Below are 144,179 nucleotides of genomic sequence, written 5' to 3'. Positions count from 1 at the left end.
GGGTTAGGTCTCACTGAATGGTTCTGTGGGACAATAACCTGCAATGGGGGTCCAAGAAGAAGCCAAGTACCGACACAGGCAGGGCTGTGATGAACAGTCAGAGCCTAAACCTGGCAGATGACTGCCAAACATGGCTCTACCATGTACCAGCTGTGTGGCAATTTGGAAACCCAACTTATTTTTGCCTCAGTTTGCTCACCTTTGAGTAGGAATAGCAGTCCCATCTAATGTAGAGGTGGGTTTGAGGATTAAATAGGTTAATGCAGTGATTTTCAATCTCTTTCATCTCATGGCACATATAAACTAATTACTAAAATTCTGAGGCACGCCAAAAATATATATTTCTTGCCAATGTGACAGAGAAGTAGGTATAATTTTGATTCATTCACACTGATGGCTATTGTTGGCTGTTGTCTTTTTTTACCACCTAAGGAGGTGGTTCTCAACCTTCCTAATGCTGCATCTCTTTAATACAGTTCCTCATGTTGTGGTGACCCCCAATTTCATTGTTACAAATTAAACACAATTAAAGCAGAGTGATTGATCACAAAAACAATATGTAATTTTATATGTGTTTTCTTTTTTCTTTTTCTTTTTTTTTGCTCTTTCAGCATTTCCTTTTTAGTTTTAAAAATAGTACTTTCATCTATTTATAGTTGCCATCAATAAATAGGAAGAAATCCTTATTGTGTAGAGATGGTTCTGGGCTCTTGTTAGGGCTCCTTATATATTGTTGGAGTGAGACAGGTTCAAGACATGAATTGCCTTTTCTGCTCAGAATCCCAATTAGAGCTACAGTTTCCTAAAGAGAGATTCAGGTTCTAATGACGACTCCTCCATTCGCTATACCATCAAGACTTCTATTTCCTCTTGAAAGCTTTCCATGCACATTTGTTCTTCAAAGTCTCTGAGTTCACATGATGGAATTAAACTGGTGTAATATACTAATTTGACAGCACATATACCTGTAACTTCGATCCCCAGTAGGAGGCAGCCAATCAATGATTTCCATGATAGAATTTGAACAGAGATACTTTGAAGTGAGAGAACTTCATTAGTGCTTGTGAAATGATCCCAGACTTACCCTTACTACTTCTGACACAGTCTATACACAAGGCACTTAGGTTCAATTTCAAATATCTGGAGACTTCTTGTTTATTAAAACAAATACTCTATGTGGTTGAGCTCAAAGGAGGCAACCTCTTTATGCCCTTCATGTGTTTTTCAAAATTAAATGCCTTAAAGCATTCCAAAGTGCTACCAAGGCAACTAAACAGTTCATTGATCTTTAGCCACTCACTCAAGTTGTAAAAGGGATTTAAAGCATCATTAATTTGTTCAGTATAGAAAAGATACCTTACATTTCTGTTTGTGATGGCCTCATTTCAAAAGTGTGGGCAGAAGAGGGAGTGTAACCTTGTATGTGGAACATTTTCCACAGTATATTTTGAAATCAGTTTGTCTTGAAAGAAAAAGAATTCAGCAGTATACTACATAAATTCAGCTTTACCCACTGTGAGATTTTAAATGACAGAATATATAAAATAAAACCTGAGGCCAATTATTACCAGTCAAATGAACTGGAATTAATATTATCTCTGTTTCTTTTTTTTTATTTTTTTTATTTTTTATTTTATTTATTTATTTATTTTTATTTATTTTTTTAATTGCTTAAAGTATTATAAAGGGTATTACATATGTGTCTTTTTTTTTTCCCCGCCCTTGACTATCCCCTGGCCTCCCCCACCCCCCAGCGTCCCATGTCCATTGGTTATGCATATATGCATGCATACAAGTCCTTCGGTTGATCTCTTATACCCCTCCCTCCTGCCCCCCAACTTTCCCCGGCCTTCCCGCTGCAGTTTGACAATCTGTTTGAGGCAGCTCTGCCTCTGTATCTATTACTGTTCAAGAGTTTATAATGGTCTCTATTATCCATGAATGAGTGAGATCATGTGGTATTTTTCCTTCATTGACTGGCTTATTTCACTTAGCATAATGCTCTCCAGTTCCATCCATGCCGTTGCAAAAGGTAGGAGTTCCTTCTTTTTTACAGCAGCATAGTATTCCATCGTGTAGATGTACCACAGTTTTCTAATCCATTCATCTACTGATGGGCACTTAGGCTGTTTCCAGATCTTAGCTATGGTGAATTGTGCTGCTATGAACATATGGGTGCATATATCCTTTCTGATTGGTGTTTCTGGATTCCTGGGATATATTCCTAGAAGTGGGATCACAGGGTCAAATGGTAGTTCCATTTGTAGTTTTTTGAGGAAACTCCATACTGTCTTCCATAGTGGCTGCACCAGTCTGCATTCCCACCAGCAGTGCACAAGTGTTCCTTTTTCTCCACATCCTCTCCAGCACTTGTCGTTTGTTGATTTGTTGATGATAGCCAGTCTGACAGGTGTGAGATGATACCTCATTATTGTTTTGATTTGCATCTCTCAGATGATTAGTGACTTTGAGCATGTTTTCATATGTCTCTTGGCTTTCTGGATGTCCTCTTTTGAAAGGTGTCTATTTAGGTCCTTTACCCATTTTTTTGATTGGATTGTTTATCTTCCTTTTGTTAAGTTGTATGAGTTCCCTATAAATTTTGGATATTAGGCCCTTATCAGATATGACATTGGCAAATATGTTTTCCCACACAGTGCGTTTTCTTGTTGTTTTGTTGATGGTTTCTTTTGCTGTGCAGAAGCTTTTTATTTTGAAGTAGTCCCATTTGTTCATTTTCTCTTTAGATTCAAGTTCCCTAGGAGCTGTATCAGTGAAGAAATTGCTTCGGCATATGTCTGAGATTTTGTTGCCTTTGGATTCTTCTAGAATTTTTATAGTTTCCTGTCGTACATTTAAGTCCTTTATCCATTTTGAGTTTATTTTTGTGTATGGTGTAAGTTGGTGGTCTAGTTTCATTTTCTTGCATATATCTGTCCAATTTTCCCAACACCATTTATTGAAGAGACTATCCTGGCTCCATTGTATGTTCTTGCCTCCTTTGTCAAATATTAACTGAGCATATTGGTTCGGGCCAATTTCTGGGCTCTCTATTCTATTCCATTGATCTATATGTCTGTTCTTGTGCCAGTACCAGGCAGTTTTGAGAACAGTGGCTTTGTAATACAGCTTGATATCTGGTATTGAGATCCCACCTACTTTGTTCTTTCTCAGGATTGCTGCAGCTATTCGGGGTCTTTTTTTATTCCAGATGAATTTTTGGAGAGTTCGTTCTAGATCTGTGAAGTATGCCGTTGGTATTTTAATGGGAAGTGTGTTGAATTTGTAGATTGCTTTGGGTAGTATGGACATTTTAATGATGTTGATCCTACCAATCCATGAACATGGAATGTTCTTCCATTTGTTTATGTCTTCCTCTATCTCTTTTTTCAACGTCCTGTAGTTTTCTGAGTAGAGGTCTTTTACCTCTTTAGTTAAGTGTATTCCTAGGTAGCTTAATTTCTTTGGTGCGATGGTAAATGGGATTGTTTTTGTAATCTCTCTTTCTGAAAGTTCACTTTTGGTGTATAGAAATGCCTCAGATTTCTTGGGGTTAATTTTGTATCCTGCTACATTGCCAAATTCATGTATTAAGTCTAGTAGTTTTTTGATGGAGTCTCTAGGGTTTTGTATGTATAATATCATGTCGTCTGCAAATAAGGACAGTTTTACTTCCTCTTTTCCAATTTGGATGCCTTTTATTTTTTCCTCTTGCCTAATTGCAATGGCTTACACTTCCAGTACTATGTTGAACAGGAGTGGTGAGAGCGGGCATCCCTGTCTTGTTCCTGTTCTTAGGGGAAATGGTGTTAGTTTTTGTCCATTGAGTGTGATGTTGGCTGTGGGCCTGTCATATATGGCTTTTATTATGTTGAGGTATGATCCTTCTACTCCCACCTTGCTGAGAGCTTTTATCAAAAATGGGTGTTGAATTTTGTCAAATGCTTTTTCTGCATCAATTGATATGACCATGTGGTTTTTTTCTTTCAATTTGTTTATGTGATGTATCACGTTTATTGATTTGCGGATATTGTACCATCCTTGCATCCCTGGGATAAATCCTACTTGGTCATGGTGTATGATCTTTCTGATGTACTGCTGGATCCGATTTGCTAAGATTTTGTTGAGGATTTTGGCATCTATGTTCATGAGGGATATTGGCCTGTAATTCTCTTTCATTGTGTTGTCTTTACCGGGTTTTGGTATTAGGGTGATGCTGGCTTCATAGAATGAGCTTGGAAGTGTTCCTTCCTCCTGAATTTTTTGTAATAGTCTGAGGAGGATAGGTTTTAGTTTTTCCTTAAATGTTTGGTAAAATTCCCCTGTGAAGCCGTCTGGTCCTGGGCTTTTGTTTGATGGAAGCTTTTTGATGACTGCTTCAATTTCTTCCATAGTTATTGGCCTATTGAGATTTTTAGATTCTTCCTGATTGAGTTTTGGAATGTTGTATTTTCCTAGGAATTTGTCCACTTCTTCCAGGTTGTCTAGTTTGTTGGAGTAGAGCTGTGTCCATAGTATTTTTTAACAATCATTTGTATTTCTGTGGGGTCTGTTGTTATTTTGCCCCTATCGTTTCTGATTTGTTTATTTGGGTCCTCTCTCTTTGCTTCTTGGTGAGCATGGCTAGAGGTTTGTCAATCTTGTTTATCCTTTCGAAGAACCAGCTCTTGGTTTCATTGATTTTCTGTATTATTTTTTGGTCTCTATGTCATTTATTTCTGCTTTAATCTTTATTATCTCCTTCCTTCTGCTCACTCTGGGGTTTCTTTGTTGCTCTCTTTCTAATTCTTTGAGTTGTAGAGTTAGATGACTTACTACCATTTTTTCTTGTTTTTTGAGATAGGCCTGTAGAGCTATAAACTTCCCTCTCAGGACTGCTTTCATTGTGTCCCATAGGTTTTGGATTGTTGTGTTTTCATTGTCATTAGTTTCCAGGATGTTTTTAATTTCTTCTTTGATCTCATTGGTAACCCAATCAATATTTAATAACATGCTTTTCAGCTTCCAAGTGTTTGAGTATTTTGGGTTGTTTTTATTGTAGTTTATTTCTAATATTATGCCATCGTGGTCTGAGAAGATGCTTGGTATGATTTCAATCTTCTTGAATTTGGGGAGACTTTGTTTGTGACCCAATATGTGGTCTATTTTTGAATCTGTCCTATGAGCACTTGAGAAGAATGTATATTCCGTGGCTGTGGGGTGAAGTGTTCTGAAGATGTCAATTAAGTCCATCTGATCTAGTGAGTCATTTAGGATTGCTGTTTCTTTGCTGATTGTTTGTCTAGAGGATTTATCCAGTGATGACAGTGGTGTATTAAAGTCCCCTACTATGATTGTATTGTTGTCGATCTCTCCTTTGATATCTTCCAGGAGATTTTTTATGTATTTGGGTGCTCCTGCATTGGGTGCATATATGTTTATCAGGGTTATATCTTCTTGTTGTATTGATCCCTTTAGTATTATGAAGTGGCCTTCCGTATCTCTTGTTATGGCCTTCACTTTGAGGTCTATTTTGTCCGATATAAGTATTGCTACCCCAGCTTTCTTTTCTTTTCCATTAGCCTGAAGGATATTTTTCCATCCCTTCACTTTCAGTCTGTGTGAGTCCTTTCTAATGAGGTGGGTCTCTTGTAGACAGCAAATGTATGGGTCATGATTTTTTATCCATTCAGCCACTCGATATCTTTTGGTTGGAGCATTTAGCCCGTTTACATTTAAAGTTATTATTGAAAGGTACTTGTTTGTAGCCATTTCTTTTTTTGTGCATGGCTGTTTTCTTTCTGGGATTTTTATTTCTTCTTTTTACACCAGTCCCTTTAGCATTTCTTGCATTGCTGGCTTGGTGGTGATAAACTCCCTTAGCCTTTTTTTGTCTGTGAAGCTTCTTATTTCCCCTTCAATTTTGAATGATAGCCTTGCTGGATAGAGTATTCTTGGATTCAGTCCTTTGCTTTGCATCACTTTGTAAATTTCCGTCCATTCTTTTCTGGCCTGATGTGTTTCTGTTGAGAAATCATTTGATAATCTAATGGGAGATCCCTTGTATGTAACTTTCCGTCTCTCTCTTGCAGCCTGTAAGATTCTCTCTTTGTCCTGAATATTTGCCATGGTAATTATGATGTGTCTTGGTGTGGGTCTTTTCGGGTTCACCTTGCTTGGGACTCTCTGGGCTTGTGTGACTTTTTTCTTCCCCACCTCAGGGAAGTTTTCTGATATTATTTCTTCCAATAGGTTTTCTAATCCTTGTTCCTCTTTCTGTTGTTCTGGCACCTCTATTATTCGTATGTTGTTTCTTTTCATGTTGTCCCAAAGCTCCCTTAGGCTCTCCTCCTGTCTTTTAATTTTTTTCTCCAACTGAAGTACAGTTTGGGTGTGTTTTGCTTCCCTGTCTTCTAATTCACTAATTCGGTCTTCTGCTTCTCCTAGTCTACTGTTGATACTTTCAATGGTGTTCTTTATTGCAGCTATATCGCACTTCATTTCTTCTTGGGTCTTACTTAAGTTGTTGATTTTTTCATCTGTTTCTTCTTGCTTCTTGGATAAGTTGTCGATTTTTTCCTCCATCCGCTGTATGCACTCTAGGACCCTTATTCTGAATTCTTTTTCTGTCATGTTGTATGCCTCTGTATCACTTAGCTGCTTTTCTGGTGAGTCCTCCTTTTCTTTCCTTTGGGGATTTCTTTGTCTACCCATGTTTGATCTCACTGACGTATATAGATGTTGAGTCGTTCAGTGGCTTCTCCCTAGGTGGCAGTGGCTCCTCAGGCTGTGGTTGCTCCTTGGGCGGTTGTGGTAGCAGTTGCTCCTCTGTTGGTAGCGGGTCTTCTGATGGGTGCTGTTCACAGCTGTTGTGGCTCTTCTGGCTGGTGGAGGGAGGCTTCACACACAGCAGCTGTTCCTCAGACAGAGCGTGTGGAGATCAGGAGGCCGCTGTTGCTTGGATCTGCTTTCTGTGGGGAGAAGCAGGGTTCCTCTGAGTTCACGTAGTCGCGCTGCTTGAGAGCCGTTGTTGCCAGGTTAGTAGCTGGTCTCTGGATGCCGGTGACAGTCACCCAAGATGGCACGGTCTCCGCGGCTGTGCCGGCGCACCTGGAGAGGTTTCCTTATATGTGTTTTCTGATGGTCTTAGGCGACCCCTGTGAAAGGGTCATTCAACCCCCAAAGGGGTCGTGACCCACAGGTTGAGAACCGCTGATCTAAGGGAAAAGAGGTCAGTGCCCCTGACTAAATAGTCAGGTATTGCATGTTTTAAAAATTCTTGCAGCACACTGGTTGAAAATCGCTGTTTCTAAATGTAAAACACTTAGAACAGTATCTGGCACAGAACAAGTGTGTGAATATGTTAAAGTTAGGAGAAGGAAAGAACATTCAGGAAGTTGAGGAAGGGATGAAGGTACTTTAGAGAGAACACAGGTAAAAACAGAGAAATGGAGTGGGTAGCGATGAGGTACAACATGAGAAAGGGCAGAAGGGAAGTATGGCAAATGAATATAAAAATAAACAAAACATAAATGTGAAAGCTCATTTTGAGACTGGCTCAAACACATATTTTCATCATGGAATCTGAGGCCAAATCGGCAGATATCATTGGAACCCAAATCCTATCTAATAACAGAAAAACATGGTAATTGACCGTACCTTCGCTGCGCCTCCCATTGGCTCATCAGCATGATATGCAAATTAACCCAACCAAGATGGCGGCCGGAAGCCACGCAGCTGAAGCGAGCAGGAGGCTTGCTTGCTCCAGTGAGGGAGGAAGCCAAGATTCCTCGCCTGCTGCAGCCCGGCTCTGAGCTCCAAAAGCAACAAAGTTTCAATTATAGAAGCTAAACAAACCCCAGATACCTGCTTTCAGCAGGCCGTGGCCTCAAAGCTGGAGCGAGCAAGAGCCGGCTCTCAGCTCCAGTGACAGCAACAAAGTTTCAATTATAGAAGGTAAATAAATCCCAGAATAAAAAAAGAAAGAAAAAAAGGAGAGGCTGGGAGCTTCAGTCACTGGCCAGCCTGAAAACGGCCCTCAGCCCTCACCCAGACTGGCCAGGCACCCCCACCCTGAAGAGGGTGTGGCCAGCTGCAAACAGTCATCAGCCCCTCACCAAGGCTGGCCAGGCACCCCAGTGGGGATCCCCACCCTGAAGGGGGTGCAACCAGATGCAAACAGCCATCAGCCCCTCATCCAGGCTGGCCAGACACCCAAGCAGGACCCCCACCCTGATCTGGGACACCCTTCGGGGCAAACAGCTGGCCCCCACCTGTGCACCAGACCTCTATCCTATATAGTAAAAGGGTAATATGCAAACTAACCCTAACAGCAGAAAGACTGGGAATGGCTGGTCACTATGACACACACTGACCACCAGCGGGCAGACGCTCAATGCAGGAGCTGCCCTCTGGTGGTCAGGGCGCTCTCACATGGGAGGAGCTCTGCTCAGCCACAAGCCAGGCTGATGGCTGCCAGTACAGCGGTGGTGGTGGGAGCCTCTCCTGCCTCCTCAGCAGCACTAAGAATGTCCGACTGCAGCTTAGGCCTGCTCCCCGCTGGCAAGTGGACATCCCCCGAGGGCTGCCGGGCTGCCAGAGGGATGTCTGATTGCCATCTTAGGCCCAATCCCCTGGGGAGCAGGCCTAAGCCAGCAAGTGGTCATCCCCCGAGGAGTCCCAGACTGTGAGAGGGCACAGGCCGGGCTGAGGGGCTCCTCCCCCCCACCACCATGCACAAATTTTTGTGCACCGGGCCTCTAGTTTTAAATAAAAAACTGTGGTGTTGCACTGGAGTCTGTGCTAGTGGCCAGAAGAAGTCTATCATTATTTTACCAGTATTTCTTGTAAGCATCATCTGACAGCATTTTACTAAGCACTGAAATGTAGACATAATAGGAAAAGGAAGAGCCGTGCTTCCAACCACTTCTTGGCTTGGGAGTTTAGGCAGGAGACTTGGGATGCAGCCTGGCTTCTCCTCCCAACCATATGTGTCCCTAAATTGGACATATCCTAAATCATCTAGAAACAGTTTGGGTTTTTTTTTTTTATCAACTATTTTTAATACTGGCCTCTAGTGATAAAATAAGATTCCATTGTCCTGAAAATTACATTAAAACACCAACAAAACATTTTTAAAATTGTTCTCCCATATTTCTTGTTCTGGTTCACAATCATTAACAGATTTTTTGGAGGAAAATTTTTTAAATTGTCACCTGCTATTAAAATATGTACTGTTAATTTAAAATTTGAAGAATTGACAACACATTTTTCTTCCAACATGTCTCAGCTGGAGCTTTTCAATACTTTTATTATAAAGCTTGAAATAATAGGAACTTTGTTCTGTGGTGGATTCCAATTTTAAAACAGGCGTAGAAAATTTGGACAGTCATAGAGATGAATGTTATCTGGCAGATCCCTGTGACATAACCAAGGCCCTAGTTTGGAGGTCTAAGATCATAACTAGGATATTTATATGAAATTCTGATCAATTAGCTTTACTTGAATGGTGAAAAAAAGAAAAAAGGAGACAGAAACTCTGGATACTTTTATCCAGCAACATAAGCCAAAGAAAAATACAACATGAAATTACATATTCTTTCTCATTGGTATTTTATTTATTCCTGTCCATCAATTACTGCCCAGAAATTGGATAGCAAAAACATTGGACCAAATATTCTCAGTAACAACATCATTTAAAGGCATAAATCAAATCTGAATAACCTACTGAATCTTGTTTCTGAACAGAAAAAAGAACATTTTTTGGCATAAGAGAAAGTGGAAATTTCACAAACTATAATATTTGGTAGAAAATATGACAATTGAGTTTTTATATTACTTGTCTACAATTAACTGTTCTTTTCCTCGTCTCCATGAAAAGAGATTATTTATTAATAAGTCTTAAAGAAGTATTGAGAGCACAATTGTGCTATGCACTATGAAAATAAATGCATGCACACAAGAGTGTTATTGAATCTAATGACTCACTGTCTAGTAGAGAAAAATGAACAATAAACCGTTAAATTTTACATACTATATTTTACAAAACACATGTTGACAAAATGCTGTGGGGACTCTAGGGGGAAGAGTCTTAATTCTGCCTGGAACACCAGGAGAGTAGTCTCAGAGGAGGTAACATTTAACCTGGTTCTGGAAACAGAAATAGTTTCCAGACAAAGAAGAGACGGCTATTTCCAGCATGAAAGCAAAAATGTAAAGGCATCAAGGCCTGACCAAGTAGAGTATGCAGGGAGTTGCAGTAGGTTCGATATGACTGCAGTACAGAGTTCCTGGTTTGCAGTTTCAGGAAGAGAGAAAGTAAAAGTCAGATGGGGCCACTTTGCAAATGAGGTCTTTCAATCCACACACAAATGTTTAATCTTTGAGCCCCTGGAGAGCCACAGATGTTTAATAACTTTGTTATGTTTTGTTTTAAATTACCATATTAAAAGAATCAGAACATTCATAAGATATACCTACTATTAAAATATCTTGGCCTTTTTTTCTTTTATAGAAATCTCTTCATATTTGCATAACGGTTCTTAATTCAAAGAACCGTTCTTTTAAGATGTATGTTTGTCTCTAGATGATATAAACTTCTTAAGTCAGTTTTCATCTTGTTTTGTTTTAATGGTGCGGAGTAGGTATTCAATAAATCCTGTTAACTGAGATTTTGGGGGCCAAGTCATTGACCAGAAAATACCTGAGTAGGATCTAGCCCAGCCGTGGGCAAACTACGGCCCGCGGGCCGGATCCGGCCCGTTTGAAATGAATAAAACTAAAAAAAAAAAAAGGCCATACCCTTTTATGTAATGATGTTTACTTTGAATTTATATTAGTTCACACAAACACTCCATCCATGCTTTTGTTCCAGCCCTCCGGTCCAGTTTAAGAACCCATTGTGGCCCTCGAGTCAAAAAGTTTGCCCACCCCTGATTCTAGCCTGACAAATGTTATCATCTGACATGAATACTTGGGCCAGCTCTGTTTCATTCCCCGAAAAGTCCACAGACAAGCTCAAGGCAGAAATGGGCCAGGAACTAATCTTGCTGGAGAGCATGGCAACAATCCTGCCGCCAGCTGTTAAGCTCCTGTTAGTTGTATGGAAAGAAAAGGTTCCACCTCCCTTGTGATGAAAGTCACGTTCTCCCTCACCAGGGTGAGTGGAGGCTGCTGGGTATCATCCCATCCAAGCAAATACATTTCTGTTTTGAAAACAGTAGTTCCAGCTGGTGTTCAAATGCAAGGCTTCCTTGGGAAGGGCTGAACTACCACCCATCTCTGCCCCAAGGCACGGTGGCTTTATCCACTCGCTCATTCATCAAATTATTTGTTTTGAAGGCTTTACAACCCATCCTCAGCTGAGCACAATGGGTAAAGAAAATGGAAAGAAGCATCCGTTCCTTTTGAAATATATACTAATAACTGTATAGAAATAACTGCCGGTAGGAGTTTTCTCCTAGCCATGTAAATCAACCTATTCGTTGCTAATAATTTTGCCTTAAGAGTTAGTGAGAGCGAAGTCAGAAAGGTCTAACTTTATCAGGACTTTTGCTCAAACGCATCCTCATTATTTTTCTCTTTCTACACCTGTCAGAATACGGGTGTTCTATTTTCACACGTTCACTCGGTGAGGAATCCTCTTTCCACCTTTGGTTCTTCCTTAGGGCTTTGACCCATTACCGCCATCACTTTGCTGCTTTTTCTTCCTTTGTCTTGCTCTGAAAGACTCCCTTCTCTGCTTGAATAGCTCTATTTCCTACTACTTTCAGCACCACTGAGCTGCTATATCTGGAGGAAATACTTTAAAAGGCTCATCTATTAAATCTATTCTGCTATTTCTAGATGAGAAATGTGACTGGGTTAAAGAATGTTAAAGTAGGCCAGCCAGCAATATTTGTTCCAATCTAAGCCAATTTCCAAACATTCTGACAGCAGAATTGAGCTTTAAAAAAATAAAATAAAAAACCAACCTCTGAATGCTCAGTGTTGGCAGAGTGTGAATGCTAAGTGGGGATCTGAGAAAAAGTTGTTATAGTTCTACTCAAAATGATTAGTGTGCTAGAGTGAACTCCTGGTGTCACTAATGACATTTTTTTCTGAATTTTAACCTTGATGTATCATAAACATTATCACAAAGCATCAAGTTTAAGATAAAAATAAGTAAGATAAAAATATAGTTTATCTGTCTTATCAAGCATATGCCAATCATATTTATTCTGATATTAACAAATGTTGGGGAAAAAGAACTGTCTAAGCACGCGGGCATATTGAATTACTCTCAGGGTCCTTAGTGAGTGCCGAATCTTGTCTAGGCACTTTGATAAATATACATACCAGCAAAGAGGTAGCAAAAAATAGACATGGATAGTTTTATGTAAGCAGTAGTATATATGGCTCAGCTAAAAGCTCAAGGCACAGCCCCCTGAAAAGTTTTCATAGGTTTTCTACCAAATCAGTGCACTAAGGACATTAGATATACACTTTGGGAAATGTTACAGGGTTTTATGATTTTTGAGGAATCGTCTGTTAATAATAAGCATAGTGGCCATTAGCATGTTTCTCCTACTACCGAAACTTTTGCAGAAAATATTTTGATTCATGATTATAATTACCAAGCATAAAATCGACACATGATATGTTTTTCAATTATTTTGTATGGGTTCTTCTAAAAATCAAATAATATAAAATAACCATATAGGGTCATTTTTCTGGAAAGCTTTCGCATGGAAAGTGTGCTTTTAATTTCAAATGCAGGAAAGGTGAGGGGAAGGACACAGATATATTCTAGTTGCAAAATTCCTAACATTGGGCATAGTTCAGGATCCAAGTCATATCAGGGCATAATTGTGATGTGAAGTTTCATAATTGCATGTGGTACAGGCAAATTGACTAGTTCCTTTGACACATAATATTAGATATTTTACATAATCTTCAGGTAGGAGGTCAGGGTTAGAGCATGAAAATAGCTATTAGATTATCTCATTGTTTCAATAGAAAAGTCAAACTTAACCTTTTTGACACTTGGTTTTACATCAGTAAAATGATGAAATCTTACTCGACAACTCATAAAGCCTGGTCCAACCTCCAAAAAACTAGAAGTTGTACAAATGTGCACAGTCATTTCATCATGTGGACAGATCTATGTGCATCAGGACATTTTTGTCAGGCTATTGCCCAGGTAGACAACACTGTTCCTACCTGTTTCATTCATGAGTGTATTTACTGCATAACTCACCAAAGGGCAGCACATTTTAGGGATAGACTTTATCACGAGTTAAAGATGAGGAAGCAGAGCTAAAGAAGGGAGTCAGGATTCTGTCTTCTCTCTCGGGGCTAGTTTTTAGTGATTGTGTGAAACTCTGGGCTCATGCACAACCACGTCAGAGAACACAGTGACAAAGCGTGGCACAGAGACAGCTGTCTTTTCCCAGCTCCTCTGATCACAACCTACCACAGGCATCCTTTGTGTTGGCAATGCCTGGGGAAAGCTAAGAGAAAGCATTCATCTCAATGTGGCTGACACCATACAGGCCTGTGGAACTACCTAAGCCAGACTAGGAGGTCCGCTTCACCTTGTGTTTCTCAGTCCTGTTTCTTCAGTATTGGCCTCACTTTGGCAAGATCCTCCCTTGTCCCTGCAACATGGCTGGCAGCCAAGGACAAGTTCTGGTACAACCAGCATCACAGAAAAAAATTTCTTCTGGTGCTTGCCACAGAAGAAGGAGGCTTTCTGTTTTCCCCCAGAAGCTCCAGTAAAGATTACCCAGTGTCTCCCTGACTGGTTGGGTTACAGATCCATCTGGGGTACGCAGTTACCTCTAAGCTGATCAGGATCCACACCTAAAGTTTGGGGGCAAGAGGCAAATCCCTCCTGAAGCCTTCTGACTGAAAACTGGGAAAGGGTGGCTTCCCTGAAGGGCAGTTATGGTAGGATACACCAACGAAGGCAGAGCTGATACTGATAATAAAACCACAATGTTTCCATGTGAGCCACCTTTATGTAGGCTTTGGTGTCCTTCTTATGGGCCATGACAGCTAGGAGATTGGCCAAAGCAACTCGTGGGTAAATGGAGGCTGGAGGAGAGAAGCAGTTCTACAGTCCTTTCATGATGACTCCAGCTGACTGGGTTGTGGGCACATTAGAGACAGCTCTTGTAAACCCCCCAGAAGTAAGGAAGAAACAGTTTCTGTATCTGAAGCGGTGGGTACTGTGTGGTGAGAAACCTAAGTCCTCTACACAAGAAAATGTTATCTTTCCATCCTGCAGTTATATAGGCAAAATAAATATTTAATAACATTTCCCCTCTCTCCAACAGTGCTTGTCCCTTTTTACCTAATGCTCCTTACCAGTCATGTCCAATAGAAGTACAACACAAACACCAATGAAAGTCACATACATAATTTTAAAATTTTTAGTAGTCACATCGACAAAGTAAAGAGATTAATTTTAATAAATGTTATTAACCCAGTGTATTAAAAATAGTATCATTTGAACATGCAGTCAATGTTAAAGTATCATTGAGATACTTCATTTTCTTGTTTTCACTAAGTCTTTGAAATATCCAATGTGTTGGATTTCATTCTGCACATTGTAAGTTCAGAATAGCCCTGTGGCAAGCAGCTACCACATGGACAGTGCAACTCCATTCTCTAGTCATATTTAAGTACTTCCTCTTCCCTGATGTTGCCATTTTTTTCTAACTTCTTCACTTCTTATGTCAATATTCTGACCTAGAACATCTTTCCCTCCTTCTCGCTGTCCTCAAACTCAGCCTTATTGTTCTTGGTAAATGCATTTTTTGTCCCTCAAGGCTGTCCTTGGCTATCAGCACAGTCAGAAAGCCTTTCCCAAGCCGAGTACAGGTTATATAGCTCTTCTATGTCCTGTGCTTATCCCGCTCTATATGTTAATGAGGTTAATGATCATGAGAGAATTTTGTACTTAACAGTCAAAGATCTAGTAAAAAATAATAAAAACAGATCATAAACTTCTTGAGGCCAAAGATTTCCTTGTTCACTATTATATGCACAGAAGTAAGCCCAGTAACTAGAATAGAATAAATACACAACAAATATTAGTGGAATAAATAGGAAAGAATCATAAGTGGAAACTAACTTAAACTCTCACCCAGTTCCTAAGGCTTCAATAGCATCAAATTTTTCTACTGGGAAATTGTATTCTCTTTTCAATGATAAACAAATCTATATCTGACAATATCTAACCTTCCCCAATCTATGAGTGATTCACAATAAATACAAACACAATTTAGGTAAATTTTTTCAGTTTTATTTGTTTATAACTATTTAAAACTATTTGTTATCTAGTTATGTGAGGAATAATTAAATTTCAGAGAAATTTTCTTTTTTATTTATCATATGCCAGGTGCTGTGCTAAGTGGTCTACATGGATTATCTGACATGACAACCACACATCCTAAATATATGTTATAGACACTATTTTTTAATCTCCAGTCATAGTAAAACATAGTACAGTGTTAAGACTAGATTAAGATACAAACAACCTGGATTTATATCCTAACCTCAGTCTTACTGGTTATTTCAGTGGTTCTCAACCTTCTGGCCCTTTAAATACAGTTCCTCATGTTGTGACCCAACCATAAAATTATTTTCGTTGCTACTTCATAACCGTAATGTTGCTACTGTTATGAATCATAATGTAAATATCTGATATGCAGGATGGTCTTAGGCAACCCCTGTGAAAGGGTCGTTTGACCGCCAAAGGGGTCGCGACCCACAGGTTGAGAACCGCTGGGCTATTTGCACATGGCCAGAATTCTAAATTTCATAGGTTGTTGTTCAGAAATATTAACTACCTTCCATCATCCACTGAAAAGAGTGAAGTTTATTTCACCACCACTTGACTGTGGACCTGACCATGTAGTTTGCTTTGGCCAATGAGATATTAGCAGATGTGGCATAAGCAGACACTTGAAAAGTATGAATTGTTTCTATCTTGCACCTACATCATTTCCAAAAGGAAATATTTCCAGGTTAACCCACTGGACTCTGGAAAAGGAAAAGAAACATTTGGAATAGAATCCAATCATCCTACCCAAGCTGACTTTGAGCCAGCTAACAACAGCACCTCCCAGCCCAAACCAGCCAAGACTAGCTGTTCCTTAGTTGACCTACCAGTTGACCTAGCTAGTCAAGAAAATGTATTACCATTCATTTGAGCCATTGAATTTTGGGGTGGTTTATTTTACAACATTTTTGTGGCAATAGTTGTTTCCCAATTTGTGAAATAGAGATAATAACCACATGGACCATGTAGTGGTAATGCTTGATTTATGTAAAGGCTTAGAAGAATTCTTGGCCTCTAGAAAACAGAGATAGAGATAGAGATAGAGATAGAGATAGAGATAGAGATAGAGATAGAGATAGAGATAGAGATATTTCTGTTTATAAGAATATTTAAAACTATTTTTATCTAGCTATTTGAATCTTCAATAGCACTGAACTTTTAAATAATATATTAGTTATTATTTGTAAAATGAAAAATAATGAGTAGCTAAAGAGATTTTTAAGTAACTCCCTCAAGATCAGTTCATAGTAAATTATTGAAATCTGGTTTTGAATTTAATAGACTTTCTCAAATATCTAAAATTTGACCTTTCACAATGTATTAGAAAGTTAGAGAAGCTAACTAAACGGAAACTATTCTTGGGAAATGGAATAGGTCACAATATAAACAAGATGGACTTTGGAGTCAGACAAAACTTAATCGCATTCATTGAATAAACATTTATGTGTTCTCTGGGAGTCAGACACTCTGCTGGGAATGAGGAATGTAAGAGTAAATTCAAGAGGGTTTCTGTCTAAAATAACAGTAAAAAAGGAGATCAAGCCTTTCCTTTGCCACTTATTATTAATGTGATCTTGGGTAATTAATATTTCTAAGCCTCAATTCCTGATAAGATTCTGTGAGGATTAAGTGAAAGGACTTATGTAGCAGGGACTGTCTCATTGTAGGCAGTCAGAAAAGATTAGTTTTTCTTTCCTCTCCTTGTTTCCCCTTTCTCGGGAGAGCCCTCTCACAGGTCTCTTTGTCTCTAATGAAGACTAAGTAAAATTAAGTTTCCTAACAGCACCTCAGAAGAGAAGAGAATTAATTAAAAAGATTCTTTTGGAGAATTACTTAAGCACACTCGATTGTAATTATGGAATTCAAAGCCCAAGTAAATAAAAACAATCTAATCAAATGAAGTTGTGTGATGGGATCAAAAGTGGCTTCATCAAGCTGTAAGGACAGTTATTTGCATTTAGACTTCAAGGTATTGTCATTGGGAGTCTGTGTTCTTGGCTCATCCTCTCCTCAGTCCTGAGGATTGAGAAAGAACAGATGTTTGTCACTTCAACAACTCGTTTGAATACTTTGAAGCACTTATCTCTAACTCTGTGACAGCTATCACTAGTTAGCTCACTCTGCTGAGAGGTTTCTGAGAAGAATTTTACTGTTCTGTTGACAGTGGGCCATCCTTTCTTCTTTTTCTTCCTTGAACATAATGCTTATGTCTGGAGTTTACATAATTATCTTGGTCAAAGTGAAATGAACAGTGTAGGGGAGAGATAGGAATCTGCTCCTTGATGCTATTAAGGGCTGGCATTCTAAAGATGAGAGAGAGAGAGAGAGAGAGAGAGAGAGAGAGAGAGAGAGAGAGAGAGAGAGAGAGAGAGATCTCCAGTATCAGAATCTACAAATGATGCAGCACTCTGGAAAAATAATTATGTAACTTTTTTAAAGGTGGAAATATTTTTTAAAATCAGCATCTACTTAGACTACCAGGCATTAATAAAACTGAAATGCCTCATATGAACACATCCTCTGAGAAAGGCTAATCATATTAATATTTTAAATACCATTATGTTGTAAATCATTGTGAACTATATGAAAGCAAAGAAAGGAGATCTTATAGTTAATGCTGTGCTTTGCACTAAAATTTTGTTAAGGTAGATTTCATGTGTTATTTGCCAGTTTTTTTAAAAAAATGAAGGAAAATTTTAATTCAAAGGAGCAGTTATTTAAAAAATGATTACATTGAGTCAAACATACGGATAAGTAATCCAAATGTCTTAATGTCTGCCTGAAAAAATGAAATCCAAACATCTTAATGTCTGCTTGCAATTTCTCTCTCTTTACTCCCCTCTTTACCATGCATGTGCTGCCAACATTTAGCATTTTGTAGGGTCCTTAGACATGTTTCTTCAACTCTTCAAACCCTCAAATTTCCTCACTTGCAATTTGGAGGTGATAAAGAGCAACTCCTTGTTCTTAAGCACAAAGAACAGTGCCTGACACATAGAAAGAATTCCATGAGTCTTCATTACATTTCACTTCTAATTGGAATTACCAGTGACTGTACATCAAGCATGTCAAACTCGCGGCCCGCGGGCCACATGCCTCGTTTATTTGGCCCATGTTAGCCTTTGAGTTTGACATGCTTGCTATACATAAAGGTCTGTGAATTGAGTTGACTCTTGCATGTCAGAGTCCAGATGAAGAGGCACCTTCTCAAAGTCTTTCTTGATGTAGCAATCCCACAGTGGTCTCTTCCTTATTGCATTTGTTAGGCATCTCCCTTACACAGCATGATAGGCATGTAGTAGCCCATGATGTACTGTGGTACTGCTTTTTAGGTAGTCATCCTCTCCTGAAGCATCAACTATAACAAGTGTTTATTACTGTTAGTGATTAATATTCGTGCTCCCGGGATCCCTGTTGTTTCACACTGTGCTTTTCACAGGAATGTAAATATTTTTGTCAACATGTGTTTGGTTGTAGAGACAAGCACTGTGTTTTTAAAAATGCCTAATGTTTCAAATAGATATTTACCCATTGAAACAACATAGTACAGGCCAAGGGCATCCCTAAATCTAAGAAGGCAACTACAGCCTGTTTGAAATCAGGTAACCTATTTTTCTCCTGAAGTAATAAATCTGTCTCTACCAAGGAATAGCTTCATGGATTCTATAATAAGATTTCAGTACAAACACCTTGTTAAAGAATTGTCACCTAGGAAACAATTTTTAAAGTATTTGCAAATGAAAAATCTCCCTGAGCGGACCTGCAAGTTTAAATTTCATATGTCTTCAAATAAATAATTTCAGAAGATCATTCTTTTCCTGACCTTCGAAAAAATTAACCAAATGAGGAAGTAATTAAGTTTTCCATTTTCCTGAAAAATGCTCACAAAAATCCCTAATTAAACCTTTGTTTTTATTAAGGTTTTATTATACAACCTTTTTGTATAAAATTTTCTCTTCAGTTATGTCACCTCCAATGTCATATGAAGATGGAATTTCTTCAATTAATTTTAAAAAACAGCAACATTTCAGTACAGCCTAGGAAATATAGTCAACAATATTGTCGTAACTATGTATGGTGCCAGGTGGGTACTGGAAATATCAGGGGAACACTTTGTAAAGTATATGATTGTCTAACCACTCTACTATACATCTGAAACTAATGCAAAATAATATTGAATGAAAACTGTAATTGAAAAAATTATTATTTTTAAAAATAACAACATTCTAAGAATATGACTAGGTTATTGTGTTTCTTGATACAGAATGACTATTGTTTATTTAGAAAAGAAATTAGCAAAAGTCAAACAAGGTACAAAAATAAAATTCTCTTCAAAATCAATTAGCAAAATCCTAAGAGAAAGTGAGAGGGGTGGAGTGTCTAGATTGCACTTAAAAGTATATTTGATAAGTTAATGTATATTAATGCGCATATATATATATATATATATATATATATATAAAGCCTAAGCGACCATTATGACCAAACAACCAGAATGACCAGAACAACCAGTCGACCAGTCGCTATGATGCACACTGACCACCAGGGGGCAGACTCTCAATGCAGGAGCTGCCCACTGGTGGTCAGAGCACTTCCACAGCCAACCTCCTGCAGCCCCTCCCCCTGGCCGGCTGGCCTCATCAATCAGCCCTAACTGGGGGGCCAGCCAGCCAACTTCCTTTGGCCCCTCCCCCCCCCCCCCCCCCCCCCGGCCAGCCGGCCAGCCACCCAATAGGCTTTGATCGCTGGCCAGGCCCAGGGACCCAACCCATGCACAAATTTGTGCACCAGGCCTCTAGTACTATATACAATTCTATTGTTTACATAGAATCAGTTAGTCCTTACTATTGTTAGTTTATGTGGAGTAATAGCATTTTCACTGATGATTTTGATAACCAGTGTTTTCCTTCCCTCAATAGACTGACTAGCTTAAATCATTCATTACTTAGTGTTTTTAAAACATTATATATCAAAATAATAAGCTTAGTAACATTTATCAAAGTGAATGTTATCTTTTTAAAAAAAAACATACATATACCAAACCGGTTTGGCTCAGTGGATAGAGCGTCGGCCTGCGGACTGAAGGGTCCCGGGATCGATTCTGGTCAAGGACATGTACCTTGGTTGGGGGCACATCCCCAGTGGGGGGCGTTCAGGAGGCAGCTGATCGATCTCTCTCATCGATGCTTCTGGCTCTCTATCCCTCTCCCTTCCTCTCTGTAAAAAATCAATAAAATATTTTTTAAAAAAACATACACAACTTTTTTCTAAGGAAGTCTCACCCAAAGCAATAGAAATCATATTGAAGCATTCACTCTGCATCTGGTTCCACTTGTCATTCTGCTCACTCCAGACACAAACAAACTGACTACCCAAGCCAGATATTATCCTTAACGGTTAGATGCTTAGTTGAAGATTACTGCAATCACAGCTATCAAATAAACCACATCCAATTTAGGAAACCATTAACCTTAGTATAAATCTATATTAAAGACTACAAAATGATAATAAGTGCAATATTTCTCCAGTAGGGAGTCGGTGAAACCCATAGCCATGGTGGTTAAGCAATCACTTCTCTTCTGTGTCTATTCACTTTCTCTTGACCAGCTTTCACTGTGTCTGTGATGTTCTTGGTTCTCCTTTGGGCCTGGTGGTGGTCCTTGAGCCAATCCTATATAGCTTGGCCTCTTGTCATTTCTTCAGTTTGAAAAGCTCAGTCATTAAAGTGCAGATTTTCATCAAGTATGTGATTTTATGTCTGGCTAGTTCCCTTCCTGCTTGCTGCTGCACAATCTGTGTAAATGCTGGAAGTACAGAGCTCCTACAGTTCCTTTTGAAGTCCTGGGCTCCTCTCGAAATGCTTCAGAATGCTTGGCTCTGAAATGCCTTCTTCACTAAAATGATGGTCGTTCTAAGACTTCCTGTGTTTTGCAAGGGTGAGAACATTCTTGAGGGCATCCCTGCTTCTCTTCTGTGATCCATTGTGAATCTAACTCAATCACTCCTTCAGCAAATACTTATTGATCACTAACTGTAGGTCAAACACTGCATCAGATTCTGAAAATACAGCATGAAATCACAGAGAAATCCCTGTCTTTCTGCTTATGCCAGACACAAATAAACTGACCGAAAGCAAGGCTGGGCAGAGGGGCTACCATATTGTAATTCAGGTTCCATGACAACCGTGGCTGACCACAAGGGAAGCGTAGGGTTCAAATCAGCGTGATGTCCCACGGGAACAAAATGGCAAGACTTCATATTCCCACCTTAATCAGTCATTTGATGTGGCTCCCCAGGCAAGGACATGGTCCTGCACTAGCTGTCTGTCTGTAGGGGAGAGCATTCCTGGAAGCACTGAGAGCGTCCCCAGCACTGGGCACTGCAAGTCTTCCCTTCCTCGGAGGCCTGGGTGGTGCATCCTCACTCCGCCACATTTGATCTACATTAATACCCCAGGGGTCACTTTTATGCCGATTGCCCCTGGCCAAGCTTTTCGGATGGTTTGGAGGCCCACATGCAGCTGTACACTCTCACTCCCCCATCTCCCCAGTTCAGATGCTAACCATTTTGAGTTTGCCCCATTCCCTGCGCATTATTGGAGTGTTCATTCAGCTGAAGCAAGAGAAGTAACTGGCCTTTCAACAATTTTTGCTTCTGCTGAGTCTGTGTTGACAAATGTTATTAAATTCCAGTACTTTTGTACCCAAATCTCCTCCTTTTATGATAATATCTAAGCAATTATTACTATCATGGATACAATAAAATAGCTTATTAAGTTCATTAATTATCTAGCTAAAAATAGGACCCTAAAATAAAAGAAATCATGTATTTGTCTGCTTGGTTTTTGTTTATTTGTTTTGTTTTGTTTGAAGTGGAACAGTTTTATGGGAAACTGCCCAGAATAGAAAAATATGGGTGACTTAGTAAAATTCAGGTCTTGGGCAATCTGGGAGAGGCCTGAGGTCAGGGGTGTGGAAAAGAGCAGATATAGATGTGCTGATGGGGGAAAAAGAGCTGACATAATATCCAGTACTGGGTATCCTTGAGGTGCCAGAGAGTAAATCATGGTTTAGCCACAGGCCACAAGAGAAATTGAAATACAAAATTCTATTCCTCACAGGTCCTGGAGAAGTACCCAGTGCACCTCCAGGGGCCACATGGAAGGTATAGGCAGAATGCAGCCAGAGAGGCAGGACCTGGGCACATTAGGGTCTGTGGGTGGAGTGCTTTGGGCTCCTAGGCTTGGGCTAGATCGGGCAATTCAAACCAAAAGAGTGGCCCAAAGAGGTCTTCTCTAAGGGTCACAAAAAGGGAAAGCATCGAGGAGCAGGGGAGACTGCTGATCACATGGGCTGTTGGGGAAGTCACATCAGGAACACACATTCGCTGGTGACTCTTCATGCTGCTATCGAGGGCATGTGCTTGCAGGAAAGGGCTCGTGCTAGTTTAAGGTCCGTGTAGGCCACTTGGCCAAACAAAACGGATGCTGAGGCAGCAACACCTTGGAGTCGCTTAGTTTAACTCTCGACAGCGTGTAAAACTGTTGACCTTAATATTGTCTACAATATAATAGCCCAGGCAGATCACTTTCAAGTGAAGGCAAAAAAGTGACAGGCTCCCTACATGCTCAAAATTTCCAGATTCTAGTGCCTTTCCTTTAAAGAGAAACAGACAAGCAAGTGTCATTGAATATACATGGAAAAAATTTAATACAGCATATAAGAACAGAACAAATGGGGAAAAAACATCATAAGGGAACAAACAGAATTTTTAAATGTGTGGAGGAATAACAAACTACAATTAATATCCTGAGAGAAATAAGAAAAGGTATTGCATCCATGAAAAAGAACAGAATATAATAAAAAGTATATTTATAGAACAAAATAAGCCATAAATATTAAAAAATATAATGTTAGAAGAGGAAGACTCAATAGGAAATTAAAGGAAAACCTGCCATAAAGTAGACAAAAAGTTAAAGGATTTTTGAAGAGGATAAAAATAAAAAGAAGGTAATTAGAGAAAAAATCTAGAAACTCCTTCAGAAAAAAAAAAATGAGAGCATGAAGTCATCAAAAAAGTTTTAGGATTATTTCTAAAAACTAAAGAATATGAATTTTCATTTTGAAAAAGTCCATGAAATGTTCAAAAACATGGAAGAAAGACAGATCTAACTCAAGGCACTAGTAACAATGTAAAAAAGAAAAATGAGTGTTAGAAGATTCTACAAGCTTTGATAGAAAAGAAAACGGTTAGATGCAAAGCAAGAACAATAGAAGCTAAAGAGAAGCCTCAATCATACGTTAGATAAAGTAAAGACATTTTTAAGATATGCAAGTTCTAGAAACATTTACCTCCCATGTACCCTTTTGAGTGAGCTTCTTGAGAAAACTCTGCAAAAAAAAAAAAAGGAGGAAAATAAGTGGAAGACATGAGATATGGAGAAGAGGGGATACATCAGGGAAATATAAAGAATGTTCAGATGACAGTGATAGGTGGAAGTTTCCATAGTAACAGTTGGACTGTATGAATGGAGGGCTATTGGTCCAGATTAATGCAAGTCAACAAATAATCTCCAAGAGTATTTTCTAAATTACATAAAATTTAAAGAGCATCTGATGCATCTGATTATGTCATAACAGTTTTGGTTAGCTACAGAGAACTTGTAATAAATTAGGATAATGGTGCTTGTCTTCAAAGTGTTTATTATCTACTAGAGGCTTGGTGCATGAAATTTGTGTACTTGGGCGGGGGGGGGGGGGGGGGGAAGGCCGCGTCCCTCAGCCCAGCCTGCACTCTCTCACGGTCCAAGAGCCCTTGGGGGATGTCCAACTGCCGGCTTAGGCCCACTCCCCTAAAGCCGGCAGTCAGACATCCTTAGCACTGCTGTGGAGGTGGGAGAGGCTCCCGCCACCACCACTGATCTCACCAGCCGTGAACCCACAAGGGGTGTGCACTGACCATCAAATCCTGCACTGAGCGTCTGTCCCCTAGTGCTCATTACGTGTCATAGCAACCCGTCATTCCACCATTTGGTCAATTTGCATATTGGCCTTTTATTATATAGAACTAGAGGCCCGGTGCATGAAATTCGTGCATGGGGGGGTCCCTTGGCCCAGTCTGCACCCTCTCCAATCTGGGACCCCTCGAGGGATGTCTGACTGCTCGTTTAGGCCCTATCCTGGTGGGATCAGGCCTAAACAGGTAGTCGGACACCCCTCTCACAATCCAGGACTGCTAGCTCCCAAATGCTCACCTGCCTGCCAGCCTGATCACCCCCTAACCACTCCCCTGCCAGCCTGATCGACGCCTAACTGCTCCTCTGCTGACCATATTGCCCCTAACTACCCTCCCCTACCACCCTGGCCACCCCTAATGTCCTCCCCTGCAGGCCTGGTTGTCTCCAACTGCCCTCCCCTGCCAGCCTGGTCTCCCCTAACTGCCCTCCCCTGCCAGTCATCTTGTGTCCACATGGGGGTGGCCATCTTGTGTGTTGGAGTGATGGTCAATGTGCATATTACCTCTTTATTATATAGGATTAGGGAAGTAGAGAAGCCAAGTTAAACATTTTAAGTAACTGTAACATAGTATCATATGAAAATATGGTAGCCCAGCCAGCATGGCTCAGTGGTTGAAAGTTGACCTATGAACCAGGAACTCAAGGTTCAATTCTTGATCAGGACACATGGCCAGGTTGCAGGCTCCATCCCCAGGGTGGGGTGTGCAGGAGGCAGCCAATCAGTGATTCTCTCTCATTGATGATTCTACATCTCTCTCCTCCCTTCCTCTCTGAAACCAATAAAAATGTATTTAAAAAAAAGAAAAGAAAAGAAAATATGATAAAATAAATAAAATAAAAATAGCATGGGGATAGAAAAAAAGGCAGCAATGAATAAGATATGGAAAAACTAATAAGCCCTGTTTGTCATATTTGACTATGAAAAAATGTGATGCCTTCTAAAAATTCAGTTCATTCTCGGAGATTTTCTGTGACTGATTTCTAAAAGAATTTTTCTTCAGCTTTGGAGATATTCCAAAAGCGTGCCAAGCATGCTCTGTAAGGATAAATGTGTAGGAGACTTCCAAATGAGGAAAAGCATCTGGGTAGAGTAGGACAGGCCTGTTTGTTTCAGAAACTTCCTCACTATATAAAAGGAATAAAGTCACAGAGCCTTCGAGCCAAGATTCACTAGATTCATTTCCTCATTTTGTTGAAGGTGAACTTGATACAATCACTTTCATAACTTCTACATTCATCTAAAATTCTAAAGGAGGCATAAGTAAGAGCCTCAGTTGAGACAAAAAGTATCCCATGTTTTTCTGTCTTACAATCTCCAAATTCAGAAGGGAGGGGCGGGAGTGTAAATAAATCTTTCAAACGTAAGAAATGTATATTTTACATTTAAAACATTAGCTACAGGCAATAATTGGTTGCTAAGTTGTAGAAATCACAGTAGATGTTTTTGCAAGAGGTTGGCACATTCTCTCCCCCCAAAAACAGCTATAAAACTACTAGATAAAATGTTTAAAAACAAACATTTTGGAGCTCTAGAAATCAGTGAATGGCAATGAGCTTAAACAATATCTTTTCAGTAGCAGTCAGTGCTTAATGTTTTAGGTATTCCTTTTGGTGAGCATTATTTGAATAATTAAAAGAACACTATGAATTAATTAAAATTTGAAGTTCCTACTCACATTTTTAAAATCAATTAACATGTAAGAAAAAATTTCATAACACTGACATTTACCAAATCAGAGTGATTAAAAAATATCAACTACAACACATGTTTACAACTGGTAAGATGATGATTTTTTTGTATCAGATAGGTAGAGGATAATTTTTTTTCTCCACATAATAGCTGGAAATGAATACATAAACACAGTTAATGAAAAACTAAAACTTAATAACACATTTATTTTTCAGAGAGACAGCCTACAATTTTTCCAGAATCTAAGATAGTGTTCCTTTTATCTAAGCTAGAATTCAAGATTAGAGAATTTTTTGCACTTGCCAAAAAAGCACTCCAATTTTGCCATATTTAATATCCTTTTTGTTCCCCAAAAGTTGTCTACTAACTAAAGTCATTTTGGGTCATGGAGGAAATTCAAGCTCTCAATTGAATGACAACTCTCAGTTACCTTTTAGGTTTTCTAAATAAATAAAGAGCAGGTGGAAAAGGGAAAAGCTGAACAAATTTCTTCTTTGTACAGTACTTCTAGAATGATAAGAAAAATAGGGGACAGACTATGTATTTTCAAAAAATAGCATTTCTGCCAATGAGTTTGAGGAAAATGTGCTTATTTACTTTCTTCTTTAAAAAAAATATACATTTAAATATATTGGGGATTAATGTAAATATCCACAGTCATTCTGTTCCCAAATAACATTGAGGTTGGGGCAAGGGCAGAGAATTGTTTCTGAGTTTAAAAGCGCCCCCATGTGGAAATAAGTAGTCATTACTATCTCTCACAATTTTGCTCCATTTGCTTACTTCATGCCTGGTACCTGGAGATTTATGAAGATTTCTAATGAAAGCTGACCAGTGAATTACTTCAACAAAGTAATTATAATTTATCAGCCCTCAGTTGTATCTGATGGCACCACTGATACTGTGTCCTAGAGCAAATTAAGTCTGAAACATCACTGGAGGAAAAGGTAATAAAACTAAAGCTAGCCTCCTTTGGGCATATCACAAGAAGAAGGCAGGGGTCTTTGAAAAAGACAATCATGCTGAGAAAACAGAGGTCAGCAGGAAAAGAAGACTAAATAAGAGAGGGAATGACTCCATGAAAGAAGCCATAGGCCTGAGCCTGCAGGAGCTGAGCAGGGGTGCTGAGCAAGGACACTGTGGACACCACTCAGTCACAGGGTTGCCAGGAGTCGAGCCGGCAGGTGAACACACACCACTGAGAGACGCAAGCTGAATACCAACAGTGTGATTTTGCGAATCGCCATAACCCTAGTGCTTAGCATAGTGCTGAGCACAAAGTGGAAGGTACATAAATATTTTTACATGAACTAAACAATGATTATATACATTCACATAAGCCAAAAATCTAAAGGCAACATTTGTTCTTCTCTTATTCACACTTCATATCCAGTAACCCAGTGCCATTGACTGTCCTCCTGAAGCTTCATTGAAGCCAGACCCACTCCATTTTGCTGCCCAGGTTTAAGCCCACATAGCCCCTAAACCACAGCCACCTCCTGAATTGACTACTAATTTTTTTTATTTTTCTCACAGTATAACCCCAATTCCTGTGTCTGACTGGTTAAGTGATGGTATTTCACTAAAGATCATTTAGAATGACAGTGTTCACATGATGAAGGTTTTATTCTAAACAAGTTTCATAGCTCTGTGGGCTTCTAAAACAAAATGGGATACAATATCCTGTTTTACAATGGTCAGCCATTTCAGTCGGTTATAAAATACGTCATGTGTAGTACTCTGGAAATATCCCGCCCAAATAGATCTGACATAAAAGGGGTGAAAATTATCAAGTCAGCTTCTTAGATCTCTTGAAATTAATTGGTTTATAGAGATTAAATAGGGGCTTATATAAATTTAAGATTTGATAACTGAAAATTTTCCAAAGGAAAAAATAACTTTAATGCTTTGAATATGCTCATTATTTAAGGGGAAACATATTTGTGCTGTAAAAGTGACGGGCTTTTGATTTGAATTAGTTTAATGGCTTTACAAGGTTTCAGAATAAGGGCTGTGAAGCTATTCATTGCTTTTAAGTTATTTAATACATTTCAATAATTAGTATACATGTCTAACAAGAGAGTGATTAATACATTTAATCAAGGTGAATTCTTTGAAATTATACTGGCTGGATAATATGCTTTCTCTCTGTCTTTATCAGAATGTAAAAATAATGCAATGTTAAAACAATACTAGGAAATACTCCAATTTATCCAAGACTTTACTTAATTTATTTATAGAAAGCCTAACTAATTGAAACTTTCAAAGCTTTCTATTCTGGTTTACTGGTTAGATAAACTAGCACTTGTGTCACTTATATTTCCAATTATAAAAATGAGAATATGTTCAACCAGACTGATTTACTAGTATTACAACCAAAGTTTTTACTAAACAGACTGATCTTACAGTTTCAGATAGTGCTATAAATTATGTGAACCTAGGGAGTGAGCCTACTCAAATCATTTGTATAAGTTCTAAAAAGTAATTTTTTTAATGGAACTTTTTAATACCAACAGTGACTTTATTGTTTTTTAAAGAATGACTAATTTACTTTCTAAGGCCTCCAACTAACTTTACTCGAAAGCTATGAATAAATAATTTTTTATTTACAAAAAAAATAAAAAAATTCCTATGGAAATCATTCTCTCTAAATTAGAGAGAACAAAAATATAGAGTTGCCATATAGTATTATATTCTTGCACATATGTATATATCTGCATATATATTTACATATACAGTGAGTGGCCAGATTATTATGACCGTCTAGATTATTATGATCACCCCATCAGTACTTCATTGACACTTCCAAAAATACTGAATATTGAAAACTTCCTAAGCAAATACTCTCAAGGTTTTATTATTATTATTATTTACATAACTAATTCACTTCATTGTATTGATCGGGTGGTCATAATAATCTGGCCGATCATAATAATCTGGCCACTCAGTGTATGTGCATTTATATTTTATAAAGGTTAAGTCAAATTGTTAACATTAATTTTATATATACACTAGAGGCCCGGTGCACAGATTCATGCACCAGTGGGGTCCCTCGTTCTGGCCTGCAGGGATCAGGTTGAAACCAGCTCTCTGACATTCCCCTAGGGGTCCCGAATTGCGAGAAGGCACAGGCCAGGTCAAGGGACCCCACTGGTGCATGACCAGGGCCAAGGAGGGACTGCAGGAGGACTCCAGGGCGTGTTGGCCCATCTCACCCAGTCCTGATCAGCTGAACACCAACAGCAAGCTAACCTACCAGTCAGAGCATCTGCCCCCTGGTGGTCAGTGTGCATCATAGCGACTGGTCGAATGGTTGAATGAATGATTAGACACTTAGCATATTAGGCTTTTATTATATAGGATTGCCTTATATGGGAATGTTTAATTATATTTTGAGGCAAAAAATTAAAATTTTACAATATGATTGTTTTATATTTAAATCCATCATACCATACCAAAAAGTTAAAAAAAAAAAAAAAAAAAAAAGAGTCATACATAAAAGAAAGGAGAGAATTGATAGGTAAACAAAAATTGTGACCTTACTAGTAGATTATAAAGTTAGCTTTTCCTTTGAGGGGGAAAAAAAAAGAATTATTATTTAGCATCTTCAGATTTTACTCAGATAATCATAGCTTATTTTTCCCTTGCTTATATAGACTTTTAATTCTCATGAGTCTACTTTTGTGCTTTCATGCTGTCTTTTACCATGCTCCTGGTTTATTTTAAATAGAGCAAGAAGAATTCTTTACTCCGAAGAGAACTAGAATTTTCAATGTATATTATGTTAATCTTTGCATATTTTAAATATATTACTCTGACTAATGAAGGAGCCAACACACCAAATATTTTTTGACCAAAGCTTTTTAATAATGCCTTTCCTAATTTTGACCCCAGATTCAGAAAAATAAAATTATTTTATCTTTTAAACCAAAACTATTATTGGAGTTTCTTGGGAGGCAACGGAGTAACTACAAAGATTAGTTCTTATAAAAGGAGGGGAAAAGCAGTTTGTGAGACATACTTGAGATTTGATTTATTATTTTGTTAACTTAAAGCAATTTGCAATCTCTTTTGGTTATCAAATACAGGATATTTGAAAACAATATCTGAATTGAAAGAGGGGTCAGCCTTCCAAAGTTAATGATATTGTTGATTTGAAAACTGGGCCCCATACACACAGGGAAATGAAAGGCCAAAGAAAGAGGAGGAACATTCCAGGTGGTAGGTGACCAGTTTAATAAGTAAGTGAACTTGCATAGAAGGGTTGTCTAGGTGGCTACATGACTGGTGGATCCACACCCACCTGCCAGAATCTTAAACGTTTATACAGAGGCCTTACCTGGGTACAGTCATGTATTCAGTCCAAATCGTCTCAGCAACACATTGCTCTCTCAAGGCTGCGTCCTTGAAACAGCTCCTGCTGTGGGAGCAGTGGGCATAACGTCCATACCAAGGACAGGGGAGGGGAGAGGAGATTCCGATTGCCTGGAAACTGCTTACAGGTCAACCAGGGTCACATCCTCTCAACAGATATGTAAAAAATGTGTCATTAATGTATACATATTTAAACGGTGTCCCAAAATTCACACAAGAAGTAATTTTGATAGAAAACTCAAGTTTATAATTTAAAATTGTAAATTTTTTATTGATTCATAAAGTATATAGTATAGGGTTATGTACGGAATAGCATATCAGGTAAATGGCCTCCACGGCTTTGCTGGCACATACACACTCTTTTGTTATTGCCTGAGCAGCTGCATTTTCGAAGAAGAATGGTCTGATGATGCCTCCAGCCCAAAATCCACACCAAGCAGTGACACGTTGTGGATGCATTTGTTTCACAACAATCACTCATGGATTTTCTGAACCCCAAATGCAACAATTTTGTCGATTAACCAAGCCATCAAGATGAAAATGAGCCTCATCGAAATTCAGCCACATTTATGCAAAACGGTCATGGAAAATTTCAACAAAAGAGTTCATATGTGCCAGCAAAGCTGTGGAGGCCATTTACACAATATGCTATTCCATACATAACCCTATACTGTATACTTTGTGAATCAATAAAAAAAATTACAATTTTTAATTATAAACCTGTGTTTTCTATCAAAATTACTTCTTGCATGAATTTTGGGACACCCTTTATATAGTTTTCAGACCTAAAAGAATATTCATGCTCACATACGAAGACTGATACTATGTCTGTAATTTGACTTTGAAAATTATTTTGTTTCTACATTTAATTGACATAATAGCAGCCTGTTTTATACTAGGAAAGAAAAGAGGCACTAGCACTTAGAATCTTGGGCAAGGTGCTGAATCAGGGACTTACCTGATACAAACACTCTAACATTCCAGGCTTCCTAAGCCTTTGGAAACCTTCCTCTAAAGCAGGGGTGGGGAACCTTTTTTCTGCCAAGGGCCATTTGGATATTTGTAACATTATTCACTTAATATAAACTTATGTTGCTATGAAAAAAGCTCCTAGGTTTATTGAAGTTTGAATCCTACCTGTGATTGCCTGGGCATGACCAAACCAAAAAAATTTGTGGGCTTATGTGGCCCATGGGCTATATGTTCCCCACCCCTACTCTAAAGTATAGCTGGCATTTCAATTTCCTTTAGTACAGTGGTCAGCAAACCGCAGCTCGCGAGCCACATGCAGCTCTTTGGCCCCTTGAGTGTGACTTTTCCACAAAATACCACATGCGGGCGGGCATGTACAGTGCGTGCTGGCGTCCAACCCCAGCAGGTCCAGTGGTTCCCAAAGGTGTGGACAGAGTCGGCAAAGAAGGAATGACACGGAGACAGTGTTCAGTTGATCAGCAGCCTAGCCAGGTTCTCTAGCCAGGATCTCCAGCCAAGTTCTGTGTTTTATTGTCTTGTTACATCTGTATTTATACCAGTTGGTTTTAATCCTGTCAATTTCTATTCCAAAGGTTAGGGCGTTTCTTATCTCCATTCCAGGGAGTAAAGATTATGTAGCTTAAGCATGATTGTTCATAGTTAAAGTGATTAACTACCCGCCTGGCACTTAGTTAAGGGGTTTTATTCCCTCCCTAACTTCAGGGAAAAATCCCTACCTGGGGAAACAACCTTTCTCAGAGAGGTGACCTTGGTTAAAACACATAGCACCAAGAAGGGGAGCAAACATATTAAGAACAGTATGCCATATATGCCAGGTCCCTTGAAACATATGCTGTGCAGATGTTTCTTTCCTGCAGCGACTGTGTCAAGCAGCAAGGATGGACTGGCTTCCGGCAAATTCCCCCCGTTTTTTTTTTAAAATGATAGCGCGTGTAAATCAGCAGCCACCTCTCAGATTGCATTGTTTAAGACTCAGAAGGAAACTGGGAAAAGACAAATAATTATTAAAGTTATGAATAAAAATAGGCCTGTGCTTAAAAGCATGGGGATAATGCTTTGTTTAAAGATGTGTCCTTGTAAGGGCTTCTTCAAGGGCATTAACCTTGGCTTCTAATTTTTGTTTTTTCTGTTCAGATTTTATTTGAAATCTAATTCAAATTGCCAAAGCTACAAAATGGGGGAAAGACATCTGTATTAGTTTTGCTAGGTCACAGCATTCTAAAACAAAATACTACAGCCAGCAGATCCATTATACACATCTCTGATGAAATTCATTACCACAATAATTTCATATTGAAAAACAGCCACAACAGTAATTTACACAATATAAAACAATGACAGGTCTACAGATGCAGTTACTCATGAGTTTACACATGCTTCACAAATAAATAAAAATCCCAGGAATGCTCTTTCATTTGATTTTTTTTAAAAAAACAGACTGTTCAGGCACAAAACAAAATTGCATTTCCAATAAGTGACAGCATCTTAAAAATGTATGTCAATGTTTGTTTTTCTTTAACTTTTTATGAGACCTGTGTGGAGATCGGGACTGGGATCTGGATTTCTTCCCTGGTTTTTTAGGGGATCTAGACCATGATCGCCTAGACCTTTTAGGTGTTCTTGAACCAGATGGTGATCTTTTGGCCTTTTTGCTAACATCTCGAGGAGAATCTTTGTGAGATGACCTGGACCGCGAACTCTCTTTATGCGATCTTTCTGAACGCTCTGATCTCTCCGACGTTGGTGATGGGGACTTCACTCGTCTACCACTGCTACTGTGAGATGGGCGAGGGGACATGCTGTGTCGCCTTTTCCTTTCTTTCCTTGTTGGAGTACATTCATCTTTTTCCTTCTTGTCTTTGGATCGAGATTCCAATTTTTCTTTATCCTTCTTATCTCTTTCTTGTTCTCTTTCTAATTCTTTCTCTTTCTCTCCTTGAAGAAATTTACCTCTGTAGTGTTCTACTTGCTCCTGAAAGCTCTGGCCTGGTTTTATAGGTCGTTTTCCAGATTCCAGTTCATCCTGAAACTTCATTACTTTGAGCTCAATTTCACGAAGTTTGGCTCGTTTTTCCTCACTCATTTCAGAGTACTTAGAGAACTTGGACTTGGTCATTTCTTCTTTGATTGGATTAGAATATAAACGATGTTTTTCAGATTTGGAACTTTGAGTATCATCTTCATCTTCACTTTCTTCTTGATTTTCTTCTTTTTCTGATTCTTCATGCTGGTCAAATAACTCCCATTTAGAAGTTGTTACAGCCTGTGCTTCCAATTCAGATTCATCTACAGCTTCCCATTTTGATGGAGCAACTTTAAATATAGGCTCATTCTTCTTTGAGTCTTCAGTGGCATCCACTAAAGGCACTCCATCAAGATCATCATCAAAACTCTTTGTAGGGACTCCATCAAGATCATCAATGGGAGTAGAATCAATAGGAATTCCATCCACATCTTTCAAAGGTGCACCATCAAGCTCTTCTTCAATAGGGACACCATCAAGGTCATCTGGTACGTCCTCTGTTTCCTTTTCTTCAATAATATTTACAAGTCCTAAGAAAATATTTTGCAATTTGATCAAAAATGGTTCTGGATAAATTGCCCAATCTTTCCATGCTCTGAAGCAGGTCATTATCCGTTGCTTAAAGTTTTCAGACTGTAAATGGCCTTGAATTGTACGATAGGTAGCGCTGAGGTCTGAAAATAATCTGACATAACTTTGTTTCAAAAATTTTTCTATAATATGAAGCATTGGCAACTTTTGTTGAAGAATTGTACAAAACATCAGAAACCAAATACAATCTGGCAATCTTTTTGGGAAGGGGCGTCTTTAGGATCAACAATGACTCAGTAACGCAATCCACTATTTCTTCAGCAGCTTCAGCATTATTAAGACAGAAAACCATTGCATCTCCAATATCATTTTTCCTTGGAGTTAACCGTTGCAGGATTTCTTCTAATTTGTCCCTCTGTTCTTCCTTAAGTGCTCCTTTTTTATTAGACTCCTCTACAAAAGCTTCTGCTTCTTGCTTTTCTGACATCCCATGCAGGTATGGATTTAATGGTGGTGGCCTCCAAAAAGATCCATTTTTGAACATATGAAAATCTTCCGTCCGCCACTTAGTTGGAGAATCTCCCGGCAGAAGAGAATAAAGTTTCCGCCTGTAGTAAACGTGGGCTGGTGTCTGGTTTTCAGATAAGAATCTGAACACGGGATTGTTGATTTCTCTGTTCATAATCATAGCTTCGAACATTGGCCCTTCACGTACAACAAACTCTATCATTTGATGTATCAGGGCGAGCAAATTCCTTTCTGTTGGGATAACCACTTTGACTATGGCTTGCGACAGAGTCTTCTCAAAATCCTCCTTGTTTTTAGGTGGTGGTAACGTGGGAGCATTGGTGTTTTTTAACTGCTCTCTCGGCTGGGCATTAAAAGGCAGTCCTGATGGAGGTGGGGGAAGCATATGTTCCATCATAGATGGCGGAATGTATATTGGATGTGGAGGAATAGGCATAGCTTTACCCCAACCTAACTTCATTTCAAAAGACATAATCATCTTTCCATTTAAATTTTTTAAAGCTCTTTCAGCATCTCTTCTATTCATAAAGGCCACAAAGCCACAATTTCTCTCCCTTGCTCTTTCTTCACCAGTTCTAGGCCACATAGTTTCACACTGGCTAATGGTCCAAATCTTCCAAATTCTTGGCACAGCATTTCTTCATTCATCTGTGGATTAATGTTTCCAAGGTATAAATTAGTAGTGCTTGGATCTCCCACATCATGTGACCCAGGCGCATAATCATCAAGAACAGATGATCTATTTCTTCTTGAAGGCGCATCCATGGAACGCCGCTGACCATCAGAACCTGACTGAGGAGGCTCAAAGCGACTTAACCTGCCTTTTGTTTTATGTCTCTCATCAAGCTCTTCTTGAATTTGTTTCAATTCTTCTTTGAAGAGTTCCAAATTGCTTTTTTTCTTTTCTTTCTCCCCTTTCTTCAGTGGAGGTTTTTTGGTTTCTATCACAAGAGGAGAGGGTGGTCTTTCATTAGATGACTGATTTGGAGGGTTTTCTTGATCTGCAAATCTTGAAGATGGCATATAGCTTTTGCCTCTTTTTTCGTCTGTTTCATGTTCTTCTTTAGCTGCATTAACACCTCCACGCACAAATGTCTTCACTTTATTACCATCACTTCCTTCAAAAGCAGCAAGAAATTCCTCATAAATCTCAGCAGCAGCCTTTTCATCCTCCTTTTTCTTCAATTCTTCTTGCTCCTTCTTACTTAAAGTTCGCTTAGCTGTACTCATTTTTCCAATACTGAATGCTTTAAGTTTGTTTTCTAGAAGAGGGTTTGAAGTATTCTGGTGAGGAGAATCACAAAGGCTATCATGGGCACTTTCATTCCTATAATTATGTTTTCTTGGGCTCTTAGGTCGTGTTCGACTTGGCATATCACTTTCTGAGGGTCCAGATGCATCCATATGTGCATCTGAAGATCCAGATGAATGAACATCTGATAATCTTGTCTTTGAACTGGCCTTCTGAGAGCCACCTGGTGTTTTGTCCGCCATCTTGAGCTTTGCTCCTCCTTCCGGCTTCTAATTTTTTGTCTATTATTTCTTGGGTACCTAGGGGTCCCTGTTAGGGTGCCAGATGTTGGGGTCCAGCCCCATCAGGTCCAGGGGTTCCCAAAGGTGTGGACGGAGTCAGCGAAGAAGGAATGACACAGAGACAGCGTTCAGTTGATCAGCAGCCTAGCCAGGATCTCCAGCCAAGTTCTGTGTTTTATTGTCTTGTTACATCTGTATTTATACCAGTTGATTTTAATCCTATCAATTTCTATTCCAAAGGTTAGGGCGTTTCTTATCTCCATTCCAGGGAGTAAAGATTATGTAGCTTAAGCATGATTGTTCATAGTTCAAGTGATTAACTACCCGCCTGGCACTTAGTTAAGGGGTTTTATTCCCTCCCTAACTTCAGGGAAAAATCCCTACCTGGGGAAACAACCCTACTCTGAGAGGTGACCTTGGTTAAAACACATAGCGCCAAGAAGGGGAGCAAACATATTAAGAACAGTATGCCATATATGCCAGGTCCCTTGAAACATATGCTGTGCAGATGTTTCTTTCCTGCAGCGACTGTGTCAAGCAGCAAGGATGGACCGGCTTCTGACAAGTGCGATTGAAACTTTGTGGCCCATGCTCAGAAGTCGGTTTTCGGCCTGGGCGAGTCTATTCTGAAGAAGTGGCGTTAGAAGAAGTGGTGGGTGTCGGTTGGTCGGGCGACAGGAGACACGGCGCAGATGGGCCACAGGATACACAGCCCGGGGGAGGCGCGAGCGATTCATGCATGAGTTGAGTGAGCCAGTCAGTCAGCAGTCTCATGTGTAGTGGTTAGTGCTAGTCGCATCGCGCACGGGTGACAAAAGTACCTACTCGAAGCATAAAGTTACCTGTATTTTTCCAACCAGCTGCAAATCCTACAGGTATTTTTGTCATCAATTTAAGAATTATAATTCTTTTGTGTTGGTGGCTTTATTATTATAAAATGAAACATTTTTTAGGTGCCCTGTTTGACATGGCTACAAAGAAGAAGCAAAGAAAAACGGAAGATGAAAACCGTGAATTTAAAGTTGAATGGATGGAGACTTTCGCATTTATTCAAAACTTAAATGGCCTTCCGACCTGTCTTATTTGTGAGGAAAAATTGGTGCATAACAAGAAATCAAAATTGGAGAGACACTTTACAACTAAACACATGTCATTTAGTACTATATATCCTGTCGGTGATGCAAGGAAGAAAGCAGTTGAGGAACTTCAGAAGAGTCAAGAATAATCAAGTTCTGTATTTAATTACTGGATGCAATCTTCCAACAATGTTAATATTGCAAGTTTTGTGGTTAGTCAAGAGATTGCTAAGAGAGGAAAACCATATACAGACGGTGAATACATAAAAAGTTGTTTTATAAACGCATCCGAAGAGCTATTTAGGGATTTTAAGAACAAAGCAGATATTCTAAAAAAAATTAAAGAGTTACTATTGTCTGCTAAAACAGTGAAAGATAGAACAGTCAAAATGTCTTCGAATATAACCAACCAGCAAGTCGAAGATCTTAAATTGGTTTCAGCTTTATCAATAGCAGTTGACGAGTCTTGTGACATAAATGATACAGCGCAAGTTTCACTTTTTGTACGATTTATTTCACCTACAGGTCCTAAAGAAGAACTTTTAGGATTATTGCCACTCAAAGGTCAAACACGTGGAGACGATATAGCAAATGCTGTAATTGAGTGCATTGAAAAACAGCACATTCCACTCGATAAAATTGTCTCAATTTCAACAGACGGGTCAAAAAGTATGACCAGCATAAGAAACGGGTTTGTTGCTATTTTGAAAGAAAAAATAAATCACGAGATACTTACTTACCATTGCATCATTCATCAAGAAGTGCTTTGTGCACAGACATTTCCAGAAGAAATTTGCAAAGTTATGGAATTGGTGATTAAGATTATCAACTCCATTACAGCTAAAGCTCTTAATCATCGCCAATTTAAAGAATTTTTAGTTGAAATGGAGAGTGCGTACGAAGATCTTCAGCTGCATAACAAGGTACGTTGGTTAGCAAGAGGAAACGTTTTGAAACGTTTCGCTTCCTTATTAACAGAAATTAAAGCATTTCTCCTTGAGAAGGGTGTTCATTATCCAGAACTAACAAATGATCAGTGGATCCAAAAATTTTATTTCATGGTAGACGTTACGTCTCATCTAAATCAGCTTAATCATAAACTACAGGGGAAAGGAAACACAGTTTTTGGGATGTTAGGAGAAGTTATTTCATTCGAAATCAAATTATCTCTTTTTGCTCAAGATTTTGAAAGAGAAACTTTGATTCACTTTCCAAGCCTGTTGAAACATCGACAAGAAAATAATTCTGATATTGACATTTGCTATTTCAAAACAACACTTTTAAATATGAGGGAAGCTTTTCTCAACAGGTTTCAAAATTCACAAACAGCAAAGCGATGTTAGCCTTTGTTAAAAAAACCTCTCAATGCTACTGTAACAGAATTAAATTTTTCTCCCTTTAATATTGACATTGGCAACTTTGAAATGCAATTACTGGATTTAAAGAACAAAGAACTGTGGAGCTTGAAATGTGAACGTCTTTGTGCTGATATAGAAATATTGGAGAAAAACAAATGTGAACTTAGTTCACAGCACAAGTGGTCTGCTTTGAAAGACCTGGAGAAGAAAGATATATTGATTTTTAACACCTGGAATAGTATTCCTGACTCATATAATCAACTGAAAAAACTAGCATGCACTGTTCTTTCCTTATTCAGGTCTACATATTTATGCGAACAACCATTTTCAAGCAGGAACCTTATCAAGAGTAAATTGAGAAGTCGTCTTATTGATGAGAACCTGGAATCCTGCCTAAAATTAAAAACAACATACAAACCTGACTTACCCAAACTTTCCAAGGAGATGCAAGGCCATTGTTCACATTAGTGTTTGTCAGTCATTGCCATGATTTAATTTTATGGCTATTGTAAGGTAAATTGTAAGGAATTTAATTTAATCAATAAATAATATTGTTATTAAGTATGATATCAAGTTTTTTTCAACATACCTATAGTTTAACTAAGACTTAAAACTTCAAGTAAAGCTTATTAAGTTAATTTTAGGGAACATTGTGGAGTGAAAGATGTAGTGTCGAGGATTGAGAAAGGTATGTTGAGATGGTTTGGACATATAGAGAGGATGAACGAAAGGAGATAGACGAAACAAGTATACAAGATGAGTGTGGATGGGAGAGTTGGAAGGGGTCGACCTCAGCGAACGTACCTCAATCAGATTGAGGAAGTTTTTAGCAAAGGCCAGCTTAGGAGTACCCTAATTAAGTTAATAACAATGTACCTACCTATATAGTTTAAGTTTAAAAAATTTGGCTCTCAAAAGAAATTTCAATCATTGTACTATTGATATTTGGCTCTGCTGACTAATGAGTTTGCCGATCACTGCTTTAGTATAAGCTGTTCTCTAGTCCACATTTCAGTCAATGGACCAAATGGTTAAAGCCTATTCCATCTGCTGAAACTAAAACTTGAATCCAGAATCTCTCATACTTGACCCCATATAAATAAAATTATCCTGCTCCAACAACATATTCTTCCACAATTATCCCAAACCTTTAAGATCCATTCTCACACACATTACCACTATTTCTGTTGCTATAAATTGGACCCGAAAAGAATAATAATACAGTTCTTTCAGTGTATAGTGAACCTCCTCTTGGGTTAAAATCTCTACCTCAACTTTTGGGGCCTTCTGTGAACTGAATCCAATCATAGGTTTAGAATCCAACGCGATATTAAACAGTACTTCCTTCGGAGAGTAAGTAGGGCCTTGTCAGACAACTGCTTCAGGGAGGCCATTGTGGTTTTTTTAGGCAAAGATGTAAGAACTGCTTTTCCTGGGGGGTGGGGGGGAGACTTGGCAGAATTTAGGGGTTCAATATTCCCCAGCTTTATCAGGAGCTTCCTATATGACCCCATTCTAATTTTAAGGAACTCATTCCTTCCCAATAAATGCCCTCAGTTTAATAGCACCCTGGGAGGGAATTCAATTTGCATTTAATTTAGTCAACCACAATATGCGACTCTGGGTTTGGTTCTCAGAAAGCATAGTCCTGAAACTAGGGTAGACAAGAGTTTTTTCAGGGAAGATGTTGAAGCTTTAAAGTGATTTATGCAGGGCTCATGCTGGGAATTTCAAGCCTAGAATTCATTCTTATTTTTTTTCCATTTGTTCCAGCACAGGTAGGACAACCAGTCAATCCCATTATACTAATTAGTTTGACTAAAATATCCTAACATAGCAAATACATGGTTACCCAGAACCTCACCTTCTGGTGAGTACTCCTTTGATAGGGAGTATTCAGTGGTAATATTTTGCATACCTCTGTTGCCACATCAAACCATGGACCATCAGTGCTGTCTTTACTAAGAGCAATAGAGTCATTGGTAACTTTAAATCTATCAACTAGAGAATCAATTCCAGAAAATCCAGAACCAATTCAGAAAATTCATCCTTCAGATTTTGTTCCTCTCGCCTCACCAAAATTTGTATCAGTTAGGACTCACAGTAAGAGGTGTGAAATACTAAATATATTGTAAGGAGTGTGTTCATGTAGTTGTCAGGTCTGATAAAGCAAGTCCAAAATCTGTTGGACATGATGTTAGAAAGGGCAACCTGGAATTCTTAGGCACATGCTGAAGCTGCAATCTGCAGGTAGAGCTGCTTCTACTTCAGGGATGCCTCAGCTCTGCTCTTAAGGCCTTTCAACAGAATGAATCTAACCCATAATCTTCTTTAAATTAAACTGATTATGGACTTTAATCAGATTTACAGAATACCTTCTAGCAAAACCTAGATTAGCATTTGATGGATAACTCGGGACTATTGCCTAGCCAAGTTGGCACATCAAAAGACTACCATATGCTTCTGTATTTTTAAAGATAGAGCAGGTTCTACTTTTGTAATTAAAAATCATAAACATGACGAATATGGTGCCAAAAGCTAAGAAGGAAGCCCCTGCCCCTCCCAAAGCTGAAGCCAAAGCAAAGGCTTTGAAGGCAAAGAAAGCAGTGTTGAAAGGCATCCACAGCCACACACACACACACACAAAAACCCATACGTCACCCACCTTCCGACAGCCAAAGACACTGAGGCTCCGGAGGCAGCCTAAACATCCTCAGAAGAAAACACCCAGGCGAAACAAGCTTGACCACTATGCCATCATCAACTTCCGCCTGACTACCAAGTTAGCCATGGAGAAGATAGAAGACAACAGCACACTAGTGCAGTGATGGCGAACCTATGGCACGCATGTCAGAGGTGACACACGAACTCATTTTTTTGGTTGATTTTTCTTTGTTAAATGGCATTTAAATATATAAAATAAATATCAAAAATATAAGTCTTTGTTTTACTACGGTTACAAATATCAAAAAATTTCTATATGTGACATGGTACCAGAGTTAAGTTAGGGTTTTTCAAAATGCTGACACGCCGAGCTCAAAAGGTTCGCTATCACTGCACTAGTGTTCATTGTGGATGTCAAGGCCAACAAGCACCAGATCAAACAGGCTGTGAAGAAGCTCTATGACATTGATGTAGCCAAGGTCAACACCCTGATCAGGCCTGGTGGAGAGAAGAAGGCATATGTTCGACTGGCTCCTCACTATGATGCTTTGGATGTTGCTAACAAAATTGGGACCGTCTAAACTGAGTCCAGCTGCCTAATTATATATATAAAAATGTTACACTGGAAAAACATAAAAATAAAAACCATAAATATATGATTGAAAATTTTTCTATTTAAATGATAGCAGATATGTTAGACTGAAGGTTTTTTTCTTCTTTGTACTTAGGCAACAACATAATTGAATCTCTTTCCCCCCTTTCTTTCATACTTGGCCCATCCTCCCTGCATTTGAGCTATCCAAGAGTAATGATGCAATACATGTAAAAGTTCTTGGATGGTAATTCCAAATTAATACAGCTTCTGAAGGTAGTTTTCTTTTCCTAAAATGATAGGCTATACACTGAGAGAATTTTACTTTTAAGTCCCAGTAGCTCCATCATCTTCTATCACATCAAAACCACTAGTCATCCTTTATGATATTCTGAATTTTTAATTTTAAGTGAATAAAAAGTACACAATGACTATTGGTTAATGAAATAAAAGACATATTCATTTAAAAATAAGAAGGGAGACACTTTGCCTTAGTTTCTTAAACAGCGCAGGGATAGATAGTCCAGTTCTACACAGTTTAATATTCTGTAATCTTGTTTAGTCTATGTTATGCTCCTAAATAGTTCAGCAGAAAGATTTTAACCTACTATTTCCATTCACATAAATTAATTTTCCAGGAAATCTCTATGCTGTCTCTTTTCATTGGTAAAGAAATGACTAACCAGTCAACCAGCAATGTTGGTGTCTTTGGCTGCAAAACAGGGTGACTTCTTTTCAATAAAGACCCTAGAGAAATTCATCTGTGTTCTGAACACATATTTATCTCAATTAATTTTTTCAAAACAAAAACAGACTCCTAATTAAATCACACTGGACATAAACCAAAAGTGTAAGGAGAACCGAATCACATTTCAAAGAATACATAATTTTAAAATAGGAGGAAGATGTTGCATAGGAATTAACACAAAGGACCCATTAATTTGTTATTTGTGAGTTCTAAATAAGTAACGGATTTTTCTCCTAAGCTAACATTTTGTGATTTCTGTGCTGTTTTATCATTTTCATCAAGGACTGAAAGTATGTAATGTACAGCATGCTGACTACATTTAATAATAGTGTGTTATGTATTTGAAAGTTGCTGAGAGTAGATATTACATGTTCTCACCACAAAAAGGGTTAACTATGTGAGATGATGAATTTGTTAATTACCTTGATCTAGATCATCATTCCACGATGTCATCACGTTGGAGACGTTAAATATATACAATTATATTTGTCAGTTATGCCTCATAAAGTGGGGGAAAAACTCAATGGAAATGTTGTCTTATGTTGAGTTGCTTCCTTAGAATTATTGCTTTAAAGGAAACCAATACACTTGACTGCAGAGAAGTTGGGGAAGGACATTGTTTACGTGCCTTTGGAGTGTTTGTCCTCTCAGTCTGAGAGACATGGGTGGAGCTTCCTGCCCGAGAATGGTCTGAGGAGATCAGAGCCACTGTCTGTGGGGAGTTATCATTTTGTCTCTCTAAAATAGAAGATTCCCGGGATGGGTGGGGTGGATCAGGATATTTATATAATTTTTTATAGTTGACAAGGCACTTCCTTCAATTATTTTATTTAATCATCTAATCCTCACAATAATCCAATAAATTAGGTACTATTGCCTCTATTTTTAAAAAGAAGAATTTGAACCTTTGCAAAACGAAGTTCCTCACCCAACTTCACATAGCATTTAGCTACATTTCTAACTCACAGGTTTTTTTATTAAGTCATTTTTGTAACATATCTTATGCTGGGTAAATACCTCGGATTTCAATTAGAGATAAATAAAGCTCAAGTCTCCAGACAATATCTGCAACCTCAACAACCTCTTTCTTCATCACTCACTCAGTTCTTAACCCCGCTAGCTTTCTTACTCTTTCTTGAATGTGCCAGAATCATTCATATATCTATGATGGTTCTGTTTTAATGGAGAACCCTGCTACATCTCTATGTATCCCCCAAATTTGGACAACTGTAAAGTGATATTTACCTATAAGATATTACTCTTACACTACTTGTGTCTCTTTGGGACAACCTCCAGTTACATTATACTATGAGCTACTAGAGGAGTCCAATAACCAATTACTTCAAGAAAGAGGCTACAGTGATGACTTTGATCACCAGAGGGCACCACTGGTTCATTAATGGGTTCTTTAATGCTAGTATATTTTATTACTTGATCCATATATAAGGTTCCTTCCCTTATTCAAAGAGCATTTACTGATCACATAGTATGGACCAAGCAATGTTCTATGTCCTGGGGGATACAGCAATGAATAAACAAAATAAGATCTGTATTACTAAGCTTGTTTAAAAACAAATAGAAAGAAATCCCATGTTCATAGATTATAAGACTTAATATTATTAAAATGTCCCTACTACCCAAAGCAATGTATAGATTTCATGCAATCCCAACCAAAATCACAATGACATTTTATACCAAAAAAAATCCAAATTTCATATAGAACCACAAAGTACCAGGAATAATTAAATCAATGTTAAGAAAGAAAAATCCACAACTGATCTTTGACAGTGGTATCAAGAATGCACAATGGGAAAAGGAGAGATAGTCTCTTCAAGAAATGGTGTTGGGAAAACTAAATTTCCACAATCAAAAGACAAATTGGGTCCATACAAAAAACAAACAAAACGAAACAGCTCAAAAGGGTTAAAGACTTAAACATATGTTCTGAAACTTTAAAACTCCTAGAAGAAAACATGAAGGAAAGCTTCATGACATTGGTCTTGGCAATGGCTGCATTGACATGACACCAAAAGCACAGACAAGAATAATAAGCAACTCAAGGAAGATGAGTCTAATCATGAAAGGATTTGGTATAGAATAGTGATTGCCTAGGAAACTATATTTTTTTCCTTCATCATACTATGTATGCTAATCTGATACCTGATATGGAGAAACCTCATCCTTCCAACAGCCCCAAGACCAATCTAGAGCTGTAAGACTTAGGACAAGAACTGGAATGTTGCTTGCCAAAACAAAGTTCATCTCGATGGGTTTAATTAGGATGAGACAAACTTTGGGCCTGTAATAAGTTAAATAATGATACATGTGGTAAAATAAAATAAAAAATATGCCAAAAGTTCAGAACAAGAGATGAATCATAACACTACACAATCAAAATTGGTTTCATTTTAAATAAGAACGGCAGTTAGCAATCCCAAAGGTACTGGAGGTTAGAGTAAAGCCAGCAAGAAAGCAAGGTACTGCTACCAAATTAAAGGGGTTTGTTTGCCTACACGCATCAGAGCCCAATCAAATGCAAACAGGAGTTTGCAGCCGAGAAAGTAAAAGTTTATTAATTAAGGAAATGATGCCACACCAAGAGTCACTGGTGACCCAGTGTTCCAAGAACTGGCTCCCTAGGGTATGGCTTCTAGGGGATGGGTGATACAGAGGACTAAGGGAGTAGGGTCATGTTCTGTATTGATTGGCACAGTGGTCTTAATCTTAACCCTGCTGAAGTCAAAATTAGACTTCTTCCATGCTGGGACAGATGGAGATGGGACCTTGGAGGGAAGCCCTCTTAATTTTATATCATCAATAAAGCTTTCCATGCAACCCCATCCTCCCATGGGAGACTCAGGAAATTCCTTTCCAGTGGTACCCCAAGAACTCTACTTTCACCAATAACTGTGGACAAAAGAGGACACATGCTCACCTGACAAGCTCAGGGAAGGCCTGCATGTCAGTCTTGCAAACTCAAAGTCCTAAAGGAACTACAAAGGATGGTCTGAAATGAAACTTTAACTGAAAGCAGTTATGGTGGGCAGTCAACTCCTAGGCCGGTATCTTTCTTGACAAGGTCAATCTTTACCTTAACTGAGTTTATTGTCTTTTTGCTTCTATGATAATATATCATTGAAATGTTGGGGTAATTTGTAACTTCCTTTTTTTCCGGACCTTTCAGGATACAACCAAATGCCTGGGTTCCAAGATAGAGACCACAGATTCCTTCATTGTTATTGTTACCATGTTAATTGTTGACTATTAACTATCCTGTACCCACCTGAGTGATGTGTCAATCATTTTACTTTTTATCCAATCCCAGAGATTTCCCCACCCTTTGCTTTCTCCCACCTCCCTAATCTATCACCAATGGATTTCATGTAACCCACTTACCTTTATACCTTTAATGGAAGGTATAAAACAAGGTGAAAAACCACCATTCTCCGGAGCATTATCCCAATCCATTGAGGATTCTGCTTCCCGGCAATTGTTGACAGTTTGGCTCAAATAAACTCACAAAAATTCTTTAAAGGCTTGAATATTTTTATGTTAGTATAACAAAAGGACTTTTAAGGGCAGAAGAAGAAGACCAAATAATGCAAATATAGAGATAAGGGGAATAAAATAACTGCATGCTATTATTTAGTAGTGATCATCTGTTGAAGAGCTCCTGAGTGCCAAATGCTGGGTTACACTCTGAAAATGAAATAATGCAACATAAAAAAAAAAAATTAATAATAGTGGCATCTTATCTTTAGGATGTTCTGGGTTTGATGAAAGGAAGACATGTGACAATAATTACAATGCAACATGGTAAATTCTATGATCTAGGAGAATACAATCTAAGGTCAGGTGTGAGAAGAGACTGAAATGGAGAATAGTGAATAGAGCAGCAATCGCCAACCTTTCCGGACCTCACGGACCACCAGTTGGGGACCGCTGGAATAGAGGGTAGTAACTACCAATATTTTTGTCTTTTCAGTATAGTTTCCCCTCCTTTCTCTGGTGACCAAGCTCCTCTTTTCTGGGAAAAGTTTTTTCATGTGTTTTTATGGAGCTATATGAATATTCTTGTGACTCAGGTCTAGTCAAATTAGGTCAGTAATGACCTTGTGTTCCAAGCCAGGCCTTTCTGTGTGTTTTCTTTCAAGGACTCTTGAGAAAGATTGTCCTTCCTCTGAGGCCAGTGAGCTTGACAGGTGGGGGCAGGGCTTCTGGTGGGCATTTTGTAAGCCAATGGAACAGAAGGGATGGGAGAGACAGAATCTGAAGGAGCCCCAGGATCTAGTCCTGCTGAAAATCAGCTACACATCATATCCAGGAAATCTCATGTGAGGCTTTTTCCTTCTGCTTGCATGTAAAAATAATTCTGGTTTTTACAAAGGATATCATATATTGTAGCCCTTTGGTATTGTCAATGTAAGAAACTTCCAAACCTGTAAGGATTTTTATGGGTTTATTTGAGACAAACTGATGACAATTGCTGGGAAGTAAAATCTCAATGGATTGAGAAAATGCTCTAGAGAAGGGCAGGCTGCACCTAATTTTGTGCATTACAGTCAAAAGAAGGGTTTATGAAATTCATTGGTGATAGATTAGGGAGGTGGGAGAAGGCAAAGTGGGGAAGTCTCTAGGATTGGATAAAGAGTAAAATGAATAGACACAGGCTTTTACATTTGTAGTTATAGGATAGTTATCATAATAAAAATAACAACGAGGGGATTTGTGGTCTCTGCTCAGGTGATGATGGTTGTGCTTTGAGGGGTCCAGAAAAAAGAAAATTACTTTGATATTCCAAAGATATGTTATCATAGATGCAAAAAAAAGACAACAGAGAGACTCAGTTAAGGTAGAGAGTGACCCCTACTAGGCAAAAATACCAGACTAGCACATCACTACTTGCCATGAACTGCTTTTAGTTAGGAAGTTGGGTGTTTTTTTTGTTGTCTTTTTGTGTGTTTCTTTGTTGTTGTTAATCCTCACCCAAGGATATTTTCCCATTGATTTTTAGAAAGATTGTATAGGAAGGGGAGAGACAGAGAGAGAAACATTGATGTGAGAGAGACCCATAGATTGATTGTCTCCCACACATGCCCCCACCAGGGCCAGAGATTGAGCCTGCAATCGAGGTACATGCCCTTGACCGGAATTGAATCAGGGACCCTTCAGTCCGAGGCCAATGCTCTATCCACTGAACCAAGCCAATGATGGCTAGTTAGGAAGTTTTAATTCAGACCATCCTATGTGGTTACTTTTGGTCTCTCAGTTCGGAAGGTGGTCATGCAGGCCTCTCCTGAGCCTGTCAGATTTATCATGTGGCTCCCTTTTTCACCTACAGTATCTACATTAAAAAAAAAACAACCAAAAAAAACCATTTTGAACTTCAATCTTGAATATTTTGTTAAGGAATAATAAAGTCATAATTTCTCCATTCAAAGACAGACATGTCTAATGAATTCTGATTTGTTTATTTTTTTTTTTTTTGCATTGTTGTTAAAAGATATCTAAAATAGTTCAGAAACGAAAGAGAAAAGCAAGTTTATGAGCTATCAGACTACAGGGCTTCTTAGATTATTCAACCAACACAATGGCTTGTGTTTGATTCTGAGATCATGAATCTGGTATGAAGATAAAAATACATACAGGAAATAAGGTGGATTAGTGAGTGAGTGGAGAGAGACTAATTTAAAACACATTGTAAAATTTACCCATTACCGACTTAGGACACTACACTTTCACTTATAAGTGTATCTTGATAGACTTCAAAATGAAAGTGAATTTATGACTGTTTAGCTCCCACCATAAAGCTGTTGGAATTGACGAGTTCATTTTTAATATTTGATTTGAAAATCTTGGTCACAGCGGTAGCAAGTTAAGATGCAAATTACCTTTTTCAGGCAATAGGAGAGGTGCACATTTTAATTGCATTTTCCATGAATAGCAATTATAAAGTCCCCTACTGGATAGAAAGAGGCATCATTGTTTCACAGCCTGAATTTTACTTTGGATGGTTTTGGAGGAAGTCTTAATGATCTTCTCTTTTGTCTTGTTTTGTTCTCCAGTTGCATTAACAATCTCCCCTGCTGCATCAGGGTATTGTCAAGAAGGACTAGCAGGAAATGAGCTTTTTAAAAGCAGTCAGTTAGTTTCAAATGAGACAAAGTGAATGGGTTCCATGTGACTTGGGATCAGAAGTGAATGCCTAGATAAAGGCACTTCCCTCAAGGACACCTGCCCAGAAAACAATGAGCTTGGGTTTGCATTTAAATGCAATCCGCAGATTTTTCCTCTAAGACGTATCAGTGAGACTAAACAAAAAAGTAAATCCCTCCTCCTGTGACCAATCAAGGACAACCAGCTTTTCTCCTGTTGTAGCTGTAGCTCTTCACAGCTTCTTAGTCCACTCTTAAGATAAACAAAGAAGCTTTAAACAATGCTGTTACCAACTCTATTGCTGTTGTAATGAATTACCATATTCTCTCGCTGGGAGACCCAGAGGCCTACCTGTGATAGGCTGCCATCTCCTGTCTGATGCTTTCCCCATAACACAGTAATCATAAAGATGCATGAGTTTGGTAAGAAAAGAGCAGTAGAAGGGAAAATGGCATTGGGGATTAAAATTTGAAAGGGGAAAGACTACCTTATTCCTTTCATGATGCCACTGATAAGATTTTAGAGTGAAGGTCCCAAAGCAATATCAAGAGAAGTTACAGGATGGGAGGTGAGCACAACTAGTAGCTCATGTCCAGGGCCCAAGGCTGTCATGTTATGTACTGTGGTGGGCAGTTAGACAGACATGAGCAGGCATGGGCCAGGTACAGAGGTCATCAAGGCAGAACGCCCTGGGTGCCTAGCAGTGGACAATTGTAGAGTAGGACCTTGTCCCCAAGGGGACCTTTCCTCCCCTAGCATGCAGTTTGAACCCCCTGACCTTTCATATCACTGGCCATGCGGTTTGGATGACCTGACCTTGTCTTCCCTAAAGATAACAGGCCTCAGTTGTGTTTCAGCTCCAGGCCCAGAAAAGCAGCAAAACAAGACAAATTATGTCACAGCTGCCCTCAGGACCAGCTGCATTGAATAATAACCCCTGCCCTGGCACCAACCAACCAGTGGAGACCCCCAACCCTGAAAGCACACACCTTGGAAGCTGCTGAATATTCTGTTGAAATCTTTCTCCGGAACCTCCCCTAAAATCTCCACCCTCAAAACCCATTGGATGGAGGACCCAATGGGCTCTCCCTCCTGGGAGCACCCCTCCTCCAACCCAACCCACACATCACCTTTACCTTCCTCATGTCTAAGCTCCCAGGGGCCCTTCCTTTAGCTCTGGAACTTGTTTCCTAAGCCCATTTCTTCTACAAATCACTTCTCCTAGCCAGAACTCAAGTACTGGGGTTGTTGAGCCCAGGCCCAGTCTGACCCCACCAGTCTAATACCTGGTGCCGTTCCCACTGTGTACAACAGTACCTGTGTAGTCGCATCCTTGCTGAGCTGGTCGCCACAGTGGTAGCTGGGACAAGGGACAAGTGAGGCTGAGAGACTCCAAACAGTGCCAAAAAGTGTCAGATAAATAGTGACTAATAGTAAACTTTGAGTTGCATTGGTAGACAACCAGTGCAGAGAATTTATGCATTTTGTATATTAACTCCATTTGCTTTTGTATTTAATTTTAGTGCTTTTTCCATACTTACTCAATTTTTTTTTTCTCTGCCTTGAAGCAAACAGGACTTTGCAATTATAACTAAACTTATAACCAAAAGAAAAAGAGTACTGGTAGATGCTATACCATATTCATTGTATAAAGGACAGGAAAAATTTTTTTTTTTTCCTTTTTTTTTTTTTATTATTATTATTTTTTTATTGCTTAAAGTATTACAAAGGGTATTACATATGTGTCCATTTTATCCCCCCGCCCTAGACAGTCCCCTAGCCTCCCCTATCCCCCAATGTCTTATGTCCACTGGTTATGCTTATATGCATGCATACAAGTCCTTTAGTTGATCTCTTACCCCCCTACCTCCTGCCCCGCAACCCTCCCCGGCCTTCCTGCTGCAGTTTGACAATCTGTTTGAGGCAGCTCTGCCTCTGTATCTATTATTGTTCAAAAGTTTATAATGGTCTCTATTATCCATGAATGAGTGAGATCATGTGGTATTTTTCAAGGACAGGAAAAATTTAATATTGCAAAACAAAGAGGAAATTTTACATTTTGCTATGTCTGAGATAGTTGGAATTTTACCAATACAAGCCTCTGCCATCAGGAGCTTCCTTTCCTTCCTATAAGCAAAGACGTTTACTATATTGAAAATATGTTTTAGTTTTTACCTTTATATCTCATTTCTATTTTAGGTCATCTTGACTCATTAATTATTTCACTATTTCTGGGATGTCCACAGTGAAATTTTTGGATATTTAGAGTATATGTATGTATGTACACAGAGGTTATGAATGCATACACATATGTAGGGAGAGGGAACACATATACATATGGCAGGGTTATGTAAACTTTGTAATTTCCTACTCTGATAAAACATGAAGCTGATGTTGCTATCAACACTTTAATTGGTTAATGCACATCTTAACATATTACAGTAAACAGAAAGTCAGTTCCGCTTCAGTAATGGTACTGTTCTCATTAACAGTGATCCAGAGAAGAAATTACATTTTATCAATTTAGTCTGCAGCTTATTCCTGGGAAATGTAAGTCATTACTCTGTGCTATATTTGCATATTTAAATATTTATGATCGGTTTCTAAATATTTATACTTTAATACTTCTGTAGACTAGCAGTAAATGAAAACCTGCTATTAATGTGTACTCCAATTGAACAATTAAGCAGAATCAATGGAGAGTGGTAGGTGCCAGATTTCTCATTGTTGTAGTGGGAGGTTACAGATAAGCCAGGGGAGGAGGCTAGAATGATCCACGTGGTAGTGGATTAGGTTGGAAATATTAATGTGAGCTGATTAGCTTAAGACAGATCAAATGCTGGCATATGGAAATATATGTAGATATGTGTACATGCCTAGGATGGTTGCTTTGTCAGCTGAAAGGGCCTAGAAACAACCCTATAGTGCTGAGCACATCTGGTGCCCTGATCTTAGTTGCTAATGCCGTTCTCAAGTGAACAGAACCCAGGCTCCTCAGATCCTTGAAGGAAGGGTTGATATTATACTGGGACAGGAATTATAAAAGATAAGGCTAGGCATTGTGTGATGTCAGAAAGTAAGGAAGTAATAAAAAAATGTTTTAATAAAAATAAAAACTATGTTGATGGGAGTATGTTAAAAGGACATAGGAGCCAAATGAAAGAGCTCCAAATGGCCAAAGCTAAACAACAAAGCGAAGTAACATTGGATTTTAACCCAGAGCATAAAGTAAGTGCCAGTGAGTTCATATTAATATAAATAAATCAAGTAGACTAGAACTCCCCTCTCTTTAAGTGTGTATTGCTCATAGCAGCTGTGAATGGGTGAATTGTGTCCTCCTCAAACTGCATATGTGAAGTCCTAGCAGCACCTCAGAACTTGACTTTATTTAGGTTAGGGTCATTGCAGATGCAATTAGTTAAGATGAGGCCATCCTGGAGTAGCACGGGCCCCTGATCCAATAAGACCAGTATCTTTACAAAACAGAGAGGTTTGGACACAGATATAAGCATGGGGAGAACGCCTAGTGTCCCTGAAGGCAGAGATCTAGGTGATGTGCGTACAAATCAAAGAACTCCAAAGATGTCAGCAAACCACTGGAAGCCTGGAGAAAGGGACGGAGCGGAGTCTCCCTCCTCACCCTCAGAAGGAGCCAACTCTACCTACATCTTGGTCTTAGATGTTCTTGCCTTCTGAACCATGAGATGATACATTTCTGATGTTTAAGACAGCCAGTTGGTGGTACTTTGTTATGGCAGCCCCAGGAAACTAATGCAGCGACTTCCTTTCAAAGAATAGAGTATGGAAAGAAAAAAAAAAAAATGAGTGACTTGACAGTGAAGAAACCAGACAAACACTATCTCAGCCAGATGGTCAGGGTTAACATCAACAGTGATGAGCAGCCTTGAGCGCATGTACCTTAATTTGATGTGCTGAAGAGAACACTGTACCTCTGTGGGTTTCCTCACAAAAACCCATAACCCCAGTCCAATCATAAGAAAAATATCAGACAAATCCCAATGGAGGAACACTCTACAGAACACCTGACCAGTACTCCCCAAAACTAGAATCTAAATCAAAGAAAGTCTCAGGGACTGTCACAACCAACAGGAGCCTAAGGAGGTATGACAATTAAATGTAATATGATGTCCTGGATAGGGTCCAAGAACAGAAAAGAGACTGGGTTAAAAGGAAATCGGATTAAATTAAAGACCTTATTTAATATATCAATATTGGTTAATTAATGTATCTTATAAGATGTTGATAATAGGGGAAAATAAGAATTCTCTGTGTTCTCAATTTTTATATAAATCCCAAACTGTTTAATCATGAAAAGTTTGTTTAATAAATTAAAAAGATTGGATCAGTTACCCATCTGGTAATGGACTTAAAATGCATAAAGCAAAGTACTGTGAAATATAGCTTTATTTTATAGAAAACTTAATTTGCAATAATTCCCAACGTGCTCATAAAAGCTAATGTACACATTAAATAAAAAATAGTACCATAGCCGAAACCGGTTTGGCTCAGTGGATAGAGCGTCAGCCTGCGGACTGAAGGGTCCCAGGTTCGATTCCGGTCAAGGACATGTGCCTGGGTTGCGGGCACATCCCCAGTAGGAGATGTGCAGGAGGCAGCTGATCGATGTTTCTCTCTCATCGATGTTTCTAACTCTCTATCTCTCTCCCTTCCTCTCTGTCAAAAATCAATAAAATATATATTTAAAAAAAAAATAGTACCATCATAAATTATTGATATAAATTACACAGTTCTGGGAGGCAGGATGTATATTTCAAAATGATCTCCAACAGTTCTTTTTATCCTTTTAAAACCATAACTAATAAATGTTTTTTCCTCTCAGTTTACTAGAGTCATAATATATTTTGACATATCCTCTGACAGTTACATAAACAACTTGTGGTTCATTTAATTTCAGCTGAACCATTTTTTATGTTCTATGGTAATGACTTAAGAGAAAATAAAGGAGTATAATAAAATATTTACTAGTAACTTTTTATCTTTTGAATTACATACAAAATGAAACTTGTCTGAGGGTTTGGGGCAGACTTGTTCTGTCATTCCCTGCCTTGTCAACTTCAGGCCATTGCTTGTTAAAATCAACCTATGAGGAATTAAAATACCAAGTCATGTGTGGTTTGTGGTATATTAACTTTCCCAATAATTTTTTCATAAATACTGTGTGCGTGTGTGTGTGTGTGTGTGTGTGTGTGTGTGTGTGTGTTCACAACATTTAAGGTCTACTCTCTTAGCAACTTTCAAGTATATAATACAATTGTTAACTATAGACACTAGGCTGTACATTATCCCCAGAACTTATTCATCTTATAATTAGAAGTTTGTACCCTTTGACCAACATCTCCATATTTCCCCACCACCCAGTCCCTGGCAACCACCATTCAACTCTGTTTCTATGAATTATATTTGGAATTAGATTCCAAATATAAGTGTGACCATATGGTATTTATCTTTCTCTGTCTGGCTTATTTCACTTGGCACATGCCTTCAAGGGCATTGGTGTTGTCACGAATAGCAATATTCCCTTCTTTTTTTTACTGCTGAATAACATTTCATTGTCTATACATCCATTCATCTCTTGATAGACACAAAATTTTAGCTATTGTGAATAATGCTGCAATGAACATGGGGCTACAGATATGTCTTTAAGATAGAGACAATACCTCTTAAAAAGAGATTAGAAATATTTTTATTCAGAATTCCATATCTGGAAATAAATAACTGCCCCCTTGCTTTCTTTCACTAATAATTAAGATTTTTATATGTTGGTGAATCCACCTAGACTTAATCAGTGAACTGTCAGTCTGAGTGTTTTGGAATAAGAGAGTTATCATAGGAAGTAAACCTTACACAATTGTTGGAAAACACAGGTCCAGAAGAGGGGTTAGACCAAAGATTGAGTCACCAACTACTGAATCAGAGAAGCCATAGATGCAGAGCCATGAAAGAGTTTCTGGAGAAGCCTATGAGTAGCTACTGAATCAATGGATGTACATCCAAGTGTGTGGGGAGAGCCTGAGGTCACTGTTGCTCAGCGTGCCGGGCGTCTGGAGGGATAACTCGACACAGAGCAAGCACCTCTGTGCATGTCTGTCCCCATATATGGTTGGGAAAGAGCCTTCAGAAAACAATGGACCCTGCTGTATTTCCACATCTCAAGTTCACACAAGTCCGTTAGACCAACTCTGATTTGGAAGCATATAGGGAAAGGTAGCTTCCGGCCTACCCACTTTCACCACAGTGAATGTCCTATGTATGCTCCATTCTTGTAAAAATCAGATAAAGCTATGAAATGTGTCTGTGTTTGAAGGCTTAGATGAGCTATAGACCAATATGCAGGACTTTATTAGAACACACCTTTGACCATCTGAGTACTAGAAAACTTTCTTTATTAGACAAATGAATGGGCCTAGATGATTATATTTTAGTGAGGTTCCTACAAATTGGGATTTCATAAGTGCTTTCATTAGAAATATACTAAGAAAAGAAGCACTTACGGTGCTACTATGATTCTGTGTATGTCTGGGTGGAGTCAACAAATAATACCTATAAACAAGTCTATTATGGAGTGGAAATATCCATTGACAGAGCAGAGGAGACAAGGCCACACTGGTACCCTGAGGTTAATGGCAGAGGACCAAGGAATTCACAGAACACAAATGGGTATAGTATGAGGTAACACAAATAGTGTTTAAAAGTATTAGATCCCTAGACTTTGGAGTCAGGCAGGTCTGGGTCTACAACTTAGCTCCCTTGTTACTGGTTCCTGGACCTGGATCAGTGACAGTCCTTCTAAGCCTCACTCTTTACATTCTGTAAGTGTACAGTGCCTTCCAAAGAGAAAACACCTCGGTTGTTATGAGGAATCTATAATAATAAAAGTGTAATATGCTAATTAGACCGGACATCCTTCTGGATGTCCTTCTAAATGACCTTCTGGATGAAACCAGGGCTGCGAGGGAAGCCCAGGTCCCGGGTGCCAGAGGGAAGCCAGTGCCAGCAGCTGGGGGAAGGAAGGCCTACTCTTGCATGATTTCAAGCATTGGGCCTCTAGTAACAGTAATAAATGTCTATGCAACTCAATAGTGTCTAGCACAAAGTAAGTACTTCATAAGCATGCACTCCATGAAGGCAGGGCATTTTCTCTGCTTTATTCATTGCTAGTTCCTCAGCTCCTGACACCACCTAGTTACCTTTTATATGATTAACTAGAGGCCCGGTGCATGAAATTTGTGCACTGGGGAAAGGTCCCTCAGCCCAGCCTGCACCCTCTCACAGTACAGGACCCCTTGGGCAATGTCTGACTGATGGCTTAGACCCATTCCCCACGGCAGTTGGACATCCTTAGCGCTGCCGCAGAGGCAGGAGAGGCTCCCACCACCGCCAATGTGCTCATCAGCCGTGAGCCTGGTTTCTGACTGAGCGGCACTCCCCCTGTGGGAGCGCACTGACCACCAGGGGCAGCTCCTGCGTTGAGCATCTCCCCGCTGGTGGTCAGTGTGCATCATAGCGACCAGTTGTTCTGCCAATTCGGTCAATTTACATATTAGCCTTTCACTATATAGGATTGCTTAATTGGTGGCAGCTGCTTGTACTGCGGTTCTTACATTTGTAAGATCCTGAGGTGCACGACATTCATGAGCAAGAGATGGGTTTATTTTCATCTTCAACTCACTTAAGCATGTATTGCCCTCAAAATGTTTAGGGAAGACAGCTTTGCTCTTGGGTTTCAATATACCGGGGGTCTCTACATTCTGAGTTCAGCCATGAGAATCCCTCTTTTCTAATATCCTTACTGCTCAACAGCATTTCCCAGAAAAACCTCTTCACGTGAATGCTGTCTTAGAGGCTTGTGGTGGTCACTTTAGACTTTTGCTTCTGGCCTTGTGCATTGTAGCGTATCTTTGGTGGACAAAATGCTGTTATTTCCCAGCTCCCAGAGGCTGTTTTATGACACGTGAAGTCATGTGTCATGCTGTCTCCTCTTCTCCTGTTAGTTGTAGGAGTAGCAAATGCCATTGTTGTTTCATGTAACCCTTCCAGTGTCTTGCATATAAAGTGGTGACAAGAATATGCCATTTTAAAGGTTACAGCCAGTTCTAAATTCTAGGGTGAATTGGAACATCCTCCATTTGCTCTTATCGCTATCTCTTTAAGTGACCCTTTCAGACATGCATTTGTAAGACAGCAGAGAAATGAAAATCCAAGTGCCTCAGACCAAGCTGTTATTGCATAATTAATCATGTAAAACGCTTTTTATTTTGAATTGTCAGTCTTTGCAGAGATTATTATGTCCTTAAGACATATTGATTTTTCTCTGGCTGAGGGATGGCAGTGAGGGTGAATAAAGAGCTAAGAAACAGCCCAGGCAGTGTGGCTCAGTGGTTGAGCATCCACCTATGAACCAGGAGGTCATGGTTCAATTCCCAGTCAGAGCACATGCCCAGGTTGCAGCTCTATCCCCAGTGTAAGGTTGCAGGAAGCAGCCAATTGGTGATTCTCTCTCATCATTGATTTTTCTACATCTCTCTCCCATCTTTTCTGAAATCAATAAAAATATGTATATTTTTTAAAAAGAGCTGATAAACAATGAATTTATCCCAAAGAAAATAATTTAAGCCCCTGTAAGATGGAAGTAAGCCAGCAGCTGAGAAAGACTTGTCTAGTGGGAGAACTCAAGGAGAATGGCACGCATTAGAGGAAGAAAGCTACCAGAGAGCCAGTTTTAACCTTTCTACATCATAATGCCCTTTTATTTAAGAGAATGAACTCTGCAGCACAACTGCCTGGAATCACTTATGAGTTACATGTCTTTGGGAAACTTACATAGAAAATGGGGATAATAATAATACCTATATTATAGGATTGGTGGGATCATTAGTGAATACATATGATCTAGTTCTTAAGTGCTTCATATGTGGTTGTATTACCAACACTATGTTTGTCCCCACCCCAAGAGTTAACAAACCTTAAGCATGAGAGCATTGCTCTAGCTGTGTTTGGGGACGTGTGTCCATGTTTTGGAGTGAAGTATGCTCAGGAATGAGGCAGTGGTGATGAGACACTGGGGTGATCTGTGAAGGAGAGAAAGAAGTGACAAGTAAGATGGTGAATTTCTAGGACACAGTCAGAGTAATCTCAGAACTACTTGGGAAAAGAATTAGATTTCCTTCAATCATTCAGTATGGGTGCTAAGATTATCGCTGTATGTATGTTAAAAGTAATAAGCACCCTAAAGGTCTAGAGAACTTTGGGACACTGAGGATTTAATTCCTGTATTAACATCAGTTTATTTAGGTCACAGACATAATTTATTGATCACCTGTGTGATCCTAACACTTTCCTAGGTGTGGGAGATATAGCCAGAACTTACATTTTGGTTGGGGAGAAAGATCATGAACATTACGCAAACATACACAGGATAAATACAAACTGTGATGTGCTATTAAACGGGGCACAAGGATACAGAGTAATTACAGAGCACATACTTTACATAAGGATATCAGGAAGGGAATCGCTGAAAAAGGTAGTTAGACTGAAACCTGAAATATATAACAGATGAAGCTGATAAAAACCCAAGAGAACAGTTGGTATAGCAAGTGCAAACGTCCTGAGGCAGGAAAAAGCTCAGTGCATTCAAGACATAAAAAGGAGGTCAGTCCAGCTGGAGTTGAGGGTGGCAGGGAGTGTGGTAAGAGATGATTGCTGGCCAAATTGGCAGAATCCGGGTCATGTTCAACTTTAAAGGCAAAGGTAAAAAATTGTGGATTTTCTTCTAAAACAATGAGAAAATCGTTCACAGACTTTAATTGGGGGGAATGAAATAATATGTTTTATGACTTAAAATATAGTAGATGAATTGTCAGTGCGTCTAAAGCGAATCTCTCTACCCATGCCCTAAATCAAGGACATGAATTTGTCCTCTCTAGTGGAAATGCATAGATATGATTTTTGTATAATTTAAAATGTTTTTTATTAATCCTCCTTTCACTTTAGTTACCATCCTATTATTTGATAGACTGAGTAAAGCAGATTGCTCTCGATGATGCGGATGTGCCACACACCCAGTCAGTTGTTCTAATTCAGGCCTGAATAGAACAAAAAAGCTACCTCTCCTTGAATAAAAGCAAATTCCCCCTGTCTGAATGCCTTCTAGCGAGGGTATTGGCTCTTTCCTGCATTCAGGCTGGAACTAAAACATCACCTTTTCCTGAGTCTCAAGCCTGAAGGACGTGGGCTAAGTCTACACCATTGGCTCTCCTTAGTTGTCAGTCCTTCCTCCTTGGACTGGAAGTATGCCGTCACTGTCCTAGTCTCTAGCTTGCTGAATGCTGATATTGGGATATGTCAGCCTCCATAAGTGCAGGATCCAATCCTTACAATAAATCTCTCTACATATAATCCCATGGGTTCTGTTTCTCTGAAGAATCCTAACTCATAAATGAAGTTCTGGCTAATGTAAGAAAAAATAATTAAAACTTATTATCCTAAATATTAGCCATCAACAATCACTACATGCTTGGCATGAATCATGGAATCATGTATTCTTCTACAATTGGTTTATTGACCCACTGAGTACAAACTGTGTGCTTCACATTAGCTTGAGTAAAAACATGATCTATAGTGATGCATTGTATTTTCTCCCAACTAATTATGATATGGCCACTAGAGTACCACAACACTCAGTATGTAGCCCAGGGATGTCCACCAAACTGTTAGGGATCTGGAAGAGAAAGATAATAGTAAATTGATAAAATATGTGGGTGGTGAAAAGCTTGTGAATGATGCAGCTGATAGCAAAGGGAAAGAATGAACTAAACATATCTGAAGGGGGTCTTTTTTAGTCAGAATGAACAGGGTAGGATTCAATATGAAAAAATTTCCATATTGGTATAGCATAAAATGAAAAAAAGTTATCTTAAGATATAAGCAGTCTTAGAACAAGGTGTGACTGTCTTTTTCTGGGTGAAAGCTACTCTTTTTGTGTTTAACAGGAAGATTTGGCACCGAATAATAGCATTTCTTCGGTCTAGAGCACTGTCATAAATCTATACGACTTAGCCATCGATCAAAGAAACAAAATCAATGCCAGTGAAAGGCACTCTAAATTTTCCTTGTCCTCCATACATTAAGAAACAGAACAATTACTAAACTATGATGGCTTGAATACCAGTGAAGAATAATTAGAATACTTGTATTTTAAAATTAAGATTCAAATATTAGAATATCTGACCTGATTACTTCTCTTTCTGATTGCTTCTCTTATCCCCAAGCTATTAAATATATGACTGCTTCTCTTCCCCTCAAACACATTAAAACATAAGCTATTTTTTCTTAAACTTGCTATTTATTCTCAACGAAGGCAGGGATAGTTCTTGGTGTTACAAGAATTCTTTCTTGAACTCCATACGCTGTTGTTCGTCTACTGCCAATAAGCAGAAAAACATGCACAGGACTTTGCATGACATCTGCTGGTTAACGTTGTACATGATGCAAAAACTCTTTTTCCCCCCAGTATATCAGTGGATAACTTTCCCGAGGCTACCCAATGTCCACAGGCCTGGAAGGTTTTCTTTCACCCAAAGTGTCTGATAGGGTCCATTCTTTTTCCTTTTCTTTAACTCTTATAGTCTGTGTTTATTTTCATAAAAAATATATTTTGATGGTCCTACCCAGTTTAGCTCAGTGGATAAAGGGTTGGCCTGTGGACTGAAGGGTCCCAGTTTCGATTCTGGTCAAGGACACAAGCCCAGGTTGCGGGCTCGATCCTCAGGAGGCAAACATCAGTGATTCTCTCTCATCGTTGATGTTTTGTTCTCTCTCTCTCCCTCTCCCTCTCCCTTTCGTTCTGAAATCAAAACAGATTAAAATATATATATTGCAATTTCCCCATGCCAACAGTTATTCTCCTGTACCACCACATTTGACCACAATCTGGAAAGAATTGAAAGTTACAGAAATGTACAAATGACAACCTATTAGATACCTCTGCACCCACATGTACAATTAACAACTGTTAATATTTTGTTATATTTATAGATCCATTCTTTAAATCACAGTGTTTCATTTTGCACAAATACACACTAATAAATTAGAGGATAGAATCTAATTGGGATACCCTAACCCCCTCGTCGCCTATATCTGATTATTTTCTTGAGCACTAGGGCAATTCCTCTGAAACACATTAAGTTAGTAAAATAGCAAATGGAGCCAGCTTGAAAGATAGTGAATGACTGAAGGCAGCAGTGAGTTCTAGTAACACTAAGGTCTGTGGTAGGATTGTCACTATGACCACATCTAGTCATGTGAGTGTCCCTATCCTCCAAATTAATATTTTGTTCCTGGGGGTAATTTTTGTGTATTGCTTAAAACTTCAGCTCTATGAGAACATGGTAGTTGGGTTTTTGTTGTTCTTCTTGTTTTTTTACTGTTTTGTCTACTTCTAACCAAATATGTAGAATGGAATATATGTATAGTAGCTCATCAATAAGGACATATTAAATTGAAGAAGTAATTGGATTATTATTTGAAGGCAAAAATTAAGGGATGAATGGATGGGTGGATGGATGAATAATCATTGATTATTTAAATAATCAAATAAATTCTTAGATTATTTTCTTTAATTTATTCTTAGATGCTATCTTATGAGACACAGTGATATGCACTAAGGTGTAGTCAGGAAAAATAGGGGACCCTAAAGAGATGTGCTGTGATAGAGAAGGATTCTACTTAAATACATTTAACCTATGTACATTGTAGAGCAATAAAGAAGTACTTTAAACTTCCTGGTTCTTGCAAAGATTAAAAAAAGTTTATATATTAATTACAGCAAACATAAAGGCAATCGAATCTCTATTCTATCTTTTGAATAAATTATTTAACTTTTCTAAGTTCCTATTTCCTTATCTACTAGTATTTAATAGGATACTGCATAATATACTGATTTAAGAACAGTAATGTACTGCCTATAAACTGTCTCTCCAGGAAAAAAAAAACCCACATAAAAACCAATTTATACTGTTTGCTGATTCCTGTGGTGTAAAGACTCACACTCAACTCCTCAGATATCTGTTGCTGCCATAGCAATTTCCTTTTCATTATGCTTCTCTCTAACTGTGCTCCTATGTTTACATCTATTTCTCTGACTTCAATTAGGGGAAGGTTCTTCACTTTTAAGAATACCTGTGATTAGACTAACCAAGTGATGGTGAACCTTTTGAACTCAGCATGTCAGCATTTTGAAAAACCCTAACTTAACTCTGGTGCTGTGTCACATGTAGAATGTTTTTGATATTTGCAACCATAGTAAAACAAAGACTTATATTTTTGATATTTATTTTATACTAGAGGCCCAGTGCACAAAAATTTGTGCACTTGGGGGGGTCCCTCAGCCCGGCCTATGCCCTCTTGCAGTCTGGGACCCCTCGGAGGATGTCCACCTGCTGGCTTAGGCCCGCACCCTGGGGGATCAGGCCCAAGCTGGCAGTCAGACATCCTCTAGCAGCCAGGCAGCCCTTGGGGGATGTCCACTTGCCAGCGGGGAGCAGGCCTAAGCTGCAGTTGGACATTCTTAGCACTGCTGAGGAGGTGGGAGAGGCTCCCACCACCACCGCTATACTGGCAGCCATCAGCCTGAGCAGAGCTCCCCCTGTGGGAGCGCACTGACCACCAGGGGGCAGCTCCTGCCTTGAGCGTCTGCCCCCTGGTGGTCAGTGTGTGTCATAGTGACAAGTCATTCCCAGTCACTCTGTTAGGGTCAGTTTGCATATTACCCTTGTACTATATAGGATAGAGGCCTGGTACATGGGTGGGGGCCAACTGGTTTGCCCTGAAGTGTGTCCTGGATCAGGGTGGGGGTCCTGCTAGGGTGCCTGGGCAGCCTGGGTGAGGGGTTGATGGGTGTTTGCAGGCTAGCCACACCCCCTTCAGGGTGGGGGTCCCCTCTGGGGTGCCTGGCCAGCCTGGGTGAGGGGCTGATAGCTGTTTGCAGGCTGGTCACAGCCCCTTTAGGGTGGGGGTTCCTACTGAGGTGCCTAGCCAGTCTGGATAAGGGCATGATGGCTGTTTGCAGGCTGGTTAAGCCCTCCCCCCAGTGGGGACCCTCACCCCATGGAGGTTTGGCCAGCCTGGGTGAGGGGCTGATGGCTGTTTTCAGGCTGGCCACACCCCCTTTAGAGTGGGGGGTCCCCACTGAGGTGCCTGGCCAGTCTGGGTGAGGGGCTGAGGGCCATGTTCAGGCTGGCCAAGCCCCCCTGGCGACAGAAGCTCCCAGCCTCTGCTTTTTTTCTTCTTTTTTTCTTTTTATTCTGGGATTTATTTACCTTCTATAATTGAAGCTTTGTAGCCTTGAGAGGAGCTCAGAGCCGGCCAGGGTGGGCAGGAGGGAAGTTTGGCTTCCTCCATCACCAGGGGCAACCCACTCTTGCTCGCTCCAGCTCCGTGGCCACGGCTGGTTGAAAGCGGGTATCTGGGGTTTATTTACCTTCTATAATTGAAACTTTGTTGCTTTGAGTGGAGCTCAGAGCCAGCCGAGGCAGCTGGGAAGCTTGGCTTCCTCCATCATTGGGGCAACCAAGCCTCCTGCTTGCTCCAGCTCCGTGGCTGCCAGCCACCATCTTGGTTGGGTTAATTTGCATATAGTTGCTCTGATTGGCTGGTGGGAGTGGCTTAAGGTGTAGCAAAGGTACGGTCAATTTGCATGTTTGTCTTTTATTCGTGTAGATATTTAAATGCCATTTAACAAAGAAAAATCAACCAAAAAAATGAGTTTCGTGTGTCACCTCTGACACGTGTGTCATAGGTTCGCCATCACTGGACTAACCCACCTGGTTAATTCAAGATAATCTTTCCAGGGTCCTTAATCTTAATTGTATCTACAAAGTCTCTTTGCCAAGTAAAGTAACATATTTACAAGTTTCAGGTATTAGGGCATTGACAACTTTGGGAAGCCATCCTTCTATCTATAATACCCTCTACGGCCAATTTCAAAGTAAGAAAAGGACATCAACTGGTTTATGAGCCAAAAAAGAAAAACCAGTTTCTGCTATCAAAATTTAGAGCATGCATTCCTAAGTCAGAATTCTGGGTTTGTCTTGATTATGCAGTATACTAACTATATGACCTTGAGCAAGTTATTTAATTTCTATCTATCTATATAAAACCCTAATATGCAAATAGACTGAATGGCGAAACAACCGAACAATTGAATAACCAATAGCTATGACCACCAGGACATGTGCTGACCACCAGGGGGCACACACAGAACATGGTGGGCATCAGCCGCAGTGGGATGGTGGAGCTGGTGAGCAGGGGCACCAGACCAAGGCAGGGTGCTGGTCCCTGTCATCTGGGTGAGCCTCTGGTGGTTACTGAAAATTCTTTGCTCCCGTGTACCGCAATCTCATCTGGCGCTCACACCTGCTTCTGGCGCTGTCCCCACTTGCACCCACTGCCAGTGCCTGTACCTGGCCTTGATTGCTCAGTGCTGCCATTGGGTGCGAGTGGTGGCTGTTGGCCTTGATCACCCCTCAGGGCTTCTTCACCTCCCCCTGCTCCTGAGGGGCAATCGGGGCAACAGCCACTACTTGCACCCGCTGACAGTGCCGGCCCTGCTTGTACCCGCTGCTGGCGCTGGCCCCGATCGCTCTACACTGTCAGTGGGTGCAAGCAGGGCTGGCGCTGTCAGTGCATGGGAGCAACAGCAGGGGGAGTGAGGCTGCTGGCAGACAGGGGCCTAGGAGCCGCAGCGGGAGGGGCCAGGTGGGGGCATGGAGGCTGGGCCGAGACCCACCCCTGTGCCTACCACAGCCTCATGGCCCACAGTTCCTTTCAAGGTGCACAAATTCATGTACTGGGCCCCTAGAATATAAATAAAAAGTAGTATTTCTTTGGGTATTTGTGAGAATTTTCAACAGAGATAAATATGCACAGGAATTAGAAAAGGCAAGTGCTTGATACATGTTAACCATTATTTTAATGTTTGTATCATCTTTTTTTAAAAAAATATTTTTTAAATACTTAGAGAGAGGAAGAGAGAGGTAGAGAGGTATAAAACATCAATAATAAGAGAAAATTATTGATCAGCTGCTTTCTGCATGCCCTCAATCGGGGATTGAGCCTGCAACCTGAGCATGTGCCCTGACCGGAAATCAAACCCTGACCTCCTGGTTTATACATCATGCTCAACCATTGAGCCACACCAGCTGGGCTATATTATCTTTTCAATTGTTATTAGGAGAAAAAACATTCCTCATCCCAGTAAACTGAAGCATTAAATACCCACGTATTCAGCTTTTATTTAAAAGCTCAAAGCACCTGCTTTCTCACAAGCAACATGTAGTTTATGTTCATAATATTTACTCTAAAAGGTATCAAGAGGCTCATGAGCCTTCTGAAATTTTAAAGAAAGACGCAATCAATTTTGCAATGTGCTACTTCTAATATGTACCAGCCACATTTTGAGATATACTGTTTTGAATATTCTGATAACTACAAGATTGAAGCTTAAGAAGAAAAAGGGACTCTAAAGTATATAATAAAGTTGGAGTTAAATGGTCATGCAATATAACCTTGAAAGAGAGAAAAAAACTAATTCATTTGGAATATATTCCTCTCAGTTGAGACTTGAGTGAAACATGAGGGAGGGGCTGAAGGTACCAGAAGACAATGCTCTTCTGTGTGTTCTACAGAATTCTGACAAGGCATTATCTGGAGCAAAGGCTAACTTACAACATTTTGTGTGTTTGACAAGAGGTTGGAGAAAGTACCCTAAGCCTCTCTCTCTTAAGCCTTTGGACCAAAGATCCCTCAAAGATTTTTCTCAAGTATCCAAAATATTCCATATCTTTGAAGCCAGAATAAAGCTCCCAGTTGGGACACAATTCACTCAATCATATATTTAATTACTCAACAAATATTTATCATGAAAATCCAAAAATTACTCAAAAAAGAAGCCAAACTAGAATAAAGGATGGATGGATCTGTGAGTTCGCTTGCTGCTCCAGCTACAGGGTAGCTCCTGAGTCCTAAGGCCATGAGTGCGCCAGGTATTGACTCTCTGCCTTGTCCACATGATGGATATAGAAGTGTGTGGAAGACACATCCCTGATCCCTAAAAATTTATGAATAAGGTGGGGAAAATATGAGATGTGTCCACCTGGAAGAGCTAAATACTTTTAAATGAAATGTCTAGCAATCATAAAATTTTAAAAGGTCTGGTTTGTTATTCAGTGACTCATGAACCAGGAAGCAACTGGTATAGAAAATAGCAAAGAGCTCCAAAGCTTATAATTTTATAGACCAAAGTGAGCAGGAACAAGGAAGTTATACAGGGCATTTGCTGACGGGTTAAAGCAGGCTTACTTCCCTCGTATGGAGCAAAGAGAAGTGTTGGATCTGGGTCAGGTGACTTGTCCGAGCAGGCAAGCACGGATTGCTGGGGCTACGTCTTCCTTTTCTGGGAGAGCTAACCACAGAAAGTTAGCTAAGTTATGGTTTAAGTTACGTGGGGCTTAGCATAAATGCCTGTGTTTTGAGCCTAGTCTGGACGCTTGAACAGTAACAACAGATGAGAGAGCTGAAAGAATCACAAAGCAGCATGTGGCTAAACAGAGAAGTGGGTGAGAGAGACACATACAGCGAGTTCAGAGGAGAGCACTGTGGCTGGAAAAGCCACAAAGGAGGGAACAATGGACTGATGTTTCATTTGGCGAGAGGTCTGAAGGGAAGAGTTTATTCCAGGTAGAAATAATTAGCGTGTGCAACAAGGCCAGTGCTGTGTGAGACATTTAGGGGATAGCGAGGAAAGCCCTTGGACTGACCTCTCTTCCTTTTTAGTATTGTCCCCTTTCAACCCCATGTAAGATTTCCATTTCAGTCACCTTACACCATGCTGTCCAGCTTTCCTTATGAGAAAAAATCAGAACCAACCGTAAAAAGAAGCCATAGTTTGTTTTTTATTTTCCTCGTGTCAAGTTCTTGGCGAGGCCTCTTTTCAACACCTAGAAGGCCTGGGGTGGGGCGTGGCAGGTTTGGCTTTGCATCTGTTCCTGGTGGTCCCGGCGCCACTGTCACCGATGTACAATTGCTGACTTCAGCTGCCAGGGAACCTATTTTTGCAGAGTCCAGGGAGAGATGGATGTATTTTCAAGTACGTCTCTGGTGTTCAATTGTAAGATTAATGAACGGAACAGATATTTCTACTAAGAAAAAAAGATGATAGAAAGAGTGTCCTTCTCCAAAGCAAGAAGCACATCCATCAGCCTCACACTCCAGCTGGATCTCAGGGCAAGCTCACTCCTCTTACCTGCTTGGCCTCTGCATTGATCCAGGCGCCTCCTGCCGGGTAGCAATCATCATTCAATAGTAGTGCCCTTTGTAGTCAGCCTATACTTTGACTCCCAATTTACAGGATAAGCCTGCTCGAAAATGATGTTTTTTTAAAAGATCATTGATGTTTAGATATTTTTACTCTTCAAAAGAAAAAAAAAGTTATGGGGATGTAAAGTTCAGCATAGGGAATATAGTTAATGACTTTGTAATAACTATATGAGGCCAAGTGGGTGCTAAATTCACCAAGGTGATCACTTTGTAAAATATATGTGTCTAATCATTATGTTGTTTACCTGAAATAATATATTTCTGTATGTCAACTATAACTGAAAATATGTTTTTTTAAAAAGAAAGTAAAAAATCAATTCAAGTGATAGACTAATTTCAGAAATGCTGAAATGTGAGTCAGAGTCAGATAAATACATTCTTTTTATTTATTTAGTTTTAAATATATTTTTATTGATTTCAGAGAGGAAAGGAGAGGGAGAGAGAGATAGAAACATCAATGATGAGAGGATCATTGATTAGTTGCCTCCTGCGTGCCCCACACTGGGATCCAGCCACAATCCAGGCATGTGCTCTGACTGGGAATCAAACCTTGACTTACTGGTTCATAGCTCAACGGTCAATCACTGAACCACATCAGCTGGCCACATTACTTTGAATACTGACAAAAATTGTTCCCCTGAATTCTGGGCAGACACTAACTGCACTTCTGCTCTATCTACAGAAAACTGACATAGAGGTATTGTATTATAATTTTCCCACACTAGAGTGTGTGATCTTTTTGAGGACAAAAACTGATGCATTCATCTCTTTAAGCCTGCTAACAGTAGGTGCTCAATAAATGTCTGTTGATTAGTGTAATGGATGGATGGAGAGAGAGATGGACATATACCAGAGCCAAGTAGCCCTCAACATGGAGACAGTGTGAAGAGGAGCAATCTCACTTGACCAAAGTCCCAGAGTTGTAAAGATAAATAAAACATCTCTCCAATTCTCAAAGAGTTGGTAATCTAGCAGATAAATGATGCAATGGAAAGTTTGCTCCTTTAATTTGCCTTCTGGAAACACTTCCTAGAAGTGGAAATTCTAGCAATTCTTTGGAAAGTTGTACCTGATTGGTGGTCACAGCAGCATCTTTCTAAGCAGGAATAAGCAGGTGCCAGGTGAGGTGATATAGGGAGGTGAGTGACTGCCCTTGGCCTCAGTTGGGATGAACCATGCTTAACTTAGCTTATATGGTAAGTCAGAGGTGACTCCGAGCTTTCCCAGAAATCACACCTGGGACAATTGTCAGGCTGGGAAACACTTAAAAATGTGGTAGAGTGTCTTTTAGTCTTCTCCTCTTCTAAAAAAAACTCCTATTCTATAAAATAGAACTTTTTACCTTTCTATGTTCATCTGAATTTATTACCTTTTTCCTTTAGTATTGAAAATAATGGTAATGTATTTTACTTACACAATTTTGTCTAAATTGACTTTCATATATGTTTTATAAATTATTTTAGTGAAAATATATGAAAATCTGCCAAAAAGAGCAGCCTCACAAATAGGCAAATTTAATAACCTTTCTGGCAAGAATTGAAAGTGGCCTCTTGCCCACACTGCCACCTGCCACCTGCCAAAATGCCTGAATTTGCTCATAGAAATCTATATTTTAACATTTAACTTTTTCAGGCTTTCATAGGCCCCTTAAGAGAGTGGTAACACATATCAGTGTTAAATAGTGGTCTTCAAATTGAACTTGCCAGGCGTGTGGCATGTGGCCAACCAGGGCATCATCATTCTCTCTCCTTCACCCTTAGTTTGGTCATAGCACTCATGACCTCAGACTCCTCAGGACAGGGGAGGAATTGGCCTGGGATTGGAATTGGCCTGCAAAATGCTACCTATGGGCTCTGCCAGCTCTAAGCAGATTTACTGAGAACTAATAGAGATGAAGAGATTCACCTACTTTGAGCTTAATAAAAGGTAATATAAGTGATCACAGAAAAAAAATGCCCGAGATTATTTTGGGATTATCAATTATCAAAATGTTAAAGTCATTCTAAAGGAAAATATAGCAAAAACTCTGGGCTTCTCAACACTTGAGAGAAATTAGTAACATAAAATTAAAGAAAAGTGCAAAGAAGCTTGCATCATCATATGAATTGGTTTTGTGAATAAATGCTTTATATCCATTTTAGATAGTCATATAGGACCCCAAGGGCATTGAAAAAAATAAAGGCATATGCTCTGCACTAATGAAGCTTCCAATCAGAGGGTAAGTTATGTTGTGGAGCTATAGAACCATAAAACACCATTAAAGAATTGAGTAAAAATGTAGACCCAGGACCAAGAAATTCAGAATTTTTTCAAATAAATTTCTAATAGCGTGGCGTAGTATAATCACTTAACTGTTTTGCTGCAATGTTCCCTAACCTCCGTATTCCCATACCACCTTCACAATTTTTATCATTTCTGCATAAGACGTGTATAATTATTTAAATGAGATTTAAAATCAAGGTTTTTATTTTTAAATAGACATTTTATTTTAGAACAGTTTTAGATTTATAAGAAAAATGTGAAGATGGTACATAGAGTTCCCATATACCCCACATCTGATTTCCTCTATTATTAAGACCTTACAGTACCAATCTGAGGCATTTGTTACAATTAATGAACCCATACTGATATGTTATGATTAACTAAAGGCCATAATTTACTGGGGTTTTTATATATTTTACTTTCTGTAATTTTTTATGTTCCAAGATCCCATTCAGGCTACTATATTACATGTAGTCTTCATAAGCTCCTCTTGGCTGCACCAGTTTCTCAGAATTTCTTTGTTTTTGATAACATTGACATTTGGGAAAGAAAGGGTCAGGTATTTTGTAGAGTCTCTCAATTGGGCTTTGTTTGATATTTTTCTCATGATTATATTGGATTTATACGTTTTTGTGAGCAAGACCACAGAGCTTGGTCTTGCTCATCATACGGTATGAAGATTACATACCATCAATATGACTGAGCTCTGTTGCTGTTAACGTGTTTGCTTTTCACTTCAACCTCAAATAACAAGTAGAATTCATATCATACTTTGGGTGAGCTTTTTATGTTTCTCTAATTCATTTCTCACTCTTTTTTTCTCTTAGTGTTTCAGTTTCAGTAAATTCTGTTGACCTATTTTCAAGTTCACTGATTCTATCCTCTGCTCTGTTGGATGCCCTGATGAGCCCATGGAAGGAATTCTTATCTCTGTTTCTGTAATTTTATATCTAGCATTTCCACTTGACTTCTTCCTATAGTTTCCATCTCTCTGCTGAAATTCTCCATCTATTCAGCCATATTATCCAACTTTTCCACTAGAGCCTTTCACGTATTAATTGTGCTTAATTTAAATTGTCTGATAGTTCTAAGACCTGGGTCATATGTGAATATGATTTTATTTATTGTTTTGTCCATTGACAGCATGTTGTTGTTTTTTGTTTACTTCTTGTGTGTCTTGTAATTTTTGTTGAAAGCTTAACATTGTGTATAGGACAGTGGAGGCCGAAATAATTACTATTTATGCCTGGAAGTGAGCACACCTCTTCTTCTGCTGGTCTTTTAATTAGGGGGGAGGAGAGATTTTTTTCCCACTTTCAGTGCACTGCTGACTGCAGTTTCTTCTAGTATTACCTTGTGCTTGCGGGGAGGGCTGGTTTGCTGAAGGACTTTGCACACTGTTCTGTTCCACTCTCAGCTTTAGATCTTCCTATGCACCTGTGCTTCAGAGAGGCTTTCTCTCCAAGCTTTTGTCCACCTCCCAGCAGAAGACTGCTGCTGCTTGTTACTGAGTGGTTGCTACTCGAGTGGTAGGGGGAGGCAGGTTCATTGTTGCCTTGATCCTGGCTCGATCTTAGGCAGACTCTGTATCACTGCATCTCTGGTCCTTCAGTGATCTTTCCTTCAGTGATCTCCTCCTCCCAGTGGCAGGAGACTTCATGGCCTTGGCCCAGGAGATTTCCTGCCCCTGCCAAGATGTAGAGAGTATTGTCCTATTTCTTTTTCTAAGCCACAGCGAGTCTTGATCTGTGACCTGGGTGTAGCAAGATTTGCTCCCTCCTCCCAGGGACATAAGGCTTGCCCCCGCCGTGGGAAGAAGCATTCTGGTGGACTTCCTGTCTTTCCCTAGTCGAGGCCCCTCCCCTTCTCCACACCAGCACCACGAGGGAAGCCTTTCTCTTTTCTCACCTATTCTAACCTTTCTGTGAGCAGCCGGGAAAAAGCGCCTCTGAGTGGGTGAGAATCCCCCGTGTATTCAGCTCCTAGGGGCTCTGTGCTCTCACACTTGCCCCCACTTCACTTTCAGGAACTTTCCATTAGAGTTTTTAGCTGAGTTCTTCCTATCAGCTTGTGAGGAAGACCCATCTTCCACCTGGGATCTTTCTTGTGGGTCAGTGCCTGTGGCCTGTCGTTCCTTCGACTGCGGGTTAGATGGTGAACCTGCAACCCCTTCTCTCCGATGGATTCAAGAAAACTTTGTAGATTATCTTGCTTTTTATGATTGTTAGCGTATAAATAATGTCTTTCCCAGATTTTTCTATCCTATGCAGAAGCCAGAAGTTGCCAATACATTGTAAAATAATGTATAATGTATACAGAACATTACATAATAGCTTTTTAAGTATTTATCCATAATCACCTATAATCATCTAGTTTACCACCAACATTATGTCACTCTTTTAAAAATGCTACTATGCTGGAAGATAAATAGGTTTGATATCAAGACACCTGGATTCTAGACCTGCTTTGCAATGATTAGGTACATAGCCTGTGGAAAATTATTTAAACACTCTGGACTTTAGTCTTCTCGTGTGCAAAATAAAGGTGTCATATCACATTGATCTCTAAAATCCTTTCCAGCTCCAACTTCTGTTATATTTTGTATGTTTGGTAATATGTATTTTTACTAGCTTTTAATTGTGTGTGCATTGTTTAATGAATAAAGAGTTGAAATTATAACTCAGAGAAAGAAATTTTCCCTATAAACAAACTACTTCCTGGCACCAACTTATGTGCTTTATAAATTGCAATAAATGGTAACTTTAGAAAGTGAGGTATTAATTATCCCACATAGAGTGCCTGTGCTTTAACGGCTGAGGAGTTCATTAATTTTAGCAATTGATTGAATTATTGGCAACATGTAGACAGTGGTAACTGCACAAATTGAAAAATTGTTAAAAGTGAGTTTTTCCTAAATAATATCCATGGAACTGTGCCTCAGATTTCTAAGCAGCAGGTGAGTTTATAATTCACATGGAAAAATCAAATTACCCAGAATCTGAATGTTTTCTTAAATATATATATATATATGCTCATTTGTTATTCATTTTTATACAAATAATTGTTTATATTAATCTTATCAAGATTTCAGTTTAAGTCTTGATTTAGGCATAAATAAAAATTACTTATTAAATTTTTACTATAATAAGGGAGCACAATATTTAATATAATTTACAATAGGGGAAATATGTGCTACCCTATTTATTCCTTGATTTGTTATCTTACAGGTCTCCAGAAGCAATATTGAATTTTTAAACTACGTTGAGTCTCCTCTTCTAGTTTCAGTTGGTAAATATTGACATAGAATTTGTGTGAATGTGAGATATTGCATTAGAAGTATTGTTGTTTGTGTAGTTGAAATACAGGCTGTAATCTGACCAGATGGCTGACCTACCATACTGAGCATCTAGTGCTCCAGGCTGATGGGCAGGGTGGCTTCTAGGTGAAATGTGAGGCACAGATCCCCCAGTTCCAAAAGCAGACTCGACTCCAGGTCCTTCCAAATGTGCTGGTCCCAGCCCCCACCCCTCCCCTTTGTGCTGGCGTGCCAATCCCAATCCAATTTGTTGAGTACACACTGTGCACAAAATAGCAAGTGTAATGATACAGGGAGGCATATAAAAATGTAGGTAAGACAGTTTTGCTTTTAACATGCTTATAGTTTCAGGGAAAACAAAGACAAGTAGTCAACCTTGTAAGGATGAGTGTCAAACCCAATACAGACAAGCTCTGTAGTTTCCAATAGGGTACCATGCATTTTTGTAGTGCTTTAGAGCCAATGATTCTATAACCTAACTGATTGTCAGAATTACCCAGTAACCAACTGAACTGAAATCACCAGACCCACTGCAAGAGTTTCAGGGACACCACCACCATCACTTTTTGAGAACCATGTACTGACAGTTAAACTAAAAAATGTATCGGTGACAGCTCTCTGTAGCACAATTTAGAGTAGCAAAATGACATGAGAAGGTAAAATTTAATGTATAGTTTCATTTGTCCATTCATGTAGCTTGATGTTTACCTGCTCAGGTGCAAAGGTAATTAGAGATAAACTCGACCAGCACCTCCAGTGCTGTTGCTACCAGATCCTCAACAGTGTTCGCACAAGCAGAATGGTCCTGGTGGGTGGAATGTGCCCTGATCTTAAAGCCTTTTTTATACCCATCCTTTGGGGAGGGAGTTCATGTCGCCTGCCATGAATCCTTCTGGCAGATAGAGGAAGCCTATAAATTCTATTCAGAAGGATGTTTTCCATGTTTAATATAAAATACATAAAATTACGGAGAAGAAATTACATTGAAATACAGGCCACAATATATTTTAAATTAAGATTAATATGTGTTCTCATAAAATAAAATCTAAGGAGTTGAAAATAACCAATTTCATGTCAAAGTAGTGATATGAATCAAACACATTTCAAAATATCTGAAACAAATGTGCAGTATTATGAAAATATCTCTGATTTTTATTGTGGCAAAGTCAGGTACTACTAATATTTCTCATTTGTTAACTACATTCAGAATAAAAATAAGGATACAATTTTTTTAAATATATTTTATTGATTTTTTACAGAGAGGCAGGGAGAGGGATAGAGAGTTAGAAACATCAATGAGAGAGAAACATCGATCAGCTGCCTCCTGCACACCCCGCACTGGGGATGTGCCCGCAACCAAGGTACATGCCCTTGACCAGAATCGAACCTGGGACCCTTCAGTCCCCAGGCAGACATGACTAGGCCAAACCAGTTAGGGCAAGGATACAATTTTATAACCCATCTTTTTTATTTCTTGCATACTCTCTGAATTCTATCCATAGATGCCTTTGGGATCTATGAACTCCAGGCTAGGGAATCTTCTTCTAGAGAGCAGTGGTTCTCCCGATGCGATCCTTAGATGGCAACATCACAATCACCTGGGATGTTGTTAGACATGCAAATTCACAGGTCCTACCCCAGACCTACTGAGTCAGTAAGTGTGGGTGAGGCCCAGAAATCTGTGTTTCATCAGATGGGGATGCATACACGTTTAGGAACCTCTGTCCAGAAGTCAATTCTACTCAGAAAAAAAAGAAACTTCTGGAACTAAGGAAAGGGCAGCCAAGCAAGACACATAGTCAAGAACTGGAGCAAAATGGAGCCTTCTTAGAGTTTCATGCAAAATTTCTTGTATAGGAAGATGCATGCAAGAATTATTGAACACTAGAAAAATAGAAGACTTGAAGACCATCCATTCCAGAAGCAGTTTGTGTTAAACAATAACTTAACAGTGTTAATAATTATATTGAAATCTGCTGACTTTAAGGAAAAAGGTTTTGATCGAATTTGAATATGTGAATGAACGAATTGTGTCATTATCAACTTTGTGCTATGGATGTTTGTATGGATGGAAGAAGAATAACATCCCTCACTCAGCATATATGCTATTCCAAAATATATCCAATTCTTCATCTTCAAATGAAAAAAAAATGAGAGAGGGATATTAAGGGGCTTGCCAGAAGTCAACAGTGAATTAGTTTCAGATCCTGAACTAGACAGACACCTAGGCATCTTATGCATAATCTAATATGGAAACTTTCACCCATGTCACAGCCTATTCTATACAATTTTCACACACTCTAACCCAGACTCTCTCCAAAAAGCAGAATTGTTCCTTTGCAAGAGTTTGCAAACTAGGTAATAATGCCCTCATTGAGCAGGTAAACTCAATGAGTAGAAGCAACAATTTAACTTCTTTACATGTTATTCAAAACAGGCAAGTCACACACATACATGACATAAATGATTCTCTTTCAGGAAGACAACTTGAGACATTAATTGAAACAATGCCACTGAGTCCAAAGGTAAGTGCATTCCCAAATACACAGGAAGAACAAAGAAGAAGGGGGTTCTTTTCTTGAATGGAGACATATAATTCAATGTAACAAGTCAAAATGAAAGAAAAGGAAATTGAACCTGGCTGGAGGGCACCCTGACAGGACATACGAATGAATAATGCAGCACACTGGGCGGGAGACACTAGAAGAAGATCCATTACACTTGGGAGGTGTAGGATAGTTTCTCATGGCAAGGTGTCACTTCATAGCACTGTTGGTTGGATGACCAATCTGTTGCTTTTGTGTCCAATTTTTGCATTTGTGAATTTAACAAACTTTCACGATCATGTGTTTGCTGGGAGCCGGTCCATCCTTGCTGTTTCAAAGGACCTGACATATATGGCATACTGTTCTTAATATGTTTGCTCACCTTCTTGGCACTATGTGTTTTAACCAAGGTCTCTGAGAAAGGTTGTTTCCCCAGGTAGGGATTTTCCCCTGAAGCTAGGGAGGGAATAAACCCCTCAACTAAGTGCCAGGCGGGTAATTAATCACTTTAACTATGAACAATCATGCTTAAGCTACATAATCTTTACTCCCTGGAATGGAGATAAGAAACGCCCTAACCTTTGTAATAGAGATTGATAGGATTGAATCAACTGGTATAAATACAGATGTAACAAGACAGCAAGACTCAGAACTTAGAATACAGAGCTTAGAACACAGAACTAAGAAGAGAGAACCTACACAGAACCTACAGACAGAAGAACTTCGCTGGAGAGTACATGGCAAAAGATCCTGGACTGAACCTGACTACAGAAATTGGCAAGAGAACCTGACTAGAACCTGGTGACTGAACCTGGCTGGAGAACCTGGACAGAACCTGGCTGGAGAACCTAGCAAGGGAACATGGCTACAGAACCTGGCTGGAGAACCTGGAGAACCTAGCAAGAGAACATGGACACACACCTTTGGGAACTCCTGGACCTGCTGGGGTTGGACTCCGGCATGTGTTCACGAAAAGTGTTTATACAGCTTGTTGTCCAAACCCCTCTAGTAATTCCAAATAACATTTCACATAGATCTTCAAACAGAAAATAATTTTCTTAAAAGAAAGGCCATTTATTTCCCATGTATTTTACCTGAAATTTTATTATAGAAATGTATTATAAATAGAAAAAATTAAAATTATTCATGAAACTATTGCTACAGAAGATTACTAAGAAATAAAGACAATCTTGCACAAAAATTATGGGGACTTGTCAAAAACATGTCAACTATTCAAAGAATATTTAACCTATGAGACACAGATAAGAACAGGAAAAGAATAAATGAGGAGAGACCAAGCCTATTGTAGGAAATATGTGCATTGAAATGAAAGACCATGATAATAAAAGTGCTCATAAATTTGCTCACACTATTCTCTTGGGAAGGCTTTTGTACAGACCTCTGAATCTCACAGAAAAGGAAGAATGAAGGCGTCTAGTTCAACTGCTGCAGAGACTTGCATAGTCATAACAATTTTGTTAAGTGGAAATGTTCAAATTAAATGACTGATGGCCATGAAAAATATTTCATGTTTGAAGTCCCATATTATGGGTGGACTACTACTACCACAAACCTTTACCCAGATTCAACAGCTCATAAGATTAGGTCTCCTTATTCTACAGTTAATTGTGTCATATAGTATAGCATAACCGAATCCTGGGAGTTCAATTAATTATATCCATAGTCCTGGGGATTATTCAGGGTATATATGAGTGGGAAATCCTGAAGGTCATCTTAGAATTCTACCCAGCACAGAGTTCTATGGAATGGTGAGAACATAGACTTGGAAATCTGACAGACGTGAAGAACCTAACTTTACCCAGCTGGTATATCATAGGTGCTTAATTAATACTTGTTGACTGAATTATGAATAAGTGAACAAGTGAACAGGGAATGAATGAGATGAACATTTCAAAACTTGTGTTTTCATCTAAGAAAGAAAAATAATAGCATCTAATTAAAGAATAGCTATAAGAATGAAAGAAAATGATACATAAAAAGCTCTTGGCACATGTGACATTCAGTACATTTGTATCTATTATTAATCTTTCTACTTGGCATAACATCTGGACATACCATTTCATAAAGACTTTTACCCCCCTCCCCCAGCCCCATTTTCTGTAGCAGTCTGCTGTTAACAGTGACTCTGCCGCTCTTCTTACCACTGTTTCTTCTTTGTGCCTTATTTATAGAGCCCTTTTTCTAAAGTCTGATAGCATCAGGAGCCAATCATAGTGTTTTCTTTCTTATACGTGGTGAATTAATTGTATCAATCAGGAAAGTAGAGTTACATCAAGAAAAAAATAGTTTTCACATATATTTTTCATGCTGTGTGCCACAGGTAGGCTGTAGACCTCTCCTATGTTCCCAGATCCAGGCAGATGAACCAGCCCTCTATAGGACATTGCTGGTCTCAATGCAGAGAGAAAAGAAACATGGTGAGCTACTCACTGGCTTGTAACTCTCTGTGCAATCATGGTGCTCATTTTCCTGGGGACCCTAAATCTCATGACCAAGGGGAGCATCAATGTGACAGGACTGTACAACCCTCTCTCAAAGAGGAGCAGCACATGTTTTAAGGCACTCGACCATCCTGCATCTTTGCATATTCTACTACTCTGGGGTGTGCTGCTCATTGCTGCTTGAGTTTTAAGTATTGCTCTATCGCCAGCCCAATCTTTGGTTTGTGTTTTGTGATGCTTTGTGAAAGGGAAAATATTCAGCTTCTTTTAGAATTTATCTCAGGAAAAATGATTTTAGTAAAACACAATTAAAAATAATATTCTGAAAAATATTACTTGATTGTTTTTAAATAATCTTAATTTAGAGATCCATTTTAATGTACGTTAGCCATTTTTTTATTTATTGATAAGCATAGCAATACTCCATTCAGAACCTTTCAAAAATTAGAAATTGTTTGAAAATCACATCAGTCAATAGCATTTATTGGAAAATGAGGTGAGTCAAAAGTACATTTATTCTATAGTATTGTCAATAGTTTATACTCTCAATTTCTACTTCCAGACAACTTCAAAGAAATTTTACTTATCCGTTTCAATGATTAATAACAGATTGCATTATTATTTTTATTGTTTTGACTGAAGGAACAGAATGTACAATATAATGTAAAGGCCAGGATAAATACAGCAGTTTCTAGATACTTGGTTTCTCGTCAATTGGGAATTAGACGTTTCAGAATATTAGAGAAGTTAGCCACAAAATCATCTACTATTACATTAACAACATATTAACCATAAGTCAAATTATGCCCCCTTTACCCTAAAACAACTTTTTAAAAGAATCATGTAGAACAGTTCTTTGAAAACATAAGAGAATTTCTCTGTAGTCTTGAAAGTTTTCTTAATTTTATCTGAGACACAAGTGCCCTCTTGTGGTATATTGTAGACATTTGCAGTGACTTTTTAAATATGTTTCATTTTATTTTTTTATCTTTACTGTTGAGAATATTATAGATGTCCCCCCCTTCCCCCTCCCATTGCCTCCCTCCACCTGGTTCCCGCCCCGCCCTAGCCTTTACCACCTATTGTCTGTGTCCATGGCTATGCATATATGCATGTAAATTATTTGGTTAATCTCTTCCCTCTGAAATTCAATGTCAACTTGTCTGGCACAGAGACAGCCTTTCAGGTGGAGCAAGGGGTGGGCCACTCAATCCTTCAGGCCCTCAGCAGATGCAAGAATGATCAAAAAGGAGTCTGGAGGGAGAGAACATAGCACAATGCATTTCTAAAAATCGTAGCACACAAAAATGCAATGGAACATAAATCTGTTCTTTAAAATGAGAGAAAATTTTAAAAAATGCAATTTACAGTATATGGTTGGGTATGTAGTCTATTAATGGGACCAGATTGAAAATATACATTAATCAGCTTCCAGATCTTCTCCTTAAGGGAGTAATAAAACTTTATATTTGGTTCCTCTGTTACTAGTAGGCCTGGATCAAGGGTTCCTCCTTCTGAACTATCCCAGTTCCTGGCCTCAGCTCCTGCCCCACCCTGCTCAGCCTTGTGAACAGATAAATTGACTCAAAAGACAACTATAAACTAAGAGGAAAAAGCCTTTTCCATTCATCACAGCACAGAGCCTGCTCTGTTTCCTTTTGTTTCTTTCCTGTGTTACTCTTGGTTCTGTGCTAACCATGAAACATAAAAATAAAAACTGAGAGAGTGCTTTGGACAGGAAGTAGGCAGTTCCCTAAAACTTCCGGGAATATAAGCATCACTTCATGTATTCACCAAGAATGCAGATTCCTCAGGTCGGTAGCCATCGTTTCTGATTTAGAAAACTGAGTTGCAGTTCTATAAACCTGATTTTTAACATCCACTTCAGTTATTTCTGGGTCCATTTGGCTACAGAAATAATTCTTAGACCTGGCTGCAGAACCAACTGTGACTCCCAGTATCTGCTCTAGAGCATGTCAATCAGAATTTCTCAGAACAAGTCCAGGCACCCCCTGCTGGCCTGTAGCCCATCTGAGAGCCACTGCGTTAGAGAGCACACAAGCATGGGCGCCTGAGCCCAGTCAGTTTAAGGCCACCAGGGACACACCTAAAGTTCAACAAGGTCAGGTTTATTGATTCTGCAATGAGGGAGATTGCATGCCAAAAGAACAGTGATGTCTCACTAAACAAAGGCAAAAACAGAGTTATTTTAGGACATAGGAGTTGGGTGGAGTTGTGGTTGGATGGGCTGGAAAGAAAACAGAGCTGAGTAGGGATCAGCTTTAGGTCTGCACTGCAAAGTAGACCCAGGGCCCCGCTTTCTTAGAGCATCATTGTTGAGATGGGTGTGCAATGTTGCATCCAGAAACCCTGTAGCAGAATTTCTGCCTGTGGCTTGTCAATCAAGACTGCTTTTCTGTGTCAAGGTGACTTGGACCAGAGAGGGGTATTAAATTCTTACTGATATGATTTCAAACAGCAACGTTTCTCATAGCCTGTGATTTTGGAAAACAAAGTTTTTCAGTGTATAAAAGAAGCAGCAGTCACTCAAAGAAGGGGACCATTACAGCTGCAAGGGTGTTTGGGGGGTGGGGGGGGAATACTGTATCCAGTTAACTGTTCAGCTGGCTTCCTCTGTGCCTGTTATTCCAGTCTGATAAATGGAAGGGCAGATGTTTGAAGTCCAAGCTAATTTTTACCTTTTGAAAAATAACCACGGGTTTCTTCCAGAAGGAAGAAGAAACAGGAAAAGAGGGTCCTGGCATGTGAGCACGTAGATATCCTTCACGCATTTATTTAACAGAAACTTATTGGGTGCCTACTATGTGCTAGGTCCTGTGTTGGGGTCTTGGAAATTTAGTAATGAACAGAAATCACTCTCTGCCATCAAGAAATTTACACCTATACTGATTAGAGAAAAACACAGATAGGTAGGTGATTACAGCAGAGCATATAAGAACTATAACTTGAAAATAAAGTGCTATAACTTACTTAAGAATAGGTGCCATGGACAATTAGCCCAGCCTGGGTATTCAGGGAACTGGGAAAATGTGACATGAGGCCATGGAAGACTGAGGAGTACGGTGGAGGGAAGGAAGAGGCAAGGGCAGAAATTTGGAAATAGAGGAAAAAGAACTTTAAAAAAACAGAATCATCTGAGGTCTAATCCAGGCTGTACCACTGGGTGGGCATCACTGTAACTCTGAGCTGCAGTTTTCTCACTTGTCAAATAAATATAACAAAACAAAGAAACATTCATGGGTGACAGGAATGTCCCTAAGTGATAGGATTGCATCAATGAATACAAGATACAAGCTTCCTAGCCCTTACATAGCCTGCATTAAGGTGGGAGATTACCAAATAAATAATAATTACAATTACAATGTACAGTATTTACTGTGTTATGTGATAAATGCAGAATGGGGGAAATTGGTAGTGCCAGTGGAGGAAACCTGGGAGAAGTAGGGAGTTGAGGATTAAAAGAAGTGACATCTGTCAAAACACCTAGACATGGCACAGGGACACGCTGATGACGTCAGATTGGTACAGGCAACTCTCTCAGACGCAAGAAAGGTCTTATGGGACAGCCACCTGAGTTAGAGAGAGAGGGATGTCACTACCTCAATACCTGTCTTCTCTTATGAATGAATTCAAATGAGTGATTCTGATGTTTGCGTTGTGTTAAAGCCACTTTATTAAGAAAGTAATTTATTGAGAAAGCAAAACATGCAATTTTATTAAAGAAGCAAGGCAAGCAAACCTATAATCGGGCATAATGCACTAATGGGCTCTCAGCTAATCTGAAGAACGAGTAGAGTGGGGTTTTTTTTTCCTTATATACTTTTCTGTCTATAGATCTTGAAATTCCTCTGCCAAATGAATATCTTGGAACTGATCAATTTTCTTTCTTTTTTTTCTTTCTTCCTTTTCTGGTGGTAAGCATTTTATTTTATTTATTTATTTATTAAACATTTTTATTGTTGAAAGTTTTACATGTGTCCCTCCCCCCCACAACTGACCTCTTCTGTCTCCTACCCTGCCCCCCTGCCCCCCCCCCCGGCCCCAGGCCTTCACCACCCTATTGTCTGTGTCCACAGGTTATGTATACATGCATACAAGTTCTTTGGTTGATCTCTTCTCACCCACCCACCCTCCCTGGTCTGGAACAGCTCACTTTTCAAGGTCCCTCTTGTACTTTGTTGTGGCTTGCCCAGAATGTGTGAGGAGCACCTGGCAATTTTATCTTGCCAAGCCCCAAGACTGCTGGCTTTTCTGTTTAGGGAGTGGGATGAGATAAGACTGCACTCTTCTATCCCCTTCCTCCATCTCTGCTGTCTTTGGGGAGACATTAACCATTTGCTTTCAAGTGTCCTTGGTTGGGGAAGGTAAGGGCTTGCTAATTACAAGCTGGCTGCAGGCCGCCAAACTGTTTGGCCTTGTTTAATTCTTTTTTTGTTTGTTTGTTTATTTTGTTTCAGTTTCCCTATTCCTCCTGCCTTGAAATTTCTGTAGCTTCTCGCTATCCTATAAGAAAATCACAGAAGCCCTGCGTGCTTGGCTAAGCTATGGGGAACTAGGGAACCTGCCATAGCCACTATTTTGACCTAACCCAGTATTTTCCTTTTCCTCCGAACTATTGCTCTTCGAACCCCAAGGAGCCCGCTCTGACCCTTAGACAAACTTCTCGTTCTGTACCACAGCCCTGGTTTATAACTCAGAGGGGATCCTCATGGAGAATATGTCCTCATGGAGGAATCAGACAGCAGTTGACTTTTCTTGCAAACAGTGACAGCAGTTGGAGAATTTAAGGTAGGGCCCTCTTTTGCTTATAGTTTCTTTTGTTCTTAGTTTCTCTTAATGTATTCTCCCTCTCCCTCTCCCCCTCCCCCTTTATATTATGCTCTGCTTCAACCCAAAAGCTGATTAAAACAATGATTCTCAACACTCTCCCTTAAGGTCCATGGAACCCACTCTTAAGTCCAGTTATAGCATTTCTGTGCTCTCCCACCCCACCCGCCTCATAACTAGAATGTATGGGAAGAATTTTGTTTCTCACGTTTACTCTGATGGGGGTGAGAGGCTCTGTCCACATGGTGAACACAAGCCAGGGATGCTGAGTGGCCTGCAATGCAGACGCCAACTCAGGTTACGTAAAAAATATCCCATTCAAAATGCCAATAACACCTCCATTTAGAAACACTGAGTTAGGAAAATGGAACTTTCCCCACAAAATTGAGCTGTTTTGAAAATTGGATTATGATGCCATCAAAGTCTCCCTCACTTGTTAAGGTGCTTCTATTTCACTCTCAAATGCTTCAGAATATACAATGTGATAGTGTGTATATGTCCATTTAAGCTGCATTTTTTTAGGAATAATCAATTGTTTTTCATCATAAATGTACACTGCAGATATGGTAAGCATTGGTGAAGGTAACTATGGTTTAACATCACACATTTTGTTCATTAGAATAATATACGTTAGATCTATTTTATTTGTAAAATTTGGTGTTTAATAATTAGCAAAAGGGTGGTTGTAAAGGCTTTTCATAAATGAAATTCTTGTTATTCAAAATTCTTGTTATTATAGATTGGCTCTCTATATAGTGAAAGCATTCTTACCCTCTGGTATAAAACAGGCACCTCAGTAACGAAGTCTTAGGCTTAATTGCTAAATGGTCCTATCTTACAGCCACTGTTTTGAAGGGCTTTTGATGTACCTGAATAGTCAAGTTGTGGCAAAGTAGCTCTAATTACTGGTGACTACTGTTATTTGCTGGAAAAAAAAACAAACCCACAGTATTTATGCACCACCAATTTATGATTAAGTCAATTTTCAATATTGCCCTAACCTGTCAGTCCCTTAATCAAGTCTAAGAGAACATTTAACCAATTGAGCTGGGACAAATATCAAGGATGTCAACATCACACTCCCCTCCCACCACCTCCCTCTCCCCTATCCCCATCCTTAAAATTTCTATCTATTTGCATCACTGATATGAATTAGAAATGTTGTTTTGTAAAATGAGAAGTAGAAATACAGAATGTTTAGGATATGGAAAAAATATATATATCCTTTTCCTTTCTTTTTTTTAATTTGGTGGCAGCATGCATTTGAATCCTGGTTATGTCACTCACTCACTTGTGATTGTAGGCAAGGCACTCAATCTCTCCAATCTCCAGTTTCCTCTCATAGAATGAGGCAGTGTACCTACCTCACAGGAAGTTAGGAGAATTGAGTGAGTGAATCCCTGTAAAGAGCTAAACATTAAGAGCCTGGTTCATTACAGTCAATAACAACCTGTTGATCTCATTCATTCACTCTTCCTTCAAACAAAAACATATCCCGGGGACTGTCTCTTACTTGTTTTGTTCTCCTAGCATAGAATAGATTGCCTGAACACAAATAGAATTTGTGTTCAACATATATCCATTGAATAAATAAATTTAATATCTTTTCATTGGAACTTAGCTGTTTTTTGGTACCATAGCTCTCTGACATCCTGGGAATCTGTCCACATGTCTGCTATATTCTTCTTCTTTCTGATACTTTTTGAAATGTCAATGAAAAATACTCCACTCATTAGTAGAGGAGATGCTGTCAAAGATTTAAGTAAATATCTTTTTTCCTCAATAAAGCAATTGAAGACAATCCAGGCTTTCCTGGGATGTAGGATTTCATGTTATGTGCTTCAAATTGATTCATTTTTAGATATATTTAAAAATGCTGCTTTGCTAAGAATCTTCAAACCTGATGATTAGAATATAAAGTGGCAATCTGTCAATTTGTATCAAGAGCCTTAAAAATGTTCCTAGCAGGAAATCTCATTTCTAAAAGTTTATCCCAAAGAAATAACAGTTCACATGCATATGTAGAAAAGTGGTCATTGTAGTGTTACTTTTATGAAAAGAAGGAAGTCACCTGAATCCTATATAATAAAAGCCTAATATGCTAAGTGGCCGACCATTTGTTTGACCGTTTGACCAGTTCCTATCATGCACACTGACCACCAGGGGGCAGACACTACAACTGGTAGGTTAGCTTGCTACTGGGGTCCGGCCTATCAGGACTGGTCAAAATGAGTCGGACATGCCCTGGAGTCCTCCTATGGTCCCTCCCTGGCCCCAATCATGCACCATTGGGGTCCCTTGGCCTTGCCTCTGCCCTCTCACGATCTGCAGGCTGAGGGACCCCACCGGAACACAAATCCAATCTTATACAATAAGAGGGGAAAGGTTAAGTTAATTCTGATAACCACTTATTATGCTCTCAGCTACATACTGAGGAGAAAGAACTATATATATTCACTAAAGGTAGGTACAGATGTTCATAAAAACACTGTTTATAATAGCTCCAAACAGGAATCTACTGAAATGCTATCTACAGTGGAATAGACATTTATTTGTAGTATATGCATATAATGGAATATTATATATTAATGAGAAGGAACGAACTATTGCCAAACAACATGGATGAATTTCAACAACATACAGTTGAATAAAAAAGCCAGAAATAAAAAAGTACTACATCATTACATTTTTCAAAACAGGTAATACTAAAATTAATATGGCAATGCTATGAAATGAGATTTTAAGCGGCTATTAAAACATTCAAAGACATTGGTTACTAATGTAATGTCCCTTTCATTTCATGCTGTGCAGAGAGCAAAGGGGCTTTAGGTTTTTCAAAGTCTCAGAGCTTATGCATCAGACATTAGCAGGGATTATTAGTGATGAAGGGGCTTAGATAATTACTATTTTTTTCTTTTAGTTTGTGGGTTGTTGTTTTTTTAACTTTTTAAATAGGGCTCATGTAATAAGCTTTTTCTCAAACTGATTTATAAACAGTTTTTTCCTAAGTAGGTGAATTCTTTCAGATCCTCTGCACTTCCCTCATCCCACTAGTAATAAAACATGAGGTTTTCCCCTATTCCAGGCTACATTTTAGTAAAAGAAAGGTTTGTGGCAGTCAATGAAAGAAGTGTTATTCTATTTTTAACTTATTTAGAACCTGTCTGTTTTCTGAAAGTGATTTGCTATCATCTAGGTCAGATCTCCGCAGCCCAGTTTATTTGGCATTGTTACCTATGGGCTCCACTGTATCGCGTAATGAAGGTTAGTTGCTTGGAATCCTGGATAACTATTTTCCTTTTATGTAGCTAGATAACAGTGTATTGTTGCCTAGATTGCTATTGTTAAAACAATAAAAAGGGATTCTATATATCATATCTTTCCTTTACACTTAGAGACTTCACCTATTAAAATGTGAACCGAGCAAACGCTACTGCAAAGTGCGGCTGGACCCAAGACGGTCATGCTTGCACAACACATATCACTGACCCATGAAGGAGCACTCAGACCTAGGAATCTTTTTATTGTCTGACTAGTGCTTTGCCCCTTGTCTCGGTAGCACATCTATCAGATAGATTCACTTCAGACACCATTCCCGGGAGCCCCTACGAAAATGTTGACAGAAAACAATCTTACAACCAGCTCTGACCCAAAGGAAGAGCAGCCGGCTTTACTCTGCCACCTCAAACCACTGCTGTGGATCGGTGAACACTTTATTTTCCCACTTGAACTTGAGCTCTTCCGAAAGATCACTCCTGCCGATCTTGCGGAGATGGCGAGCCAGAAGGCGAAGTTTATCGGTGGAATTCGGGAGTGATTTCTTCCAGGAGCAGAGGAGTTCGTGGATCTGTTCTGTGAGATCATCTGGGTTTTTCAGTTTGATGAGCTGAATGGTGCTGCGGCGAAGGGGGAGGGATGAGGAGAGACTCGTGGCGTTTTCTTCTGAGAGCTCCTCGGCCAACCAGTAGAGCAAGTTATCCCACAGGGCTTCTGCCAGGCACAGGGGAACAGTGTTAGGACTCTCTCTTGGGGCCTGTGCTCAGCTCATCCTCCATCCCTGTTCACAGGAAGCTAAGTGCTCTCTGGTTTGTCCCCTGAGCAGCAGAAAGATTTGGGAACCACCCAGTTGGACCATTGAGAGCCTTTGAATTTCTGCGGTCTTCTCCTACAGAGGGTTGAAAATGCTTCTCAAATGTCAACTTTCCTAAGAGCCAAATGGGCTTGTGCAATAGTTTGTCACCCTGCCTCAGAGAGTCTACTTAATTAGGACACTGAGCGGGGCAAAACTTGGAATTTTTAACCAGCCCCCAACCCTATTATAAGTAGCATGTATGGTAAAGGATATTTTTTAGGTTCAAAAAATACTTTCCTTAATTAGTACTAAGCTGATGCCTAAGTGTTAGGAGCACGTGGACAATTGTCACACACACACACACCACTACAGACTCCCACAAACTCAACAAGATCCATTCCCCACAGATCAGTTCTGTGGAAGGTTCTCCATGCCAACATTTCCCCTGGCCTCCAGGCTAGTATTCAGAACCACAAACATCTCCTTTGAATATATCCTGTGTGCTCAGCATGCTTCTTCCCTTACCCTGTGACTCTCATCTACCACCTAACCTCACGATTCATTTTTCTGTTGTTATTTTCTTCATTGTGTAACTCAGACCCATCACTCTCAGTAATACCCCCAACCTTACTCTCTCCTTCCACATCCAGCACTAGTCTGCCTCACAGTCACTTTCCCACTCATGCTCACCCCTGCACCACTTTCCCCAATCAACTTGTCCATCCCCAATCCTGACTCACACTACCTTTCACTCAAGTATTCCTTCCCATGGACCTGCTCACTCAAACACACCTGATTTTACACTATGAGTCATTCCACTTTTCTGTGAAGGCTACCAGGAAGTGGAGTCAACACATTCTTGCTCTCCATTGTCACTTTCAAACGAGCATTCTGCAGTATATGGATTTTGAATTCCATGCTACAGGCCTTTCTCTCCCTGTCCACATCATCTGTCTGTTGCCTTCAGCAGGCAGAATTATCAGCAACTGCCTTGGCCATCAGTACCATCACTGACCGCATAGTTCCTTAATCTTGTCAACATCAATGATTTGCGTATGACTCCATGTTGGATACTGACTCTCATGGCCAGTTCTCATGTTTCATCATCAACCAGAATTATTCCACCTCCTTGGCCTCAGCTTCTCCATGTTACTGCCCACCAGCACCTCCTAAGCTTCCACAGCCTCTGTTTCATTGCTCCTGCTTCATATTCTTCTTGCCCCCATCACTACTAATATACCAATTCCTTTGATGCCCTCAGTCATTCGGTCAAACCTACTGGGTGTCACATGCTGCTTCTAACAACCAGCTGTGTACATTAAGAAGGGTCTTGGATCTTCCTTAAACTATGCTGTCCTCTTTAGCTTTCATTGCTCTCAACTTGTCCATCCCCAACCCTGCTTGTCTCACACTACATTTAACTATCAGGCCGTCTAGGGTTATGAACCTATGGTGAATGTGATCAAGAAACTATGTTTTTTCCACTATTTAAGCCCTTAGTAGATTACAAATCCATTAAAAAATATTTTCCCTGCAATCCATTTAAAGTTTTCCAGAGCAATGCCCCATCCTTAAGGATCTTCTACCATCCTTAAGCCCCACACTCACATGCATTCTGTGTCACTCAGCCAATGTCTGTTTCTCCTACTTTACCCAAAGCCATTTGACCTAAGTTCTCATAACCTTATTTTCATTTCACAATCATTTTCTTACAAAATCTAACTCCTGGTGTTTGCCACATTCCATCCATCACAGTGTTTTTCATCATCATTCCCCTTCACACCTGTTCCTTAATCTCCTCCTCACCACAGGTTCTTGCCATACTTCTTATAAGCACTCGCAAGCCTCCTATTACCCTGCTTCTGCTACTCTTTCAACCTACTGAGCTATTTCTTCCTTCCCTTCCCATAAAATCTTTTATGTTTGTTTTCAGAGCTAAAGGACAAGGATCTTTATTTTACCTTTTTTTTAAACTTTCAATATTATTTTGTGTTGGTTTCAGGTGTACAGCATAGTGGTTAGACAATCGCATAGTTCACAAAGTGCTCCCCACGATATTTCCAGTATGCACCTGGCACCATTTATAGTTATTGAAATATTATTGGCTATATTCCCTATACTGTGGTTTCTCTTCAGATTGTATAAATGTTACACCTTTTACCATAAAATCTTTTAATGCCTAATGTAAACTTGATGCCTTGAGTTCATCTCTGCCGGCTCACTTCTTAAACCCTTGCTTTAGGGATTCTGGACCCTCTTTTAAAACTCTACTGAAGCCTTTCCATTTTTCCCAGAGCCCTCCTAATTAATCCTTAAACAGCTGATTCTCAGTCTGTCTCATCTGACTTCACAAGGCGTTTTACCACTTCCCTTGGGTTCCCTCTTCTGCCACATGGCTCTTACTACGTTGCTGAGTCTCTTCCTCCTGATACAGCTGAATTAGTGCTTCCAATCTCAGAACTCTTCTATTTCTATCCTCCCCCCTCATTGAACTCATCAACTCTTATTGCCTCAGCCATCTATTCTTTGTGAAACAGCCCAGATCTCCTAGATCTTCATCTATGGCTTTGTTTTCCTAGATCCTGGTATAGCATATGCAATGTTCATCTCCCAGTTATCTTTACCAGGATATACCACCCTCTATTTCTCAAATCAAAATCAACTTTGGCCTTTCCTTCTTGCACCTGATCCTTCACTCCATCAAGTTTTTCAGTAAATGTGACCACTCAATTGAGTAAGCTAAAACATGTTATATTATTCTAATTTCCCAAAGCCTATTTCTTATCCCCTGTACCAAAGTTCAACTGGTTCTAACTCTACTGGTAAACATGTCTCAGCTATTTCCCTCAGTTTTCGGCCTTACTGACCCACTCTTGGTCATGACCTATCTCTCTTTTCTGGAGAATTGTAGGAACCTGGGTTCTAATTCATATCCCTGCTATCAGTTTTGCCTAACTTTAGTCTCCCACACAACTAATAAAGAGAAGTTTTCAGTCTAAGCAGATCTTATTTGTTCCTTGTTAATACATCTCTCATAAACTATTGTCTGAATGCCTTAACTAACTTAGCCTTTAAAGCTTTTTATAGTTTAATCCTGCTCTAACCTCACCTTCCATCACCCTTCCTGCAGCAGCTCAGATGGTATTGGTCCTGTAAGACCACAAAGTGTAACAACCTAGGACTTCCTGGTGCAGGTAGAGTAGGGTGCCCTGTGCCCTCTTGTGGTTGTGACAATGGCAGTGAGAGTTATTTGAACATCAGATTCTTCAAAAGTTAACAAACTTCCTGGGCTTTCATCTACTGCTGTTTTTCATTTAGTTTCGTTTGGTTTCTTGTTTGGCGGAGGTGTGTGTGGGGAATAGGGGGTAGCTTTGGTGTTTTCTGTTTTGTTTTGCTGTGTCACCTGCTGTCTCTTTGAAAGCAGTTTTAGTGCCTCTGAGAGAACGTGTAGCACTAAGGTTTATTCCCAGCCTACTTTCTTCTAGTGTAATTCAGTAAAGCCTGGACATTTTCTGTACAAATCTATAAAGGTAATCCCTGAAGGGAAGGCTTTGCCATCAGTGGTGGGTTTAACACAGAAGTGAAACACACTCATGTGTTTTCTGGAGACCAATAAATGATTAAAGTCATTATTAACATCACAAAATGAATTGTTTCAAAGGCTAAAATAGAATAAAACTGTCCAATTCTACCCTGCAATCCCCATCATTGTTACGTAAGTGATTTATGCATAACCACAATAAAAAGCACAGGTTTCTATTGTGGTTTCATACCAGTATACCTCCATTTAAAATCTATTGCCCTCAAATGTAGATTTGAGGTGACCAAACTTTAAGACTCACAATTAACAGTCAGCATTTCAGAAAAAAACTGCACTGGTCTACTTACCAAACTAAGCAATTACGAGTTATCTTAGTAAAATATTGCTTAGTAGACTTTATATTTCTTATAGATTTTAATATAAATTTAACTATGTCTACATTCGAGTATGCTTTGAATTAAACATGCATGACTTCCAAAGGAAAACATTTATTAGGGTGATAAACTTAATGATTATTGAACTGCAAAGTTCTCTATTCATTTTTATAAAAGGATTTGCATAAAATATCCTATATAATAAAAGCCTAATATGAAAACTGACCAAACAGCAGAATGACCAGTCGCTATGATGAGCACTGACCACCAGGGGACAGATGGTCAATGCAGGAGCTGCCCCCAGCCCGCAGGCCCCAGGCCAGCCAAGGCGAGTATAAGCGGGCCCCCCATCACCCCGCCGGTCACCCTGCAAAGGGAGGTGACCAGTGGCAGCAGCGGTAGGGGGCAGGGCCGGCAAGAAGGTGGTGCCAGGCCGGCCAAGGTGGGTGCCAGCAAGGGCCCCCAAATTGCCTTGCCGGTCGCCCCACCGATTGGCCCTGATCGCCAGCCAGGCCTAGAGACCCTACCCTATATATTGGGAACAGTTTCTTAGATTTAAAAATTAAAACCTGGCGAGGCTACTCTCACTCTGAAAAAACAGGATGATGCAGTGATGATATGGATAGACTCTTGCGCATTTTGTGGTCAGCCCTGATTCTGACACTTATAACTGTGTGACAAAGATAATTACTTATCTCTGCTTCAGTTTTCCACCCATAAGATGGGGAAAATAGTACTATTACTTCAGAAGGATCATGTTACATACTACTTTTTATAATCAGGGCAAAAAAATGTAGCTGCCCATACAACAGCAAGGTGCCTTTCACCTGTGTGAAAAGTATGGTCACTGGTGCATGCAGCCTCCCGGATTGCAAGAGGGATGTCTGACTGCTGGTTGAGGCCCATAAATTGGCAGTCAGACATCCACCAAGGGGTCCCGGATTGCAAGAGGGCACAGACCAGGCTGAGGGACCCCCCTGCCCCCCCACCCCCCATGCATGAATTTCGTGCACCAGGCCTCTAGTATAATATAAGAGAGAAAAGGCAGCTCTGTAGTGAGGGCACTCTTACCTAGAGGATCTGTAGAAATTCTTTTCGTACTCTGTGGCCGGTTGATTAATTTTTCATGCTATTGGGGGAAAGAGACATAGACTAAGTAGAAGAAATCATTAATTTGTGAACAAGTCACAAATAAAAATCCATCTGAACCTCACCCGTATTTGAAAGCAGTATTGAACTGCATACCTTGCAAATTAGATTGTGTATTTGTGCATGCATGCTCAGCAATTGCTTTCCTACGATGAGGCAAAATATGTTAACCCAAATCTTTCAAAAAATTTAAATCTGAGAATACACATTTAGCCCTGGCTGGTGTGACTTTATTGGCTGGGCATTGTCTCAAGCACCTAAAGGTCAGGGTACATTCCTCGGTTGCAGGATCAATCCTTGGGAGGAGGTTGTGCAGGAGGCTGCCGATGATGTTTCTCTCTCCCTCTCCATTCCTCTCTCTCCAAAACTCAATATAAAAATTTTAAAAAAGAACACAGATTTAACTATTGTTATAGCAGTTATCTGTGAGTAAACATTTTTCCAAGTATAATTTAAAACTATTAAACCAGCAAGCTACCTCTGTGCTGTAAACATAGTATTTTGGAAAGGACTTCATGGGGCAGACACCTGTTGTGACACACAGCACAGGACCTGGCACCTAATGACACTAAAACAATAGTGTTAATGAATAAATGAGCGAATCAGTGTGCATACAGAATGCTAAAAATAATCAAGTCTTTGAGCGGATATTATTCTAAAACCAATAGTTTATCAAGATGTAATAAAAAATATAATCATTACTTTTCTACACTGTCTGTAGAATAGTCTGTTCTCATTCAATCTGGGATCATTAGAAACAGCACAGGAAACAAAGTAAAAACATCTGGGTTTGGAAACCTGTTCTGTGCTCCGGACACTTTATCTCCTCTATCTCAGCTCTGAAAAGTGATTTATATATTTTTTAAAAACACACATCACAAAATTCTGTACACAGTGTTCATAGCAGCTCTACTTGTCGTAGCCAGAAAACTGAAAACAGCTAATATTTTCTGCAATAGGTGAGCAAAGTGTCACACGTCTACATGGTGGGATACTTTTCAGCAATAAAAAGGACAAGTCACTGATACATGCAACAACTTGCATGGACTTCAGAGAACTCAGCTGAGTGAAAAGGTCACCCATACCCTGGTTTCATTTACATGACATTCTTGAAATTACAAGCTTATAAAGATGTAGGACAGATTAATTATTGTCAGGCATTAGGGATGGTGGGGGAATGACCGTTAGCGGAAGCACAAGGGAGATCTTTGTGGTGGATGGGAAAGTTCTGTATCTTGAGTGCAGTGGTTCCACAAATCTCACACGTGATAACATGACATAGAAGTGTGCATGCACTTCGATGACAACTTCCTGTTTGATGTCATACTCTAGTCCCGTAAGATGTAACCACTGAGGACAACTGAGTGAGGACTATATGGGACCTCTCTGTATTATTATTTTTTTCAATTTATGTGAATCTATAATTATTTCAAAATATTTTTTTAAAAGCCTACTTTACAGCGATGATTCAAGGAGAATGGAAATTCTCTATGCAAATGAGTAGAACACTGTCTAAATCATAATGAGTGCTCAATACAAATTGATTAATTCTGAATATAATTTTGTAGAGATTCTTGTCATAGCCATTACATAAATTTTATATAAAGTTTTATATATATATATATGTATACACACACACACACACACACATATATGTATGTATTTCCCCTTAAGAAATTTTAATCATCCCTAGCCAGTTTGGCTCAGTGGATAGAGCGTCAGCCTGTGGACTGAAGGGTCCTGGGTTCTATTCCCATCAAGAGCATATACTCAGGTTGCGGGCTCGATCCCCAGTAGGGGGCATGCAGGAGGCAGCCGATCAATGATTCTTTCTCATCATTGATGTTTCTATCTCTCTCTTCCTCTCTGAAATCAATAAAAATATATTTTTTTAAAAAGAAATTTTAATCTGAGGCAATTAAGAAACAACAAACGAACAACTTAAGTTCAAATATACTAATACTGTAGCACTGCAAAATACACAGAATTTTCAAGACATCAACTATGTGCTTAAAACTCTCAAAACAAGAAGAGAAATGCCAAATTAAATAGTGCAGCACATTCTACCATACCCATCAAAGGGCACGTGGACTTGACTGAATCCAGGACAAGAGATACATGTTGCATTTTTTCTTCTCTTCACATTAATAATTCTCCCCTCAGTCATTTTTTTTTTTTCTTCAGAGATGTCTCCTAGCATCTTGATGCATTCAGAGTGATTCTAGTGTTTATATATATGTCTTTTCACACGCATGAAATGCAAGCCAAGCCCTTCGTCTGGCACAGAACCATGGAGGTGGTGGAGTGTGGCGGAGCAGCACAGGACACCCTGGCTCTTTAAGGCGTCCAGGCCGGGCCCTGTGCTAGCCTCACACATGACCTCTTCATCAGGGAAGTTCAATGACCCTTCCCCTTCCCCTCCTGTTTTCTTGTATTGCTGGATTTTTATCTGTGCGTTATTTTTGCCTTGCATAGTACTTTTGAAATCTCCCTGGTGCTCAGGGTCAGCTCCAAGCCAAACCAGGAAGCCTTTGCTTGTCCTATACAGTATCCCCTCCCACAGGTTCCCAGCATCTACACGTGGTTCCCTAGTCAGTGGTCGGCAGAGCCAAATATCAACAGTACAACGATTGAAATTTCTTTTGAGAGCCACATTTTTTAAACTTAAACTATATAGGTAGGTACATTGTCATTAGCTTAATTAGGGTACTCCTAAGGCTTAGGAAGAGCCACACTCAAGGGGCCAAAGAGCCGCATGTGGCTTGCGAGCCACAGTTTGCCGACCACGGCCCTAGGTGACTCCCTTGGTGGAACTGCCTCTAATTATTCCCTACTTTCCTCTCCCAACCAAAAGGTGCTATGCTGTTGTATCTTCTCAGATTCCACTTTTTGCTGAAAGAAGGTTTGTTATTTCTCTGAGGTAACCTGCTTTTATGTTGACGCTCCCCAGAATTTTACACATATTTTAAGCACTAAGTGGTAATAATGACAAAAAAGTCTCTCTTCGAATCTGGTGGCACTATCCCATTTTCAATGGTAACTGGGGTGCTCACTAATTCCAAGGACACGCACAATGCTGTTGCCATTTAGCAGATATAGAAATAATAAGTGATAGACCTCTCCCCTTGAATTTGCACTTGCCTACAAGTTCTTTGGTGTCTACTGCAGAACCAGAGTTTGTGTAGCAATGTGCTAAGGATTTTAAGACCCTGAAAGCTCCCTCTAACATGGATATCACAGAGCAGGACAGCTAACCTCAGTGTAATGCAATCAGCAACAAGGATAACAAAAAAAATGTCATGCCGATGTTATTATTTCTTATCATTTACCCTTAGGCACTTACGCATGAAGAGAATTTCACAAGTAATTGTTACAATATCATGTGGCAACCACTCCTCCATGCAGCCTTAACCCTCACATTCCTCCCACCCCCGCACACTTATTGCAGATTTTTCTGGTAAATAGGTCATTTCTTTTGTCTATCATTTCTGGTAAATAGGTCATTTCTGTTGTGTACTATGTTTTAGACAATATACAAGTGAAAGTGATATGAATAATAATAGATTGAGGAAGTATATATAATAATTATATTTCTGTGTATCTTTAGCATGGATTTTACCATAAACCTTTTAGATGCCATGACTAAGTACCAGTTTTCACTGCTTATTGTGCTCTGTATTTATTTTGCATAGAGGCCTCTTCAACTAAGTAATAGCTGCTATTTGCTTAGCTTGAGTTCATCTCTTGCTTCATAATAGTAAACATTTATATTCTCAGTCTTTATAATGTACAAATCCTATAGAATCCCCATTGCAAATAAGTTAGAATATTCATCAAAGAAGTAATCTGGTCAAAAGAGTGATGTTAGCATTAAAAGTTTGTGCTGCCGGCATGGGTTCAACTACAAATCAAATAAAAGCTTCCTTCAGAGTTGAGTGAGGACAAACTGGTGTGAACTGGGCTAAACTTTTGGTTTCCAGTAAGGCATGTAAGAAGCGGGAAGCTGCTACTCTGTCCTAACAACAAGGAAAAAGCTGAACAAACGGAAAAAAATCAACAACTCTCTTTATATCTGGAAGAGAAATAAGGTCACAGGGCAAACCCCTGTCCCATTTTGGAAAAGACTGACAGTTGATATGGCGACTTTCCAAAGCAGAAACCCACAAGCACTGACCAGCAGGAACTAACCACCCCCCCAACCCCCCAAGAAAACCTGAACTATAATTGACAAGTTGCTGGAGGCTCAGTGTCCACACAAGACTGGGAGTTACAAACCCTAGGGGACACCTCAAGGATGCTCCCACACTTTTGTGAATGTCACCTCCAGGAGCTCAACCAGCTTCTCACAGTGACTATCTGAAAAAAATCCCCTTGTCCATCTGGCAGGGAGAGGGCAAAAGGGACCATTTTCAAATACACCACAGCATTCTGTTCTTCTTACCATAAAAAGGTCGGCTCTCCAAAGAAACAATTTAACCAAAGCCTCCCCTGCTGGGGGGGGGGGGGGTTCAGCACCTCACTAACCGGGGGGAAGGGAGATACCTAACTTCAGGGTCTAGATTTGCCAAACACCCTGAAGGGGCAAAGATATGAGAAGCAATGGCACAGAGTTAAGAGTGGCAGATGTGAAGGAAGCAGGAGTCTCACTTACTCAGGGAAGAAGAAATACACCAGCATAAAAGAGGAATGACTTTGAAGTCTGGGTCCCAGCATTCACAGCCTTTGCCTGGGTAAATCATGCAAGTTGAGGCAAGCCATCCAAATATTCTCACTAAACTCCAGCTGGTGAGACAGAGATGATGGGCCTGACCTCTGAAGTATGCTGTGAGGGTGGATGGAAATACTGTCTGTAAAGGACGCAACCCACAGTGGCAGTTCAACAAATGGTTGCAGAGACATACAAGCCGAATGCAATGTGTGGGCATTTTTAGAACCCTAGAACCCTGGGGTGTGTTTTTTTACAAATTAACCATTAAAAAAAAAGTAAGTCATGAATATAGCACATGCTGAATAGTAGATACTATCCTATTATAATAAAAGGCTAATATGCAAGTTGACCAAATGGCTGAATGACTGGTTGCTATGACATTCACTGACCACCAGGGAGCAGATGCTCAATGCAGGAGCTTCTGTCTGGTGGTCAGTGTGCTCTCACAGGGGGAGCACCACTCAGCCAGAAGCCAGGCTCACGGCTGGCAAGCACAATAGCAGTGGTGAGAGCCTAGCCCACCTCTGCAGCAGTGTTAAGGATGTTCGACTGCCAGCTTAGGCCCGCTCCCCAGGCCTAAGCCATCAGTCAGACATCCTTCGAGGGGACCCAGACTGTGAGAGGGCTCAGGCCAGGCTGAGGGACTCCCCTCCCAAGTGCACAAATTTCGTGCACTGAGCCTCTAGTTAAATTGATAATAACTCATTTTATGTATGACATTCTTATCTCTTAAAGACACATACAGAATTATTTACAAGTGATATAGTAGCTGTGGTTTGCTTTAAAATACTCAAACAAACAAGCATACCCAGAGGTATTAGATAAAACAAGAATGGCAGAAAATGATGGGTGATGGGTCCATGTAGGTTCATTGTATATTTTCTCTATTTTGTGTGCCTCTGAAAATTTCCACATGAACATATGTACCAAAAAAAAGAAACAACACACACATACACAAACAAACAAAACAACAAAAAAACAACAACTTTAGAAAAATATCTTAAAAGAGAGCAATATCAGTTCATCAATATCCTGTTGCTTTCCTCGTGGATTTATTCTAATTGCACACACAGTGTAGAACTTCCTGATGGCTTGGACAGAAATGCAAAGTGCTTTTACACAGAGAGATAAGAAGACCAGAATAAAGCCACAGAGAAATAAGATTACTGTGCAGAGGGGGGCCGGGGAGAAATGGGAACCAAGTTGAGAGCAATAAGAGCTGACCCAAAGTGGTTTCAGTGGAGATAAATCTAGAAATTAAGTTTTTTTGGACATGAAATCAGGCTGCTGCCAATTCTTAAAATAATGAAGTTCTATGTCTTTGCTTAATGCAGTTCTTTCTTGGTTTTAAACCCCTGCAGTCAAACTTAGGTTCTGTTACTTCATTCTTTTTTTCAATTGCTTCTCTGAAAGTGATCTTTTTTAAGGCTTCACTCTGATTATGGTTTTGTCAAGAGAAAGGGATTAACTATCTCTCAGCCTTTGAAGAAGTTAGTCACAAAAGGAGAAACCTTAGATCCCTAGTAACTAGAGAGAGCAATTTAAGAAACTCCAACTGATCTATGGAGTTGGACCAGTCAGAAGAAAGGGGATGGCTGCAAATATTAAGGAGCCATAGACCTGGATAATTCAGGACATCTGTATGGAATATGCATGGAGTCGGTATAGTTTTCAGAAGCAGTCTAGAATAGGTAAAGTGCTTCGAACATACCTAGAATTTAGCAATGAAGTGCTGACTATTGTTAATATGCTTTACATTTTTCTCATTGTTCAAAGCAAGTCTGGCAAAGGCACATGGCCTGGATTCATAAATGCAGCTATGTGGGAGATACTGTTGATTTGGAAAGTAGCTCAATAAATCAAAGATGCGCAACACAGAACTCGCATCAATTTCCACCTCTGCTCTTTACTGTTCCGCTTTTAAATTAGAATTGCAACAACTTTTTATCAATCCCAAAGACTTGCCAAGGTACCCATTCAACTTGGATATAATTCTTTCTAGAATTTTCTAATATATATTTTTTAATTTCCTGAATTTTTGTTTTGTTTTTGTTTGTTTGGATTATAGACAGAAATAACTTTTCAAACAGAAAGTATGATATGCATATTGCTGGGAAAGGCCTGGATAGCTATATCTTCCCAGGTCTTGCCACAGTGTGTGTGTATCCTCACATTAGTCACTCCTTCAAAGGCATGAAAAGCTTCTGCTCCATGTAGCTGCTAGCTGGGGAAGGATAGAGGTAAAGCTTTTGTCAGTCACCGACTCTGCCTTAAACCACTTTATCAATTCCCAGGCATGCATTCATCTGTGAATTAAATCAACAAAACATCATTGAATGAATAGTAGGAGATGGGATTACAAAAGTGAATGAGCTATTCTCCAAGCACAGAGAACTCAGTCCCAAAAGGAGAGAGCAGGGTAATGGTACCACCGGAATCAGACACACTTTGTTGACACAGTAACTACCATTCGCTAGCTATTTCCCCTTGAACAAGCCTCTCTGTGCCTCAGTTTCTTCAACCACATATCTTTTCAGCAAATGGTTAATATGTGTAAATGCTTTATCAAGTTACTAGCAGGGAATAACGTGATAAACATTAGTTATTACAGTGTTGTACCTAATTCTGCCTGGGAAGTTGAAAGGCTTCTTCTAAAAAGATGATAACAGAACTACTAGTAAGTGTGGAGTCAATGCTGTCACAAGGGCCACTGTAAACGTCTCTGAGGCAGCTAAGAGCATCATGTGTCAAAGGAGTGAGACTTTAAGTGGACTGGAGCAGAAAAAAGTTAGTTGGGTAGATTTCATATGAAGGAGTTGTGGGGATAAGATATGGGGGGTTATGAAGGGCCTTATAACAGGGTAAATGGCTTGGACTTTGATTAAATCATAAAATTATTTTCGTTGCTACTTCATAACTGTAATTTTGCTACTGTTATGAATCATGATGTAAATATCTGATATGCAGGATGTATTTTCATTGTTACAAATTGAACATAATTAAAGCATAGTGATTAATCACAAAAACAATATGTAATTATATATGTGTTTTCCGATGGTCTTAGGCGATCCCTGTGAAAGGGTCGTTTGACCCCCAAAGGGGTCGAGACCCACAGGTTGAGAACCGCTGACTTAGAGGCTAAAAGAAAAGCTTACTTATAAACTAACTAGATGCCTACTTCTCTCAGTGATGGCCATGCTCATTGCAACAGTACCAGCGGCTGAGAGATTTTCTGTTTGCTCATGCACTAAGGACCTCTGATTTGAATCTCTGTCTTGATCTCTATATCATGAAATGCCACATTCTTTTGACAAATCTTGACAGAAAGCCCCACCTATGACAATGTCACAGAGACCTTTGGTAGACCTAAACAAAGCCTCCAAAGCCCTCCATAAGCCTTTCCCCCACTTATTTCCACTCTGATTTCTCCACATCTTCTACTCAGGCCCCAGAGGTCGTTTCCTGAAACACCTGTGCTTTTCAGCTCATACCATTGCTTGATGTGGAACCCACTGCCTCTTTCTCTCTTCCCCTTTAGAACCTGAATATTCTCTACATCTGTCTTGTTTTGTGACATGTCCCCAGGCCACCTCAGACCACAGGAATCACTCCCTTCTCTGAAATGCCCTAGTACTTACCATCTTGGTCATTCATTTGCAATTAGTCATCAGTTCCTGTCTTGCCATATTACTGTATTGTTGCACTATCTCTTGCATTGTTTTATAATTTTTAAAGTGTTTATGCTTTCTTTCCTGAACTGGATTGAAACTTCCTTGAAAGCTTGGACTTTGACCTGTACTACTATTATTTTTAGGCTCTACATAATATCTCATATCAAATAGGCACTTAGTTAGTACTTGTTAATTGGAATGTTGAATGGTAAATCTACCAAATAAAAAAGGAAATCGTTGGAATTCATGAACTAAAAAATTGTTTGAACTGATGAACATCATTGTTTACTTTTAAATGTTGCAATTTTAAAAGAGTAATACAGTATCAAAATCTTTTTTTATTTGATTTTCTCAGATAGGCAAGAATATATGTACTTTTTTGGTAAACGAATTATTGAAAGCCCTATGACAACATAGTGCTCAATTTCTGGTTTAGTTATACTGCCTGCTCAGCAGAGCAAACCTTCCCCTTCATGGACAGAGGGTGAAGGAGGAAAAAGGAAAAAGAGGAATGATAAGGGACAGAGAAGGAAGAGAGGTGAAACAAGGGAAAGAGGAATAGTCAGGGGAATTGATAGGAGGAGAGGGGAGAGGGAAAAAGAAAAGGGAGGGAGAAGATGGAAAGGAAGGAGGTGGGAAGGAGAAGGGAAAGATTCTCTTCTAATTACATTGGTGGGTAAAACACTTTCTAAAAAAAAGTGAGGATCTTATTTCTGACTGAACCAGTTTTGCTCATTTTCACATGTCACATACAATATAAAGTCAATTTTCAGTGACATAGTCAAAAGTGGGTCTTTCAAGGGCATTCTGGTGACTTAGAGGAAGGTTAGACTGCTGGCCTGGAGGATATCAAGGAAGAGCAAGGAGAGCCAAACTGAAACACTGGAAAGGGTGATATGGTTTTTAAAAACTTTCACAGGTTAAAAAAATATTGACATGCTCTCTCCACTTACCAAGACTCCTGTGACTCCCCTCCACCGTTGGTAGTGGGTGGAGCATGAAGCAACGTATATGTTATTGGAATTAAGTCTAGTGTAGAAATCATGAAACTAAGTTACAGAAAACTTTAAAATCACCATTTACTAGTAGTCCACTATTCCCCCTCCATACATGCACCAGGGGGTCCCTCGGCCTGGCCTGCAGGGATAGGGCCAAAACCGATCTCTGGGTCCAGGGTGCGGGTGAAGCAGATTTGGGGGCCAACAGTGCCCCAGCAGCAACCTAACCCAGGGCCAATTCTGCAAGGAATTGGGCTCTCTTCTCTTCTGGTCAGAGCATCTGCCCCCTGGTGGTCATTGCACATCATAGCTACCAGGCGAACGGTTGAACAGGCGAATAGGCGAATGGTCAGAGCCAGTGGTTCTCAACCTTCCTAATGCCGCGACCCTTTAATACAGTTCCTCATGTTGTGGTGACCCCCAATTTCATTGTTACAAGTTGAACATAATTAAAGCATAGTGATTAATCACAAAAACAATATGTAATTATATATGTGTTTTCCGATGGTCTTAGGCGACCCCGGTGAAAGGGTTGTTCGACCCCCAAAGGGGTCGCGACCCACAGGTTGAGAACCGCTGATTTAGGCTTTTTTATATAGAGAGATGTGCTTTTTCTAATCTGCTTTCTTCATTTCATTTCATTTTATTCTTGAACCTTAAGATAATTTTGTCAATTATTACAACTAAGCACCCTAAGTAGAATTGAAGTGCCTATGAATGTAAAAATTTCAATAGCTTAGAATCTTCTCATTTATTTAGTCAAGATTGTTCTTTGGTATTTCATGTAGTTACAAAAAAAAAAAAATTATACAGAAGAAAAATCATGCCAAGCAGGGCATGCCCACCACTGCCTTACCACTTGGCTGCGAACCATGCCAAGTGGTGAGGCAGTGGTGGTTCTGATGAAATGAATGTCCCACTAGCCTCTGCAAGCTTCCTCCCTCTGACAGAGAGAGTTCTTTAATGTGGTGAGAAAGTAAGTGTTGAGGCAGTATCATTATTTACTAGAAATCACATGTCATGAGTTCAGTTTTTAAAAAAAGGAAGTTCAGGCCAAGCAAAACTCGGTCAGCAGGAGGCTTACGGAAATGTGTAGGTGAGGTCTGTCTGCAGCCTCCCACAGGCTTCGGCAGAAACAGCCACCAGGCCTGGAGCCCTTCTCTCCGTCAAAGCTAAGCCTCCTGGTCAGGAAGAATAAAGGACCGTCACAACTCAAGCACAAATGTCCAGATGGCACAGACAGGCCCGTGTGTGACATTATTTCAGAAACTCACACACTACTTCCTCCCACCCCCCCAAAAAAATCGTGGAGAGTTTTGAAATTTGCTTCTGCCAAACACACATAGACACAGTGTCAACTGAGTTTACTTGAGTATTTTGTCAAAGGAGGAAGTTAAAGGCACAACTTTGGGAAGATTTAGAGACAAATCATGGTTCTTTGCAGCCATACATCTTCACATATATGGATTTGGAGACCATTTTCAGAAGATCTTATTGGAATGTGAACTGTCACCAGACCCTCTTTTTCTGTCACACCTCATCACCTCTCTCTGCCCATCACATGCGCATTTGCCCTGATGGTCTTCTAGTCTGGACTAGAAGCTCGCGCCTAGTGCCATCTTGGTACTTGCTGTTCTCTTCACTGCTGTGCTCTCTTGGCCACACAGGCCGGTGCGCTTCTTTCACTGTTGCTTCTCAGCACAGAAGACCCCTCCACAATGAAGTCTTCAGTGGCCACGCCATCTGTAATAATCACTGCCAATTCTGTCAACACCTGACGCTAATTTATTTTCCTACTTGACACTTCCAACTTTCCCCTTCCCACTTTGGTATTAAAATGCAAGTTCTTTCTATGAATTCATTCATTCAACAAACATTTTTTGAGCACCTTCCACATGCCAGGCACTATTCCAGGTCTTTGTGATTTACAGCGAATAAAACACATACAGGAACCTGCCCTCAAGGAACTTACGTCCTTGTTGTGGAATGGGGGATTTTCTAAATAAACATAATAAATGAGGACATACATGTTCGAAAGTAATGATGCTAGAGGAAAGAAAATAGATCAGAGGAAGTTAAGGAGGATCAGGAGTGTCAGGTTGTGTAGGTAGGAGGAGATGGCAATAAAATACAGAATCAGGGATGGTCTCAGAGAAAAGGTGACATCTGAGCAAAGAGGTAATTCTGTTAGCCATTCAGGTATCTGATGGATGGAAGAACATTCCAGGCAGGGGAAACCACTAACACAAAGACCTAATGCATGTGTGGAAATTTCCAATAACAGTAAGAGAGTCATTGTGGCTAGAGTTCAATAAGTGAAGAGGATAGAAAAGAAGGTCCTAGAGCAGCCGTATCATACTACGGCCCGCAGGCCGGATCTGGCCCGTTTGAAATGAATAAAACTAAAAAAAATAAGACCGTACCCTTTTATGTAATGATGTTTACTTTGAATTTATATTAGTTCACACAAACACTCCATCCATGCTTTTGTTCCGGCCCTCCGGTCCAGTTTAAGAACCCATTGTGGCCCTCGAGTCAAAAAGTTTTCCCACCCCTGTCCTAGAGTCAGGAGGGGCCAAGTTCATACAGAGTCTTTCTCTCTGAGTGAAATCAGGAGCCATTCAGGGTGGAGTAAAGGCAAGAAATGATCTGACTGACAGTTTGAAGAAACACTCTGAGTTAAGAATAGTCTGCAAAGAAGCCAGGGAAGAATGAGACCATATATACAGGAATAGCATGTATGTCTTCCTCATGGGATACAAGCAGTGTTTGTCAAGTTAACATATGAATAAATACACTATGGTGGCTGAAGGATAAAATACACACACATACTCATGGGCATGAAGTAATGGGTGGTTATGTTTTCACATCTTTGGGAATCAGACGCAGTATATTAGCATTACATCTTATGTTTATGTGTCATATGAATATGTTTGTGTTTAGATCTAAATACATACATATAAACATTTACTGCCTATCTTCTGTGTGGAAAGCACTTTTAATTTTGACAAATGACTTCACTTAATTTATGCTACATGTATAAATGTATGCATAATATAGTAGTGACTAATGCCAACCTCTCTATAAAAAGGCTACATTCATTTCCTCAGAAACAGCCCATTCTAATGTTGTCTAGCTGAGGTTGATTTTTAAAAATTTTGAACTTTATGGAAGAAATCTGTTCTTTTAAAAATAATGATCATAGTTTCAGTTCCCACTTAGGTATGTTAGTTTGAAAAGATGGGAAACATTTCCACAGCCACAGGTTCTTCCTCAATCCCAAGAACGTGTTGTAAGGACTGTGTTTGGGCATAGGAAAGAGTGACGCTGACTGGCCCTATGCGAATGCCCCGGGAGAGGAGGTCAGGACAGGGGGCATGTTGGCAGTAGATACACATATGAAAGGCAGCAGATATTTAAAATGTACTATTTTTAAATATTTCCTTATAGTTTCAATAATCAACACCCAGGTTGGACAATTTTAAGGTTTGAAGAAATTGTTTGACTCAGCTAGTCATTCTCAAATGTTTGTCAAGCACATGTATGTGTGCGTGGCACTGATGATACAAAGTGAGCAGGACAACGGAAGTGCCTGCCCAGTCAATTGCTCTCATTCTCATCCGAGGTAATATCACCCTCAAAGAGAGAAAATTTGCTTTTGGGCAAGATAAAAAAAAAAAAAAGCTTACTCTTTTAATGTGTACAACATATACATATCTTATAAAATATGCATATTATATGAAATATATATATATGTATGTACTCTATATGTATATATACACACAGTACATAAACAGACGCACATAATATCTGTGATAGGATGGCAAAAACAAACAAAAATGATTGAGAAACATTTGTCTACTGGGAAGCCAGTTATTAGAGTGAAATATGGTAATTACAACGATAGGGAAAATACAGGATGTTATGGGAACGCCGGACTAGGCATGGAGGAAAGGCTTCCTGGGAGAAGCCACATCTCAGCAGAGGTGTGAGGGGTGACCACTAGGAATTGCTCAGGCAAGTGGGTAGGGAATGTGGTACTAGAATCAAGATAGAGGCAGAGCTTAGGCAAAAGACCTGAACAATCACTAACATAGACTTGAATTGAAACAAATCTATACAAATTTCTAAATTAGCTAGCTTGGCTAATTTAGCCAATTAATTCATGATATCAGATAGGCCACAGAGAAAACACTGCAAACCGAAAGCTGTATCTGTGGTCACGTTTTGGACCTCAAGCCTGTCCTCGCTTACATCATGGCCTTTTGTTCCATTGTCGGCCATCATCACAGTGAGGCCCTCACTACCTCCTGGTAGAGAAGTCTGACAGCCCTCTTACTTGTCTCCCTCTGGCCACCCCGTAGCAGCAGAGCCACATAGTGATCTTAGGAAGTAATGTGCTAAATCGAGCTATTGGAAGACACCCTGTTGTGTCATTCCGCTGCTCTCAAATCTTTGTGTGGATCCAAATCAATGCCTTAGCCCTCGGGTTAAGCATTTGTGCAGTCAGACTCTAAACCACTGATCTAAGGCAGTTCAAGACCCTTTAAGACCCAGGGGTGGAGAATGTCTGTATAAGGCCCACAAGATCATTTGTTTTGGCCCTGCCAAGGCATGAGGGGTGAGTTAACTAAATGTCTGACCAAATAGATCAGGCCAATTTGTAAGTTGATAATTTTGTATGGCCCGTGGATGATGTTCTAAATATCCAAATGACTCTTGGCAGAAAAAAGGTCCCCCACCCTTGCAAGTCAAGTTCCTAAACTTTTAGGGGTAGGCGAGGGCTTTCACTCATGAAGCTTTCTCAAGGAGCAAAGGAGAATAGAAAATAAATGGACATAAATAAATCTAATAATTTCAATTAGGGGTAAGTGTTAAAAAGGTAATGGGTTAAAGCGATTTTAGATAAGGGGGTGGGGACACTAGGCTAAGAAAGTGATATCTGAGCTTAGACCTGAATGTTAACCAGCCATGTGACTGAGAGAGGACAGCCCCAGACATAGGAAGCAGCAAGTGGGAAGGCCCGGGTGGAAATGAAAGTGAAAAGAGGGAAAACTGAGAGTGGGTACACACCTAAAAGGCTATACTGTTCTTAACATACACTTTTCAGTATCAGCAGCTTAATAGACTCTACCACCCTACACATGCTTCCCAGGAACCCCAGGACCTCCCCAAAACTAGTAAGTAAAGTGTTAATGTCTCTAAGGATCCCGCACTTCTGCGCAAATGGCTATTTTCAGTTTGAATGAGCAGAACCCATGTCGTATCATTTGTTACGTAATTTTAATATCACCTCCACACTAAACATAGTATACATGATATTGTCATACAACTTCAAGGGTGAACCTGGCCATCCTAAAATCCATCTCTAAGAAACCTAGGTTTATCTGCCAAAGAGGCATCAGCGCACAGGTTTCTGGGTTAACATCCCAGCTCTGACACTTACCTAGCTATGGGACCATGGGCAAGTTACCTAAAATTTCCGTGCCTCAGTTTCCTGTAAAATGAAAACAGTGAAAATGGCTTCTAGGGTTTTTGTGAGAATTTAATTATACTGTGTTTTAAAGCTCTTGGAAGATTTTTAACTCATTGAAAATATTATGATGGTTATTATATGGCTTATGAATTCCTGCTAAGCTATGCCTACCATCCCCACTCAAATTCATTTCACTTCCTCATCCTAGCATACTTTTTCTCCATTTCCAAAGGCCAAATTTCTACGAACTTACATGGTTCAGATAAAATTCCACAATCACCATGAAACTTCTGATTTCAGCCTCCAAGAAGGCCAGTTCTCTCTTCTGAGCAACTGTTACTACTGCTGTTTATGCCGTAGCTTCATCTGTTACTCCCTTACAAGGTGATTTGTATACTTGTTTTGCAAACCTACTAGATTGTAAATCACTTACAGCAGTGCTGTCCCATAGAAATATAGCTTGAGACACATAAGTAATTTTATTTATTTTATTTTAGTCACATACATTTTTAAAAAAACAGATAAGATTAATTTAATAATGTATTTTATCTAATCTCATAACCAAAGTATTACAGTATTAGGTAACTAACATAAATTATTAATGAAATATTTTACATTTCATTGTACTGAGCCTTTGAAATCCAGTATGTGTTTCACAGATACAGCACATCTCAATTCGGACGAGCCATATTTCAAGTGCTCCATAGGCATGTGTGGATAGTGGCTACCACTCAGGACAAGGCAGCTTTAGGGCATGAAGTACCCTCTCTAGCTCTGTGTTTGTCATTCTGTCTAACATGACACATTGCCTATTTCCAAAGTTCCGTGAATATTTGTCAAAGTAATTACTTTACTGATTTATTTAACATCATTACAAAATCTAACCCGATAGAAAATATATTCCTGCTAGTCATAACACAAAAAAGAGAAAAACATGGAAAAATAATCTTGGCATCTTTAAAGAATAAGTTTGTTCTTCCTTTAGAGTGATAAAACAACTTTTTCAGTTAATTTCTCATTAATAATATTGTTTAGAAGTACTAAGCCATGGATCACTAAAAGAAATAGTATGTATGGTAATAAAATTTTTTGTTGTTTGATACATTTGGAGAAACAATTCAATCTTACTTTCCTGATAAGAGTAAGAATCCTATATAATAAAAAGCTAATATGTAAATCGACTGAATAGCAGAATGACCAGTTGCTATGATGCGCACTTTCCACTAGGGGGCAGACGCTCAATGCAGGAGCTGCCCCCTGGTGATCAGTGCACTCCCCTGCTCAGCCAGAAGCCGGGCTCATGGCTGGAGAGCACAGTGGCAATGGCAGGAGCCTCTCCTGCCTCCACGGCAGCGCTAAGGATGTCTGACTGATGGCTTAGGTCCATGGGGAGCAGGCCTAAGCCATCAGTCAGACATCCCTGAGGGCTCCAGACTGTGAGAGGGAGTAGGCCAGGTTGAATTTTGTGCACCAGGCCTCTAGTTTTAAATAAGAGTAATTAACTCTTAAAACAAATGTGCAGGATTTGGTAAATCTTGGTGAAAATATTTTGATGTCATTTCTATGCTCACCACCTGATTTTTCCTCAAAGGGTGGTGGTCCAAAATATATCCAATGTTTTCATAATGATCTCCCAGTCACTAAAATGCAGTCACAGAAACTGAATGACATGATTTCCATAGTCATTAACTACATACTGTCAGGATCAACTCAATTTGAATTGTTCCTGTTAGAAAGTTTATATGAAAGTGGGAACCCTGGTATGCATTCTACACTCTAAAATTGTTGCTACCCACTTCTTCCTTATCAACTTTATTGTTACCTTTCCTTTTAACTTCAAGTATCCGTGTGCAGAAGTTTTGATTGTGCTAGAGCATTACAAATAATTAACAAAATATGGTAATTAGGGAAGTAAAAGAACTCACCTTTGGTAGTCTCAATGGTAATTTACACACTGGCAACTGATAATGGTTTTCATTAAGTATGAGAGATTGGTCCAAGTTGTGGATTGTCTTTTGTTTCGGTAGTTTGTAAACTACAACAGTGCCCTTATAATGCGAGCAGCTGTAGTTGCCAAATTCATCCACCTCTTTGATTTGGAGTTCCAGCCTGGGTTTTCTTTGTAAATGAAAAATAAGCTTGTAGTCTTTTCCATAATCCTTCCCATTGCCTACATAGAAGTAACATGCACTTGTTATTAGTAAGATATACCACTTTGTCTTAATTTTTAAAAATCCAAATAATCATATAATTCTTTAATGCACTTAAAGCGTTTTTGGTGTCATTGCCTCTTGTCAAAATATATCCTGACAAAGCAGCAGCAATAGACCCTAAGACTGTGTAAATTACTCAAAAGATTTCTTATTAATTGAACCAAGGAATCTCCACCTGCTTCTAGGTCTAATAATCTTCCATTTTCTATTACATTTTGCTATACCAAGAAACAATTAGAAATAGCTCACCCTGTGTTTAAAAAATTATTTTCACCTTTCAAGAATTGCTATTTTTTTTACTCTCCCCTTTCTATATCATAGTGCACACTATCATGACCTCGTAGTGACACTCCAGATCCGGTGCCACTTAGCAACCTGTTGCTTTTTAAATTAAAGTTACAAGTAATTAAAGTTAAAATGCAATCCTTAGTCACTCTAACCACATTTCAAATGTTCACTAGCCAAAATTGTCCAGTAGCTACATTACTGGGCACTGCAGCAGTAAAATATTTCCACCATCGCAGAAATAGGAAGTGCTGTTCGAAAACTTCTACATGAAATGGTTACTAGAGTCACATTACTGGAATTTCTATTAAAACCTGGTGAATTCCCCCAAACAATGATATGCCAAAGTCTTCACATTGCACACTGAAAATAATGAAGCTTTGGTAAACATAACCTGACACGGGGGTTTTACCATGGCAATCAGGATTATTTTGCTTCATCACAGCAACCACAGACAGACACTACCACGTTCCCTAAGGCATGTCTGCATTACCCTTAGCCAGGTATAATGCAGCAGTTATAATATGTTTTTGCCATAAAGATATAGATCCCAGTCCAGCCTCTACTACTTTCGTACGCTGTCATATTTATCCAGTTCTTTCACATCCCTGAGCTTCTTCGAGCTTTACTTAACATTCTTATGTTTAAAAAGGGAAAAATAAAACTTAACTCCTAGGTTTGTCCTGGGAATAAAGCGAGATAATATGGATAAAAAGTATTTGGCACAGGGCCTTGCATATAATGTGTTCAATAAATGATAGCAAATGATAAGAAGCAGAATTTTTCATTGTTTTGGATTTGTATGACAAAAGTAGCCCACTTAAATTTGGTCTGCCCATTTCCCAGCACCTTCTGGATTTTGTAAGTACTGGGGGCTTCCATGTCATTCAGTAAAAAGCTTACGTGCTGAATTGATAGCTCTGACCGAGACAATGCATACTCTGGCTTGTGTGCAGAATGCCAAAGGTCAATATAAAGACTAAGGGGACTGCCTATCGATCTATTTTTCTCTTAGACGTTAAATAAAATCCATGTCCCATGGTCCTCACTCGAAGAAGTCATCTCTATTTTACATAATGCATATAGAGATTTGGACATATCTCAGAGAGCAGTCATCTAAATGTACTAAAGCTTTAAACACTTAATTGCACAATGCTATTGTGTTAAGTCTTTTCAAACGTTTTTGTCTTCATTCTTCCAACAAATACTCAATGTATTCCTTCTAACTGTCAGGCACCGTCCTAGGTGCTGGGGATTGAATAGTGCTTGATAACAAGACACACCCTCCCTTTGTGAGACTGTAGTCAGAGAAACTGTCAATGACCAACAATTAAATGAATAAGTAAAAGATTGCATCTATGGCGAGGTCCACAAAAAAAAGAAGCACATAGACTCTGAAGAAGTAAAATAAGGACTGGCATAATCAGGAAAGAAGGCGTCTCTGAACACGATCATCAAGGTGAGCTATGAAAATGCAGGTGGAGATAGTTGCAGGTAGGGGTAGGATGGGTGGGGAGGAGAACCCTACGCAGACAGCCTCTGATTTCATGAGATTCACAGAAAGGACCCAGACCCTGATGCAAAGATGAATAGCAATTCCTTACTCCTGGCTTCTCTTAAATAGAGAAAAACCAAAAAAGCAGTGAGACTCCAGAACTGAACATGGGTTTCTAGAAAAGACAAAGCAGAACTGATTCTGGCATCCTGCCTGACTCATTTTCTTTGAGTGAAGATGAGCTCTTCTCTGTTCCTCATTCAGGGGAATTGCACACACACTGGCTATCTTCAGGAACTCTTGTTTTAGCATATGCTCCCTGGCATTACAGGGAAAAGTACACTCAGTGCCACTGCCCATAAGAAGCACAGTAACTCACTCCTGTTTAGGGCAGTAGGTAAACACAGCTGTTGTCCCAAGTATTACAGGAAAATCATTTGCATCATTCATTTGGGTGGGCCACTTCCAGTTTTTGACTATCTATTCTTAGAGAGATTGTCCCACGGTGGACACCATGATTTCTGCTCCGGCTGCCAAGTAGGAAGAAGGGTTTCTTCCACCCTTCCTTCCTCCCCCTCTTCTCCTCCCTTTTCCCTTTTCTGACATCCTTGACACTCTCTAAGTCCTGGCAGCTGCCTCAGATGGCTGAGACTCTGCATGTGAGAGTGGAAGAGATACTTCAAATTGGGACACTTTAGTTCTCACTTACATCAGCGACATCAGAAAAACAACAGCCTCAGCTTCAAGCTGCATCATTTTTGATGCAACAAAGAGCCCATGGGGCTTGCAGTAATTTCCAGAATCAGAGAGATTCAACATTAAAAATCATTGGGATCTATATTAATTTACAAGTCAACAGAGAATATTACTCCAAGTCATGTCTATTACAAGACTGCTGGCCCAGAAACCTATCCCTGCGTTCTCCCTCACACCTCATCTTTAAAATTTTTTTTTTTTTTATTGAGTTCAGAGAGGCAGGGAGAGGGAGAGAGAGATAGATTCATCAATGATGAGAATAATTGATCAGTGGCCTCCTGCACGCCCCCTACTGGGGACTAAGCCCGCAACCCAGCCATGTGTCCTTGATCAGAATCGAACCTGGGACCATTCATTCCGCAGGCCGACACTCTATCCACTGAGCCAAACCAGCTAGAGCTCACACCTCATTTTTATATGCATACCTGTTAGATTCTATTCCACCTCAAAGAAAGGAGTTAGAGAAGGGAAGGAGTTGAATCAATAATAAAAAAAAAAAAATTCTGTGATGGCAGCTCCCCCCGAATCTTTTTCTCTTCTCTTACTCAGCTGTTTTCTCTCTGTTCTCTTTTTCCTTCCTTCTCTTGTTCTCTTCATTTCCTTTTCTCTCTTCTTTCTCATTGATTCCCTCACTTTTCCCACCTCTCCTGCCCCTTCTCAGATTCACTCACCCTGTTTGTTTTTTCTCAGCATCATCACATTTATTGAAAGCCTTTGATGAACTAGGATACAGCATAAGCATATGGATGAAACATAAGTAAACAATTAAATAAGTAAAATAATTCCAACTTGTGGTAAGATTTATAGTGGAAACAAAAAGCACTAGATTAAAAAAAAACCACTAGATAAATATGAGGATCAACAGGAAGCAGGGGTGTGTCACCAGATCAGAGGTTCCAGCCCACTTTTGTGCCATGAACTCTTTTGTACTTTGGTGAAATTTGTTGATTCCTTCTCAGAGCAGTCTTTTAAATATGTAAAATAAAATAAGTGGAATTACAAACAAGACAATTGTACTGGAATATAGTTCTATCCACATATCTCTTAGGGGTCTGTTGACCCCAGGTTAGATTGTAAGACAACAAGAGTTTGGGTATTATTTTAAGTAGAATAGGAGGTAATCATAAGGTTTTAATCGGAGAGTAATAAAGTATTATTTATAAGAGGTCACTGTTGTCACAATATGTAAATGGATTTCCTGTGACTAATAGTGGAGAAAGAGGAGTATTTAGGAGGCAACTGCTTTGGTGTAGGAATGAGATGATCCTAGCTTGGACTCAGAGAGTAATCATAGAGAAGATGATTTCTAAGAGTGTCCCTTAGAGTCTGCCCATAAAGGAGAATTCCTCCCCTAAAAAGCAAAGGAAGAGCCTGGAAAGAAAGAAGTAAATGAGTTTCTTTCTCTCCCTGCTCTTCAGAAGCCCCTCAGTCCTCAGAAGTTTTCCTAGGAATATAAGTTGAGCAAACTCCTTCTGAAGTCTGTGGCTGATAGCCCGTAGAATATGCAAAAAGATGTCTTTATACTTACTTGAAGCAAATATGTTTCCAGTAAACCTTAAAAGAAGTTGTTCTCCTTCTTTCACCTGGAAGTGGCGAGACGGCTCTGGAGGACCACTGCAGGCTTCCGAGCGCAGGTTCCTAAGCTCCTGGTTTAGATCTTTAGAAGGCACCGCTGAAATAACCACTCGGTGTGGACTGTCTTTCTGGTGATACAGTACAATGCAGGCACTGGTGCTGAGCATGGCTTCCTCTAAAGATTTCACAAAAGAAACCAAATGGCTGTTGTCCACAATGGAGGACAGGTGGACCACAATAAACCTGCATGGGAGAGAAGAGGCATGACCGAAGGGAAACATAGAGTCTCAAAAATATCACTGATGACTGGTAATACCCATGAAAGGAGCCATTATCATCTAAATTTCCTTTAAAATCAAGCATTCTTTAAAACAAAATTTAATATACCTTTATTGATTTCAGAGAGGTAGGGAGAGAGAGAGAGAGATAGGAACATGAATGATAAGAGAGAATCATTGATCGGCTGCCTCCTGCATGCCCCCCATTGGGGATTGAGCCCGCAACCCAGGCATGTGCCCTTGACCAGAATCAAACCTGGGACCCTTCAATCCGTGGTTCTATCCACTGAGCCATACCGGCTAGGGCAAAATCAAGCATTCTGATGACCAACTGGTTAGATTCATGAATGACTTAAATGAAACTGGGCAGTCAGGAAACCAGCTCAAATCAAAACAAATTCTAAAACAGATGCTCTTAAACAAAGAAATTTTATAGTCTCAGCTCAGCTCTAAATATGGCAGCATATTTTAAATTATATTTTAATTAGCATTACTAATATGTATTTCAAATTATAGAAGAGAATGATGATCAAAATAATCTATTTACTAGCAATAAGATTCAGAATATGTATATCATCAGTAACTAGGGGTTGAAATATTCCTCTCTGTCAGGTGTTGTAAGGATTATTATGATGGGTTGAATTATTATGAGTTGAATTGTGTCCCCTCTACCCAAATCCATATGTTGAAATCCTAAAACCCAGTACCTCAGAATGTGACCTTATTTGGAGATAGGGTCTTTACAGAGGTGAAGTTAATGTGAGGTCATTAAGATGGGCCCCAATCTGATATGACTGGTGCCATAAAAAGAGGAATTTGGGGCACAAAGATATGCATACAGAATCAATGCCTGGTGGACATAACAACAGCAATGTACAAGCCAAAGACAAAGCCTTGGAACGGGTCCTTCTTTCACAGTCCTCAAAAGGAATGCACCTTGCTAACAACACCTTGACTTTGGACTTCTAGCGTACAGAACTAAGGTGATAAATTTCTGTTGTTTAAGTTTCCCAGCTTTTTCTACTTTATTCTGGGATCCTAGCAAATTAATACAGACCCCTCCCCTTGGTTGGATCATCCATCATCCAGCCCTTCTCCAGAGAACTGCCCGGCAGGAACCCTCAATCCAAAGCAGCCCCACTGCCAGAGACAAGGACTGACGGACACAGGGGTGGAAAGCCAGACATCTTGATAGTCACACTGCAAAGCCTCGTTGTTTCTTTTATTCCCTTGCAGGATTAACCTGAGGGCCCTTTTTCAATAAGTCATTTGCATTTACATCTTAGACTCGAACCTGACCCAAGACAATTGTAGACACAAGCTGTTCCATTATGAAATAAAGTCTATCTTTGGACATATGATTGCCCTCTCTTTATGAATGTCTACTTCTCATCAACCTTAAAGTGGTCTAAAACTCTTCTCATAATGAGCTGTCTAGAAAGCATGGAAATGAGAAAGCAAAATGAGGACACTGAAATAACAAATTCAGTTTATAAATACATAGTTATGAGATGAGTATACTATGAACAGTTAATTACTATCGTCATGGAATTTCAGAAATGAAGGTGCTATTTTAAAACTATTTTGGAGTTAGAAGCAACCTGTAAAAATAAATCTAAGTTATGAGTGGTTTCCAAAAGCAGTTATTAAACTATCATAAATGAAATTACAGATAGCATATTCATGTCAGCTCTGGTTTGCATTTTAAGCACACCCTAAGGGACTATTCATACTCCTATCTGAAGAATAAAAATGTAATCCTATGATCCCATTTCCGTAAAACCAATAATAAATCACTGGGATAGAACATCATCAGCTTTTATTGTTTACTATTGTATTACCTCTCTAAGTGTTCACACAATTCAAATGATATCAAGCCACTCTGCGTGGTTCTCACCGCAACACCATCAAGCCCAAACCAGCCACTGTCTCGGCTTCTGAATCCCAGTAATTTCAAAGATTCACAGGCATTGTTCCCGGGTTTTCTTATAGAAGCACTTTTTGTCCTATGTAATGATAGCAGAAGAGAAATTGGTAAAATCTATATAGCACAAATCGTAGTTAGTGCATTTATGTTTTTCATTAAGTGAATAATTTAATAACAATTCATTAAGTATATACTATGTGCCACTAATTATGCTGTGCACCCGGAATATAAAGATAAGAAACATATCACCCTTGCTCTACAGAACCTCATAGTATTACAATATTATTCCATTATAGGACAAGGTAATATGTGTGGTAATTCAGGTCATCAGTGCATGGTGGTTTAGTAGCAGAAGGAAGGTACTTAGGGAAGCTCGCTAAGTGAAAATACTGATATTCCTGGTATTCGACATGAGTTTTGGGGATTGAGAAGCATTTTACTACTGGCAAAAGAGTTAAGAGAACAGCCCCCAAAACATTAATAAACTCTCTGATGTAAACTTGGATGCTTTAGGATAGTAGAGTAGTAGTATAGCATGAAAGGTAAGACCACAGACTCTGAACAAGACTGCGTACTTTCAGTAACTGCATGACCATTGACAAGTTTTGTTTTTTTTAAATCTCTCTGTATCTCAGTTTTCTTATCTATAATATGAGATAGTATCTGCATTATAGGATTCAATAAGTTAACATTTAAAGCACTTACAATTGCAGTAACCATAAGTGGTATTAATATTTGCATCCTAATTCCTACAGTAGTCATAGCCAATTAGCTTTCTGTACAATTCTTCTTGCTTAACTGACCTCACCCAAAAGCCCTGAAAGAAGCAGTGATATGTACCATGTGATACTTTCCCCCCAACCAGAACTGATTTGACTAACAGAAGACCAGTTTCCAACACCCAGTGAATTTGATTCTTTTTCTTTGGAATTTGACTAAAAGGTCTGGAGATTGTAACTTGTCATTGTCCTTTGCCATGCCCTGGGCTATGAAAGTGAACGAGTAGAGAGATCATTATGAAAGAAAATGGAAGGGCAGATGCTAAGGAAGAAGAGGAGAAAAATGAAAAAAGTCAGCATAGTCCTAGAGATGGAGAAAACAGAGATTACCTATGGTAGCCTTACAGTAGATTCCTTTTTTTTTTTTGAATTCACTTAAATGGATATCTGTTCTTCACAACCAAAGGAAGAAAACCCTTGATACTGAACATCTTGCAGGAAAAATAAAACCCCCAATCTAATGATGCTGCAACTACAATGAAAAGAACCATTCTAGCTAGGTACTAAAAAATGAAAACCCAAGTGTGACTCACACATGTTTATTTTTTTTAATAGAATTAGTTATGGGTTTAAAACTACTTCAGTGTCACAGGTTGCGCTGTTTATGACCTATAAATTAGCAACTGAACTAGATTTAAAATGTCTACTGTGAAAACTTTAGACTGTGTTGATCCTTCAGGGGTCAACCAGATTAGAATCAGGAGGATGGGGAGAAAATGACATTTAGTTTTTGGCTTTTGGTTTATAACTCTTCATGTTAATAATTTACTAGCATAGGAAAATACACTCATACTGAATCCAAAACTTCAGTCATTTACTAGAAACTGACTTAATTAAATGTGATATTGGGTTTTTTGTTTTGTTTTGTTTTCTGATGGCAACTCTTACTTTTTTCTACCAATAGACTAAATTTTTTCGTGAGGATATATAGGGTCTAAATTGTAGTGGGGCTGACTATGCTCCCAGGTCTAGGTGGGTATATAACTTGAGCCAAATAGTGCATTAGGCATTTATTAATGCTATTTGGCAAAAAATAAAAATAAAAATTAAATTTTCCCATTCTGAGTACATGGTAAGGGTTGTACTTCCTTGTCCCCAGTGGTTGAGCGGGGCTTGTGACGATTCTGTCTGGTTAATGAATAGTGAATAAAGGAAGTATATGTCACTGTGAGGTGAGGCATATGGTTGCTAATGTGGGTCCAGCCAAATTCTTTCTTCTACCACCATGACAGCAGCAGACAGTGGTTGCCCTTTAGGGTGAGTCCGGGAGTAAGGATGACTAAGAAACACCCTGCCTCTGATGGCCACAGAGCCTGTGAGAGACATAAGGACTGTTGTTATAGCCATTGGATTATTAGGTTTTTGCTTATCATGCCATAACCTAGGCTAACCTGCCCTGTATATTAGATCTTCCTATGGGCCCAGTGGTCTGTTCAGTGATGGGTTTATGACGGATCTATATTTAGAATAACACTCTGGATCTTTATATTTAATGCGGGGGAGAAGAATTTCCTCTTTTCCACTGATCTTGGGATTATGAAGATGTAGCCACATTGCAGTATAAAGGTTGAGCATGACAGAGAGTGGAATTGGCACAGGGAAGACAGAGAAGTGAGACATTGAGCTCATTCTGGTTCAAGAAATACATAAAGATAAATATAATCCCAGATTTTTAATTATATGCATCAAAGAATTCTATTTTAAAAAATCTTTATTTTTTCTATCACTTAAAATCAAGAGTCCTTAATGATATAAAAATCAAATTTAGACTTCAACTTTCCAGCTTTCTTGTGATATAATTGACATATAACATTGTGTAAGTTACAGGTGTACAATGTGATGATTTGATGCATGCATTTATTGTGAAATGACTACCACAATAAAGTTAGTTAACACATCCATCACCCCAAATTTAGACTTAACTACTATAGATAGAATTCATATTCAAATTAAATGATTTGGTGGCATTCTTACTTATCCCAGCTGTTCTTAACTCTACAAATAAATGCTTCCATTTATATATGGATGTGGCAAATGCAGGTTTACAGTTGTGAGTATACAAAACATAGATTCTTCTATTATTATTTATTAGTTACTGTGTTATTTTCCAAATGAACAACTGTAAACCTACTTTTGCTCCACCCTGTATGCTATTAGCAAACTTTGACAACTAGTATAGCAGAGAAGTGATAGCACTTGACCCTACTCAGAGATAACATTCTGATGTACTAAGAATTCTATGAAACATATTCAACCTCTATTAATTGAATTTGTTTATTTAAAAATAACTGACCTTGCTACTTCTTGAGTTCAAGACTCTTCCTATGTCCTAAATTCAAGGCATTTAGGGAATTATAATCAGCCCATTTGGGGTCAAGTGCTCAATTATAATGAATGGGGTCACTGAAAAATATGAAAGATCCCATTAAATCCATCTAGATACCGAGGACAGTTTCTAGAATTTGTGATGTAATTCCTCCAAAATGAAGTGGCAGTGTAGACAAAGCAATAGGTGTCAGCTCCAGGCCGCCTTTCTGACCTGGATCAATGCCTAATGCCTCACAATTAAAGGGCACTCCGGAGATTTTTCTCAAAAAAGATCCGCTCCAAAGCATCTCATTATTTTGTTTCCACAAGTAGAACTTTTCCAGGACCATTTCTTTTACATTTTTTACACTTTATTTTTTAGAACAGTTTTAGGTTCATAGAAAAAATGAGAGGAAGATATAGAGATTTCCAATATATCTCGGGCCCACATGTGCATAGCCTTCTTTATTATCAACATCCCCCACCAGAGTGCTGTTTGTATCAACTGGTCGACCTACATTGACATATCATAATCATCCAAAGTGCATAGTGTTGTACATTCTGTGATTTGGAAAAACGTATAATGACATGTATCCATCATCACACAGAGTATTTTCACCACCCTAGAAATCCTCCATGCTTTGCCTATTCATCCCTCCCCCCACCCCAGCCTCTGGCAGCTGCTGATCTTTTTTACTGCTCCCATAGTTTTGCCTTTTCCAAAATATCATATAGCATGTGCCATATAGTATGAAGCATTTTCAGTTTGGGTTCTTTCACTTAGCAATATGCATTTAAGATTTCTCCCTGTCTTTCTGTGGCCTGATAGTTCATTAGTTTGGGGCACTGAATAATATTTTATTGTACAGTTATCATTTATCCATTCACCTACTGAATGACACCTTAGTTGCTTCCAAGTTTGGGCAATTATGAATAAAGCTGCTCTAAGATCTTTGTGCAGGTTTTTGTGTGAACATAGTATTCTACTCCCTTGGGTAAATACCAGGGAGTGCTATTGCTGGATTTTGTAGAAAGCATATGTTTAGTTTTGTAAGAAACCAACAAACTGTCTTCCAAAGTAGCTGTACCATTTTGCATTCATACAAGCAACAAGTGAGAATTTTGCTGCTCTACATCCTTACCAGCATTTCAGGTTGTCAGTGTTCTGAATTTTGGCCATTCTAATAAATATGTCATGTACCTCATTGTTGTTTTAATTTGCTTCTCACTGGTGACATATGATGTAGAGTCTTTCCATACGCTTATTTGCCAACTGTTAACGTCTTTGATGATATGTCCATTAAGGTCTTTGGCTCATTTTAAAAATCAGGTTCTTTGTTTCCTTACTGATGAGTTTTAAGAGTTCTTGTGTATTTTGGACAATAGTCCTTTATCAGATGTGTCTTTTGCAGAAAAATTTCTCCCAGGCTTATCTTCTCATTCTGTTTACATTGTCTTTCCTAGAGCATAAGTTTTTAATTTAATGAAGTCCAGCATATCAATTATTTTTTATGGATTGTACTTTTGGTGTTATATCTAAAAAGTCATCACCATATCAAGGATCATCTGGATTTTTACCTATGTTATTATAGTCTAGGAATTTTATAGTTTTGCATTTTACATTTATCTTTATAATCAATTTTGAGTTATTTCATGAAAGATAAGGTCTGTGTCTAGATGTCCACTTGTTCCAGCACCATTTGTTGAAAAGCAACCTTTACGAAAAATCAATTAATTATATTTATGTGGATCTATTGCTAGATTCTCTATTCTGTTTCATTGATCTATTTGTCTGTTTTTTCAGCAATACCACTCTGTCTTGATTGGTATAGCTTTATACCAATCTTATACTAAGTCTTATAGTCAGTCCTCCAGCTTTGTTCTTCTCCTTTAATATTGTGTTGGCTATTTTGAGTGATAGTTTCTTTTTTAAAAAAGAAATTAAATTAAATTTGTTTTCATATGTTTTTTTTTAACCACAGTAATGTTATATGCTTGTAAGTACAATGGTATATAATAAATTCAAAATATTTCTAGTATACTACCTCCAAGTTGAATACATGTGAAAAGTCATATTTGCTCAGTAATCATTCATTTGCTTCAGAATTTGGCTGATATCATTTCACTTTATTAAAGGTCAACCTGTGTTGATAATATAGTACTGGCTGTTGAGTACAAAGGAAAATACAGCATGTGTGATGTTACTATTTATAAGATTACCATTTCTTAATGTAAAACATGTTGACTGCAGTTAATAACACTGTATTATATAATTGAAATTTGCTTAGGAGGTACAATTTAAATGTTCTCACCAACATAAATAAATAAATAAGAGATAAATATGTGAGGTGATGTATGTGTTAACTAACTAGATGGGAGGAATCCTTTCACAATGTATACACATTTAAAATCACCATGATGTATGTTTTAAATATCTTACCATTTTATTTGTCAATAAACATAATAAATAAAAAAAATAATTCTGTTTAGTTTGAATCTTTAATACATTATAAATTTAACATACAAAACCCAGGATTATAAATAGTAAATTGAGAGTAAGTAATCTGTGACCTCTCCCCTCCCCCCCCAATTCTAAAGAAACTAGGTCCTGATAAACCGGCTTTACAATATATTTTCGGGCTTGCATAAGCAGAAGGAATCGTAAAGGAATGTCCAAATGTCTCCCTTCCAAAGAGTGTATGAAGCTAGGGTTGAAGATGAAGGGGCAATTGGACAGGGATGATGGGATTACTAGGAGGACAGATTTCTTTCCAATAATATAGTTATGGAAGAGAAGCACAAGTGATAATCAAGTGAGCAGAGCAAGAACTGTGATCCTTGGGATTCTATCCATAAAAGGTAAACTTGAGACCTTAGCCAAGATTCTCAAGGAGGCTAATGCAGTCTCAAGGAAGTAGCACCTTGTTCTCGGCAGAGACAGGAACAAATGTCATCTGGAGAAAAACAGCTCCATTCATGCAGAATTCTCACCCGTGCATGCTCAGAAACAAAGTCCCAAACACGAGGTAAATACCATGAGTGATAGCAGAAGCAACTGGCAACGTCCTCAAAGACGACCGATATCAGAATTAGTAGATACAGAATGAAAACAACTATATATGAAAACCTTAATAAGATAAAGGACAGTATCATAAAAACAAGCAGGCAGCAAGAATGACTGGGGAGATTTGGATAAAAGCTAAATAGAATTTTAATACATAACATGTATAATTGCTGGAAATAGTAACTCAATGATAGATTAAAAGTCTATTTTAAAAGTATACACTGTGTGTGGCATTTGAACTTGATTGTGAAGAAATTACTTTGGCTATAGCACACAGAGAAAGGAAAATGGGAGAAAAGAAAGGAAATGTGGAATTTAGAAAGAGATGGCCTAATGTACATCTAATTGAAACCCAGAAGTACTGAATAAATAAATGGATGAGAGGCAATATTTGATTAGAAAACATATAAGGATTTTTCAGAAAAGAGAGAAATTCATTCTTCAAGAAGGACAATGTATTGCATTCAGAAAAGGCTTTTAAAATTCATATTTAGATACAAATAGAAAAATTCAGAACATCAAATACCAAGAAAAGATCTGAAAAGCAGCCAGCAAGATAAAGCAGATCACCCATAAAGTCATGAAAATTAAATTCACTGCAGTCTTTACAACATTGATTTTTTAAAAATCCATAAACAGTGGCAACAATATCCCACAAAGAAATGAGAAAAAAAATCAATCTAAATCTTATGCCTTAGCTGGTCTCCAAAGAGCAAAACATACCTCTCAGTTTTCATGCCCTTGTGTAGCACTCTCCCACAATGAAGCAGAGTTCCCTCTGTGACTCACTTGAACCAGTAGAAAGTTACAGAACTGATGATATGATAATTCCAGACTCCAGAGAGACTAGTAGCCTCAGCATTTGTGCTTTTTGAAGCCCTGATACTCCATGTAAGTAGTCCAGCTATCCTTCTGGAAAGACCCGATGGCAGAAAGAGGCCATATGGAGAAGTCAGATGGAAGAAAAAGGCCTTGGAATTACATGGAGAGAAAAAGAAGCCCAACCATTTCTGCGTATCAGCTGGTCCCAGGCTTCCCGCTATCACTGTCAAGGCTCCGGACATGTGAATAAAGCCATCTTGGATTCCCCACCCTCAGACACTGAAATATCTGGAATGCTTAACAAACCCCAATCAAGATCAACATGAGAACCACTCCGATGAGACCCCAAACAACCCACAGAATCATGAGAAATAATAAAATAGTTGTTGTTTAGAGTAGTTTGTTATGCAGAAATAGATAACTGAAGCACCCAGCAAAATTCTATTTTAAGAAAATGTATACACAGACAAATGGAAAGACATCCCATGCTCATGGATTAGAAGAATTAATATTATTAAAATGTCCATACTGTCCAAAGTGATCTATAACTTCAATACAAACTATAAAATTCCCAAAGGAATTTTTTACAGAAATAGAAAAAACAATCCTAAAATGCATATAGAACCAAAAGAGAACCTGAATAGCCAAAGTAATCATAAGCAAGAAAAATAAAGCTGTAAGCATCACACTTCCTGATTTCAAAGTATATTGCAAAGCTACAGTAATAATAACAGTATGATACTGACATAAAAACAGACATATAGACCAATTGGAATAGGATTGAGAGCCTAGAAACAAGTCCACACTTCTATAATGGACTGATCTTTGACAAGGATGCCAAAAACACAATAGAAAAAGGATACTCTTTACTAAATGGCTTTGGGAAAACTGGGCATACACATGCAGAAGAATGAAATTGGACTCCTTTTTGAAACCATATACAAAAATTAACTCAACGTGGATTAAAGACTTGAATGTGATGACATTGCCTGAGGATGATGTAAGAGTTTACATACAGAACTTGAAGGAATTCTAAAAAAAATATATATTAGAAATAATGAGAGGGTTTAGAAAGATGCTGGCTTCAATACCATTGCAGAAAATCCACTATATTCATTTATAAATGTATCTCCAACAAATAAAAAGCAAAAAAAAAATTAAATGCTATTTTTAATAGCAGCCTAAACTATCAAGTATCTAGGAATATCTAGCAAAGCCTGTGTATATGGCAACTTTTCTAACACTTCATTGGGAAACAGAGAACTACACAAATAGAAGCATATACTAGTATTATTACAATAGATAGAAACTCTCAATATGGTAAATATTTTATTTTCCCCCAAAATTGGCCTATAGGTCAGAGGCAATTACAATAAAAATCCCAACATTTGTTCTGTGGACCTTGACAAACTGATTCTATTTTATATAAATGGGAACATTACCAAAAAAAAAAGTTCTCCTAAAGAAGAACATGATATCATTTAACTACCAGATAGCAACTTATAAAGCTGTAATTATTAAAACAGTATTAGATTTGCTCAAAACTATATTTAAAAACTGGTCAGTGGAATAGTTCAGAACAAGGAAATTTGTTATATGACAGAGGAAGCATTGCAGATTGTTAGTTAAAGGAAGAACCATTCAATAGCAATGCTGGGAGAATATGTTAGCCATACGGAAAATTAAATTCCCACATCACACTGTATGCAAAAATCATCAATTTCATTCCCACATCACACTGTATGCAAAAATCATCAATTTCAGATGAATTGTAGCCATATAAAATTCAAACCTTTAAAATTATGTGATAACAAAGATGAACATTTTTGTAATTTCAGGAAATGGAAGATTTTAGCATCAGGACAAAAAGTACTAATCATTAAAAAAAATGTAATAAATTTGGCACATAAATATGAAAATACAGGCCACAAAATTACAAAGGATTAGCATTGAGAATATAATAAGAAACACTACAAATCAAGGTAAAAATTTTAAAATGAGCAAAGAAATTAACAGATATTTCACATATAAGAAAACACAGATGTCTAACCAAAGAAATTCTGAAAGACATCATTTTCATTATAATCAAAACAGTGCAGTTTAAAAACATATGAGATTCATTTTACACCTATTAAATTTTCAAAATTATAAAATCTGACAATATGCAAGGCTGGAGAAGATGAGGAGCAATGGGAGGAGACTGTAATTTCATTCTAACATTTGGTAAAACTTGTAAAATTGAACATGTGCATGCCCTATGACTCAACTCTTCATTTTCTAGGTATTTACTCTGAAGAAGTACTTGCTCAAATATACTTTGAGTCAAGAATAGATATAACAGCACTATTTGTGTTAGCAAAAAAACCAAATAAAACTGATAACAGAAAGAACCTAAATGTCCATCAGTAAGAAAGTAGATAAAGTAGCAGTTATTCAATAGAATTTTATAAAGACGTGAAAATGAATGTCCACAACTCTAAATGAAAAGGCAAGACTATAAGACTATCCACAGTAGGACACCATTTTTATTTTTATCAAGCATAGACAATGCCAAATAAGACACTGTATAGAGATGAATAAAAATATGTGATAAACTAAAATAAATATAAGCAAAAGAATGATTAAAAATTTCCAAATATGTTTAAATTTGGTATGGATGAGGAGCAATTATGTAGCGAGGCTGAGGATGAAATAGGGGAGTGGCAGGTAAGGAGACACAATTGTAAGGGTAATATCCAATTTCTTTAGTTATGTGGTAGCTTTACCAGTTTGTCCATTGTCCATTTTATTATTATATTATTTGACATGTATTTTACAAATATTCTTGTGTATGATTCACATATTACATTTGAATAAAATAATTTTGAATCCAATAGCATTAAATAGAAATGACCATTTTTTTATGAGCTACTCTTTCCTTGTAACTCTTTAAAATATTTCTTGGATAGTGTGGAATGTTTCTATTTAATAATTTTTCCCTTTCGCTACTCTCAATAAATCTTTTCTGGCTCACAATGAAATGACTTTCATCTTTTCCCCAGAAATCATTCAGACATGCAGGAATGTAAAGCAATAAAGACTTTAATTTTCATAGTCAGACTATGTTTTGGCCTCCACCAGTTTTTATCTTTTTATGTTATGAGGCATGGATTTCTTCACCGTGTTTCTATTTCCATAGAAAATGTTCAACTGGCTTTCACCCTTTGAGGAATGCATGTTAGATAAAGAGTGACATAGATTCTCATTTGATTATTTTATGCTCCACTAGATGGAGAAAAATACATCTACCATATTTAGCACTGATAATAATTATGTCAATTTAGCATTATCAAAAGTACAGAGAAATTACCCTGCCTGGTATGGCTCAATGGTTGAATATCAACCTATGAACCAGGAGGCCATGGTTCAATTCCTGGTAAAGGCATATGCCCGGATGGCGGGTTAGATCGCCAATGTGGGGCATGTAGGAGGCAACCAATGATTCTCTCTCTCATCATTGATGTTTCTATCTCTCTCTCCCTCCCTCTCTGAAACCAATAAATACATATATTTTTTTAAAATGTATTGCTTTTAAAAATAGTATAGAAATTAATAATATAATTTACATTTCCACAAATTTGCTCATTAATTTTGTTGTTTCACTTAACATTTTTTGAGTACGTACTAAGTTATACTTTTGCTGACTGATGATAAATGAAAAAAGGAACTTGATACTACAGTAAGATAGGATATGCATAAGGAATGGGGCTGACACAGAGGCGCAATCAGTCCCTCTGGAGGAAATGAAAATCTTGGTGGGGGGAATATCCTAGATATGAAAACAAGTAAAAAGAATCTAAAAATGCTAGAATGCTCTTATCTCCCCAGGGAAGTGATTCTATTGATATTCCCACCCTGGTCAGCCTCCCCCTCCGCACCAACCAGGTGTGTGGGGGCTGATGCTTAACATATATTGAGGCACATTAGATACAGGCTCCAGCTGTTAGCTGGAACTAAGTCATAATATTGGAATCCCAAAAGGGCAGCATTGACCATGAAATGAGAAACAACAAAAACAACCTACATCTCTGAACATTGGTGCAAGAAAGCAACAACAAAGAAGCACATAAAAACTGCTCCCAGTGGAAGGGAAAGGAAGAAGAAAATTTGATCTGATTAAAAATTATAACCAATATTTAGAAAGGAATTTCTAAGGGCAAGAGAATGAAATTAGTATGAGAGATAATGTACTAGATTATAGCATGCTAATAGACATGATAGGAATCATTATGCTAATAGGTGATAGAATAATCTGAGTGAGATCACAAAATGAATATGTTTACAATGACTAAAGTTTTAAAGGAATACATAGAAAGTGTAATGAAAAAGAAAAAGAGGAGCTTGGAAAAGAAAGCTTTTTTAAATTTAGCCAGTCTTTTTAAATGAGAATTATAGTGATTGAAATGAACAGTTTAAACAACTGATGAGAAAGTTGGTAATATATATGATCAATCTACAAAAATTACCCCAAATGCAACATATAAAATATTAAAGATTAAGATATTATATTTTACCCATTTATATTTATTTAATATAATTGATTATTGTATTTACATCAACTTTTTAATGTCACTGTGCTACTTTCTTTTTTTCTTTGTTATCTCTTTACTATAAGAACTTTTCCTTTTTTCTTTTTCACTTTGCTTTTAGCTTTATATTCAATACCAGATTTTTTTAAAAAATCTCTTACATTTTACTTAATCAAGTCAGTTCATTAATTTTATTTATTTATTTTGTTAAGAATATGTGAGTAGTACATTATTATGAGCCCTTATATTTTAAAAAAGGGAAAAACTCCTTTGTTGGTGATAACCCTGATTCCACATCTTCCCTTCAAAATTTTGAAAATTTTATTCCATTTTTTCCCCTTGGTTTTTAGTGTGACAGTGAATGAGGCTGAGGCTACACTGATTTTATGCCTTCTTTCATTAAGTGTCTCTGCTGAATGGATGCTGATAGAATTATATTTTATTTAAACAGACATTTCAGTTTTCCATGTTATGTCTTTTCTTTTTCATAAATTTTACCTAGTAATCATTCAGTACTTTCTAACTCAAGGTTTTAATCAGAATCAGAAAACTGATTAATCCTTTGATTAATCCTTTTGTGGCTGCTTGGATATCTTCTTTGATTGTACCTTTAGTTATTAGGTTACATTACTTCAAATGATTTCTTATCATACTTTGTCCCTTTTCATCTCAGTTTATCATCTTTGTATCTCAGCCTGTTGTTCTTTCTTTTTTATTTTATTTTTAATTATAGTTTACATTCAATATTATCTTATATTTCATCCTGTTGTCCTTTCATCTACTCCTGGTCTATTCCGATGTCTGTTTCTTGGAAATTTTGCTTCCTGGATACTACTAAACGTACAAAATAGAATTCTCTGGTGTTCTTCAGGTAACTATAATTCTCGCTCTGTGAAAGCCAGGATGATGCTTTTTCTTCATTTCTATTTTTGTTTGTTTGTTTTGTTCTTCTTTTAAAATCTTGGTATTGATTGGTATTTTTTTTTTTCTCTTAAGACAGCAAGTAGGATTTTGTGTTTTTATCTTTGGATGAGTATTTGTCTACTCACTTTCAATTCAATAGCCATTTGAATCTCTTTCTCAGATTTGGATGGCAGATCCATGTGCATAATTTTTAAACCAATTTTCGGTGTTTAGTCATTTTTACTGAGTGTAATTCCTCTGGACCGATGTGTAGCCTTCTCTTACCTATGCTAACTGGATTTCCACTGCTTTGAATCAACCGAGTGTATGAAAGGTGCCACCCTCAGCATGCATTTTTATTAGGGCTCTTATTGCCTCTATCTTTATCCGTATGCTTGTGGGAATTTCATTTTTGACAATGCAACAGGCTACCTCCAATTTCTCTCTACATTCTGTTCTATTGTTCCTGAGGGATATGGAAATATAACCAAGGACGGGCAAAGAAACATTGATCTAATCACTTCCAAAAATGATATATGTGTATTACAGAGATAAATGTATATTTTCATTGGTATGTGGAAATCAGATAATAGGGGACAGGCAAACTATTACTTCTATCATATTTCTGGAAAATGGTATTGATTTGTTTTATGATGTAAAGTACATGTCAGTCACAAATTATTTTTATTAATCCTTTGCTGTGTACTCTACAGATGGTATAAATACTCTAGCAACAAATTACTAGTCAGAATCAATTTTTATGGACAAGTTCTTATATTTGAAATAGATAAATATATGTTATATATGTATTTTAGGGAATATTTAAAAGGGAATGTCTTAATCTATTAGACTGATACATTTTAAATTAGAAGTTTCTGGATATATCTGCTTAAAATCTTACTTTACTATGACATATAGGTACATGGGTTAATGAAATTGCCACTGGGATATATACCAGTATGTGTTATATATATTTCTGGCAAATGGAACTTATACACATATATATCCCAAGTAATGAAAGTATGTATAACTGGATTGTGCCTATATTTCTATTCTCTCTCTCACTTATCTAACACTAGGAAAAGTTTGATTTATTCTCCCAGCCAAAACCCAGCATTCCACTATTGCCAACACAGGGGGAAAGAATAAATGACCCACTTCTCCATTTCTAGCCTTGCATCTTTAAACTAAATAAATAATGGCTACTTGGAGCCATGACTACAAATAGAGCAATCTGGGCCCACACCTAGGTTGCACTACTTCATAGGCATAGCTAGTTTGTAGAAGTGCTTAATCTCAGTCTTCTCACTAATAAAACAAAGATGAGATGGTAAGGAGATTGGATGAGATACTATACATAAGGGACCTGGCACATACTAGTTTCTCAATTAATAGTAGCTATTTCTATTAAATGTCTGAAATTGTTTCTCCTTCTGTTTTTTAAAAAAATTCTTTTTAGAACCAGAAAATAGAAAGATTCCTTTCTACTTTTTTCATTAAGAAGATAAAATAAGTATTAAATGAAAGACAGGAGTTTAGATCAGGAGTGCTATTATTCAGTGTACCTTATTCAGTGTTAGCATTTCATTTGCAATTTTATTTCTGGCTGGGAGCTCAATATATATTTGTCTTATTGGTGGGGATTTTGTTTAATTATAAACATCAGGAGAGGAAGGAAGCCACCTATATGGTAAATATAGACTCAAATTTAATTTGTTGGAAAAGGTCAAGTTAATCTTTTCCCTATATTAACAGAATACTCCTAAATACAGAAATTAAAATCACCATACCACATCTTTGTAATTAATCATATCAAATTCTTTGAAAGTCAGGATTAATTTTGCCTGTTTTGTATCGTATAGCATACTGTTGGGCCCATTACAGCATAAAATCATTACCCTTTATGGATCCACATTTTATTTCTATACTAGAGGCCCAGTGCCTGAAATTCATGCACAGGGGAGGAGGAGGGAGGGTCCCTCACCCCAGCCTATGGGATTGGGCCTAAACCGGCAGTCGGACATCCCTCTCGCAATCCAGGACTACTGGCTCCTAACTGCTTGCCTCATTGCCTCTAACCACTCTGCCTGCCTGCCTCATCCCCCCTAACCACTCACCTGCCTGCCTCATTGCCCCTAACCACTCTGCCTGCCTTGCCTGATTGCCCCTAACCGCCTCTGCCTGCCTGCCTGATTACCCCTAACTGCTTGCCCGCCTGCCTGATCGCCCCTAACCACCTCTGCCTTGGCCCCCACTGCTGTGGCTTGTCTGGAAGGACATCCAGAATGACGTCCAGAAGGTCATTTGGCTGTCAGGTCTAATTAGCATATTATGCTTTTATTATTATAGATTTAAAATTTCATAATATTTTAATGCTGATATTTAAATACAAGACATTTGATTACATTTTTCAAGCATTTATGTTTCTTTGTGTACCATCAAGTCAGTTAGAGATATGAGGATCTAACTCACCGGTTGAAGTATAAAGAAACCATCGTTTTTGTTGTGGTAGTGGCTCTTCTATTATGATCTATCTCAGACCCAAAATTTTTTTTATCAGGGTGTGAAGAACAAGGTAGGCATACAATGACTGGCTTCTGAAAAGGATGTGTGGATGGGTGCTGCACATGAATCAGAGGGCTGGTGGATAGTACGGAGTAGGAAGTATCTTGCTGTGTTTTTAAATATGCCACCAGAGATGGGTCAACTGGTTGGATCTAAACAAATAAACAAACAAAAAAATATATATATATAGGTTGTCCCCCAAAAAATATATACACACTTTAACAGCTGATAACTCAATTTTCACTCCTTTTCAGGTTTTACTGATTTGAAATAATGGGTGAAGCCAGACTAAGCTTTGAACAAAGAAAATTTATCCTAAAGTGCCCTTAGACTTTTTTTTATGGGGATACATAAAAGGTAAAGTTTATGTGGGCAACAGCCCACAAATTGAGGGCACACAAATACCAAGTGAAGTGATTCCTGATGTTTGTGATTCCATTGCTTCACTTTATCAGCAGTGCCTGGACCAGAACGGTCATCAGTTTGAAAACAGGCACTGACAAAAAAATTATTCCTTTCTGTAGATGATTTTAAATTTTGAAAATGAACTATCCTATATAAAAAAGGCTAAAATCAAATTGTCCCCTTGACCGGGAGTTCGACCGGGGATGGGGCCAGCTGGCCAACGGCCCACGACCCTTCCAGCTCTCCAGCCCGGCCAGCCCGGCCCGATCAGCCCCGATTGGGGTGGGCCAGCAGGACCCCACCCATGCACGAATTCATGAACCGGGCCTCTAGTATGTTAATGAACACTTTATAATCATTCAAAGTGTGTATACATTTGGGGGGACACCTTGTGTACATATATATTACTATATTTAATTAGCAAAAGATGTAAAGTATCAGCATATTTATAAACCAGTTTTCTGAAACTTTGAAGGAATGTAGTTTTAATATATCTCTCTATACATTGTTGGCTGAATCAATACTGCATTAATTTATAAAAAAGCACAACATTTAGTCCCTTTTTACAAAGTCTTTGTGAAATCTAGTTTCCCTGTCCTTTTTTATAAATAATTGAGAAACACTCTTAATTGTAGGCAACAAAATGACCTAGAAAACAAAATAAGCATTTTACGTAATTTCTAATTAAAACTATTGTTAGATCAAGTGATCCTTAGAAACTAGAAACACAAGACTATATTTACTTAAGTGTTTTCTCTCACATAAGAAAACACTGCTTTAGCTAATAATAAAATAGCTAGCATAATTCCAAAATTTCAAAGTTTATGAAAACTATTTATAAAATTAATTATTCATAATATATTTTATTTAAAACTTTTCTTCTTTGCTTACCTTTTGTGGTAACAACTGGGAGAAACAGAAGCACCTGGGAAAGAGTTGAGGCCAGAAGTACAGGGAAAACTGAGGAAATGCATGTTCTAAAATATACATTGATATAACATTGCTCACCTTTGTATATATTGAATTCTTTAACAGTCTAAAAGAGTCTTCCCAAGAACAACTTTTTTATAATTACATATAACCAGACTTTCAAAATCATAAATATTTTAATGGACTAGCCTCTTTTTTGCTTCTGAGGTGGAAATCTTGAATCATATGAATGTCCAGTGCCTGGCATCAATCCTATCATGCTCAACATATATTTTTGTTCATAACCATCATAAACAAAACAGTACAAAAACCAGCTAGAAAAACTCTTTCAAATAAAGTGGAGATTCATTTTGCAGTGAGATTCAGTATGCTCCAAATCATCATTTTATTACTAAAAACACTGTATGTTAGGTGGTTAAAAGTATCAGAGAAGAATTCATTTACTGTTTTATTAAATATTTTGATCTTCTTCATCTTTTAGGACCAGGTTTGATGACTCACACACTCTATAAGAAGGAAATCACCAGTTATTAATATTTACCTTTAATTGCACCAGCACGGGTGAGCCGAAAACTCCCGGAGGGTAATGCAGGGATATCCGCGAATCCATGCTTGGCTTGAGAGTGAGGCCTTTCTTTGTTACTGTGAAGGACTCTTTCTTTAAACAGGACACGACAGAGAAGATACCCAACTTGTAAACTTTCACTTCAGCACAGGTCCCCTGTGTGATTGAAGGACAGTAGGACAAGGACATTAGCACAGCACTGTTCTTACATGCTCTGTGGCTGTGAAAAAAATCTACATGCTGTCCCTGTACTCGCCCAGAACTGAACATAGGCAACCAGGAATTTCTCAGTTTTGAGCTACATAACAGAAAAGAGAAGATGTCAGTTTATTTTTTAATTTAAAATAAATCCTAAAGAGAAAATGTATATGTGCAATGAGCAATCACATTCAGTATTTTTAACAATTAATTACTTCTGGAATCCCATCCTCCTTAAGTTCACCAGAATGGACTTTAAATATTGGCCTTTATCCAGAAGATTCAACCCTGCTTTAGGACTGAAATTTCATTGGGTACTTTCCGTATACATGATAGCACCTGTACCGTCAGCAAATTCTTCCTTCTGACAACTCAATCTCTTAGTAAAGTCATTTTCTCTACTTCTGTCCTCCATGCAGTAGGAGCAGTTAACTACAAAGAGAGACATTTGTGTTTCATTTTTATATAGTGATATTTAAATTTCAAGCCTTTTTTATCACATAAGAGGAACTGTACATAAATGAAAACAGAATTATCTACTCATATAATCTCCGGCGCTTAGAATGAGAAGGAAGACTTAGAAGCAATTTGATCTATTCATGCTTTCCTGAGCACCAGCCGGGCTCCGCCCTGGTGTGAGTGGATAATCAGGCAGACACACAAACATTTCAGGGACAATCACAGTGCAAACTAATCTATCATTTGAAAACTGACTAAGGAAAATATTTCGCAATATCACCGCATGACTCCATTGCTGGGAAAATTCAGGCATGGTGAATGTCCCTAATTGGCTGGAGGGAATATGGTGAAAGGTAAGAAAGTGTTCTGGGAACCAGTGGTAGTTGGCCTGTATCTCAGGCACATCTGGCAGATGTTAGGAAACAGGAAGGGTTGTTGATCAAGGGAGTGTCATGAACAGAGCTCTGATGGCGGTTCATCTGACTCTGGAGTTAGAATTCTTAAATGTCATATGAACCACATAAACATTTGGAAGGAATCCAGAGTTTAAGTTGTCTTGAGCTAAAAATAGAGATAACTAGTACTAGAATATTCTAAAGAGAGAAGTATATGCTTTTATTTTTTTCCAGTAGACAATGGTGTTCCCCCCCTCTCTCTCTCTGATTATTCATTTTTTAAATATATTTTATTGATTTTATTTTTTACAGAAAGGAAGAGAGAAGGATAGAGAGTTAGAAACATCGATGAGAGAGAAACATCGATCATCTGCCTCCTGCACACCTCCTACTGGGGATGTGCCCACAACCAAGGTACATGCCCTTGACCAGAATCAAACCTGTGACTTTTCAGTCTGCAGGCCGACGCTCTATCCACTGAGCCAAACCGGTTAGGGCTGATTATTCATTTGCTAAACATCTTGTGTACCTACTTTGGGAAAACCTGAGCACTTTTTGCTTCTATGTCAGGCAGAATGGCCAAGATTAAAAAGCCCAAATCAAGAGCTGTTATCCTTACAGGCTTCCTAGACTAAATATAACATGTATTAGTTGCATAAGTTGGAGTAAATAATGAGAACAGGCTTAGCTTTCATATTTAACTGTATATCCTTATTTGTAAATCAGAAAAGACCAACCCAGAAAAAGTAGAGATGTGTTACAAAGAATTTCTTGTATACACAGAATGTTTTCACATTTATGCCCTGCCCTCCTCTTCAAATAATGACAATTTACATAAAGCAAAAAAAAAGACACATATTTAAATTGTTTCAAAGTAAGTTCACTGGCCCACAGAAGTTTCTTAAATTTTTGTTCCCATCAAATCTATGCTAAGTTTAGTAATCGTGAATATTCTTTCTTCAAAATGTATGGATTTGTGGCCATAGAATTATACAGTAAAGTGTACGATGGGGGGGAAAAAGATCATTTTTAACTGCTAGCATGTGTTTTAGGCTTCCTTTTATCTTTTTAAGTGTACAATAGTTTTTCATTTTGTCCTTATGACCCTATCAGATAGATGTTATTATTTGTTCATTTTCCAGATGAAGAAATTGAGTCATGGCAAGGTTACATAATTTACCAAAGTTCACATAGCAAGAAAGTATATGAACCACATTTGAATCCTACACAATCCACATCCTAACAACCACATATACTGTCCTTCATATATGAACTAAATACAATTTATAGACTAAAAATTATCTCAGCATACACACACATGCACAGTTGTTCATTTTAACATAATTTTCCAACCCATGACTGATAATAATAAAGCTACTATCATCTGGGGACTCTAACATTCTTAAATTTTGCAGAGATCCGTCACAGTGAAAACGTTAGTCTAAAGCCCGGCTGGCGTAGCTAAGTGGTTGAATGTCGACCTATGAACCAGGAAGTCACAGTTTGGTTCCCGGTAGGGGCACATGCCCAGGTTGCGGGCTTGACTCCCAGTGTGGTGCATGTAGGAGGCAGCCGATCAATGATTCTCTCTCATCATTAATATTTCTATCTCTCTTTCCCTTTCCCTTCCTTTCTGAAATCAATAAAAATATATTTTTAAAAAAATGTTAGTCTAAAGCTAGTTTGACAAAGACATGAAGTTAATTAAGCCATGGTATTGGTTTTGTTAACCACAAATAAAAACACAAATAAAAACATTTGCTGTGTCCTAGACCCAAGTTCTCCATCCCTCAATTTGGCCAGTAATTTCTGTTCTTTGATCTTTGTGACTTTAGAGATCCTCAGATTTATACAATAAAGCGTACCATGGAAAAATTATAATTTTAACTCCTAGCATGTGTAATTTCTGTTCTTTCTGCTCTTTGTGGCAAAAAAAAGAAAAGATGAATGCACTAGAATAAATCTACGAGCCCTTCCATTTGTTACTAATGAGTAATTATATCTATACTACAATCTGGTAGTGTAAGCAATATTTAGAGAAGGAATCAAACAGCAAGTGTAGATGTAGCCAATGATTTACCAACCTTATAATTTCCTCTCATTCCATCCAGGGAACTTGGGGTTAGGTAACTTGACTGAAGGTTTATGTCAGACATTTTCACCATGATGTCTTTGTAATTTCCCCTGTAACATGCGGTAAATGGAATTGCAATGCATATTGGAAATGGAATTCTCATTTCCATATCTGAGCACTCAACAGTGATGACATTGCTGACCAACTCTTCATTATCACTCACTATCAAAGAACTCATGCTGTTAATTATTCGGCATTCTAGATGTTGTAGAAGGTATGAAGGCGCTGTGATGTAACAAGACACTTGAGGGCCCCTATCATCACTCAGCACATCGAGATACCTGCAGGGGTGAGAAAGGACATAGTTTTTGCAAATATTTGATTTATGTATTGTATGGGTACATATGTAAGAGCCTGGGCTCTAGGGTCACATTTTCTTTTGCGAATCCCAGTTCTCCGACTTATTGATGCTGTGGCCTTGGGCAATATACTCAACAATTTACTCTCTGTGCCTCAGTTTCCTCAACTATAGCATGGTATTAAAACAATAACTGACTTCATAGGAAGGCTGTGAAGATTAAATGAACTACTATAGGTTAAGTAATTAAAAAGTTGTGCCTAGCCCTGGCCAGTGTGGCTCAGTTGGTTGGGCATCATCCCAAGCACCGAAAGGTTGCCCTTTGGATTCCCAGTAGGGGGGTGTGCTGGAGGCAGCCGATCGAATTTTCACTCTCACATAGATGTTTCTTTCTCTCTCCCCCCCTCTCCCTTCCTCTCTCTCTAAAAATCAATAAAAGTATTTTTAATCTGTACTTAGAACATAGTATTACATATGTTACTTATTATTATTGTTACTATTTTCATTGGTGTTATTATTTAAGTGATTGATTCATCCCTCGGTTTTGTTCATGTCCCAATATGAATCTGAAGATTGCTGAAGCTTCTTGATAAACCAAATACTAACACCTGAGTAGTTTCTTAAGTTATGGGGGGAGTAAATGTATATCTGGTATTGGAATTGTCTAAACATATTAGATCAACTTATGATGTTAATTCCATTTTTTTAGAAAAACTGAGAGAGGTACAAACGTACTGTGAATTTATGACTAATCAAGGTAATTAGAAACAGAAATAGAATATTTAAAATCCTCAAAGAATCAATCCAAAAGCATATTTTAACAGAAAGTTTATTTTAACTATGTGTGTTACTCTTGCTTTAAACCATCACCTTTGCCAAATAGTTTAGAGTCTTATAGACTCAAATTCAAATTTGAGATCAGTCACTTGCTATGTTTGACCTTAAACATCAATAATTACTATTAAAATTGCTAATTTTTAGCTTTTTCTATGGGCTAGGTATTAGGCTATACATTATTTCATTTAATCCTCACACTATGAGGTCAGGTAGGTATATCATCACCCTCTCTCTATATAAAAGCCTAAGCGACCCTTACAACTGGACAACCAGCCAGTAGCTATGACGTGCACTGACCACCAGGGGGCAGATGCTCAATGCAGGAGCTGCCCCCTGGTGATCAGTGCACTCCCACAGCCAACCTCCCAAAGCTGGCCAACCTCCCACAGTCCCTCCCTGTGGCCAGCCGGCCTCCATCGGCCCAACTGGCCCAATTGCTGGCCAGGAAGAGGGACCCCACCCATACATGAATCCATGCACCAGGCCTCTAGTTTTACAGATAAGGAAAGTGAGGTCTAAAAATTTTAACTTTCTGAAGATTACACTGATGGTAAGCTATAGAATCAATAATTTAATCCATTCACCTTTAACTCAAAAGCTCAAACTTTCTAATATAATATCATATTTCCTCAAATCATTCTAAAGTCCTGAGATTTTTATGCCTTACATACTGAAACTAATACCTCATTCACAATAGTATAAAGATTAAATGAAATAAAATTGAAATATATTTAGAGAAATCAGAGGAGCTATATAAAATATAACATTAATAATCAGGTTTAAGAGAAACCCACACCTGAAACCTATATGCTCATATTGACCAATGTCACCCCAATAAATTTAATTAAAAATAATCAGTTTTAGAATTACCAGGTCTTAACTATTTTTCAGTTATTAGTAACTTAAATTTTATAGTGTCTTGAACATAGACATCTAAAAATATATATTGAAATTGCAGAGAGGGTTATTCATGTGTATTTATAATCCTGAGCCTATAGAAGTAGAAGAAAATTACCCAGCCCATTGGTATGTAGAAGTATTCTCTGATGGTGGTGATTATGGTAATTCAGAAAATGAGAAACATTGTCTAGTAGGATACAATGACCCAGCCTTCAAGAATGACTTCAAGAAGAATGACTCCAAGAATGACTCTCTTCTGTGCCCCAGATGAAGTAAGGTGAGGCGACCTGTAAGTGCTTTCATTCACCCTAACCCTAGTCAAAGAGATAAGGTCCAGCCTCGAAAATAATCAATGGGTTTGTTCCAGTTTTGTTTTTCCTTTCAGTCTGTATATAGGAGGACAACTACACTAGAAAAAATAGACTTTTTTTCCCCCAAAAAAGAAACTATTCAGAGAGGAATCACAACAGATTCTGTGGTAGGTGTTTTTTTTTAATAACACTCATCTTTTATGTGTCAAGTGGGCCTCTGTAGCCTGAGAGACTGCAATGAATAGTCATCTTCTTAAATATGCAAGCCAAGCACAACTGGTTTGTAGGCCACAAAGAGGAAACCAGCCACTAGAAAACACCTAAAGCCGTGTGAGAGGGAGTAATGCAGCAATGACTCATGAGCGGATGCTTTGAGTCATTTCTGAAGGTGAGGATCCTGAAGTGTTAATGTTTTTCTCAAGTGCAATGGGCAGCTACTTCAACAGTTGTTTTACGGGGGTGCTAATCCTTTCGAACCATGGAGGTCTTTCATGCACTGAATGTCCTTCTGGAACACCTATAGAATTTATTAGACTTTTCAGACCTATAGCATCCTCACAGCAAAACTAGCTCAACCTCTTATTTGATAAATGAGATGACTAAAGTCAAACTGAGCAGAATGACTTGCCTGCGATCACAGACTCATTTGTGGTGTTGTCCTGAAATGGTACCTTGCATCTGAAAGAGCATCACACCTGGTGGCAGCGAGGGGACAAGTGAAGGTTGATCATGTGAAGGAGAAAGTGAGGGTTGTTGAGGTGAAATAAATGAACACACTAACATTTAGCTTAGCGTGAACCTCTGCAAAGTAACATGGGACTAGGACCTTCACATGATTTTCTTATTTGAGTAATCCCAGAAAATAGATATAATTTCCTACAAAGAGGGATCAGTAATGAAGCACATTGCCCAGGGTCACAGAAATAGTTTGTAATAAAACAGGAGGTAAAATGTAAGTCTGTCTGACTCACAAACCAATGATATATATATATATATTTGCATATTCCACATTGCCTTCTAAGGGTGTTATTTTTGCTGAAACAATATAGCTTGTGAGTATTTTATTTGAACAAATAGGGGTAATTACCTACTTGTATTAGGGAGATACTTCACAAAAAAAGATCAGTCTTATACACTTTTTGAAGTCACCATTTCTTTGAGAGTTTTATTGACGCTCTGGACCAACGAGATTTAATTGGTATGAAAATATGCATTCAGGTTTAAGAACCTCCCAAAGCTCTTCCCTGATCCCTCTAGAGCTCTGCTGACAAGGAATTCATGATTATTTATAAACTAGAGGCCCAGGAGGGCAGGTGGGGAGGTCCCTCAGCACGACCTGCACCCTCTCCAATTCGGGAGCCCTCAGGGGATGTGCTACTGACAGCTTGGGCCCACTCCCTGTGGTTCTCTGCTCTCTGCAGGGCCTTCCTGCTCTACACCATGGGGATGGGCAAGCAGGCCCTTCTAGGTGCTGCCTCCTGGCCCCGATTGCCTGCTCCTCGGGTCGCCGCGGCGACAGCACAGCAGGCCCTGCTGGGTGCTGCCTGCAGGCCCCCCTTGCCTGCTCACAGGTCTCCTCATCAACCCCCCAGTAGGCCCCGCCGGATGCTGCCTGCGTGCCCGCTTGCCTGCTGGGCTCACATTGCCAGGGTGATGCCGCCAGCGTCCTGCCCAGCAGCTATGGGCGCCACCATCTTTGTTGTGGAGTGATGGTTAATTTGCATATTACTCTTTTATTAGATAGGATAAAATAAACCTGAGAATTTACTGAGGAATGTAAATAAATAAACCTGAGGTTGGGAAATTCTCTCCCAAATTTTGAACACTTTGCAGCCTTCTAATTTTTTCTTATTATAATTGAAAAAAATAGTGATTATAAAGTTTCCCCATTCTGGATAATGATACAGTTTAACTACTTTCTCATATCATCAATTTCTTCCTTCTTTAAAAAGTATTTAATATGTTTGTCTCATGTTTGTCTCTGAAAGCTATAAGAAACAAACAATATTAGTAATAGCAGCCATACAAATTTTTATAGAAGTAATTTAAACTGAATTACTGATTTGCAATATATTTTAGAGATATTAAATGTAAATATAAAATTTTATTCATGTATACATGCTATGACTGCTAACTACAGAAACACATATGAATAGGCATAGATAAGCATCTCTCCCATTGATTACATTTACTTACTCCTTTTCCATTATGTTGTCTTTTTGCTTTAGACTCTTTGAATCATTGGGAAGAAGACCATTTGTGCATTTATTGGCCGTATCACATGTTATTGGAGCTGTGGTAGTCTCTTCTTTTTGGTTTTCTGAGCTCTCTTGAATTTCTCTTTCTGTTGTCTGGGTGATGTCATGTGTCTCTTCCCTGCTGCCATTCGTGTCTTCAGCAGTCACGTGTGCCATTTGTTTATAAACTCCATTTTCTGCATTATCTGGGAACATTTCATTCTGAGACTCTTCTTGCCCTGTGACATCTCCATTCACTGATGTATTGTTTTCTTTTTCTGCTGATTCCAAACTCATGTGTGCTTTATTTTTCTTTAATCCGTCCTGGTGCGTGTCATGACTTTCCTCCCCACTTGTGGGAGAAACAGTGGCTGTTTCTATGACATTTTGTTCCCTTCTTGCAGCAATGTCTGTTGCTTTGATATCCTGAATGGCAGACATTGTCTGCAGTGGAGTACATTCATCACGCACGCCGCATAAATTACACATCTGCTTTCCTTCTTCCTTTAGAAGTGTAGCAGTGCTCCCCAAATATTCATTTATTTTCATGAGGCAGTCTATGAAAGTAATGATTTCTACGCACACATACACACAGAGAGACACATAAAAAGAAATGCAAAATGAAACCAAATTATGTTTCTCCCCTGACATGTAATGAGTTATGGCAAGATAACCTTAGAAACCCTACCAAGGCCCCAACTGGGCATTAAGCCAATCTCTCTCCTGAAGAAGTCATTTGTACAACTGTCATTCTCCTAACACATCTAGGAATGGGGGACAAATTGCTTTTAATCTAGTAGTAAATCAAATCCTTTTTGTTGTGAAAATTCTTTGAATATTGGAGGACATATATTCTAACCTCCCCATAGACTGTTCAAGTGAGGTCTCCCTTAGCCATGCCTTATTAGGTAAGATTTTGAGACTTATTCTTTCTCCTTTGAATGTACTATAGCCCATCAATTATCCATTTATAATTATTTGCCTAAAATTTAGCGAACCCTCTAGATGAGACTTGGGTAGAGGTATACCATAGCAGCATTATTTCTGTGGGTGTGGATGCTATATTGAGTATTTTGTTTGCTTTTATGAGAACTGGATTAGGTTGACACTATTTCTCCTGCTGAGCTTGTGATCCTTGGCAATTTTCAAATTAGTCTTTCAAAGGATAGCTCTAATTTTTCTGATTCTCTGATTGGAAGCTGCAGTGGCTATTAAAACACCATTAAAGAAAGTCAAGCCTCTTCACTCTAGTGTATACCCTCATCATGGATCCCCATTTCTTACCATTCTCCTTTTCATTTCTCCTCTCCTCATAGTGGGCTCACCTGACGCCTTCTTGCAGTCTTAGTAACTCTCCAGTCTTCAGAATTCAATTCTGAAGTATGGAATCTGATATGTAAGACCCCAAAGCTGTGTTTTTAGAATCATAGATAAATCATCCTTTTATTAGTCTGGACTTAACTTTGGGATCCAGTTCTGACAACTGGTTTTTTGTCTTGTAGCTGAGATCACGTGTTTATTTTGAATTTCTGTTCTGATAGCTGAGTCCTTATCATTTTCTATGAGTAACAATTCAACTTAATATGTCACCTAGGAGCACATTGAGTTCTCTGCAGAAATTTGAATCCTGGCTCTGAGTTCCAGCTGATAGTCTCTGGGTCAGTTATCTTTGGATATATTTTTTCAGATGCCCACCATTGCCCTTCAGACTGAACATTATTGGCCCTAGATTCCTGAGTCATAAGACCTGCCCACTTGCCTTGACACTATATGATTTAGCATTGGATTTCATGATGCCTCCGTCTTCTAATCTAGAGTAATTGTTATCTGAGGTCATATTCATCATTCCTGGTGTACTATACTTCTCAGCATCCATAACTGGGCCTATTCCCAAACATTTAAACACAAAGGGGCAGGGGGAAATCCAATTTCATAACCCAGATCACCCTAGCCTTTCCAATTTTTTTCACTAAAGGTTCAAACTCAAATAAGTCTAAAAATAGAATATCACATTCCAATGTAGAAAAACGGCTTGTTCTGCCTCAAAGTAAGCCTATATTTTCTTACTTCTAAGTCTTGGATCCTGCTGATAATATCTCTGCCTGGAATGCTCTTTCTTTCTTTTTTTTAATTTAAAATGATGTACTTTTTAAAAATTTGTATTTATTTTTTAATTTTCACCTGAGGATATTTTTCCATTGATTTTTTTTTTTTTTTTTTTTTTTTTTTTTTAAGAGAGAGAGAGTGGAAGAGAGAGGGAAAGACAGAGGGAAACATTGCAGTGAGGGAAACATTGATTGGTTGCACCCTGCGCACGCTCTGATCAGAGCCTGGGCCCAGGAGGAGCCTGCAACAGTGATACGTGCCCCTGACTGGAATCAAACCCTTGGTCCACAGGCTGATGTTCTATTCACTGAGCCAAACTGGCAAGGGCTTCCTGGAATGCTCCTTCAAGATTCCCAGTTTCTATTCCTTAGGCTTCAGTTTAAATATAACATTTCTTTAGCGAAATTCCCAAATCCTCACTCTAAAAATGGGACCTCACCTGCTTCTGTAGCCTTAACACATTTTATTTGTACGTTTCTAATGGAACTGGCCTCATTTTTCCTTGCATTTTGGGGGTTGTCTAGTCTTACTACCCCTATTACGTTGTGTGTCCCTTGTGGACAGAGACTCTACCTTAGCCTTCTTTGTATGCCCCTTAACCCCTCTCAGAGTGGCTACCCAACCAATATTTCTTACAGAAATAACGAATAAAATAAATACTTGCCTTGTCTCCAGGTACATTGATTCTCCTTGTCAAGCAGGACACACAGCTGCTGGCAGGTGGAGCGCAGTGTGCCTGCTGTGTGCTCCAAGAGCTGCTGAAGGGCCCCACTGAGCTCTTGACCCAGAAAGACCACTGTGGCTGTCCACGTGGCCCCACCGGCCCCTTCACCGTGGTCATGGCCCAGGAGTGCCTGCTTCAGCATCAGGTTCTGTCTCCAAATCTGCTTCAATATTTGGCCGAGTTTACCGGAGCCCATATCTTCTGTATCCATTATATGCTCCAAGAGGGGAATGCTTCTTTCCTGCCAGCAAAGCCTAAAGGTTTAGCAAATTCAAACTTGGCAATGGTTATTTCTCCTAAAATCTAGGAGGTGATCCAAGTCAGCTAGCCAAGCACTTTCTCGAAACATAATAATTTATTCAGCTTCTTGTTGACCAGTGTGAAGTTACTAGGTAACCAAAGGAGGGGCGTTCCGCACCCTGGGTGCCATTGTGTACAGAATAGGTTAATCACGGGGATGGCGCTAACTCACACAACCCCATTCTCCATGTAAGTTTCACACTTCAGTGCCCATAGACTTCAAGGTTCAAGGGAACAAAATATAGATTCTGTGGAAAGATGAGAAGTTTATTATAAAGGTACCTTGTTTGAACAATACTGCTAATAAGATTCCTAGGTGATACTTAAAAATACTTACGAGTGAAATAATATGGTGTTTGAATTTCTTCAACATAATCTGGGAGTGTGGGGGTGGCGTATAGATGAAATAAGACTGGCTGTAAGTTAATCATTATTGAACCTGGAAAAGATTACACATGGGTCTTTACAATTCTAATTAGCATATATTTATAATTTTTTAATAATGAGTAATTTAAAAAAATATATTCCTTTGCTGGGGCAGAGTCTATTACCATTGCATAGGTAAGTGTAATTAATGCTTTCTTATATGCACGTCTGCTATCAGTTTGAGGTAGAGATACTTGGCTTCTTTACTCTCTGATAATTTCCCTCTAAGTGGATAAAATGCCCCCCTCACTAAAATAAAGCCAACCTGCAAAAGTGGCTTTCTCTGAACTAACAAGGAGTCTTCACCATATTTAATGTATTAAAATTCAGATTCTGCAAGTTCTCACCACGCTGGCCCCAAAGTTGGCGCATTGTATGTGATGATGGGGGTGGGAGGGAACCTGGGGATTTGCAGAGGAACCCAGAGCACCCTGATTCCTCCTTTCCAATCCCCCTTCTCTAAGCAGGGAGGACACAGCAACTTGGCAGAGGGCCGTGCATTCCAGACAGGCTCCCTTCTCAGAGGCACTGGAAGGAAATGAAAGCTCTCCAAAAGGAGCTGGAATGCTTCCTCCCACAGGCATTGTGTTATCTCATCTGAGGCACTGGAGTTCTTAGAACTACACTCAGGACACCTGGAACGCAAGATAGGGAAACTCAAACCTATTGCCTAAAGAACAAGAATGAATGCCACAGGTCTAAGTCCTCCCCAAGCTGCCTGTGGTGGGAAGAGCCCGAAAGAAAAGGGAAGGAGTAGTGTGAGGCATGGTGGCTAGGATTCTCTAGGAGAAATCGGATTTTTAAGTGACCTGATTCAGTCATAATATGAGTCCATATCCCATCATGAATCACATTGTTTTAATACTTTTCACCCTCTTTCAATACAAAAGACTTTCTGGTTCAATTTTCTTTTTAACTCCTGAAATATGTGTGACTCTCAATAATAAATGTATACATGGCTTTAATTCAATGCCAGTTCTGAAAACTTTCT

The 144,179-nt window shown here is 38.9% G+C and overlaps 3 protein-coding genes across 3 annotated transcripts; 1 reads left to right on the top strand and 2 right to left on the bottom strand.

Moving 5' to 3' along the window:
* Positions 1-32,878: 32,878 nt before the first annotated feature.
* LOC118667513 (U2 snRNP-associated SURP motif-containing protein-like) lies at positions 32,879-35,956 on the bottom strand. The gene is given in 3 exon segments (XM_036331065.1): positions 32,879-34,084; positions 34,086-35,050; positions 35,053-35,956. Coding segments are annotated over 3 exon segments (3,075 nt in total).
* A 4,998-nt stretch (positions 35,957-40,954) lies between these two features.
* On the top strand, positions 40,955-41,674 carry LOC118651126 (60S ribosomal protein L23a-like). Its single transcript, XM_036300012.1, has 3 exons — positions 40,955-41,248; position 41,438; positions 41,493-41,674. The coding sequence occupies exons 1-3, from the start codon at positions 40,955-40,957 to the stop codon at positions 41,672-41,674; spliced, it is 477 nt and encodes a 158-aa protein (XP_036155905.1).
* A 43,259-nt stretch (positions 41,675-84,933) lies between these two features.
* Positions 84,934-143,207, bottom strand: DTHD1 (death domain containing 1). The gene is made up of 11 exons (XM_036331037.1): positions 143,100-143,207; positions 142,403-143,010; positions 139,592-140,207; positions 135,000-135,330; positions 131,840-132,019; positions 129,871-130,115; positions 114,870-115,034; positions 112,704-112,993; positions 108,352-108,596; positions 91,496-91,553; positions 84,934-86,427 (listed from the first exon to the last, which is right to left on the bottom strand). Exons 2-11 carry the CDS (start codon positions 142,671-142,673, stop codon positions 86,108-86,110), a joined length of 2,721 nt encoding a protein of 906 aa, XP_036186930.1. The 5' UTR covers positions 142,674-143,010; positions 143,100-143,207; the 3' UTR covers positions 84,934-86,107.
* Between the last annotated feature and the right edge of the window lie 972 nt (positions 143,208-144,179).

Source organism: Myotis myotis, unplaced genomic scaffold (assembly GCF_014108235.1).
Source record: "Myotis myotis isolate mMyoMyo1 unplaced genomic scaffold, mMyoMyo1.p scaffold_m19_p_1, whole genome shotgun sequence".
NCBI lineage: Eukaryota > Metazoa > Chordata > Mammalia > Chiroptera > Vespertilionidae > Myotis > Myotis myotis.
This window is presented reverse-complemented; position numbering and strand designations above follow the sequence as displayed.

Bases quoted from the DNA above. Each gene is read 5' to 3' on its own strand.
- LOC118651126 (XM_036300012.1), top strand. From the start codon at position 40,955: ATGGTGCCAAAAGCTAAGAAGGAAGCCCCTGCCCCTCCCAAAGCTGAA.
- DTHD1 (XM_036331037.1), bottom strand. From the start codon at position 142,673: ATGGATACAGAAGATATGGGCTCCGGTAAACTCGGCCAAATATTGAAG. The intron at 130,116-131,839 runs GTAAATATTAAT...TTATTTGTTTAG, and splicing joins CCGTGCTGGTGCAATTAAAG to ATCCAACCAGTTGACCCATC. The intron at 112,994-114,869 runs GTAATACAATAG...TCTCCCATGCAG, and splicing joins TTGTGTGAACACTTAGAGAG to GTTTATTGTGGTCCACCTGT.